Consider the following 130,686-nt stretch of genomic DNA (forward strand, 5'->3'; position numbering starts at 1 on the left):
GGAGAGGAGTGAATAGTGAGGTGACAGTTTAATCCTAAAGCTGTGGAAGGATTTTGTGATACTGAGGAAGGATGCAATAAGACGGTAGAATGAATTAATTGTCAATAAGTGTAAAGCAATGCCTATGCTGAAGAGAAATTACTATGAAGATAACTACACAGTGAAAGGCTCTAAATAAATTGTCATTTAAGCCAGAGGTTTTAGAGCTATCTGTAGGATCTTTACAGAAAATGTTAGCTCAGCAGCAGCCACACAGGTTGTTTAAATGTTTAAACATTTTTAACTTTCTAGGTGTGAAGAAAAATAATCTTCTGTCTAAACTTATGGTGCACTCATTGCTTGAATGCTTTTTATATGTCTACTCTTTCTTTAAAAAAAAAAAGAAAAAGGTGGAATTCTGAGAGGTAGAAAGCAATATGAAGGTATTGTGCAATGGCTTCGTACAGGAACAGATTAGAGTAGCAGTCTAGTGCCTAGAAAGGGAAGTGGCTGAGTGGTAGATACAATTAAAGGCTGTAAAATCATAGATGACATAAAATCAATTAATAGGTGATGAGTACTTTCTCACAGTGTAAGAATTTAATTTAGTATCACTTACTTGGTCAGACAGCAGGTTTAAAGCAAAAGATAATTTTTCATGGAGTTTATAGTTAAACTGTGCAAATTCTTGCCATGGGTGTGACTGGGAGAAAGGTTGGATGCTTTCAAAAAGTGATTAGATAAATCCATAGACCTGTAGAGAGGTGCTATGCAGAAGGATGCTGTTCTGTGGTTCAGGAAGGCCCCTAAGTTGCAGAAAATCTTGGAAGCAGGGAAGGTATGGAGGAGATGTATTTTCTCTGTTACTTCCTCTACACACCTGCTACTTCCTGTCCTGAGACAGGATACTGGGTTAGATCAGTTGTGTGCCTTACCTGGCATGGCTCCTGTTGTTCTCTGCAATTTCCCTTTTTGCCCTGTAGTGCATCAGTACAGGGCAAGAGGTATTTGGTTGTGTAGTCTGTTGGTGAGAAAGCTCTCACCGAATTATTTCAGTTGTTTGGGTCTATGCATATTGTGTCATGCAAATAGTCACGCTTAACACAAAATCAGCAGGAATTACCCAAGGTATAGCCCATTAAAGGTCTGTTGGAATTATAATAGACTTTGTAATAGTTGATAATAGGTAAGTGTTAATCTGTTCTGGAACGTTTCTGAATCTAAGTGTTCTCATGTCCAAAGCTTCTTCGCTCCTGTGGTATCTACTGCTTACACTTACTTTGAAATATCTGAAACTTAAAAATGAGCTGAGATTTCTAATACACTTGTATTGCTGAGAGCAGTGTATTAGCATGCATGCAAAAGAATCTTAAAGTCACTGAAAGCAGAAATCAAATACCTGTAAGAAATTCTTGGTAGTAAGAGAACACTTTCTTGTGGAGGGGAAGAAAGGCCAGCGTGGTACATTGCATGGGAATTACTATGCATTGAAATGCTAGAAGAGTATGTGCACAAGACAGGAGCTCAAGCCCTAAAGGAGTAAGCATATGAAGTGATTAGTAAGGGGGAGACACACTGTTATATGGGTGGTGTGAAACTTTTTTAATGGGAAGAATTCAAACATATATTTAAAAAACAAGCCTGAATAATATTGATTAAAAAAAAAAAAAAAAAAAGACTGGGTATGGAGTTGCAGCACAAGGGCAGAAGTTCTGAATGCTGGAAAAGAAATCATAACTTTGTCTTTTGCCCTTCATGTTGTTCTCCATCAGAGCAGTTCTGAATTGTTCTATCCTTATCAGGCAGGAAGCATGTGTGAGATACAATAGCTCTTAGGAAGTAGTTCAGATTGGACTGTATCTGTACTAACTGCCTGTTAGTGTGTTCCACAGATGAAAGCAGGAGGTAGCTTCATAATTTGGCTGTCGTCCGATTATGAACCTTAATCGTTAATTCTTTGCTTTCCAAGATGCTGGTTTCTGCTTGCATTCCTGTGGTTGTGAAGTGAGGAGAAAAAAAAATCTTTACAGTGTAGCTTGCTGATTATTTATTTATGCAAGGGCATTTGTAAATATAGACTATTCATTTGTTAGGTGGTTGGATGATATTAGGGTGAAATCATATTAGATCTTCAGTGTTTGTTTTCATTTTACCTGTCTTCTCAGATGGGAAGTCCTGTCTAAACACTGGTGAAGGATGCAAAATAAATGTTCATAAAAAGATGCACTTAGAATATATGGTAGCTTCATTCAATGCTGTTTACTCATTGACTAAAACAATTCAGGCGGTCTGTCCTTTTGCTGCCTATTGTGCAGGGCCAAACTTAACATGCTGAAGCCCTCTATGGGCATACCTATAGAATGTTTTGGTGCAATGGCAAGGAAAGCAGCGAGATTGTACAAGTCACAGGCTGAAGATATTGGTGTTCAGCAGTTTATAAACCCTTCAAATATAGAGTGGAAGCAAAAGGACTTGTGATGTCAAAGCAAGTTGCTGCCAAGTTTCAGTTTGTTTGCAGACTATGTATTAGTGTTTCAAAAAGTTGCCAAAGAATTCTTTCTTTAAGATAAAAAAGTCAGTCATGGTTTTAACTTATGATAGCCATTGCCTAGCTTCTCAAGAACATTAAGATTTTGGATCAACTTACACTATGGTTCTGAACCCTAGTTAAGTGTGGTTTACTGCTGGGGGGAACACTTCACATCTTCCCCACTCCATCTTGTGTCTCCCAAAGCTGTATGTTCTTGCTGCTGCCATTGTGTCTGCACAAACCAAACTGATGTGTCTGAAGACTACTCTTCTTAGGAGGAAAGTAGCAAGCTGGTTTTCACATGTACAGGTTGCCTTGTGTGATACTGTCCCAGGAATGCCAGTGTCAGCACAATGGAAGGACTGGAACCACCTCTTTCAGCATGAGCCTGCACATGGGTCATCTTAGTGATTATGAAATTATTGCCTGTGGACTGCAGAGAAATATTCCTGCAGTAGTACTTTTATTTTTTTAACTTCTTCCCAATTTTCCAACATGAACATGGCTTATCAAAATCAATTTAGAACCTTGTGATATGTGTGTGTAGGAGGTGAGTCCAGGCTTAAAAATTAAGGACTAAGCAGACAGTTGCCACCCAGGAAAGAGATTTTTGGGTTTATGGTACTGTTATGTGAAAAACACAAGCGAGCACTTTGTAGCAATCAGAACCTCAGACTTGAGTGTTACTAATTATTAGGAAAATAATAGGGAGCAAAGTAGAAGATGCTTTATACCAATAAATCAATGGCACATCTGTCTCTTAAATGCTGTGTGCAGCATTTTGCTCCTGCTCTCCCCCTTCAGAAAGGATGCAGGAGAATTGTAGAATGCGCAGGCAAGGCAACAGAGGTAATCAGTTATGGAAGGGCTTGGATGTGAAGCTGTGTTTTTCAGACTGGAGAGGATGAGGGAGGGATAACAATGGAAGCATAATGAATAATTGGGAGCATCAGTGGAAACACAATTGGAAATGCAGAACAGAAGTAGTAGCTGAGTCTCCATAAGGCATGCAGTGAAGCAGTGGAACTCAAATTGTGTCCTGCAGAATATTGTTGATTATAGAAGTTTACCTGGGTTCCAGGTAAAGCCAGAGTGGTTTTTATTTCTGGCTTTGAGACACAAATTGTTGCAGACTACAAGAGAACTCTGAGGAAGTATTGCTACATGCCTGCCCTATTCTTACACTCCCTAGGGATCTGCTGTTGTCAGAGGCAGGATGCTGAACAGGATGGAGCTTCCATCAGACCTGATATGGCCTTTCTGATCTGCTTTCTGCCTTCTTTGACTGCCCATTTAGGACAGTGAAAGGTTGGCAGATAATGTTCTTCATGTAAATTAGTAGGTTAAGTTGAAGACTATAGAAATGAGGGATTAGCTTGAATTAATTAAGAATAGCTTTCATAGGAGATTGAGACCACTTCCAATATGACAGATTTAGAATAGAAACATGAATTTAAGCAGATGTTGTTATAAGGATTCATAGAATTTGGGAGGGGGTTGTATCCTACCTTATTGCAGAACAGCTTCCTAGGTAGGCAAGCCTTGTGTCTTAAGTTTTATTCAGAGTTTCAGCTCTGAAGGCAGGCTCTAAGGATAGGCTTATGCAAACAAGATTTCGGCATATGTAGTAGGGTGTAATTAGCAGCAAGTTAACAAGTCTCCAGTGATAGCACACAGTTAATCTATGTTTATCCCTTTTCACTAAGAGTGAATTACCACAGAGTAAAGCAGCACAGCCAGACAACACCTAGGAAACAAGTAGTACGTGCTGTATTTGAACTCTAGCTTGCAATAATCAATACTTGCCCAGTTACCTTAATACTACATGCCATTTAAATCCATGGTTTTAGTTTTCCTTTTTTTTTTAATAGTTTCAAGTGGCTCATTTTGAAATTTCCTAAGCAAGCTATTCATCAGAGGCTTTTTGCAGGATTTTAGTAAAGTATTTTGCTCTATTAGGGTAGGAAAAGTATTTTATTATGTGTGGATAGGTGTGATGCAGCAGGAAATGGATAGAATTAAACTACCTTTCATGTGAAAAGCTTTGAAACCTTCATGCTTCTGGCTGACTTCCTGTATGAGTGCTGGGGAGTTGTCCTTTTATTTTGAGGATGTCTATTTTGTTGCACTAGTGAAAATGGTCTTGCAATTTGGCCAATTAATATTTGCAAAAATTATTTGTACGTGCTCCTTTGAGACTTGCACTTCAGCATCTGAGATCTCCAGGGACTGTACAATAGGTGTGTCTCAATGTACTGCTCTTAATGCTCTGCAGGGTTTTCATGTTCTATTTGTTGTGATCCTACAACCTTAACCTGCTGCTGAAAGATCACAGTTCTACCACTATCACTTGTACTGTTAGCTGAAGAACAGGCACCTGCAGTAAGGGTTTAAAGACTCCATCTAACTAAAAGCTTCCTCATACGCATCTAGATACGATGCTGTGTGAGGAGGGTCTTTGCAGTGTAGGAACATTACAAGCTGCATTAAAAGAACAGCTGCCACATTCAACGGCCTTATTTATTGCATGTTCAAATACTGTTCTGGAGACAGACTTCTTACTTCCCCGTGACCATTTCTGTGATGCTTGTTACTGCAGCATCTGAATGCATAGTAAGCATTCATTCATTCATACCACAGTAATGGTGGGAAGTGTTATAAATTCACATGGAGAGGCAAGGCAAGACTAAGGATTAACATGTCTAATAATCTTGATCTTAACGTGTGTCAGCATTTTGGGGCAGAGTTTCCTTATGCAGAAAGAACATACCTACTCTTCCATTTTCAAAATTGAATGCTTTGTGTCTCTGTAAATTCAAACTTTCTAGGTATGAAGATGAGGAACTGGAATATGAGGGGTTGACATGGTTTGACTGAAGAGACTTAGTGTTATATATTAATTCTGTAGGAGACCAGATTTATAATCCAGACCCATAGAGCTGCATTCAGCTCTCTTACTGTGAGGCCATGTTTACTCATTGTATGTGCATCTCGCTCTGCTTCTCTGCAGCAAACAAGTCCCCTGCTAACTCTGTATGCTTCCCAGCCTCTGTTCTGTGGTGTCATGCGAGCCAGTTAGTACAGCATCTGCATGCACATCTTTTTCTGATATGGCAGTGCTTAAAATGTGTGAAACACCATTTTGTGAGGATGGTGACCCAGACAAAATCTGTAGCAGGCTGCCGTGGCAACTTTTTACAAGTTGATGTGACATTATCTGTTATCAGAACAGCTTAGTTATATTTGCAGTCTAGCGTGGATGAAAGAAGACTGTAGAGAAGCTTGCACAGTCTGATTTCCCAGTAAGTCAAAAGTCTGCTTTGGTGAACATAATTCTACAGTTTGGCTTTTGAGAACCATTTTTCTCTTGAGGGATACTGAGAAGACCAAATTGCTCACTAGGTCAGATGGCTCCATCAGTATTCCATCTGGTGAAGTGAAACTATTTGGAGTTCATGTAGAATACACTTTTCTTACACACTATTTTTATATGTGTGCCACCAAACAGTAATGTGACAGGATTGTTTGTTTTAGAAAGGATTGTTTTGTTTGGTGTGCAGTAAAGGGATGGTGTCAACTTGATTTATTTTTAAAAGAAAATTCCCTGAAATATCCACACAGCTAGGATTGCACTTCCATCTGCTGCTTCTGCTATTTCCTTGCCTCTAAGAAGGAAGTGTGTGTGGCACAAGTTTGCAGGATTTTTGAAGCATGGCTATCTGAAACACTTGTATGAAATCTTGTGCAAGTTACTAAACAGCATTGCTTTTCTTAAAGGATTTCTGTCGCAAGTTGTCATGATTTTGGGATCAACTTTCTTTGGAGCCTGACTTTTCTGGAGAGAGGCAGATGAAGCGAATATGAGAGTATACCTTGCAGAGTGCTGTTTTGAATGGGGAGTCGTGTTATATTCACCTGACAGCCAGCTCAAAGCATAGCAATTCCATTTCTAATGTCCTGGAAAAGCAAATGTGAGGTACAATGAATTCCTGTGGTTTTCAAGGTTACTTTTAACCATGCTGGTGAAGCACTCTGCATTTTCTTAATTCTTCTACTTATATCATTGTAGGGGGAGAAAGAAGAAAAACATACGCAAACGTATGAGACCATTATGAAGCCTTTAGGTACAGTACAAGGTTTACAGATCTCTCTCTCCTCCCAGAGGATGCCAGCCCCCATCAGACTGCGGGAGTTGATCCGGACCATCCGGACAGCAAGAACCCAGGCAGAAGAGCGTGAGATGATCCAAAAGGAATGTGCTGCTATCCGGTCATCCTTCCGAGAGGAAGATAACACGTACCGATGCAGAAATGTGGCAAAGCTGCTGTATATGCACATGCTGGGATACCCTGCACATTTTGGACAGGTGGGTCAGAGTTCAATGCTTGCTATGCTATGTGCATATGCCAGTCTGCTTTGTGTGTTTTGGGCACATTGACTTGCTCAGAGCATTCCTAGCTGCACTTTTGCTGTCTACTCTTCGGGATGTTTTGAGGTTCCTCTTCACGTATGTTCTGAACATACATTAGTTAGTTCTGCCTTTAAGTGAGATCTGCTGTTTGAAGACTTCTGTATTTTGTTATGAAGCTTAGGGTTAGCCTGCTTTTGCCAGACTGTCTGCTCCTCACCACCCATGTTTCTGCAGAGCAGTAGTTCTTAAACCACTGTCCAGTACATCTGAATATTTCTAAATGGGTTTAAAACAGCACTTTGGAGTTCTGTGTGTGATGGAAAATAGCAGATGCTCAAAGGAGGTTCTATAGCCCTTTTCCTTCTAAAGCAATCTATTGTAGGCAGATAAGAGCTCGTCTGTTCCCAGCAATAAGAAATTGATGTTCCTTATCCCCATCTTCGTGAGGTGACTTGGAGATTGCTGGTATGAGTTTTCCATTTCTTGGCTTATTTTTGATGTGCTATTTTTGACACAGATAGACTGTGGAAAAGGGAGATGGGGAGATGGAAGTTCTTGATCTACAAGATGTCCTTCAAGATGAGCTTTGCTTAGTCTTTGGGGCATAGTCTGTTTTGCTTAAAGTCAGTAAGTGTCCTGTTAATACTAATCTAACCCAGGCCTTCCATAAAGCTAAATAAAAAGTCAGTCAAATTGTATCCCTTAAATTAGCTTCATCTCTTGGGAGTCTGTCCATTCATGATTGGATTTACTGATCCTGACGTGTTTCACTGAAACAGTAAACTCAAACCACTGGAATCAAATTCCAAATAGTCTGTGGTGTTAGGGAGTGAGTCTGGGCTGTGCTATTGTATATAAAGTGCATCATCTTACTTCTACATCGTTGGATTCTCCTCACAGGATAACGAATTGTTGCATAAGAGCAAGTGAATTTGTGTATTATCCTGTTCTTAACACTTCACATAGCCAGACTCCCTGGTCCAAGAGAGAAACTTCCTGTGACAAAAATTAAGGCTAAGAGCCACAAGAAGAATGAAGTGTGTTACAGATCGGTGTCATCCAGAATTTCTACATTTGACCTATGTTAGGAACATTTTTAAACTTCATTTGGATCATTTTATCTTGTTATTCAAGTATTCAACATATACGGAAGACTAGACCAGATATCTAACAATTTTTCAGCTTCTGCTTTGGTCAGTAACGGTAAATTACCTCTTGACTCTCAGTGGAAGAAGGATAAACAGATCATTCAATATCTGTTATTGCTGGGGTTGCTACATCTCAAACAGAAGCATCAATGCTGACTATTTTGGGAACAAAGTACTTCATTCGATGGCCTTGTTTCTCATGTAGTTTATCAGCTGTGCTTTCAGGAAGATACACGGCCCAAGGTTGAGAAGGTATTTTAAAAAGTATTCTCTAAGTGAGTAAGTTGTGGACCTTTGCACGTCTTCAATGCTTATAACTGGAAGTAATCTTTCAAAGTGATAATGTTGTGTAGGTGGAGTATCGTTTGCATGAATTGGGGACCTGTTGAAGACATATGCTGTTCCAGCAGTGGAGTCTTGTAGATAGGCAGTCCAGCATTGTAGACAGGAAGTTTTTGAGAGTGACAGGATAAATACACAGGAAATATGTTTTGGTGAAAAACAGGAGTGTGCCACAAGTTGTGTTAGACAGCCTCTCTTAAAGATGTAAGCAGACTTCTGACTTCAGCTAACATTGTGGATGGGGTAACCAATAATAAAAGAGAATTTAGAGAAGGTGTCATAAGTAGTGGATGGTTGACTGACTTCATTCCAAGCCAGGGGGCCTTAACTTTGACCCAGGATATCTTGTACAGAAATATGAGCATGAGCACCATATTTAGCAAGTGCATGCTAAGATGCACTGGATGGCAAGCTGCCTCTTGAGCATGTGCAAAGGCCATTTGTGCAAGTTTAGAAGGTGTCAGGCAGCCTGGGCAAATGGTCAAATAACTTTATTATTATTGCCATTATTTTTACTTGCAAAAATTTCCAGTTGTAAGAGTAATTATGTCAGGAAAAACTTACCCAAGTTGTAGTCTGGCTAAATGTCTGTATCATAGCCAGTTTTACTAATGTATCTGTTACAGTACTGATGTAGCAGATTTTAATTGTTCCTTTGAACTAAATGGATATAATGGTATCAAGATTTCTTCCACTAATTAGATCTAGTAAGAGCTTCAGCTGATCATGTTTCTCGGTATTTATGTGCATGAAGCTAGTTTGCATGTATTTGTATACAAATGAAACAATAACTCATCTGCCTTTTGTGGGGTAAATTTCAAGAATAAATTTGAAGTTCAAAAGTACTAGAAATATACCTTACAGTATCTGTTGCAGTCATTAGTTTCCTTCTCCTTTTTCTTAGTCATTTGTCTTCTGCCTTTGTTGGCTCTTACACTGTAGCTTAGATGTCATCAATTCTATGTTGCATTTTTACAGAGGATTATATAAGAAAGTATCTTGTAAACTTGGGGAAGAATGTTGGTTCAGAGGTGCATTATTCTCCTATAGAAAGCACTGGAAAGATAAGAGGTCAATACCTAGTGTTCTGTACCTTATCCCTGGTTGATCTTGCCCATTGGTGCAAGTTCAGTTATCCTTGTGGATGACTGATCTTGTTCAGAGGTGTTTCTTTATTTTAGATTTTCAGCCCCTTTAAAGCTAGCAAACTGAACTTACTTCTCTCTTAAACTTTTTCTTAGTGGTTTGTTACCCTGCCCTAGCTGGGTGTTCATATGGGACAATTTCTTGCACAGTTGAGTTGTATGTCATGATGCCATGCAGTTGTGAGAACTTGTCAGTGGCTAGGCCATAGCACTTGCTTTCTCTGGCACTTCAACTCTAATTTTCTTATTGTTGTATCCTATACAACTTTACCCTCCTGGTGTGTGTGCTTCTTGCATCTCCCCTGTGTCTGTTGCCCTGTTCAAGCTTCCCTGTAGGTAGGGACCATGAAAAACTTTTTGTGATGCCCTGTATTTTTGCCTGTGCATGCCTTCTTTACTTCCTGTAAAATGGATCTGTTGCAAGCTTTGTCTGACCCCTCCTTAAACCCATTGTGTATGCTTACTTGCTGCTTTAGCTAATTTGTGAAACAGGCTTATGGGATGTGTTTGTGAGGGCTAGGTCTCTTACTTGTTTTAAGAAGCCATTTCTGCTGCTTCCTGTCTGGAAAGTAGAGATTGATTACACTTGATTAGTTATCTGTTAGAGACAAATCACAGAATCACTAAGGTTGGAAAGGACCTTCAAGATCATCAAGTCCAACCATTAATCCAGCGCCACCATGTTCCCTAAACCATGCCTTGAAGCACCACATCCACACGTTTTTTGAACACTTCCAGAGATGGTGACTCCACCACCTCCCAGGGCAGCCTGTTCCAATGCTTGACCACCCTCTCGGTGAAGAAATTTTTCCTAATCTCCAATCTAAACCTCCCCTGGCGTAACTTGAGGCCATTTCCTCTCCTCCTATCGCTGGTTACTTGGGAGAAGAGACCAACACCCTCGTCGCCACAACCCCCTTTCAGGTAGTTGTAGAGAGCGATAAGGTCTCCCCTCAGCCTCCTCTTCTCCAGACTGAACAACCCCAGTTCCCTCAGCCGCTCCTCATAAGACTTGTGCTCCAGACCCCTCACCAGCTTTGTTGCCCTTCTTTGGACAAGCTCCAGCACCTCAGCATCCTTCTTGTAGTGAGGGGCCCAAAACTGAACACAGTATTCAAGGTGCGGCCTCACCAGTGCCGAGTACAGGGGCACAATCACTTCCCTGCTCCTGCTGGCCACACTATTGCTGATACGGGCCAGGACGCTGTTGGCCTTCTTGGCCACCTGGGCACGCTGCCGGCTCATGTTCAGCTGGCTGTCAGCCAGCACCCCCAGGTCCTTTTCTGCCAGGCAGCTCTCCAGCCACTCCTCCCCAAGCCTGTAGCGTTGCTTGGTGGTGTTGTGGCCAAAGTGCAGGACCCTGCACTTGGCCTTATTAAACCTCATACAGTTGACCTCTGCCCATCGATCCAGCCTGTCCAGATGCCTCTGCAGAGCCCTGCTACCCTCCAGCAGATCAACGCTCCCACCCAACTTGGTGTCATCTGCAAACTTACTGAGGGAGCACTCGATCCCCTCATCCAGATAATCAATAAATAGATATTGAACAAGACCAGCCCCAGAACTGAGCCCTGGGGAACACTGCTTGTGACTGGCCACCAGCCAGATTTAACGCCGTTCACCACAACTCTCTGGGCTCGGCCATCCAGCCAGTTCCTCACTCAGCGAAGAGTAAACCCGTCCAAGCCGCCAGTTTCTGCAGGAGAGTGCATAGTAATGTCAGAATATCTTTGTGTTTGAGGTCTCTTTTTTTTTTTTTTAGTAAGAAGGTGTTAAGTTTAAAAACAGATTAGCAATTACAGTCTTAATCAGCTGAGTGCAGGTGGCAGCTATGCATGTTATCTTAGGGATCTCCTTTATGTTTTTGAACACAGTTAACCTTTCTACATGGTGAAAGGAAGCTTGTAGTGGCTGTAATGCATATGATTTTAGTCAAACTTCAGGTGTTCGAATAGGGATTACAGAGCAGCACAAAAACTTAACTCTGACTGTATCTAAGGTGTACCTAGCTAGCAAGTTAGTTACAGATCATAATAAACAAAAACTGGTTTTGACAGCTTAACTTACAGAACATTGATCCCTTCTCTGGTAGGTAGATAGACCCATTTAAGCCTGGTTTCCAATGCATATAAACATGACACATGCAAAGATCTGGAAATCTAGATCTAGTTTGTTTTTAATGGTGGATCCCTTGACTTTACGAATATGTTATCTTTTACTTTTCTGATCTGACATAAACCCACGTATCTGGTATATTTGAGGTCTTAGAAAGCCAGCAGTATCTGGCTATTTCAAGATGCAGGAGCTGCTAATGACTTTCCTGCTGGCTTGCTGGGAGCTTTGGGCAGGTCATTTAACCTACTTTTGTTTTCCACGTCACCAAAATGGGAATAAAATATACTTTAAAAAAAATGCATTCTGGGAGACCAAAATAAGTAAACATCAAAATTCAAACTGTTTCTCCTCTAGCTAAGAAATAGTTTAAGCTAATTCTGTCTTTTTTTCTTTTTTCCTTTTTTTTTTTTTTCCAGTTGGAGTGCCTCAAGCTCATTGCCTCTCAGAAATTCACAGACAAGCGCATTGGGTATTTAGGTGCCATGTTGCTGCTGGATGAGAGACAGGATGTCCATCTTCTTATGACCAATTGCATCAAGAAGTAAGGGTACCACCTCTCTCTCCATCAACACATGCTTTGAGGTTTCAGGATCTGAAAGTATACTCCTGACAGTGATATTTTGAGTACTTTAAGTTTTTTCCCTTGTGTTAGAGAATTGGTGTCTACAATTTGTTGTATGCTGTTGACCATACCAAGACTGTTCTGGTATTGTACTGTATTGGATGATCCTGTCTAGCTTCTTTAGAGGGAAGAGAATATGAAATGGCATTGGTTCTGAAGAGGTGTATGTGGCAAACAACAACTCATGTAACTACTGTTACAGAATGATAATGTGTGTTTCTGGAGCCCATGTTAAGATAAATAAAATCAAGAAGATGAAATGACCACAGTAAGCTGCTCAGCCAGCACAGAAGACCTCTAATTGTTGTAAAGAACTCGTGATTACTGTAAAGAACTCTCTTCCATTTCTGTAAATTAGTTATCTTCCAGCTCACAGTAAGAAAGATCCAGGCGAGCAGTAATGCAGCATCAGTAAAGGGCCATGCACCTTTTAAATGTGATTGAATCAGGATGTTTTTGTAACACTGTTGAAACTTTGTAGGCTGGGCTGGCCATTGTATGTCACAGAGTCATATATATTGCTGCAGCCATGTTGTCCTGTGTTTGTTTACTTGACTTTTACTGACGAGCTCTTCAGAGTCATCTGATTTCAAGGGTCAAGGCTGTGTATCCTGCTTTCTTTTTAAGGTTGGCCTAACGGTCCTGATGAATGGTTTTGCCTGGAAGCAAGGCGGCAACTTGGGATGTGCTGTCTGCTTGGCATCTTGCTGAAATCAAGGCAAAAGGGGATGGGAAATAATTTTTTTCCTTACTTTTTTCTCTCAGCAAAATGCTGCTAAACTGGGACAGTTTTATATTGTAATTTAGTAGATGATGATTAGTGCATTTCGAATAATACTCCTTTTCAAGATGGATGGGATCAGGAGTGGAACAACTGGGTTCTAGTTGATTTATCCAAATGCCTGCTTGGTTGTGTGTGGTGTGTCTGCTTTTATTATTTACTTTTAGAACATAAGCCTCCCAGATATTAGCAAGTAAAGTATTGATCTTCAGTTAGGCAGTGGCCTCCAAGTGCTTGGAAAGAAACTTGACAAAGCTGCGGGCCTGTGGCTCTGCTAACTGGGCCTGGACCTAGTGTCTAGGAGAGAAGAGACATTTGGCTAAAGGTTTCTTCACTGAAATGTCATACCTGTGAGGCTCTTCCATTAGAACCAAGCTGCTAGGTTAACAGCTCTTTTGATTGTTTATGCTAAAATGAATTTGTGTGATAAGAGTGTAGGGAATTTGAACTGGAAATGGGTCAGACTGAAGGTGAGCAAAACTGGTGGACAGCTTCCCACCGCCTCAGTGTGTTGTTTATTGCTTTCTCCTTTGGCTTCTGTATCTACCACTTTGTCTTGCTTTTATCTAGACATTAAGGTATTTATGGCATTGTCTTTCATTATTTTATAGCAAGACCTAGATTTTTGATACAAAAAAAGTGAGCACCCTTGTGAAGTACATACTTGCTGTACACAGAGCTTTATATAGCTGCCAAAAATTTGTTAAAGGAAGGAAACAAAAAACCAACCCATTTAGTGGCATGTGCTGTCTGTTCCTTCATCTGCATGTTGCTATAGCTGCTTGACGTTACAACCAGAATACTGTCTCTTGCTTTTCTGCACGCTGTGTGCATTTGGTTACATACCACCCGTTTCCCCTGCTCTTCCACCATGCAATCCCCAGCTCCCCTCACCTCCCAGACCAGGAACCATATTTTTTACTTTCTTCAACATTGAATCCTGGATACTGTGGCAACATGAGTACCAAACAGTCTGATGGAAAAGTAGTGTAGAAATCAGTTTTAAAGGCTGTTGGGATTGCCATGTGGAAGCTATATTGTCTTGTACTTAGTGTGACATTGGTAGCTGGCTTCATGAACAGCATCTACTGTTAGGTGGCTTTAACTTCTTATTGACTGCTTTTTGCAACTTCCTTAGGCATATGAATAGTTAAGATTGCTAAACAAAATCCCTGTATGGATTATTTTCAATCTGTGCGAGTGGTGAGGTTTGTGGTTTTCACTCAGGATAGGGCATGTTTTTACATAGATATTTATATACTGTTTGATTTGTAAATGCAGAAGCTAAAGTCTATCCTAGAACATGCTTAAACCGGGACAACCCACAGAGTCACTACAGGACCGTACTTCATGTTAGGTTTTTCTGCATGCAAGTTCCAAAAGGAAATGTTTTGTCTTTATTTTAGAAGTTTAATGGAATTCTGTGTGGTCTTCCTTCTTCTCAGCTCAATCTCTAGATACCCACCTGATAGTTTTAACCAAGAATTTTGTCTTTATAATTGAGGATTCTAAGTAGAAGTGGTGGCAAACCCTGTGGTACATGCACTCAAAGTTGCTGTTGCTCCTAAGTCATGCTCCCAAATAGCTGAGAATGCAGAGAGGAGTTCTGGGCCACGTGTGCAGCTGGTTAGATGACTGTAGATATAGATGCCTTTTCTTGTGTGTTCAGGTTCTCTCTGTGCATGCTGATAGGGTTTTTTTGTTCTCGTTTACAGTGACCTTAATCACAGCACGCAATACGTGCAGGGGCTGGCACTCTGCACTCTTGGCTGCATGGGCTCCTCAGAAATGTGCAGAGACCTTGCAGGAGAGGTGGAAAAGCTTCTCAAAACTTCAAACTCCTATCTTAGGAAGAAGGTACTTCAAGGAACTTTTGAATACTTTGTTATGGATTAAAACTAAAGATTGATCAGATACCTTGCTAATATCTGTAATACTACATGGCTTGGATCACACTGGCTAAGTATTTCCCAGTGTGCAAGACAGAGGGCAAAACTCTCTGCCTATCTGTAGCAGGAATGTGTATAACCCTCTAAAAGACAAGCCTCCAACAGGTGAGGCAGTTGTTTCTATTTTGATACTCTCTACCTTAAGGTTATTGGTGGTAATGTGAACACCTGCTTGTTCATAGACATTAACTCCAAACTCCTAGTCATCAGTTTTATTTCTATATCTTATCTGATAAATCCAGAGAAACTTTGATCATTAACAGTGCAGGCTGATATCTGAAGATTTGAACCTATTTGATCTCTTCTGTTGATGATGATGACAGTAGTATGTGAGATAGAAGTGTTAAGGGCTTGAAACAGGCAAACAATTGTAAATTGTCTTGTTTCCATAGAAGTGTGCCATAGCACCTGCAAAGTGTAATCACCCTTGTCCTTTTAAATTTATTTCATTGTTAAGTCATGGGGAAGGTGGGAAGCAGTATTATCCCAATACCTAGGACTTGGGAAGACATACATTGTTACTACTTTGTCTAGTGCTGGATCTAGAGAGAGATTAGAGAAAGCAATGCTAAGAGGTATTACTGTATTTTAGGAAGAGGCCCTCACTGCACTTGATTCTCAAGCAGCTGCAAAGAATGGTGTCTCCTGTTGCTTCTGCACACTAGGTGTAGTAGGCAATTTTTCTGCAGTATACTTTTGTTTTTCATAGGACCCATCACCTGCAGGAGGAAGTTATTTTGTGGGGAAGGAGATGATACTCAAGGGAAAGAAAGTGAGCCATAAATTTGACATAAATATCATTATTTGCTTCCAATACATTATCCCCTCCCTAGTAACAGGAAGACGGACTGAAAGGCAGTTATTAAAGGCAGAGCTGCTTTGCAGTTAATATCACTTCTGAAGTGAATAATGTAAAAATAAACCATTGCTAGTGGGAGTATTACTTTGTAGCTCAGTGGTTTTTTTCCCTCCTCACTCGTGGTAGTTTTTATGAACTCTTCTTTGTGATGTTGTTTAGTATCACTTGTAGCAGAGAGATGGAAAAATGTACCATAAACTTTCTAGGCTTTTGTATATAATGAAATTTGTGATAGTTCCCACTGTGCTAGATGTTCTCAAAGCATGTATCGCTCTTGTTACCGTATGTACTAAAAGAGCTGTTTTTCCTATACAGGCAGCATTGTGCGCTGTTCATGTCATTAGAAAGGTGCCTGAACTCATGGAGATGTTCCTGCCAGCCACCAAAAACCTGCTGAATGAGAAGAACCATGGTAATATCTGAGACTCTACTTGCCAAGGCTATGCCATTTTTTACAGGATGTACGCTTGCTACCTAAACCTTTTGTTTGGAAGGAACTTTTGAGGTGTATTTTGTATGATTTGTTTCTTCCCATTTCTATGCAGTGAAAGCAAATGCCATTCAGAAGGAAGGGATGTGTATGACATTGCCAGTCAGCAGGACTTTTACATGGCATAGGTGCAAAAGGAACTCTTTCACTGTTTTTTTGATAGAGTGGGTAGAATGGAAAAGTTTGTGGTTTTTATCCAATACACGGCCTAAAGCGACTCTGAAGTGTACTTTTTAGGTTGGTTTTTTTTTTGTCTTCTGTTAGCATAGCACTGTAGGATTCTCTGCTACCATTTTAGCAGGCATTCCCAGGACTGAGGTACCTACATCACAAAAGAGTCTTTCTTCAGTGCTGTTTTTATCAGAACTAAATCATAAAACAGATTCTCACTTTAATGGTCTTTTGCAAAATTACTCTGTTTAATGTATTTTCTTGCACAGGCGCTTCCAGAAAATTATTTGTGGAGAAATACTAACACCTTGATAAATGTGTATCAAGCCTAGTGGTCACTTCCCAAAGTCTTAGTCCTGTTGCACATCTGCAATGAGCATGTGCTTTAAGGAAATAGGTGGATGTACTAGGAGTTTTACAGTGGATGTTTGCAGTGCTGGAAACCCATTACAGGGAGAAATTCTGTCTCAAGAAAGGGTAGTTGTTAAGTGCCAACAGTACTAATGGGCCAAAGTAGCTTCCTGAGAAGCTATTGTTTAATTTTTTTTTTTTTTTTGGCTGCATGTGTTGCAAACTGTCCTGTACCTGAAAGTTTTACATGTGGAATGTAGTTTGTGCGTGTGCTGCTAGTTTACCTTGATTTAAAACGTGAAGGTGAGAACCTTTAGACCAGGCACTGCTGCAAATAGGCAGTGCTTTTTAAGACTCTTTGTCAGTAAGTGATGCCTACATGATCCAACTTGGTAGTGTGAGATCCTTTGTCGTACGCAACCATGAAAAGCTGAGAGCTGTTGTGTTCCCCCTTTAAAGATGGGAATGCTTCTCTTCAAGCCTTGGTCAAGCAGAGAATTGAGTGTACGATCACCTGAATTCAAGAACTGGATGATCCTTTCCGCTTTCCTCATCTTTAAAAATCAGCATCTCCTTTCTAGCCATCTTAGCTGTGGGTGTTGTGTTGAGCAGAATTTGTGTTCTGAAGCAGAATATAGATGAAACCCGTTTAGCAGCCTCTTGGGAAGTCTCAGTGATAAGTAAGCAGTGTCAGTATTAAGTGAGCTGTGACACAAGCTTTATAGAGAGATATTTATGTACTTCAAAACAGATTTTGGATAGAATCTGCAATAGGTCAGAAAGCTTCATAGCTTGTGGAATATAAATGTCATCTCTGTAGAAAACATTGCTTATTAAGCAGGCTTCTATTAGTTTTCTGAGTCAGGAGCTCTCCAGTACAGACTTAACAGCTACAGAAAATGAATAACTGAAAAATTTAGCATCTGAGAAGGATTGCTGTGTTACAACTGAATGCAGATGCAAAGTAATGCTCGCTGTTGAAGTTTCATGCTTTGAAAAGTTATGTCTCACTAACAAGTTGTCTAGCACTGACATCTAGTTAAATGGGTTGTAACTGACATGCCTTTTCTAACTATTTTCAGAGACACTTTGACTGGGTTTTATTAAGGCAGGGCACACGGCAGCTGGCTGCCAATGCACAGACACTGGCTTGACCAAGCAGTCAGAATATAGTCTTTCTCTAGACTTGAGTTCTGAGACCTTCTGAGGAAGGCCTAATTCAGGTCACATAAGGCTGGCTAGGGTACCTAAATCAGAAGAGAAAATCAGGAGGTGTGAGGAACCCAAAGCCTACAATGCAGTTAAGACACATTGTCCTTCTAGAGTCTTATGTTTGCATAGAATCATAGAATGGTTTGGGTTGGAAGGAGACCTCATCTAGCCCAACTATGTTACCGTCTGGCTGTTACCATAAGGAAGTGATTGTACGCCTGTACTTGGCACTGGTGAGGCTGCACCTCAAATACTGTGTTCAGTTTTGGGCCCCTCACTGCAAGAAAGCCATTCAGTTGCTGGAGCGTGTCCAGAGAAGGGCAACGAAGCTGGGGCGGGGTCTGGAGCACATGTCTTATGAGGAGCGGCTGAGGGAACTGGGGTTGTTTAGTCTGGAGAAGAGGAGGCTGAGGGGAGACCTTGTTGTGCTCTACAGTTACCCAAAAGGGGGTTGTGGTGAGGTGGGTGTTGGTCTCTTCTCCCAAGTAACTAGTGATAGGAAGAGAGGAAGTGGCCTCAAGTTGTTATAGGGGAGGTTTAGACTAGATATTAGGAAAAATTTCTTCACCGAGAGGGTGGTCAAGCATTGGAACAGGCTGCCCAGGGAGTTGGTGGAGTCGCCATCACTGGAAGTGTTTAAAAAACATGCAGGCGTGGCACTTTGGGACATGGTTTAGTAGGCATAGTGGTGTTGGGTTAACGGTTGGACTCTGATCTTAAAAGTCTTTTCCAACCTTAATGATTCTGTGATTCTGTGACTGTATACTTAGTATGCAAGGTTCTGAAGACAAAGTCAAATTTCTTTCCTCCTTTGGCTTTCAGTTGCAGCTTTAAGACATGAGCACATTGCTATTTGCTTTTCCTTTAGCACAGGTGCACGTGCAAATATATTTTGGGATAGATATGTTGGATTCAAGAAGAATATTTTTTTAATGATCTCCTGTTGTTTCCTTGTGATCTTTGTCATGTGCCTGGAGCCAATGAAATTATGTTATATGTAGATATTTTTTTCTTTTCCCCCTCCTCACCTTTAGGTGTTCTTCACACGTCAGTTGTCCTCCTCACAGAGATGTGTGAGAGAAGCCCAGACATGCTTGCACACTTTAGAAAGGTAAGTGTGAACTGATAATATTGCAGAGTTAATATTTATGGTTTAGTTTGTGGTGGGTTCCCCTCTGCCCCCCGGTGTGTCCTCTTAGTCTCCCTAGTGAAAGCAGTGTGCACGTCTTGTAGTAAAATCCTTACAACTATTTGGGTGAAGAATTCAATGGTACTATCTGCTCGTTATCAAATTAAAAAAAAAAAAATTGGGGACTTTTGTGTATATCCTAATTTTGTATATATCCCTAATCCCCTTCAATAAATGGTTAGGTTACAAAACATCAGTCTTAAGACTGTGCAGTAGTATGAAACTCATCCTAAGGTTAGATTTAAAGTGTCCTCTTTGATGTTTCCTTAGATTTTTTTCCACTCAGTGTAGCTAATTGCATAGTGACATTGGAATCGCAAATGTATTAAACATAAAGAAGCAAAGATGAAAACATGCTTTAACCACAGCCACACAATTTTGTAAACTCAGGTCAAAAATACCAATGGAAGTTCTAGTTCTGTAGATACCTCATCTATGGTGCATGCTATATTATACAGTTTTCCATTTTAACTTAAGGGTTTGAGAGTCAATGTCACTTTTCCTCCTCTGGTTAAGAATGTTTGCTTCTCCTCCCCTCCCTGCCCCCAGCACAGACTTCCTTATGCTGTTTGCTACAATTTGCTATGCAGTATTATTGCCATATGAAAGACTGCCAATAGAATGGCATCTGAAAATTGCATTGATTATGTCATTCTGATTGTTTTGGTCAAAGAAGGACAAATTGAACAAAGCTGGTAGAACAGAACTGACCGTTTGCTCCTCCGAAAAGTCTTAAAGGTGCTTATTTATTTGCATGCCCCGTTTACTATTCTTCCGTGGCTTGTCTGTATCATTAGGGATTTAAAATAGTACATCCTTTGATGCATCTTAGCATTTTGGCATGCATCTTCCCTTGACCTGATCGTATATGTCAAAGCAGGAATGAAAGTGGGACTAGGGTCATGTTGAAGGTAGCCATCCCTGCTACTAATTGCTCAGTCAAGATGATAGTTGTGAGAAAAGAGAGAAAGTCCATAAAATCTAGGTACTAGGTATGTTCTTTTCTAGCTATCTCTTGTAGTTGTTTACGCTGTGGATGGTATAACATTGATCTGCCCCTAATGCCTGCTTCGTCTGTTTTGTCCTTTTTGTCTGTTTGGAATCCTGCTGTGTGTTAGAATGAAAAGGTAAGAGTTAATTCTTCTAGATGGTGCATGCTCGCATTGAATCTGTAGATGTTTATATCTTGTGAGGCACATTTGTGATTGATGCCACATGCTCAGATCAATTGTACTTGTCTAATGCTCTTTGTGCACTGATCTGGTCTTGTCACTAAACCTCTATACCCATGGCAGCCCTGAATCTCAGTTGTGGCCTTCTCCAAACACAAGCCTGCTTTCCTTAAGCTGTGTCTCATTTGAGGAATACTTTAGGGAATTTATTTACACCTATGCAAACTGTAGCCATGGGCTTTCTTCTTATCACAAACTGGGCTTTGTGTTTTGCCTGAATCATGGGGCAACTTTGGGTGATTCCCAAAAGCGGGCAGGAGAGACAATTACTTAGCCACCTGTAAGTGGGCTTGCTGTGCTGGAAAGAGCTACTGAGTACAGCTGCATTGCTGATATTTTTCATGGGTGTGATTTGACTACGGAAGATTGGGGGGTGGCCCTCAACCAATCTCCATGGCTGTAATGTTTCCCTTTGTTTGTCTTGTCCTCAGTCCTGATAACCCTTGCATGTTAGAAGACAAAGAAAATGTTAATCAGGGTTCCAGGAATGCTCCAGTAGGTCACTCCACTTATTTGTTGCTCTGTCTTGAGGGAAGATGTTGCAGCATCCTTTGGTTTCCTCTTTAAGGCAGATAATAGGAAATTTATGGTTCCTTTTGTTTGTGTGTTTTACGAAATGCATGTTTCCAGAGGAGTATGCAATTCCTGAAGAGCAAAGGTAGGAATAAAAAGAGACGATATTGGAAACTCAGCTGGTTCTCTTCTTGCACTGTACCACAAATGTACAGGACTTTACTCAGGAGACATTGCCCGTTTAGTATGTCTACATGCTGCTGTTGTGCTCTATAAGTCACATTGTGCTTTTGGCGCATTCAGCTACTATCTGTCCTGAATCTGAAGCACCATCTTGATTTGATGTTGTCAGAAGTGGCAACTTAACTATAAGCAATCTTTGATCTGCTAAAAATTTAGTGTGAATGCGATCCCTGACTCATAGTAGGCATACATGAATGCAGGAGCAGTCCATCTCAAGGATGGGAAAATTTGTTAAGTCTTAAGGGTGAATCATGGGGAAGGGTTTTGTAGTGAACATTTTGATAAACTGTAATTGTCATGTATGGAGCTGAGAGAAAGAATGATGCTGTCCTCATGCTAGCCATGCTTCAAGAGTGAAAAATTCACTTAGTGCAGCCACCGTAACACCTCTGTCTGGGTTGTCACCTCATCTCTAGCCAGTGTCTCGATTATTTTAATAATACCAGCACTGAGAGGGATAGAAGAAACTTTCTGTGGAAGGAATAGAGCTTGTAGAGATCTATGTCCCTGTCATCCACCAGGAGTGGTTTTTCTCTTACAGTTCAATGAAATTTAGTCCAGTTTCTGTCTTTCAATCTTTAAGATTTTTCATAGGATGTGTTGGAAATGAGCTTCCATTTAATTCCTGAGACTATTTTGTTATTCATAGCTGCTATGAAGGTTTTTGGAGATAAACAGTAAGTTTGTTATAGCTTGTCTGCTTTAATGATTGGCTTATTTGCCATATTCTGCCCTAAGCTGATAACTTGCTTGGTGTGTATGAGATACCATGGAGAAATTCTATTACAGTTCTTCAGAGCTGCCCTGACAGATGAAGTGCATCAGTAGAGATGCCTGAGATGGAGGGAGTTGAACCAGACTTTTGCAAATAGATAGCATTTCTTCAAAGCTGTGTACAAGTCTTGAAATATAACTTACGCCTATAGGTACATATCTACTGGGAGACCAGTGCCATCAACATCTGAGGAATCTGAACTGCTTCTGAAAGTTGGTTTTAGGTTTTTTTTAGCCCACACAGCTGGAAAGAAACTTGAAAATACCAACAGTGTAAATGGTTATGATTTTGTGCTCCTGAACCTGGCAGGATAGCAGTGCTTCCATCAGCTTCTCTGCTATTATGCAGAACCCTTCTAACAGCAGTGAAGTAAAAAATTTGGTTAGTTTAGTGTTGCTGCTCTTGTCGAGAAGTTTGGGATGAAGAGGAGAATAGACCCTGGAGCTACTTACAGGGAAGAAGTAGTCTAAAATAGAGTCCTGGGGGAAAGCTGGAGGGAAATCCATTCTCTGCCCTACTTGGAAACTCTTGGAAAGGAAGCAGATCACAAAGCTTTTCTTTTTAGGAGCTAAGTTGGATGCAGTGTCAAACTTGAAGGAATTAATAATTTAATCATAGCAGTACAGTACTTGAAAAGATCAAAACTCTTGGCTATGCCTGGTGCTCCAAAGATACAAAATGGTGCTCAAGTCACAGCTTCACTGTTTTTAGTTGTGGCCCTAGCTAGGCTGTAGATACTCACATAACATCAGGTCTAGGTTGAACATCAGCAGGTTGAACTTTGTGGAAGAATCCATAGACTGACTTGCTTTCAAATACAGGATTTGTTCATGGACCTGTAATTCAAAGCTGGGGGAGGGGAAGGAACAACACCCTAATAGGACAACTCTCTTCTTCACAGCTTGTTCCCCAGTTAGTTCGTATTCTGAAGAACCTTATCATGTCTGGATATTCACCAGAGCATGATGTGTCTGGGATCAGTGACCCCTTTTTGCAGGTAAGAACTGATGCAAACGATTGATAGCTTTAATTCTATTACTGTGTTTTGAGAATTGGGTATGATGAGGTGGGTACCCCAGGGCATCTGTGTTGATTTTAAGATTTTGTGTCTTTGTTAGAGCTGATTGTGCAAATGCTTTTCATCTACTTTAGTGAAAGACACCTGCCTTAGTTTAAACAGCAGTTGCAGTGCTTTATCATATTATATGAAGTTGTGACAAAAGTGAGAAGCAGCAGCACTTGTTGGTCTTGCAAGGCTGTGCCTAGTGGGTAGTGGAGGTACTCTTAACAGTTCCAGCTAGTGGGAAGAAAATGAGCACAGCATAAGCCTATTCTTGTTGGTAAAGGTCTTATCTTTAATAAGCATTTTGCTTAGGAATAGAAAGCAGCAGCTTGTTCGGCTGCTTTGCCACTCCTTAGGAAGTGTACTGGACATTTCATGGCCCGCATGTAAAACACTGAGATTTTTCTTTGCTTTGTTTTGTCAAATAGGTACGAATCCTGCGGTTACTAAGAATATTAGGGCGAAATGATGATGATTCTAGTGAAGCAATGAATGATATACTTGCACAGGTGAGGTCTGCAAGGTTGATGAGCATCTTAAACATTCTCTTTCGGTTTCTTAATAACTTGGCTTCAGCAGCACTGGTGAGGATACAGCTGGTTGCTATGCTGGGTTGAATTTTGCTGCAAAAGACACATGTTAAGAAGTGTGATGCTTATTTGCTGGGGATTGGTTAGTTTCATTGCCTGTTCTGCAGAGCAGCACAAAGGGGATCTGGTTTGGATGTGTTGGAGTCACTTACTTTGTTTCTTTTCTCCAGGTTGCCACTAATACAGAAACAAGTAAAAATGTGGGAAATGCCATTCTCTATGAAACTGTGCTGACTATTATGGACATAAAATCTGAGAGTGGACTGAGAGTACGTTGCCTTTGCTATTGCCTTTTTTTCTCCCTAGGTTTATATAAGAGTAATTTGTGTAGTGGACATAAAGCAAAGTTGTTTCACCCAAACATGGCTCTGCAGTTGGCTCTAAATAAGACTGTAGCCTCTTCAGAAAGTTGTGTTGATGTTTTTGGTTTTGGGTTTTTTTAAATAACAAAAATAAAAAAGCAAAACTTCCTGCAGACTGTGTTCTCTTGAGTGCAGGGGAGAGCCTGTGCTGTTTGTCTTAAATTTTCTTCTGCTTAGTTAGCTTTTAGAGTTCTTTATGCTTTTGGCCAAGAACCACAATGGTAGCTTTGACATGTTGCCTTCAAAATAATTTTGAAACAATGAAGATGACCATTGACCAACAATGAAGAAGCCTTTTTTGATCACTGACCTTCCCTAACTCTTTCTGCAGGTGTTAGCCATTAACATCCTAGGCCGTTTCTTATTAAACAACGACAAAAATATTAGGTAAGTTGTACGAAGTGTGTATTGGCAACACCCAGTTTAAAATGTGTGAGAAGCAATTACACAAAGATTATGCTGAAGTAGATATTTTCAGAAGACCATATTGGGAAGTATTGTTGTTGGGTTTAGTATGACTGTCTACCTTTCTTCTTTCTTGGTGCATTCTTTTCCCTGAAAATCTTAATTGTGGCACTGCTCTTCTTAGTTGATGAGTCTGGGTGTATAATCTAATCCATAACGTGTGATTTCTTAATCTAATTAAGTGTTTTTTCCAATAACCTGTGAATCTCCTGTCTTGTCCCAGCTGGTCTGTGGTGACATTCAAATCAGAGTTGGCATTGGAGATCTGACAAAGTAGGCAAAGACTGTTGTTTTTCTGATTGTGTGCTGTTGGCAACAAGGAAGTTTGGTTGTGCTTTGGTCACTATGAATCTGGACATGGAATTGCTGCAACTGCTATAATTAAAGTCTGTCTGTAGGCATTTTGATTGCAAATCATGGTATAGGTAGAAGACTCTAGCCTTGGGAATTGCAACTCAGCTAGTTTGAGTGTATGATGACATGAAACTTCAGCCCAGAAGGCCAACTGTATTCTGGGTTACATCAAAAGAAGTGTGGCCAGCAGACTGAGGGAGGGGATTCTGCCCCTCTACTCCACGCTGGTGAAGACTGCCCCCCTGCAGTGCTGCATCCAGCTCTGGAGCCCTCAGCACAGGACAGACATGGACCTGTTGGAGTGCATCCAGAGGAGGGCCACCAAAATGATCCGAGGGATGGAACACACCGCCTATGAAGAAAGACTGAGAGAGTTGGAGTTGTTCAGCCTGGAGAAGAGAAGGCTCTGGGGAGACCTTATTGCAGCCTGCCAGTACCTAAAGGGGGCTTATAAGAAAGATGGGGACAGGCTTTTTATCAGGGCCTGTAGTGATAAGACAAGGGGTAATGGTCTTAAACTAAAAGAGGACAGATTTTGACTAGATAAAAGGAAGAAATTTTTGACCATGAGGGTGGTGAAACCCTGGCCCAGGTTGCCCAGAGAGGTGGTAGATGCCCCATCCCTGGAAACATCCCAGGTCAGGTTGGACTGGGCTCTGAGCAACCTGGTCTAGTTGAAGATGTCCCTGCTCCTGGCAGGGGGTTAGACTCTATGATCTTCAAAGGTTCCTTCTGACCCAAACTATGCTATGACTGTATGAACTTCCTCAAGAGGGATGGCAGAGGGGGAGGTGCTGATCTCTGGTGACCAGCAATAGGACATGAGGAAATGGAATGAAGCTCTGTCAGGGGAAGTTCACATTGGACATTAGGAAAAGACTTTTCACTGCGAGGGTGATCGGTCACTGGAACAGGCTCCCAAGGCAAGTGGTCATGGCACCAAGCCTGTCAGAGTTCAAGGAGTGTCTGGATGATGCTAATAGTCATATGGTTTATTTTTAAGTAGTCCTGAGCGGAGCAAGGAGTTGGATGCAGATGATCTGTATGGATCCCTTCCAACTTGAGATATTCTGTGATCTTTGGAGGTCTAATCTTTAATTGCCTTGTCTTTTCAAAATCTTCGTGAAGACTGGACAACTGACATGTGCCCAGGAATTGGGACAGGTGCTTGTCCAGGGAGCAGGATGTTGTTACAGTTTAGTATAACTCACCTTTGAAGATAGGCCAGGCAGTCCCCTGGAAGATTTCAATTCGTTACTGAGTACAAGAGAACACATTTCTGTTGCAAAGTAAGACTTAAGTTGGGGCAGGGGTGTGTGAGCATCTGTGCATACAAATTAAATGCCTACTGTCAACTATTTATTACTGTATGTCCTTATCCCAGATATGTAGCTTTGACATCATTGTTGAAAACTGTGCAGACAGACCATAATGCAGTACAGCGGCACAGAAGCACAATTGTGGACTGCTTGAAGGATCTGGATGTCTCCATTAAAAGGTAATTGAAATATCAATGAAATAGATTCTCAAGGTTTACAGCCTATGGAAAATGAGCAGGGCATAGGGGAAAATAACAATAATCTTGGGGAGCTGTGAGACATATTAATGCATAGTATGGTTCATACTTCAAGGAAAGTAATGAAGATGTGCAGCCATCTTTGGGAAGCTACTTTTACATTTTATGCATCTTGGACTGGAAAAAAAGACTTTTTTGTTTGCCTGATTTCCACCCCCTGCCCCCCACATGGAGTCAGTGGAGATCAGATTGGGTGCTCGCAACAAGTTGGAAAGCCTCCATAAAGTATGATCCTAGCTAAAGCTTCTCTGACATTGTCTGTATTGTTTTTCTTTCCTAGATGAACAGGCAGTGCCATGTTGTATGGAAGCAATGTTAAGCCATTCAAATAATGTATTCTAGATTAAATTTTATTAGGTAGTGGTAGAATTCAGACTTACTTGACCGTTCAAGTAATTTGCTTACAAACCACGACCTGTTATGTATTCTTCATGTTCATTTGTCTTTTAAATAGTAGTATGTTACTACTTCTCTGGGCTATGGGAGAGCTTGCAACCTTACTTCTCACTATAGGAAGACTTTTTTCTGATACTCAGTGTAAACTTCTTCCTCTGTTTCTTCTCACAGTTATGTTCCTTTTACTCATGATGGTAACTTTCTCCTGTTTCGTTCAGACACTCATGGATAGTCTTGAATTGTCTGATCTCACTTCTGCCCAACCTGTATGGATTACTGCTCTTCTAAATTGAGTCTTTCAACCTGTGGATTGCTTGCTTGCTCTTTCAGAACTCTCTTCCTCATCGTTGTTATTTCTATAACTGGTGCTCTAAGCTCAGTGCAGCATACGACACGTTAGTGATCAGGGCAGTTGCATCCCTGTTGCTTCTTGTGGAATCTGTCTGCTGCAGGCCAAAACTCTTGTCACATCATGAATATACTTTCAAAATTGCTCAACCTCATTTTCAATGTTGTCAAACTGATTAGGTATGTCATAGATACTCGTTCTGATAGGCATTCTTCAAACACATGGCTTATCTTTGAATCAGATCTAGATTTTTAACAGCACTGCTCAGTCTAATATGTACAGAATAAGAAAGAAATTGGATCTGTCTTGCTTCTGAAACTTAGTTTTAACTGTTACATCGTGGGTATCATATCATCTATCTTTTACGGTTGCAATCAATCCCAAAACAAATTTGTATCTTATGTGCTGAGCAAGTCAGGCTGCTGTTGCTGTTCGGTGCCAGAGCCAGCATGAGGCTAGGTTGTGGAATAGCAAAGACCCATCTAGGTTTTGGGTAGAAGGCAATGAAAGCATTTTGTTGGTGCCTGCTAGAAAAACATAGGTATGCTACAAATGATAGAGCTTCATGTCTGAGTGCGGTTGGATGATGAAGCTTTTGAGTGATCCATCAGCAGAGCATGATGCTGCCATGCTGACGCTCGTGCTGCTGACAATGCACTGTCTTCACTGAAGCAATACGCTAATTGGATGTCAGAGCCCCCAGGTAGCAAGTCTCAGGGGCTGGGACTTGAGGGAAAGACACGATACCTGGTTTTGGTTATCTGAAGCATGTCTTGTCCTCATAATCTTTTAAACTTTGCAGCGCATCTGTAGTCCATGTAGTGTAACTCAGAATGGCTTCGCCATTTAATTCAAGTCTTTTTGTCTGTCTGCTTAATATGATCAAACTACATGATTAGGAACTTCATGACAGAAATGTGCTCTGTAATATGATTGAAGGTAAGCAATATGTGCTGAGATAAATGCCTGGTTTTAAGATTGTAGAGTACCTCTGTGCACTTGCAGTATTGATATATCTGCTGTAATGTGACTGAAGAGTTAAACATGGAAAACTTATAACCCAGTAGGGTTAGGTGTAAGGAGTTGGGAACTAATTGGAGGGATGAAAACAATTCTAATAATGGTATAGGTCTTCAACCAGCTACAGATCTTGGATGGTAAAAGGTAACATTTTAGTTATGTGTTTCCTCCCTGATTCTGAACACCTCTGTTTTCTAGGTCCCTGGCTATTAGTTGGGTAAAAGGCAAAATAACAGATTTACAGTTCACAATTCTGTAGAAATCCTTCTTATTACAATAATAACTAGGGAGATGTTGAGAAACAGTGCTGTCTAGATGTTTTCAGATTCTTGAGAATAAGTATCTTGTGACCAATACCATTGGATTGGGTAATGTGCCTGGTCTAAGTTGTTGTTTTGTGAACACTGGGAAAATACTAAGCAATCAGAAAAAATAACTGTGTCCATGTAGTGGTAGGTTGGCAAGCTTGACACTGGAGCAAGACAGAATCAGTGGGACAGCTTATGGGTTTGCTGTCAGTAAATATATGAGAGGATGTCAGCATAACTCATGCATCTCAGTGTTTTGATTTTAATAAAAATTGCTGGCGTTAAACACACACTGAAGTCTGATCTATTTGAAGAAAATATATATTACAAAATAGAAATGGAATACAAAATTTAGGCCTTTTGGCATAATTTTGGATGTATGCTGTTGCACAACAAGCACACAAAATCACTGTATGTGTAATGTAGTTCAGCAATTATCCAGATGATTTCAAAAGGTAGTTGAAATGGGGGAGAACATTTTTGATGTGCTATGAGGATTATTCTCCTCTTCTAGTAGGCTATGTCAGTGACAGGGAGAGAATAAAGTTCCTGATAGTATGAAGAGGACACAGCTTAGCAGTTTGGGTTCTGCATCACACCAAATGCTCAGTTTTAAAGAATAGTCAGCATTGTTTTAATGCGTTTTAACATAACTAATGGCTATAAGCTCTTCCGAAGGGATAGGCAGGGAAGGAGAGGTGGTGGGGTGGCTCTGTATGTTAGGGAGTGTTTTGATTGCAGAGCAATCGAAGATTGTGAAGACCAAGTAGAGTGCTTGTGGGTAAGGATGAGGGGGAAGGCCAATGAGGCAGATATCCTGCTGGGAGTCTGTTACAGACCACCCAACCAGGATGAAGACACAGATGAGACATTCTATAAGTGACTGGCGTAGGTCTCGCATTCGCTGGCCCTTGTTCTTGTGGGTGACTTCAACCTACCGGACATCTGCTGGAAGTATAACACGGCAGAGAGGAAACAGTCTAGGAGGTTCCTGGAGTGTGTGGAGGATAACATCCTGACGAAGCTCGTGAGTGAGCCCACCAGGGGAGGTGCCTTACTGGACCTGCTGTTTACAAACAGAGAAGGACTGGTGAGAGATGTGGTGGTCGGAGGCCGTCTTGGGCTTAGCGACCATGACATGATAGAATTCTCAGTTGTGAGCAAAGTAAGGACAGGGGTCAGCAAAACTGCTATCATGGACTTCCAGAGGGCAGACTTTGGCCTGTTCAGGTCACTGGTTGAGAGAGTCCCTTGGGAGACAGTCCTGAAGGACAAAGGGGTCCAGGAAGGCTGGACAGTCTTCAAGAAGGAAATCTTAAAGGCGCAGGAACAGGTGGTCCCCATGTGCCGTAAGAAGAGCTGGCGGGGAAGGCAACCGGCCTGGCTGAACAGGGAGATTTTGCTGGGACTCAGGGAAAAGAGGAGAGTTTATCACCTCTGGAAGAAGGGGCAGGCAACTCACGAAGAGTACAAGGATCTCGTTAGGTCAAGCAGGGACAAAATTAGAAAGGCAAAAGCCCAGCTAGAGCTCAGTCTGGCCACAATCGTAAAGGATAATAAAAAATGTTTTTAGAAATATATTAACAACAAAAAGAGAGGCAAGGAGAATCTCCATCCCCTACTGGATATGGCGGGGAACATTGTCTCCAAGGACGAGGACAAGGCTGAGGTACTTAATGCCTTCTTTGCCTCAGTCTTTAATAGCTAGTCCAGGTATCCACAGGGTATTCAGCCCCCTGAGCTGGAAGACGGGGATGGAGAGCACAATGTACTCCTCATAATCCAGGAGGAAGCAGTCAAGGACATGCTAAACCACCTGGACACCCACAAGTCTATAGGGCCTGATGGGATCCACCCGAGAGTACTGAGAGAGCTGGCGGAGGAGCTTGCCAAGCCACTCTCCATCATTTATCAGCAGTCCTGGTTAACAGGGGAGGTCCCAGAAGACTGGAGGCTTGCCAATGTGACGCCCGTCTACAAGAAAGGCCGGAAGGAGGATCCTGGGAACTACAGGCCTGTCAGCCTGACCTCTGTACCGGGGAAGATTATGGAGCGGTTGGTCTTGAGAGTGCTCACAGGGCACCTGCAGGACAACCAAGGGATTAGGCCCAGCCAGCATGGGTTCATGAAAGGCAGGTCCTGCTTGACCAACCTGATCTCCTTCTATGACCAGGTGACCCGCCTAGTGGATGAGGGAAAGACTGTGGACGTTGTCTACCTGGACTTTAGTAAAGCCTTTGACAGCGTCTCCCACAGCATTCTCCTGGAGAAACTGGCGGCTCGTGGCTTAGACAGGTTTACTCTTCGCTGGGTGAGGAACTGGCTGGATGGCCGAGCCCAGAGAGTTGTGGTGAACGGCATTAAATCCGGCTGGCGGCCGGTCACAAGCGGTGTTCCCCAGGGCTCGGTTCTGGGGCCGGTCTTGTTCAATATCTTTATTGATGATCTGGATGAGGGAATCGAGTGCTCCCTCAGTAAGTTTGCAGATGACACCAAGTTGGGTGGGAGTGTTGATCTGCTGGAGGGTAGGAGGGCTCTGCAGAGGGATCTGGACAGGCTGGATTGATGGGCAGAGGCCAACTGTATGAGGTTTAATAAGGCCAAGTGCAGGGTCCTGCACTTTGGCCACAACAACCCCATGCAACGCTACAGGCTTGGGGAGGAGTTGCTAGAGAGCAGCCCGGCGGAAAGGGACCTGGGGGTGCTGGTTGACAGCCGGCTGAACATGAGCCGGCAGTGTGCCCAGGTGGCCAAGAAGGCCAACAGCGTCCTGGCCTGTATCAGGAATAATGTGGCCAGCAGGAGTAGGGAAGTGATTGTGCCCCTGTACTCGGCACTGGTGAGGCTGCGCCTTGAATACTGTGTTCAGTTTTGGGCCCCTCACTACAAGAAGGATGTTGAGGTGCTGGAGCGTGTCCAGAGAAGGGCAACGAAGCTGGTGAGGGGTCTTGAGCACAAGTCTTGTGAGGAGCGGCTGAGGGAACTGGGGTTGTTCAGTCTGGAGAAGAGGAGGCTGAGAGGAGACCTTATCGCTCTCTACAACTACCTGAAAGGGGGTTGTGGTGACGAGGGTGTTGGTCTCTTCTCCCAAGTAACTAGTGATGGGACAAGAGGAAATGGCCTCAAGTTATGCCAGGGGAGGTTTAGATTGGATATTAGGAAAAATTTCTTCACCGAGAGAGTGGTCAGGCATTGGAACAGGCTGCCCAGGGAGGTGGTGGAGTCGCCATCTCTGGAAGTGTTTAAAAAACGTGTGGATGTGGCGCTTCAGGACATGGTTTAGGGGACATGGTGGCGCTGGATTAATGGTTGGACTTGATGATCTTGAAGGTCCTTTCCAACCTAGTGATTCTGTGATTCTGTAATTGCCAACGTTGTACAGAAATGAATCACAGTTGAAGATGGTAGCCTTCACTCAAAAAATGTCAGAAGAATGGTAGAGCCATGCTAGAATCAACTACAGAAGCTTTGAGTACAAGGGCTAAGGACTAGCCTCTGACCTCTTAATGTATACAAGGAATAGCAAACAGCCAGTACTCTGTTTAGTTGTGGTGTCAGCTTATAGTGGCGAGAGACATGGGTTCTGAAAAGAGCACCAGGGTAACTTTGGGTTCTAGAAATATTACGTAGTCTATCTGACAGGATACAATAAAGTTTATCAGTTAATATTTTAAATTTCTACTGTATTTGAATCTCTAATATATGGAGATCAAAATGGGTCTCTTCTGGATCCCTGAAGCTGGAGAAAGTGTGTTGTAGCATGGGTTACTTATTGCAGTTGTGTGTCAGAAATTACCAGCATACAATTACAAAAACTTGGACAGCCAGACCTTAATGCTGGTAGACTGTGGTTGCTGAAAGGTATTTCTAGCCTTTAGGACATAGAGACAGGTGTTTCTAGAACACCCCACACCGCCACTCCCCCTTAGATTTTTTGGGGGGTGGGTATTTATTGTCTGCCCATAAAGAGAAAAATACTGGCACATTTAATGTGGAAGGTTGTTCTCGCAGGATTAATAAACGTCGTTAGTTAAAAGGTAAGTGCATTTGAGCAGCTGGACTTGTTTTGCCTGTCTTTTTTTTTTTTTCTTTTTACTTCACTAGGTGAAGATACTTTGTTGGTTTTCTGTCTTTTGCCCTAGGCGTGCAATGGAACTGAGTTTTGCTCTTGTTAATGGCAACAATGTCCGTGGAATGATGAAGGAGTTGCTGTATTTCCTAGATTCCTGTGAACCAGAGTTCAAGGCAGACTGTGCATCTGGAATATTTCTTGCAGCTGAAAAGTATGGGGTCAATTTACTTGCTATTATCTTTTTGTACATCCTTGCAATTATGAGCATTTTGTGTGTTGTTCCTTCCCCTCCTCACCTCCCAAGAGAGAATATGTTGGTCGTCTCTTCTCCGTTCGCTGATCTCTGTGTGGTTTGGCAGTTTTAACCCACTCTCAGGAGCAGGACACACTAGTGCCTTGGGACACAGACTAGTGTATCCCATATGAGTAGTCCTCATATCACTAAACCAGTCTAGTATATTCATTTCTGCTGCACTTTGGAACAGGTAGTTGCGCTGACATCCTGGCCCTGCCCCTCCTCCACACACATTGATTCTCTCTGGTTAGTTGTGCAAGCGAGATGATCTCGTTACTGTTGAGCCATTGTAATCAGCAGCCTGACTTTGAGGTATTGTATATGTAAGATATGGCTGTGCTATACTATACAGACTTGTATATTCATTCAGCTTTCTGATGTCGACATTAATACAAAAAAGTCGAAGAATGTGAAGTGTGTGGTGTTCTGTGTGTGTTTTGTTGGTGTGTCCCTCTCGGGAAACAGTGGGCTAGGGAGTAACTGAAGGGGGAGGTTATGATGATGATGATGGGTTTCTTGCTGGTGTTGAAGGCTAGCAGTTATTGCTCTAACTTGTTTTCTTAATTTTGTCAGATACGCTCCTTCCAAACGCTGGCACATAGACACAATCATGAGAGTCTTGACAACGGTAAGCAAGATTGCCTCTCTTGTGTGTGACTAGCTAAAATTTTTTTTAATTCTGTAGGAAGTTACTCATCAAGTTGGAGATGGCTATAAAGGCTGGCAGGTCACAAATGCTATAATACACCGAGAAAGCGTACTTATATGGTAGTGACCCAAGGCAGCCAGTCAGAAATATGTAAACTCAGTAAATTTGAGAAGTTTTTTAGAAGAAATGTGTGATTTCAGAAAAAAACATAATAAAACAGTGTGTAGTAGAGTCTTTCTACTGCAGTAATCACATTAGCTTCTAAGTTAGGACAGCTCTTGTACTGTCTGTGATTCCAGTATACAGTGCTTTCAGGGGATAGTAAACACAGCCTTAAGTGACTTGCAAAGAGAAAGGGGTGAAACAATTTCTTGGAATTACTCCAAGTTGAGTTTATCAAAGCTTTTTTAATGCAACTATATCAACAGCTTTATAGTTCCTCATCTTTGGATTTAATTATTACTCTTTACCTACATGAATTTCTCTATAAACATGACAGCTGAGGAGGAACTGGAGTAGTGTTTCGGCAAACAGGAGGGAAGAAATCTTGGTAACCTAGGTAGGCAGTGGGTTCCCTGAGGCAAAGGAGTGAGAAGAGATTGATTTTATCAGTATGAGTGTTCAAATTTGACTTCATCAAGAAGTGAATCTGGCTTGTGTGCTATTTTGCCACCTTGAAACAGAGAAAAGTAGATTTTTCTGAACTGAGAATTGATTTTCATTAGAAGGTTGGCTGTGAGAAATGGTCTCAGATGACGGCCTTCTCTTGGCTGCTAAAGAAAGCATTTATAAAGCTGTGTCTATGAGACTACCTACTGCAGACTCTTACAGATAAACATCCTTTTCAGTTTAACAGACTTACAAGAACTAGCACAGGAAGATGGCACCAGCCATCTTTGGCTAGGTGGATTCTCACTTAGTTGACTTAACTGGGCTCACTTAATTTCCTTCTTTTTGCATGCTCTCAGTGCCAGGGGAGTGCCTAAACTGAACAGGTTTTGAACAGTATACATCTTCCCTTCAGTGCCAGAGCTATGCGATTGTGTATTGTCCCACATACTTTCCTGGCCTTAAAGTGGGCTTTCCCTTCTGAGCTCCATGTTCCTATCCTGTAACCAGTGATATGTAGGCAAGTTCATGGGTCCTGTGCTTATTTGGCATAGAGTCTGGCTTTGAGCAAGCAACTGAATAAGCTGCGTTCGTTCCCCAGGGTGTCTTTGACTTAAAGACTTCTATTTAACAGAGCAGTTTTCTGTGTTGCTTTTTGTTCCTTCTGCAGCAAAGGACAATTTCTTTTGACAATTTCAGGATATCTAGAGTATGGATTTCTCTGGGTATAGTGCAGTTCATTGGGAAAATGTACTGTCTTGTACTTCTACCCATCTGAGCCTGCTCAAAATCAACCGTAAAGTGCTTGGGGATGAGGAGGTTGATTTTTATTTCCATGCACATCAGGTGGCTTTGTGAAGGATATCAGCAGATGCTGGGTGTTACTGAGAAGTCGGATAGTGAAACCTAACAACTTTTATTTGTCTCTTGAATTATTCTTGCAGGCAGGAAGTTATGTTCGTGATGATGCCGTTCCCAATCTGATTCAGCTAATAACTAATAGTGTGGAGATGCATGCCTATACTGTGCAGAGACTCTACAAAGCCATCCTTGGTGATTACTCCCAGGTAATGCCAAATGTGACCAGCTTCAGTTTCCTTGTTAAACTGCAATAAGCATGGTTACTAAGCATCTCGAGGTAAGTCAACATCACACTGTCTAGTTCCAAGGAACAGACTGCAGCAGAGGCGTGTGTCCTGTAAGTTTACGTTCTTTTTATTTTTTCTAATTCTCTTACGGAATTCTTGATTGAATCAAATATGCCTATTTCTTCTGTTGTGGAGAACTTCCTTGGCTGGAAGGAGGGCTAAACTTGCCCTGGGAAATGGTGATGGTTTAATTTGTCATGCAGGCATCCATTTATCTCTGAGGCATCTGATTTTTCCTTCTAACAGCAGCCCCTGGTGCAAGTGGCCTCTTGGTGCATAGGAGAGTATGGAGATCTTCTGGTGTCTGGTCAGTGTGAAGAAGAGGAACCAATACAGGTATACCTTGGGAAGGAAGAACAACTGTGTACCTGGCTGAGGCTGCAGCTGCTTGACGCTGGCTGTGTGAGGGGAATGTTTGCAAGAGTTACTTAACATTGGTGTTCATGATGGTGGACCCTGGACAGGAATCTCCTTGCTATGCTACAGGCATGGTCTGCATAAACACTCACTGTGAGGACTGCAGCTACAATTGGCAGAGCGGTGTGCTTTCGGTGATAACCTAGCTTGCAGGGTATCTGCTAGGGTCGAAGCTCTGTATTTTGGTGATAAACCTGTTTTGTAATGTGTGGAACAGGATCTGTATTTTAAAAATAGTATCGTAAGATCTCCACCTAGACGCATCTGTCTTATACACTCTGAACATATGCTACAGGCTCACAAGGTTGTGGAGGAGGTATGACATGGCCATTAAGCAAGAGACAGGTTTTTACGGTATGCTCTGGAAGGCTTGCTGCAAAGCTCTCTCTGTCTCAGCCTAACCTTTCTGTACCTTTTCAGGTAACAGAGGATGAAGTTCTCGATATTTTAGAAAGCGTCCTAATATCTAATATGTCTGCATCTGTTACACGAGGCTATGCTCTCACTGCCATAATGAAGCTTTCTACAAGGTTCACCTGCACTGTCAAGTGAGTTCTCATTGATGTTGTACTGCACAGGGCTTTGTTGTGAATATGTTGGCATTAATTGTCTTCAGTAGAAGTATTCCTTGGACATGTTCTGCTTCCATGGTTTACAAGAGTCATCCTGTTATTTTTTTGGCTTTTACAGTCCTCCCTTACTTGCAGGGTGGAAGACTTCCACTGATTTGTACTGTTTTCTCTGTGGATGTCCTCTCCTGTGAAGGGACTTAAACGATGCTGCTGTTGCTTGAGAACCCCTTTATGGGGAAGATAAGTCCTTACTTTCAGCGGACTGTTCTTTCCAATTCCTTTTTCAGACAATGAAGAGAAAAATAGCCTTGTTTTCCTACTGATGGCTTCTTGGTGTGGGTAGTTGAGCTTTCTTATGATATACCTTGTGGTGGTATATTAATTACCTGGTGATGCTATTGTGAAGGGACAGTTAAAAACTGGATGTTGCATATATACTCTAGGAAAACAGCAGTGACTACTGTTTTAAATGAGTTACACAGGACACCTGTTGAGCAGAAGACAGATAGGGTCTTCTGGACAACACATGCTAATCCCTTGCTCACTGCTGCTAATTCTGTGGTGTGCTTGTTTGTTGTTTTCCTCCCCTGCCCCCACACAGTCGCATTAAGAAGGTAGTTTCCATCTATGGCAGCAGCATCGATGTGGAGCTACAGCAGAGGGCAGTGGAATATAATGCACTTTTCAAGAAATATGATCACATGAGGTAAGTACTGATGAGTTTTGGTGTTTGAAAAGGATTATAATGTACTCTAATCTCCTGTGTACCACACTTTGCTTTGAGAGCTTTGGTGATTTTTGGTAGGATTGCAGAGGAACTAGAATACCTTCCTCATCTATAGCGTTATCGAGTGTTTTAAGAACTTAACGTATCCTGGGAGATGGTTCTGCGATCAGAGACTTTCTCTACTAAAACATTTGCCCTGCTTTGAGCTTGAACTTGACTAATTTTTGCTTCTAGGTTGAATCTTAAATTTGCTAGCTAAGTAAGTGTTTGCAGGTAGCTTTTACATACTAGCATTACCGCAGTCATTAGGTTCAAACTGATTTTAAAATGTCTTTGGAATAAACATGCAGAGATCTACTTATCTGTCCTCCTAAGCAGTGCTCTGAACTTGAGGTAATTCTTCCAACTGTTAATACTTTTAAAGTAGAATCTTCTTGTAGAATCTGTTTAAAATCTCAAATTCTGCATGCAAAGACATACTATTTCACTGCACCACTCAGCATCCCTGTCCTACGATTCATGAGCATGTTAATCTCTTTACACCTTACCGTTGAAAAGTTCCCATTCATCTTTCCTTTGCTCAAGTGATTGTTTCTTTATGAGGAAGTTAAAATCCTGCTTTTTTGCGATAACTAAAGCTGTAATTCTTTGCAGAATGGTCATTAATCTGCTATGTGCAATAGTTAATTGTTGATACATAGGAGCACCACAGATTCTGTTCCATTGGGATCATAAGATTGGAGATCTTCTGAGGATTAACTTCATCCACCCTTGAAAGCTCCATAAGATTCCACTGGATGGAGGAGAATCCATTTCAGAGTCTAGATGAGAGGGCAGAGAGAAAATGGGTGCCACTGGACTAAATATTGCCTGTGTTTGTAGGGGCCTCCAAACCTTGTTTCAAAGGCTCTTCACAATCACTTTTTTCCATAGGTACCATCCTATTCACTATGTGTAGGGGACAACATCCTTGTGATTTCCTCTTTTCTCTCCTCCTGTGGGATCCATGCAGCAACTCAGATTGTTCCTGGGAAAGTCATATTAATGAGCTAGGGCTTGAGAGCTGCCTAGGGCAGCTTCACATGAAGCCTTATGAATGAGTTGAGAAAAATCTAGCATGAGAGGCTTTTGATCTGAGTTGACCATTGCAGACAACAGTGTCTGGCAATCAGCTGGCTTTTGATCAGATGGCAGTGTATGCCATTCATAGTTTTGGGAAGCGTTGCACTTCAGAAAAACATATGTGAACTTCACTCAGTTTTACAAGACAGTATCTGTTTTGGTCCCATTGCCCTGTCATGCATGTCCGTGTCCCCCCCTGCCCCGTCCCCCAGTATATTCTGGTGTTCATTACAGTGTAAAGGTCAATGTTCAATAGTTTTTGTTAATAAAGACTTTTTTTTCACGGTCAAAAATGTGGCCCATTGTTGGGTTTCTTGGCACTGGAATACTTTTTCATCCCAGATGATGTGTAGACAGGGTGACTTACCGCTATTACATGCAGCACTTTGTGGCTTGATCTGCAAGGGTAATGGCCTTTCTTGTATTACAGCTTAGTTCTCCTTTTACAGGTTTTCCTAGGTTTTTTTGTTTTGATGTTGGGATTCTGGATCCTGTGCCTCTTCTGTATCATTTCAGAAGGGTACTCTCAAGGGCTGAACTTAATCTCTTTGGAAACTTAATTTGGCTAAATGAGAGCATGGTGATTTGCTTTTACAACTTTGTCACCTGTTCTAAGTTGTTAACCCTTCTGCAAAGAGAAGTGAAGTGAGCTGACTCTCTGACTCAACTGCATATGGAACAGAGCAATCGAGTGTCCCATGTCCAGAGTTAATCCACCATTGTTCAGTTATTTAATCTTTGTCTTGGGTTTATTATCCTAGTCCCACAGTGGAAACTGTGTCAAGTACTAGGGGAAAACAGGAGGCCTTGTTTGGCTTTCAGCTGTCTGATGTATTTACGCAGGCCCAGAATGCCAGGGATTGCTTCTGACTGCCTTAAGCTGTCATGCAGTCTTACAGTTCCCCTGCATTAGAGCTAAAAGGAAAAGGCAGGTTGCCCTGTATGTATCATCTCCTGAATGTCTGAGTATTTGGATTGGGATCCAGGAAGATGGCACAGTGTAACTATGTCAGCTTCTTTCAGGCCAGCCCTGCTTGAGAGAATGCCAGTAATGGAGAAAATCACCGCAAATGGCCCTGCTGAGATTGTACAGACCAATGGAGAGACAGAGCCAGCGGTACTGGAAACCAAACCTCCACCATCTGGATTGCAGCCTGCTAGCCAGGTAATGAAAACTGATCTAGGATAAGTTTCCACTGGCTACTAGCCACTGCCAACAGTAAGCTGAGACCATATCCCTCCCCCTCTCTGCATCTTTGCTGGTTCTGGCCCGGTGATGACTGCATCATCTCTCTGCTCTGATGGCTCTAGTGTCAAGAACAGGTGTGTGGAAGAAGTCATTGTGGGGAGTGCAAGAGCAGTGTGGGGTAAAGCCATATATCCCCCAACCTGTCTCAGTGTACACAAACTCCATCCTTCTCTATCTCTGTGGTCTCGAGGGCATGGAAACTAGACCTCTCGTGGGGCATGTGACCATAGCCAAACTAAGAACGTCTCTGACTGGCTAGCAGCTCTGTTGGTCTTCAATCTGAGAGCAAGTAGAATCCATTACATTTGCAAGGGAAAGTAGCAGGAAGTTGAATATGTAACTATTACATCCACTCTCTCTTTAGGCAAATGATTTGTTGGACTTGTTGGGAGGAAGTGATATAACACCTGTAATCCCCACTGCACCTACAAGCAAGCCAGCCTCTGCTGGTGGGGAGCTCCTTGACCTCCTGGGAGACCTCAACCTAACAGGTGAGGAGGCTGCATCTCTTTAAAGTCTATATTTTCAGTCCTGGGGTGGGATGAGGGCTCGCTAGCTCTTCACTTTCTAACAAATCCTAGTCTTCACACTTACTCTTACCAAGATGCATATTAGCATACAGGTGGGGGTTGAGGAATGAAGTCACAGGCTGACTCTGCAGATTAGCTGGCGAGACTAGAGCATTTTCACACTCCAGCCTGGGAATGCTGTGAGCCTTTCCAGAGAGGACTGGGAGATGTAAGGAATTCATTCCATTTGAATGCCTGCTAGCTCAAGAGGAGCTAGTCCTTGTTAGTGAAAGCTGAGAAGGTGAGGATGACAACACAGATGACTTGTAGATCTTCATGTAAAGAAATATGATGTGCAGCAGTTGATCTTTGAAGAAAGAGTAAATACTCTTCATGACAGCTAAGTAATAATCCTTCAATATTTCTTGTAGGTTCTTCAGTATCTGCCCCTGCGCCCCAGATAGCACAGCCTCCATTCCTGCTTGATGGACTTTCATCACAGCCTCTCTTCAATGACATTGCTGCAGGTTAGGGACATACAAATCCTTAGCCTAAGGTGCCACAGCGTGCAGCTAGAAGAGGAAACAAGGGGTGGTAAAGAAATAGGGGATTTGAGAGTGGTGTGGCACAGACACTGGAGCAGGAAGAGGGGGTGTGTTTAATCTTCAGAAGAGTTCATGTCTGGGGTAACTTAAATGTGTTCTATGATGTTGAAAATGATCTCCAGAGCCTGTAGGTCTGCTGTCTTTTTGTTTTCTGCAGGAATCCCCTCAATTACTGCATACAACAAGAATGGTCTGAAGATTGACTTCACCTTCGAGAGGTCAAACACCAACCCTAGCGTCACTGTAATCACGATACAGGCCTCCAACAGCACAGAGCTGGATATGACGGATTTTGTTTTCCAAGCTGCAGTACCAAAGGTAGAGCCACTTATGGCAACTACAGAGATAGGTTGAGGGCCAGCTGAAAATACTTTCTGATGGGTGCTTTCATGTAGACAGAAACTTGCAGCATGGTCAGCAAGGCTAAGAGCTGTTAATAGGTTCTCTTAGCTTAGTGCTCAGTTTGGTCATCTCATTCTAGTCTGAAAGTAAATGTTATAAATGCAGTAGAACACCAGTTCCTCTCAGATTGGACTACTTCCACTTGGACAAAATTTTGTTTTAACATCACCACTTTCTAGGAAGGTTGCTAAATGACATGCAGAAAAATGCTGGGTCAAAAAAAAAAAAGTGAAGGCACTAATCTTTCCCTTTATTCTTAATTTCTAGGAAATATACCATGCTCTTTGCAGCTATGAATACATGAAAAAAATCTTTTGAAGCTATTAGCTGCTTATAAAAGTTGAAATGAGTCACCACATGGTGATTAGTGATGGTCCGCCTTTAAGCGGTGAATTATCTCCCCTTGCACTTAGCTGCAGCACCAAATATGAGAGACAGATATTGCCTAGTTAATAGTAGAGCAGACCATTTAAGCAGAGTGTGATTGGAATGTTCTTCAAGTTTGGGAAAATACATTCACTTCTGGGAGTTTCACTTCTAAGAATTAATAATGCTCTAACTTTAATTTGGATAGGTTTCATACCTGCCATTGGAAGGAATTAGGGAAAGAATGGGCCTCCTGAAGTTACAGGTGTGCTGAACAGTCTTGACTGTTCCTCTGCATGTGACACTTGAAACAATGCATCACTGCTGATCTTGATTCACTACAGTAAGCCCTCACCCCCTGGTATTTGTGCTACCTGGATCTCACTTGTGTAGAAAGCAGGTGGGCCAGTGAGTATTTTGTTCTTTACAGATAGGGAATTTAAGAACTGATTATTTGACCTTATTGTGGCTATACATATACTGTCAGGGCCAGGAGCTGAACTCTTGATTTTCCTTGCCTTCTCTCAGTGCAAACAAATCCTTTCATCTTATTTGATTAAGCATCAAATTGTTTTCTCTTTACCCTTTCTTTAGACATTCCAGCTGCAGCTCCTGTCTCCCAGCAGCAGTGTCATCCCTGCATTTAACTCGGGGACCATCACACAGGTCATTAAAGTCCTGAATCCACAAAAGGTGAGTGATTCCAAGAACAGTTACTAAAGATATTGTCTTGGAATCGTGCATTTAGTGGCGGTCAGTTAAGGATGCATCTCTGATGAGAGACGAGGAGTGATGGTAGTGAATGATGTGTTTTTTAATGACAGCCATTTTGGTTAGAGTTAGGAAAAAGTTATGAAAAATGCAGGGGGTCCTAGGCACAAGGTTGGCCTTCTATTTGGTTATACTGCTAAAACAAATTCACAGCTTTGTTCTCTTGAATTCACGAATGTCTTTTGCATCAGATGGTTGTTAAACAAGTTATTAGATGGCCTTTCTAGAGGAGCTCAACCTGGTGTTTGTATGTGTTGTAACAGTGATGTCTGAAAGGCAAGCATCTTGCCATATAAATATTTGTAACATTTGTTCTCGCGCTCTGTAGTGGCATTACTTGAAATGTTTGTTACACAAAAAGTAGCTCGATCCATAATCTTAACAAAACTGTCTGTTTTCTCAAGCGGTGTCATTTGTTTTTAATGTGATGAGTGTAGTTTTAAACAGTTGATGGAAAGAATCTTCAGGTGTGATTTAATCATAATTCCATTTGTTTTACAGCCTTCAGAGGTAGGCTTCAAGACTGAGATACAACAGACTTGAGGGCAGGGAGGGGTGTGGCCCACATGTCCTCCTTAAGAGGCTTTGCAAGTATTCAGATGGCATCAAAAAAGATTGAGATCACATATTTCTTCCTTGGTGGGACACCCTTAAGGTCTTAAACATCTTTAAGAACTTAAAACATTTTATGTTTTTCATAGGTTAACACTTATGTACTGCTCTAGATGTTAAGCCTAAGATTTCACTGAAATGGCTGTTGTTTTGTGCATCGATTTTGTGATTTCCATGCATCTCCCCTTATCTCCGTATAGCATGTTCCGTGCTGCCTATATTAAGGCAGAAGACTAATTATTCTCTGTCTTGCATACATCTGATGCGGATTTTTCTTTGGTGGTGTAAAGCACCTTTGAAAGATCACCTTGAAAGTTATTTTCTGAACTTGGGAGGGTTTAAGAGTTTTCCTGTAAGGTGCCACAAGTCGCGATGTATTTACCTCAGATGGGGCCCCACAAGGTGAAATACACTGAGATAGTGGGATGCTTTCTTGTTGGAACACCAGAACTCCTATGAACACTTCAGAATACAGAGGTGCAAAATAGTATTTTTGCACCTTCTCTTGCCCACTGTTTTCTGACTCTTCTACCTCAGGCATCTGTGCATCTCTTACTGTCCTTTAAATTGCTACTGCCTGAAAGCACAGCTTTGCAAGAACCCCGTCCATGAGATAGTGTAGTTACCTGGAATACTCTGAGGGAGGCAACTTTGGAACAACCTTGCTATTTAGGAGGTAGCTGTTTGTCTTGTTGGTGTTGTAAAAAAGTCTGTTCACCTGGACATGGTCTGTCATTATGCTGGACTGAAACTGATAGCCAGTATCCGAAAACAACACCAAATACAACAAAAACTGACACTGATTATATTGATCTATTAGTGATAAAGCATAGCTGCTTTATCCTGAGCCTGGTTGGAGCAGTCATTGTGTTCCTTTCTTCCCTCTGCTATTCCTTTTGCCCATTTCCCTGTAGGTACGGGCAAAAGAGCCAGAAATAGCCAACTTTTTGCTTTTCCTTTTAAGGATTTTGGGAAACAAGGGTTTTTTGAGAGTGAGGAGAATAGGGAACCTGGCTGGAGCATGCTATGCTCTAGCTATTATTCAGGGCTACCTAGTATCTGGATGGGAGCCAAATGACAGAGTGTAAAACAACTTCTGAGCTATTCCACCATTTACTCACAGGAAATGTTCTTAGAGACTCTGTTTCCAGTCTTTCTTAGGCTATTTCCTTCATAGCGCTACCGAGATATGCAATACTTAAAGTTTCCAGACCGCTACTTTGAGTGAACAGCTAGTATGGGAAATGACACCTCTCCCTGTGAGCCTAAGTGCAGAGCAGCAGAGCCTGAATCTGCCTCCTGCTTTCTTCCATTGTTAACTGGGATTTTTAAGGCAGTTATTTTTGTATTTAAGGACTTCAGTGCTTGTGAGAGCAGGGCCAGTGCAGAGACAGATGTGGGTAGAAGCTGTGCTATAGCTTTTCTGAGAGCTTGTTCCTGATCCGAGAACTACAGTGACCAATCAACATCCTACCAAATTAAGCATTTATCTGCAGTGTCATAGCTTACTCTGAACATTCTTCCAGCAAGCTCTTGTGGTGAGGAAAGGTCTGTGTTTTGTATTCGTGGGGTAAGGGCGGGGAGCTGGACTCGGGGGGATTCGCTGACCTTTAATGAAGACCTGAATTTGTTTTGTGTTTGTTTGTGTGTGTTTTTTTTTTTCCCCTCCTTTTCTCTTGTAGCAACAACTACGTATGCGGATCAAGTTGACATATAATCACAAGGGCTCAGCAATGCAGGATCTAGCAGAAGTCAACAACTTCCCCCCTCAGTCTTGGCAGTGAGGCTCTGGCACCATTCTTATTCTCACCCCACCCAATCAAAAGAACTCTGGGAAGAAGGTTGTGATCCTTGGCAATCCCCCAAACTGCACCATGGGCATGGGGAACAGATGAGACCTGCTGATGAGGAGGAATTTTCCTGAAGTGATTGCTGACTTTGAAGCATATCTGTTAAGACTAATCTCCTCTCCTCCGCTGATGAGGCTGGTGGCTTGTGGAGGCTACTGTGCACTCCCTCACACATGCATTCACAGCCAGAAGCAACATTCCCTTCTCCTCCTCCCCCTGCAAAGAAACACAGCCTGGTTGGAAGAGAAGTCTGGAATTTCTAGCAGGGAAACTTTCTTCTTTCTGCAGCAAGTGAACAGCTGCCCCTTCTTTCTGCTGTCTTTTTTCCCCTGGGGTGGGCAGGGCGTGTTGTCATTCATGACTAGCTGGATTCCTTCAGGCACTTTACTCTGGGGCTAGGACTGGGGACTTGAGGAATGTCAAGCTGCCCTGCCTCTTTCTTCTTGTATCCCATATGTCTGCAGGGGCTGGAGGCTTCTTATGGCCTATTCAGTGCATTATGGTATACACCCACCTCTTAGTTATGTGACACATACAAAGAGCAAGTTTTAGGCCTTGGGAGTTCATCTGTAAACCTGGGACAGTGCAGGAAAAGAGGTGCTGGTAAGAGTTGATAAAATTGAATTGGTGCTGTACTTGGAAATGAAGACCTTACACTTGAATTATCTTTCTTTCCATCAATAGCTACAGCCATGCAGATTCAGAGTCTTCTGTAGCTTCCCCCAAAAGTGTGGTAATGTATGAGAGATGTAGAGATCAAATGAACAGCTGGTTTTCTACCACAGACAGTTTCAAAGCTTTTTAACCCATTAGTTGTGGTTTTTGGGTAGAAAAAACACATTCAATTTTGTAGATCAATCTTTGAGCAAGGGCTCTGTTGCTGCAGGGAGACCCATCAGAGACTATACTGCAAAGTTGCTCTTCCCAGTTATTCCAGACCTTCTCCCCAGTTTAATTTCCAGAGCTTGTTGTAGACCCCCTGGATTCCATTTGAGTTACTTCTGACTGGGATATTTGTGTTGTATCTGTAATACTGGCACTGAAATAAAGACCATGCAGTTTAAAGAGACCTTTTCCCATTTTGTTACTTAATTGATCCTACTAGTTTGCTCCGTGCTCCCCTTTCAGAGGTGTGTGCTAATTCAGGTTCAGATTCTGAGTAACTAAACTGGTTTTTTTGAATGGAACACAGTTGTTTGAGTATTTGGATCCAAAGATGTGACGTCCAGTACTCTTCTAAGCTTACAGAAAGCTGTGTCCAGTTATGCTTCCTACTGTGACCTGTTGTCAAGGTAGTACAGTTCTGTGAATTCTCATGGAGGTAATCTGTAGGACATAAAGCACAGTGTGACAAAACTGTTCAGAAGTTCAGCACTCCTCAGGGAGGTAGAGGGGAGGATATGTCTTAGATCTTCACCCATGAGTGTGCTGGTAACCTGAAGGCACTCCAGCTTCCAACCCAGTGCTTTCTCGAAAGAAACGGATGGCACATCTGCTGTATTTCTGTTATAGGGCTTTCCAGATAGTGATCATTCAGTGCTCTGATGGCAAGCTTAGCTGCAGCTTTTTGTGTCTGCAAAAGTGGTAACACTAGGCTTCAGACCTTGCCAAAAACATTGCAAGAGTGGTGCACAGTGTACTTAAAGAAAATTGAATCAGGAGCAAGAGGCCACTAAAAGTTGTTCAGGCTGCTTTGGTTTTAACTGCATTAAGTAATATAATCTAGGACAGACTGTCACTGACAGTGCTGGTCTATGTAGTGGAATGAGTTTTTAGCTTCTCTTGGAGGGTATTTTTGCTGCCTTATTGATTGATAGTTGGGCCTTTGGATTAGCAGAGAGCTTTATTACTCTACTGGAACTGGTATCAGCATGGGGTTATAAAATCTAGAAGAATGATGTATGATTTCCTTAAAAGTAATTCTGCACTGTGGCAGGGTCATGCCTTGGCTATCAGTGGTGAGACAGATACTGTGCTTTAGTTAGAAGCATCATGAAGCAGGCAGTCTGGCAGAAAATGGCTGAATCAAAGTCCATTTTAGGTGCTGAGCATTTACTTTTGTTGCTTTCACTGCAGTTGTGGCTATTCACCACTCCAGTAGCTCAGACTCCTTAGTGTTGAAGGCTGAGCATGTTAAATCTAGACTCCAGTGAGCTCCGTGTCCCAGATACAAAGATACTGGAAAGTCTTTGCCTTAGTTCCTGAACGCCCCATAAACTTTCCCATTCTCCTCACAAAATTGTATACGGTCACTGGTACTGAAAGCTGGCACACATTAATTTCCATTTGTTTTCGCTGAGAAAGAGCACTGGTGCAGGATATTAGATGGGGAGAAAGAAGTAAATGGTCTCTCTCCTGGACAGTTTGTTGCAGCGTAGTTGGGAACGACTTATCTTGTCCCCCTTGTTGCACTTGTTTTCTGTTTCCTAGAGCAGCTGGGTTTTGTTGTTGGTCTCTGTCTGGGAAGCTTGTAGGGTAAATTCCTACTATGTTCTTGGCTCCTTCAGCCACCCTTGCACAGAGTATTTTGTGTTTTGGGAAATAGGCACTTTGTCATGTATTTCTGAATCGAGCTGAAGGGGGTGATACATGTACCTGAAATGCATTTTGCTTGAAGCCATCCCTTGGCTATGAAGTACTCCTTTGTAGCAGCCGAACATTCCTGTTGTCCTTGGAGCTCTTTCCCTTCCCCTTGCTAAAGGGATGGGGTACTAATGTTATGCCAGAAGGAAGGCCAGGTTTCACATGTTCCCATATCTGCAATACTAGATACCATTGCTAGCTCCTTGACCCTTAAGTGCATCTCTGAAGCTCTGTGCTGCTGCTTTGTTTTCTCACTGGAGAGTATTCGCATGTCCACATCTAAGGCACTCTGAGGATAGGGTGAGTCTTTTCCACCAGTTGAATGCAACAGTTCTTACAGGTCTGGTCAACATTTTCCTTGCTTCAGTGTAAGGGGAATATAAAGGGAGCAAGATACAGGCTTCATGGCTAATCTTACTAATATCTGCATTGGAGACTTTGGGGCTGGGAGAGGTTGGATGTCTGTTTTTTCAAGTGAATGTATGTTGAGTCAAAAAATGACAGAAAGAATAGTGGCCATAATGGACCTGAAGGGGGAGAAGAGAATGTCCTAAGATTCAACTTTGTCCAGATTTTGATGGGACAAAATACGGCCTTGAACAACCTTTGAAGCAATAGCAGTGAGGGGACTGCCACCTATACAGTACCTTGGATATATAACTCAGAAGATGCTGAAACAGCTGGGAAAGGTGACTTAGTGCCTTCCCCGAGGCTGGTACTAGCTGCAAGATAGAGCAGCAAAGATGGCTTTTTTTTTTTTTTTATGATCTGCTGGTGCGCTTTCTATGTATTCATTTTCTACTTGGGAGCTGTGAGGGAGGAGCTACTGGACTGCTTCCCTCTGAACTTTCACTCTATTCCTGTATATTCCTTTTTCTTTCCTGATGTTGTAATTTACATTTTACATAAAGCCCCATCCCACCTCTTTGACAGTATAGTTAAACAAAAACAAAACCCCAACAAACCCAACCAAATTTAAAGTGAAAACATGCCATTTGAGCAGGGAGCCTGGTGGCATTCGAACTTCTGCTGACCTATTTTTGAGATGTTAAAAATTTACATGCTGAGTCTTAGGTGAGTGAGGAGCATAACGGATGTAAACATTTACATGGGATGCATTAGACTTCTGCTGTGTGTATTGTCTTTTGGTTGAAACAAATTATGAAGTGACGAATAAAATGAGTCAATATTCAATGATTTAAAATTGTGCTGTGTTGCTTTTTGCTAGTACAGAGGGATAGGACTTACTGATTCTTAATGTTTGGCCATGGCAAAGTCAGATGATGTGAAATAATCAGTAAGGGCAGAATTTAAAAAAATTCCCAGGAAAATTTAGAGAGCAAAATGAGTACACAATTACAAAATGCCTGAACAGTTCATGTGAAATAGCACCCTGAAAGAGCTTGTCAAGTACTAGCAGCAATACTTGTCCAGGTGCTAGAGAGGTGTGACAAGATCTGAACATGGGGAATTTTTTCCCTGGTGTTTGCAGTCTTGCTGATTAAAAAGCTCTGTTTCATACTCCATGTGCCTCTGGGACAAGGATTGTTGTAATCTCATTGTCCATCAAAGCAATACACGTGCCTCCTGTAAGGTGGTTCTTTACGTTTTCTAGTCATAGTAACTTTTTATTGTGTAACTTTTCATGTGTTTTCTAACACATGATTGCACTTCTCTCTGCAAAGTATGATCTCCTCTGTATTGCCATGCATCCTTCCTTTATGGAAATTCTCTTGAGGCAAAGCAGTTACAGAACTACAAAGCTGTAGCTAGAAATGCATTGTAATTGTGCCTTTCTTCAGAGAAAACCCAATGAAAACTTCATTTTTTAAAGTTGTCTTAGCTTGTATGTATAGTCTGGAAGTGTTAAGAACTAGGCAGCCTTTCCTGTGACTGCCTTGGTTTAAGGACATGAATTAATAGGAAGTGCCAGGGAGCACTTCTAACCTTGCTGGTAAGATGGGTTGTCTGTCAGTACCTTGGTTTTAAATAGGAAAGCCCTCCAGATACCAGAGAACTTAAAAATGGCATCAGAAACTGCCTGTTTGTGGCAGCAAATGTTCAGTCACCTTCAGCCCTGGTGCTGGAGTGGGACAGACCGTTGGGAAAGCCGTTCCTTGGGGTTCCCCTGGCGCATGGGGCCGAAGCCTGGGGGGTGCTGTATGGCCAGTGCTACATACAGCACATGTGCCTAGGAGCAGATTCGCAATGCTGCTTAGCAAAACGCTCAGATAGGCCAGCAAGAAGGCAGGAAATGTTTAAAGGAAACATGTAATAGAATTGAAAGTGTTCGGTGCACTGGTAATGCCAACTGTGAGAATTTGGAAAGCATGCCTGGACTTAACTCTGAGCTAAGGCCAGGAATTAGTGTAGCAGAAAGAAATGTGATGATGACAGGCTAAAGTATGTTAATGTTTGGAACTATTGGCGATTACGGGGAAGGTGGGAAGCTTCTGTTTTGTTTTTAATGTGCTTGATGCTGTTCGGGAATGAACTGTAGCTGTCTTAAAGCATTAATCAAATTCCGGTAAACTGCACAGCGATGATGATAGTTATTAGCAGACAATAGTTAAGATTGCCTGAGCTAACGTGGTGGACCGGCGCAGCACTGTGAGGAAGATGATGGTCAGAGGGAAGGCTGATGGGTAACACACGCTGGAGGTAAGCGCAGGAACTCTTCCGGTAAGACAGTTTTGGAGCATATGGGTAAGCTTGTTCTTTCCTCAGCTGGTTAGTAAGTAGTTCATACCTTGCACTTCTTACGTAGCAGCTGCTTAACTTACGCTAATGAAGTCACATAAACGCAGTGCTGGTAGTGCTGCTGTCGTGTGCCGCCTTGCTGGAACCTCCTGGCTTGTCCCCCGCCTCGGCGCTCGCGCTCCACTGCACGCAGGAGGCGTGGGCGCGGCCTGAGGCGGGTGAAGTAACGCAGCGGCTGCGCCCCGGCCGCGCTTCCGCAGCGCTCCCCTCTCGCCACCCGCGCGGGGGAGGCCACGACACACCGCTGTGAACCGACAACCCAGCGGGCCCGGGCCCAGGCGGCAGCGCCGCTGGGGGCGGGCCCTCGGGCGGTGGAAGCCGGCGTGCTTCCGGGGCGGGGCCTGCGCGCAGCCGGGGCGGAGCCGCCGCTGCCCGGGGTCTCGCCGTCCGGCCGGCGATGGGGGAGGCTGGGCCGGGGCCCGGGCCCGCGCCGGGGCCCAGGGAGACGCCGGAGCCTGAGGAGGACGAGGCGGCGGCGCTGGGCGGCGCGCGGGGGGGCCGGACCGGGCCCCATGGCGGCATTCGGGTGCTGAAGGTGAGGAGGGGACTGGGGCCTGCGCTGCGCCGGCCGTGCGGGGACAGCTCGGCAGCGCTGGGGCGAGTCGTCGCCGCGGGGCCGCCGCGGCAGTTCGGCGCCGCGCCTGGGGCGCTGCCCGACTCGACCTTGGCGGGACGGCCGGGTGAGTCCGGGGTCTTTCCGTGCCCATGTGCGAGCGAGGCGGCCTGGCGCTCTGTCCGGCCCGGCGTGGCCGGTGCCCGGGGGCCTGTCGCCGGCGCAGCGGCTCCCGCCGGCTCATCGCGAGCGGTCATGGGGGGGTGCCCGGCGGCGCAGGAGCCCCAGCTGAGCGGAGCGGCGGGGCTCGCCCCGGGCCCGGCTGCGCCTGCGGCCTGTGGCTGCGTGCGAGCTCGGGCCAGTCAGCTGCGGCCGTCGAGGGAGGAGGGCAGTCAGACACCGAACCGGAGGCGGCCGCTGACACTTTGGTTTGGGCTGCCTTGCAGAGAAACGTGAAGCGCAATGGGAGCAGGAGCTGTTTGAACAGGAGTCGGTTTGGTTCCCGTGAGAGGGACTGGCTGAAAGAGGACGTCAGACGAGGCTGCGTGTATGTTTATGGAAGAGATTCCGCAGCTGCTGCTTCTTCAGACTTGCGCTTGGTCCTCTGTACAGTGGACACGCCAGCGTCTGAGATATGCGATGGAGAAGGAAGGAAAAACCTCTTTTTGCAACTTCATGGAGACCTGGTCAGGTGAGGGCTGAGAAAGGATAAATCTCTTTGAGAAGTGTTTGCTTTAGTCTTATAGGGCTCTGTTCACTGTGTGCCTACGTATGTTAGCAGGGTGGATATGTAACAGACAGAGGTGGTAGCAGGTAGATACAGCCTTGAGTAATACAATTCATAAAAATGGGAGTGCCTTTCACACATCTCTTAAGCCATAGGTGTTTTAGCTGGAAGGGTTTGGCTGGTGCTACCTCACTTTGTAGGTAGAGGCTACTGCTCATATGCTCCTTTTAGTGTCCAGTAAAACTTAAGCTATTTAAGAGTCTTTAAACAGTTATTCTGAGCTGGTGAAACATGTAAGGTACTTCCACAGTTATGTCATGTAATATTTATGTGTTAGTCATTTTTTTTTTTCTAAGAAGACTTGCCAGGTAAATAATAAAGGTAGACAGAAAGATAGCATAGTAAGGGTTATACAAAGAAGACTTAAGCATCAGATTATATGTTTTATGCCTGCAGACAATTTAGGCTGAAAATAGAGCCTGATTTAGGCTCAGGGTTTAATGTGCATGAATTTTATGCTGTGGGTTGGGTGTATTACAGACTCCTCTAAGTTGACAGGCTCCTATTAGGTTTGTTAGGATTTAGACTTTGCATCGATTCTTCTGGACTTATGATTCAGTTACAAAGTCACCACTTCTGTTCCCGCAGGAAAAAAATTGCTGTGGCCTTCTTACTTGAAGGCTAAGTGGTAGAGACAACACACGCTGAACAGGACTAGTAGCTGCTTTTTGGTAACAAAACAAAAGTCGTAAGTTCCATGCGTCCAAATTTTAAAAACATGGCATGTGTTTGATCAGGTAGAGGGAGGGAGTGCTAGTGGCGAGAGATACAGAGAATAGGATGTGGTCAAAACTGACTGTTGGAAAAAAAGTTGTTTAGACCTATTTGCCTTGCCCAGCCTGGGTTATGGGAACCAGGGATAGGTTAGTTAGAAATACTCTGTGAGGATAGATGGACACTTGAATGTAGCCATCGAGGCAACTGAAAATCTTCATTCATTGCTTAAAGAATTTATAAGGAAATTGGCTTGTTTTGGACCCTATCAGTGTGTAGATTTTCCAGCATTTAGAAAGAAGGGCAGAACCCTTTACTGCAGATCATGAAAAAGGCTAGATAAAGCTTGTAGATGTGTTCAGAGAGGAACATTTTGACTTTTTTTAGCTTTTGAAATGTTTTTGTGTTTGAATTCTTTCAAACATCTGTCTCTCTTCTCATGCTAGGTAGCTGTGCTGTCTTTGATTTGCGGCAGGCTTTGCAATGGATTAGCAAACTGGTCATGTTACCAGTGTTTTGGAAGCAAGCACCGAGTTGTAAATGTCTGGTTCCCACTCTTGTTGCCTCTTGGCGTGTCTAGCACTTTGTCAAACTTGGTTTTAAGTTTCATGAAAAGTTTTTGATTACAGTCTGTTCCTTCCCTCTAATTCTCAAAAGGTATTTGCCACAGAAGAGATCCCTGAATCACTTCCTACTGGGAGTGCCCTCAGTAGAGAAATGGGAGTTACCAGTATTGCTTCAGTAACATCTGTGTTAGTAACAGGAAGCAGGCCTGAATGGTACCTGCTTGCATGTCCACAGGAAGATGACAGAATGCTCAAGATATCCCCATGCCCTGTTGAGATAAGTCCTTCCTTTAACAAAGTTTGATGATTACTTTAATATAATGTGTTTGTGAATACAAATTACTCTGTTAAGCATCTGATTGCATTTTACCATGTTTGTCTCCCAAACAACTTCTGAATTCTTCGCCCTTTTAATATCAGTAGGTGACTGACTTTCAGAAGCTGAGTACGGCAAAGATTGATTTGGCCCCTGCTTCAGAAGACTGAGAGCTGGACAGTAGACGGAAGAATAACATAAACCTTTTTTGTGTATTCACTTTAAATATTCAGTGGTGTCCTTATATCATTCTGCATTTCCCTTTCAAGTCTATGGACAGGGGAGTCAGTTTCTGTCAGAATTTTCTTCTCCACAGTGCACCTCAAGGATCTTTTGAGTTCTAGCTAGAATCTCTTCTTATGTTGGCATTCTCTTATATTCAGAAATTATACCTTCTTGCAGAAGGGGGGAATTAAACAAAAATAGCACAGATACCTTCTTTGGTCTGGACACTCCTCACAAAAAAAACTTAATCTACAAAGGTTTGGAAACTTGACTTGCTTGTGAAAAAGAGCTACAGTTGCAGCAGGAGTTGTGGAACTCTTGCTACTTTTTGTTGGCTTTTCTGTCTCATTACTCTTTGCTTAACAGAGATGCTTCTCCAGCTATTGGAAGTGTCCAGTACCTGATGTATGATACTGATGTGGATATAACGTGCTGTTTGTGTCAAATAGCAGCTGCTATGACAGCCGGGGTGTTCTCTATGTGCTAGCAGTCAGTGTGTATTGCACTGGCTACAAGATGAATTTTACATTTCTAATGTGGTTGCATGCCAGTTTGGGTTTCATACCACATTGCTTTCTCTCAAAGAGAAAGCATATATGTCTACCTCAAGCTTTAACTATTGCCTTTGGAACCTGTCAGCCTTGATCATGTTAGTAAAGAAATTCCATATAGAAACTGCCCTTCCAGATACTGGTTTTGGTTTTCCCTTTCGTGGCCTATCCCAGGTTTTTGTTTAGTGAATCAGATGGCTCTTTACAAGAGTTTGGACCAGTGATCCATTCACTCAGGTCTCCAGAATGTCACCAAAGGCATTCAATGAATTTCTCCCTTTCCTGGTTTGAATATCGTCTGTAGGTAATGAGCTGGTTTGTTCATTGCTTTATTTACAAAGCCCTGTGCTGGACCTGTGAGTATCATTAGCTAAACGCCTGAACTCTGTGCTGGTGTTTCCTGGGTCACAGACCCAGCTTATGGCTAGTGCCAAAAGAGTAGCTGTGCCACAGGCTGGGAGTCAAACACCCTTCCCACTAGGTCTTCAGGGTTGAAATGTGTGACAGCAAGCCACGCTTCATCTGTGGAGTGGTCAGTCATTGCCTCTTGCATCCATGCAACTTTTTAGGTGTAGATTTTTCTGTAAACTCAAACTCTTTTTCCTAGGTAGTGAACTTTGAACAATTTATGGTATTTTGCAGACAACTTGAAGAATTCAGAAGACTTAACTTTTTGGCAAGGCTTTCATCTTCTAGCCAGTAGCAAGTAAACCTAGATGGTGCAATACTACAGATTACTCTTTTGATTGGTTTTCAGATAGGAATGGTACTATGGCAAGAGAGATACATGTGTTAGGGGATTAGGCTTGAATAGATATTACCGCCAATGTTCCTTTTGTACATGGCTTTTTTTTAGGAAAAAAACCCAAAACTGAGGGCATTGTGCTTGACATCTGCAAGAAGCATATCAGTTTGATTTATGTGTACAAGAAAGAAAATTAAGGGTTTTTCAAATTAGCCTTTTGAAACCCTGCAGCAGTAACTCTTGCTGAAGTGAAAGATGAGAAGAATAAAAATAATGAAAAAATCAGATCTTATCTCCAGAAGGGGCAACTATGGTGGGATAGAGTATCCAGCTTTTTGAGGAGGGTAAACCACAGTACTGTACCTCAGAGTATTGAGCAACCTGAAGAACTGTGATTTAATTTGTGTCATATGAAAAGCACTTATCCCTTTACTGTATGAAGGTTCTTCCTAAATCCTGATGTGTAAGAAGTATGTTGTTCAGCGTGTGCCTGCAAAAGCCTCAGTCCATTCAGCAACAAAATTGTAATGTTTGAGTGTTGGTTGTTTTTTTTTCCTAGGAAATCTAGATGCAGACTACTTCAAGTGTTCTTTTTGTGAGTGACATTCAAGCATTTATGGCTCCTGAGCCATGGATCACGTGCTGGAAAAGCTGTTTTCTGGCAAGCATAAGGCTTTAACAGCACAAGAATTGGAATCTAGGCATTGTCAAGGGAAAATTGGGCAAGATATTTGAATATCAAATCAAATCTCTCATATTCTTCTTGGATTCTGCACTGAAGGGTGTAGAATACCTCAGGGTTTACTGTGTTGGAAGTCAGCATTGTTTGGTGCAATCTATTATTTATTCCAGTTTCTAGTATCTCGCCTGTTACAGGAGATGGATACACAGGTTTGTCATTTCCAAGATTGCCTTAGAAAGCTCTCTTGAAAGCTTGGTGTCATGTTCACTGCTATCTGTAGCAAAAAAAATCAAGTGATAATGTAAACCTCAGTTACATATTTATAAAAGTGCTTGGCTGTATAAGCTTTTAGCTCTCAACAGAAGGTCCTAAAAAAGACTGAGAGTGTGCATTTGAACTGAAAAAATCTCTGCAAAGAGACAAGCATTGATGACATAACACTCTTTTGAACCAATCTCTTGTCCTGTGTCCATCTTGCAAAGCAGGGAAAGAAAAAGCGTTTCATAAATCAGCTTTTCATACTTGTACAAAGAGCTCTGTCTTAGCTGGACTAGTATGTTTCCAGGAGTTCCAAGAAGATGAGCAGTGTCAGACTGATTGGTGGTGCTGCAGGTGATCAGCATGGTTTGAATTTCCATTCTCAACTGCGGTTTTCCTTTTTGAGCTTTTTTTGTTGTTTGTTTTGGACACTATTTTCCATTTTATTTTGGGAAGCATGGGATTTGGTCCTTGTTTATAGGCTTTCCAAACTATTTTGGAAGACTTCTCATCTCACTGAAGATGTGAAGTGGATGGCATCATCAAGAGTGAAGTCATCTCAATTAGAGGCACGTTAAACTTTTTGTGATACTGAGTCAAACTTGGATTCTGCTTCTAGACACATTAAATAGTACCAGGTAACTTCCATGTGGTTTTGGGATTAAAATTTGATGCAATTAGAGCTAAACAACTAAACCTAGACAGGTAGAGAGGAACCTCATGAAGTTCAAAAAAGTGAAAAGCCAAGTCCTGCACCTGAGGAGGAACAACCGCAGGCATTAGTACACACCGGGGCTGACTAGCTGGAAAGCAGCTTTGTGGAGAAGGACGAGGGCATCCCAGTGAGCAACAAGCTGACCATGAGCCAGCAACAACCTGGGCCAGCAGCAACCTGGGCTGCATTAGGAGGTGTGTTGCCAGCAGGTCCAAGGAGGTGATCCTTCCCCTCTGCTGGCACTGGTGAGGCCACACCTGGAGGGCTGCGTCCAGTTCTGGGAGTACAAGAGAGGCGAGGACTCACTGGTATGAGTCCAGCAAAGAACCACTAAGATGATTAAGGGACTGGAGCATCTCCCATCTGAGAGAGCTGGGACTCTTCAGCCTGGTGGAGGCTCAGGCGGATCTTATCAATGTGTATAAATACCTGATGGAAAAAGATGGAGATGGTGGAGCCAGACTTCTTTCAGTGGTGCCTGGTGACAGGACCAGAGGCGATGGGCACAAACTGAAACACGGGGAGGGAACATCAGGAAGCACTTTTTCCCTGTGAGGGAGACAGAGCACTGGCATAGGTTGTCCACGGAGGTTGTGGAGTCTTCATCCTTCAAGATATTGCAAACCCAACTGAACAAGGTCCTGGACAGCCGGCTATAGGTGGCCCTGCTTGAGTAGGGGGTTGGACTAGATGATCACTCCCGAGGCTTGTTCCAACCACATTCCGTTGATGATAAAAAAAATTAAAAAAAAAAAAGTTCAGAAATCTGATTTCCATTTTACTAGTGCTAATGGATGGACTGACTTTGGAAAAAGTATGTATTTAAAGTCTTAAATACTTGCATTACTGTTTTGTATGATTTAATGCCATACTTGCCATGGAGTTTAAACTCACTTTCTAGTCAGCATAACGGGGTAGAAGTATCTGTACTGAATTTTTGGCAAGTTGAACAGCAATGATCATCTGAGCTCAGTAATTTGGCATTACATACCTTAAACTCCTGTGGATTCTGAGCATTTGTTTAATTTGTTTTGGAAAATTTAGGTGAATTTGGCTTTCACAATTTTTTTTTCTTCAAAAAAGGCATTACAAATAATTTGGAACATGGCAGAAGCTGTGTCTATGTCATACATGTGTGTCATAGCATCTCATTTGGATACCAGAAGAGAATAGTTAGGCCTGGGGAGAGAGGGAAGGAGAGGGGTTGTGCTTTCTGCTGAAATTTATCTGAATTTGCATTAAACTACACTGGCTAGCTCTTTATTTCCTTTTCGTTACTGGTTTAAAGAAGAGGCAGAAAGAAAAGGCAAATTTTTTTTTCTATTTAAAAAAGCACCACCACAAAAAAACACAACAAACCAGCAGTAACAGCAACAATGGCATGCATTTGCTGACAGTCACCTGATTACATCTTGACCTTTAAATTGATGTATGAATATTATTTTCATGTATGAGTTTTGAAGTATACTTACAGTACATATCAAATTGCTATCTGACATTGCTTTTAGTCACATTGGAAGCTTCACAAAATTAGGATAACTCCTAAAAATCAACTAAAAATTATGACCAGTGACAGATACTGGTATGAATAAACAATGTTTTCTACTGGTTAAGGCAGCTGATATTTCATAACCTAAAATTTAAATCCTACTAGTCCAATCAAAGAAGGAGTAAGAACAGAATTCCAAGCAAACCAGGAATATCTCTGCTTTGCTCTATCAGGGAGTGATCCTTTGGGTGGATTTGAAGATACAGGTTAAGGTTTTCCTCCTTTATCTGTTAAAGCCTATTTATGGGTTGAAATTTGCCAGTAACTTTCTGATTATATTTAGGGCTCACTAGAGACTAGAGTCTGCAAGGCCTGACATCAGTTTGTTAGTTAGTAGAAGTTCCAAGAGACAATTTCTGAAGTGAGAGGAAGGGGGTTATTTCATATACAGCCTTCTGGCTAGCAAGTTGATGTATTTCCATGTAAAACAAAACAGGGGCAGCAAAGTTGCCCTAATCAGGCTTAGTAAACATTAAGCAGTAAGAACTGGTTTTCTGGATCAGCTGTATATCAAGTACATTGTCTAGGGTAGAATTGTCATTGTTTTGGACCATAACTTTGAGAGTAATGCTGTGTCTGATCCAGAGGTCCTGTGTGTACAGTGAAAGAGTTGCAATGTATGTGCTTGAAATACCTGAGGTGATTTTACTTTTTGACGTCTGTCCTGTTGACTACAAAGGAAGTCTGGGTGCCTAGATACTTGTGTAAATGGTGCATGTTTTATGAAATCAATCCTGCCTTAATTATGAGATGGCATTTGTAAAGCTGTCAGTAATAGTGATAATACTATAGTACAATCATTAAAAAGAACCAGAAATACTTTTGTTCTTCAGTTGAGAAGAAGTGGAAAGGTTTGGTATGTACAGTAATAAAATAGTTCACGTTAAGACATGCAGTATAAATGAAGTATGCAAGGCAACAAAGTTTAGTAGAAAACAGGTCTTACCGAACAAACTTGATCTTGATGCTTTGAAATGGCAGGGTTGGTCGCCAAAGGCATTAGTCATTTGTTGCAATGTGTGATGTTGGATGTGGCTCTGAGCAACCTGATCTGCTTGAAGATGTCCCTGCTCATTGCAGGAGGGTTGAGCTACGTGACCCTTAAAAGGTCCCTTCCAACCCAAACCATTCTGCAGTTCTATATTCTGAATGTCATTGGTAGAAAAGCAATGCACAAGCCAGAATATCTTACAATATTGGCTGATATCTTACAAATTGGAAACTGTTACTCAGTGTAAGCCCCCTTTTTTTTTTTTTTTTTTTGGGATGAGGGGTAGTATATGTCTGAATGGAGAAAGGTAGACTTGTACCATTCAGTTGCTCTGTAAATAATCTGCAGCTAAAAGAAAAGTAACCGCTCAGGAAGGCATGGGTGGAAGGAGTGATGAGTACTGAGAAGTCAGGGCAACAGGTTGATCTAGACGGTTTAGCATACACTAGTCTCTGGAAAACGCTGCTTTTAAATACCACAGGATATATTTATGTAAAAGCGTACTAAATACTAAAGCGGAGCGGAAGGAGGCCATAACCTGCAAAAACTGCAGTTCATGAGGACTCATGGATTGAAGGGATATGAGTGAACGTGCCAGTTAGTTGAGAGCAGCTTTGATCCAAGAATACAAATACTGTTGAGTATTTGGTTCTACTGTTGAGTAGAACGACGAAGTCTCTGTATGGTTTTGTGTAGTCAGTGGATGGATACAGCAAACAGTCATGGTGCTAGTGCTTACAGAAAGTTGGTAAACAAAAAAAAAAAATCAGTGGTAAAAATTATTTTGAGTCAAAGTAGACTCATCGTGCTGCAAGAAAATTTTAAAAGCACATTGAACCTCATCTTGAAGAGGAAGTTTGAAAAGACTAGTCTCGTGATTTATAAACACCTGTTTAAAGAATAGGTGACAAGTTGAGGTCCAGTGACCATAATCTGAGACTAGGCACTGTTAGATTAAAAATGGGGATTTTTAATGGTAGATAATGAGTGGACCACTGGAGCAATTTATTTTAACTCACATCTTACATTTTCCATGCTTAATCTTCTACACTAAGATCTTTTTTCCCTAAAATAAAACTTCTAATTTAGCAAGAAACTAACAATTCAGCATCTCTGGAAGAAGTGAGATGAGAGGATCAGAAAACTTAGTTTCTGTTCTGAATATACTAAACCTGATGTTTCAGGAGAACTTTTTCTTACTGATTATTTCTTATTTCTAAATAAATAACTTATTCAGTGGCTAACTTGAATAAATCCTTCTTATGATGTGTTGCAGTTCTAAGAACATCTTTTCTTTAAATGTACCGTTTGAATGAATTTGCCAAAGCATGAGAACCTTTCACTGATGAGAGCTAAAGAGAATGGGAAATTTCTTTTTTCTTTCTTCTTAGAAGCCATTCTTCAGAAGGATTCTCCTATGCTTTGCTCCAAACTGCATTTGGAAGAGAAATTAGTCGAGTTTTTTTGTATCTTTCAGTCTTTATATGTAGGGTTTTTTTAATTACTTGGTCTCTGCTTTTTGTGCAGTATTTCTGGTTTTGTTTCTTGTCATTGTTTCCTCCTGGTGCTCCTTAAATCATGGAATGGAAACGATCACTCTGGATTTTATGGCTTATGCGTATCGCTTTTTCTCTCTGTTTCCCTTCTGCAATGTAATTTTTCAAGTGCTACAGTTTTTAAGTGCTACTTGACAAGCAGGAAGCACAGACCCCAAGGATGCGTGCTTACCAAGCTTTTTCAGAGGAGTAGAACAACCATTATGTCGGTATTCCTTACACTTTAGCTGCGATGAGACTTGTTTAATCTTTTTTGTGTTCTCAAACTACTTTCTTGTATATTTTGACAGGAGGCTGGAGCCCACAGAAAAACCCCTTCAGATTGTGTATGACTACTTGGCTGGGTTGGGTTTTGATGATCCTGTCAGAATGCAGGAAGAGGCAGCAAACTCTGATCTCAGCTGTATGATTCGCTTTTACAGTGGTAAGAAATTGTGTGTGTGCACACTGTTGCTGTTCCTGTAGCTTTAACTATGAAGTGGAACTCGGCTGAAGCCCAAGTCATTGACCTATTGAGTTTATAGATGGCTACATCAAACACCCAAAGTACCAGTAAGCATGTCTTAAAATACCAAGTTTTCAAGATTAATATTAAAAGTACCAGTAAGCATGTCTTAAAATACCAAGTTTTCAAGATTAATAGGAAAAAATACAATTCTGTAGTTCTCTTGATCCTATCTATGGCTAGAGAAAAGCTAGCTCCACAGGAAGACACAAGATTTCTCTGTCTTTAGTTTCCTATGTTACAAGAGCCTTAGAGCTGTTAATGGGATCAGAAACATATTGCAGTTCAGTCTAGATATGCCTGAATATTGTGTTTCCAAAAGGTTTATGGGTATAGGCAGGGAAGGTCCTCATCAAATACCTCCACAGACTGTAAATAAAGTATGAAAGTGCCAGCTGGTCAATAATAATGCAGGCTGCCATTAGAAACCCAGTGCATTTCTTCCTTATATCCAGTCTAAATCTACCCTCTTCGAGTGTAAAACTGTTGCCCCTTGTCCTGTCACTACAGGCAAAAAGTAAAAACTCTCTCTGTGCCTTTCTTATAAGACCCCTTTATATATTGAAAGGCTGCAAGGAGGTCTTCCCAGAGACTTTGCTTCTCCAGGCTGAACAACCCGAACTCTCTCAGCCTTTCTTCATAGGGGAGGTGTTCCAGCCACTTGAGCATTTCTGGGGCCCTGCTCTGGACCTGCTGGAGTACTGAGAGCAGCCTTCATGTTACTTTCACTCCTTGGGGATGTCTCTTGGATTTCTCTGCTCTCTTGCCACATTTCTGTCTGCATTTCTCATGTGATACATTGGGTTTGTTTCTTTCCCTGGTGCATGGTGAGTACTTATGCCCAGTTGGGGTAATGGGAATACAAGTGGATTAATACAAATCTCACATTAAAAAGTAGTGAGAGGGAAGCGTGCTTCCTGAAGTCTGGCTGTTTTGATACCTGTAGGAGCCCAAGAGTTTTATGAGGGCAGAAGGTGTGTTAGATTGTCTGGGAGAATGGGGGGAGGGCTTCCTCTCAATGGAAGTCTCTTGGAGAATGGAGGCCACTGACCCAGGCTTGATGGAGCAAGCTCAGAGACCAAATGTTATGGGGTCTGTCATGCTTCAACAGCAGATCAAATGGAAGAAGCTTTCCAGGGCCATCAGACTGTTCATCTATGTCAGGTGTGACACGTGTGAATTGTAGAGGGTCACACCCTCTCTCTGGAAGGGAATGGTCTTGATTCCTTGTATTGCTATAGCTGGACTTGTGTAACTTGTGCTGTTAGAGGTGCCAGCTCTGCCTATTGATGGCTTGTATCCTTGCTCTGCATGGGAAAGCCTGTGCTCGCTAGTTGGAGCATGGGGGTAAGCATCGTCGCGGTGACATTCAAGGCCAAGCTCAGGAGCTGCAAAGGGTGACAGGAACTTGCCTGTCCCTGGAGGTTAAGACCATTCTTACACATAGCTTGAGGATTTGTGAAATAGCTCAGCTTTGGAGCAGAAGTCTTTAAACATTGCCCCTGGATGTTTTCTGTAGCACTAGGACATACGTGTCGTGGATGCTTCGGAGAGGATAGGGAAACGGGAGGATTGATGTAGCTTCTTAGTACTGGTGCTTGGAACAATGCTGCTGTGGCAGTCAGTAGGATACCACCTTTGGTCCCATAATTCTGTTTTCTTACAAGTCTGGGGCTGATCTTTCAGCTTGGTGAAATCCAAGCAATATTTTCTGTGGATGATTAGAGCTTTTCAGCATTTTAAAGGACATCTTATGCCAAACTTCGTATCCCTGAAACAAAGCTACTGTTGTAAATAAACAGCCAAATAGTTCAGCTAAATTCAGCCCTGTATAGACATCAAGACAACGCTTTAAATTTGGTGAGCTGAAGACACTGCTTTCTAACTGAGAAACAGTATTCCAGTCAGTGATTAACTTTTTGCTCCTAATAAAAGTTTAGAGTGTGGTTTGTGTCTGGAAGTGGGGCATGCATAACTAATAGTGAGAATATTTTTCCAGCAGATCTAATTGGAGTTTTTGTCATTTTCTGGCATATATGTTGGCTACTCAGTTCTTCTGTCTGACTTTGGGGGAGGTGGGTAATATAAATACCTGCAGGTTCATGCTGTTCACACTTGCAGGACAGTTCAAGACAGAAGCAGCATGTCAGTAACAACTTACCAAAAAATGGATGCTTTCCTAAGTAAAAGAAACAACCTGTTGCCAGGATCTGTCTTGGGGATTATTTAGGATAAAATGAAATATAAATTTAATATGAGATTCCTTCCACTTGAAACTTGTAAGTCCATCAGCTCAGGCTTATTCCTTTTCTTTAAAATATTATATTAAGTGACTATTTGGAAAGTTTTCCTAGCCAGTAAGATAGTATAAAGAGTGGACAGAATCTTGAAAACCACCTGGGGGTCATTGTCTTGAAAAAAAAATTAGATCAGAGGGGCAAGGAGGTAGGATGACCTAAAATTACGTGTATGTCCATTAGAAGGCTGAAGTAGAATTCTGCTTTGCTGGTTAGAGTCATAGCTAGCAGTGCACACAACACAGCTATAACAGTCGGTGCTCGTGTCCTTTCACTTGAATCATCTTCAGGGAAAGAACTTTCTTCTGTAGCTGATTTTCCAGGCCTTCCTTTAAAGCCCAGTAGCAGCCACTTATTTGATGCTTTCTGTGACTTTACTGGACTGAACAAGAATTTGAAATTGTTTTTCTATTGTATCTGAATGAAGGATGTTTGGCACGTGTATAGGTTTGCTAAGGTCTGTAATTACCTGTGAATTAAAAACACACTAAATGGCAACCATAATAATGTGCTGAAAGGCGTACAGTGGTTGCTTATCAGACTTTGCTGCACTGACTGAGGAAGTTGCTTGTCCTCTGCTTGAGACTTTTTTTAAAGTGCAACTTGTCTTTACCTGTTGTTTACAATAACTGATTTTGCATGTTACAGCTGTGTTGCTATTTGTACTCACAGCTGAGAATGAAGAACAAATGGAACGTAAATGCTAATGTCCCCTTTTTCTTCAGAAAAGCCATGTCAGGTGGAACAGTTAGATCGCATCCTGCTCTCTGGAGTCTATAATGTACGGAAAGGAAAGACCCAGTTGCACAAGTGGGCAGAGCGCTTCGTGATTCTCTGTGGTACGTGCCTCATTGTGTCCTCTGTGAAAGATAGCCATTCAGGGAAGATGCACATCTTGCCTCTCATTGGAGGGAAGGTAAGACTTTTCTTGGTTAGCTTCCTGTGGCTTAGAAAGGAAGAAGGGATTATAATGATGGGTATTATCCACAAGAGGTTAATCTAGGCTTTTGTAACAAATTACTGCGTAAACATGTGCAGAGAGTTGTACAACCTCTTTCGACTTGCTTTGCTTAGATAGTAGTCTTAAGGCTAATAAAACAAAGAGACACAGTTCAGCTTTCAATGTTCTGAATAGGCATTCTGGAAATTATTACGTCGTGGATCCAGATGTGAAGAAGGATTTGGCCTTCCAGTACTTAAAGGGGGCTTGTAAGAAAGATGGGGACTTTTAGTAGGGCCTGTTGCAATAGGGCAAGGGGTAGTTTTAAACTAAAAGAGGGTAGATTTTGACTAGATATAAGGAAGAAATTTTTGACAGTGAGTGTGGTGGAACCCTGGCCCAGGTTGCCCAGAGAAGTGGTGGATGCCCCATCCCTGGCCTCATCCCAGGTCAGGTTGGACGGGGCTCTGAGCATCCTGATAGAGTTGTAGATGTCCCTGCTCATGGCAAGGGGTTGGACTAGATGGCCTTTACAGGTCCCTTCCGACCTGTACGATTTGACGATTCTATGATTTACTTCTGTGTTTCTCTCCAGTAACTTTACAACTGTGTTTTCTGCAAAATGGAGTGGTGTTGGTAGTCGGTAATACTTTACCCCAGACTTTAGATCCATTGTAATTGCTGGAGTTTAGGCAGACTGTTTTGTTTTCAACTCTCCCTTTGCAGGTGGAAGAGATGAAACGTCGGCAGCACACACTTGCTTTCACATCAGCTGGAGCACAAGCTCAAACGTACCATGTTTCCTTTGAGACGCTGGCAGAGTGCCAGCGGTGGCACCGACAGGCATCCACGGTGAGGCTCTGGAGACTGCAGTAGGTCGGGTGTTAGGTACAGGGTAAGGAGGGTTTCGTAATGCAGGCTTGGTATGCAGGCAGAGATGAAGCTATGATGCTGGAGAAAATACCCAGGACACCTTCCAGGTTTCTTCATTTCTTACATGCTCAGGACTACAGAGGTTTTCTTTTAGCCTTCTCTTTTGTCTCTGCCTGTGCAACAATGTTGAGTAGTAGTTCTGCATTTTCTCACCCCCCTGCACCTATTGAGAGTAGCTAATCACCGGTGACTAGAGCAAACCCCGGGGACTGGCTGACTTTACAGCTGTAGAGACCTATGAACTGCAGCTGTTGCCATATTTGAATCTGCCTAAGCTGTGGCCTGGGCTGGCATGGGGCTACCCTGATAGTCAGCAAGGGAAGTGTAGCTTGTTCGGACCTGTGTCCTTACTCCACATTAAAGTACAATCAGATGGTGATAGCTTAATGCTGAACCACACTTTGACCTCATATATATATATATATATATATATATAAAAAAATTATGACATGAGTTCAGGACAAACCAGAGCATAATATCTGGATGGAAGCACCAAAGATGTTGAAACAAAGTATACTTAAGGAAAGGAGATCTGATATTTGCAAAGACTTTACAAAATGTTGCAAAACCTTAATTTATGAAGCGTTTTCATTTAACAGGTTGTGTTTCCAATATTATACCCTGAACAAGCTAACAAAGTTGGAAGAAGTAGCTAGGCTAAGGAGAGGTTCTGTAAACCTTAAAGGTCTGAACTGGAAAGTCAACTGCTTCCTGTTGCTGCTTGCATCTTTGGGAGGCACTCAGAGATTATGCTTTCTCAGCAGAGTTTCCTCAGCCAAAGATATGTGTTTTTCCATTAGATTGGCTCTCTTGTGGTCTACCTTTTAGGCAGCACCTATTGCACATAGAGAGTGGGGCTTTCTGTGTGTCCCAGTTGGTATCCAGATATGCATCATTGTGGTGGGACTTGCAGAAACAAAGGTAGCAAATGGCATAAACTCATACCCCATGGACTCTACATGGTGGGTACGAGGGGGTTCTTTCATGTTCTTGCAGATTGTTTACTACTTGCATTCTTTGGCCTTCCATTAGATTTCCAGTGAAAAATTCTTGCACAGCTGCAGCGCTTCCTCCTTCTTTTCAGGTTGTGTCTATGCGACTTAGCATGGTTGATCTTTCATGCTACAGCCTTGAGGAAGTACCTGAGCACCTCTTCTACAGTCAAGATGTCATCTACCTCAACCTACGACACAATTTTATGAGATCAAGTGGAGCAGGGAGTCTTGACTCTCTTTGCAGGTCTGCAAAGAATTATTTTTCTTTTACATTTGGAGTTCTTGACATGTGCATCCAGGGATGAAGAGGAGAGGGAGTGTATTGCCCATTCTCTTGGGATGGTAGAAAGATTGATCTTCAGAAAGCTCTAACAAATGAGGGTGCTTGGAAGTAGAACTGAATGGCACAGGCAGGCATAAACTTCCAGCAATTTACAGTACTTGTTTAACTCCCTTCCACAGGAGTTGTTTTTTTTTTTGTGCTAAGTTTGATCTGAGATGAGCCTTGTGGAGCAATATGCCATTTGTATGGACAAGATGCAATAGTAATATAAGGCAGCTTGCCAAACAGAACACTTTTGGGTATAAAATAAATGGTGGTGGAAAGCATAATGCTGCTGTTGTGGGTAAGTGTTTGTAGGAAGAAGTGTAGATCTGAAAAAGCCTGTTTTGGTAAGTTCATAATGTTAATGTGCACTTGGAATTGGCAGAGGGCCCGTGAGACTCCAGCTTTGCTTTGGGAACTTCTAATGATCTGCTTTTAAGAGAGTAGCAGTTGTGTGATGGTATGGAAGCATGATGTAGTCATCCTAGGTAAGTGAAGGAGTCTTAGAAAAATATTTTTAAATTCCTGAAAACCGTAAAAATCTAGAGGAAGATTAGTCTGTTGATAGCTACTGTAGCCATGCTAAAAAGAGTTCAAGGAGTTACTCTATGAATTTCAAAAGCCATTAGGAAGCCTGTGGCAATATTGTCAAATGGCTTTGTGTTTGGAACACATTGTACCTTAAGAAAAATGTATTTGGAGAAACTTTGCAAAACTGCACTTCTTTTGTTTGGATTGGGTTTTTTTGTTGTGTTTTTGTTTTGTTTATCTCTAGGGGCCTATTACCAGGTTATTTCATTTTTCTTCCTACATAGTAATGAGATATCTAGGTATCCATGAAGGTATACAGGGCAAAAATAATTGCTCACCTGTGGGAATTCTTTGCAGTTTCATTGAGGGCCAGAGTCTAGTCTGGTTTTGGTTTAATTCCAAACTTGTTTAAATGTTTTCTAACTGCTGAATTGTAATAGACTCTGTTATTGGAAAAACTGCTTAAAATAATTCAAGATTTTGCTTTCTATTTCTCTCTCCAAATACATTGTATGATGTTGAAAACCATATCGGAACTTTATTTTCTAAAATGCGGTATCCTTGGTTCACAGGATCAGCAAAGGGGCTTGAAATTTCTTTTGACCTTGCATGTAGTCAACAAGAGATCTGACATTTCAGAAACTCGACTCTTTTCCTGGCAGTGACTATGTCTGATGAAGCTGAAATCCTCAAACAAACAAAAGCCATAAAAGAAGCCCTCACTTCACACAATCTTGAATAAACAGGTAGCATTAGGTAGCCCACATAAGGCTGCTCATTGCCTTTTGAAAAGATTTTCTTTCTGAGGTTTTTAGGATGTTTATCAGGTCACAGTCCCAAATGAAGAAACTTGCTCCCTTGCTGTAGGTGTTATGAGTGCCCTAGAGATCGGCAATTCCGAACATCAGAATTTTTTGCAGTGACCAGGTCTCTTCCTCTGAGGAAATCTTTGAAATCTCTAGGAGTCTAATTAGCTATAATAATGGAACAAAAATAATTAACTAAAGGGGAAATGTTAAGCAAAGGAAATTAAATAACCCGACCTGTTTTGTTATGTCTCCTAGCTTATGTTTTATGCAACATACTGCCTTTCAAGTATCTCCTTTTTCTGGAAAACATTATGAAGTCTGATCTTCGTTGATAAGTGTATGTGTGTGCACATACACATATATGTATAAATACCCATGTCTGTTACCACCATTCTAGCTAGTTGATACAGAGTTGTACAGGATTGTTTTGGCAGCAGGACAGGATGTTGCATTAAATTGGGAATGTTTCAGGCCAGCACCAGTTTGGGCTGCTGAACAGAGGATGGTCATCCCATTGAGGTTTTGTTGCTGTGTTTCCATACCTCTTGGCTGTAATCTCAATATGCCCTGTGAGAGCACAGACCAAAACTTAAGGAGCCGTAATGATTTCAGGATTCTCATTCCCTATAATACGTGGTTCATGGATACAACTGAATGAGAGTTGGGTTTGCATTCCATTCCTACATCCCTTCTGCTTGAGAATATTGGGGCAAAGGAGAAGGAACAGAAGGGGAACTCAAAAGGCTCTTCAGTATTGTTCTCCCCATGGAATATGACAGTCTGCTTGAGGAGTCTCAGACCAAGCTGTGTCATGTACCAGTTTCCCTCCAGCTTTTGGAAACTTTTATACTTCCTTTTGTGTTTGCTTAGATATTGTTGCAGAGGGTTGGATTCTGAAAATTGGTTATGCTGTTGTGTTAAGTGCCATGCCTTTTGGGGCAGCTTCTCACTACATGCTGCTAATGACAGAGGAAGAGCTGCTTGGTGTTAAGGACAGGTGCCATAGAAAAAGCCATTGTAGAACTCTGGAGAAAGCAGTTTCATTAAAGCATTTCCTGATTCCAAAACCTGAGAACTGTGGTCAGTCCTGAATCTCTTAAAGTTGAACCAGTCAGTGAGAAAGTTCAAATCTGTAGGTTTATCCTCATTGTTTCCTTCTTTTCCATTATTATTGTGAAGTTCTGTGTGCAAGTTCCTGATTTTTTTATCGTTGTTAGATCTTTGCATCATACAATACCTTCCCGTTAGGAAGGCTGTTACCGCATCTTTCTCTTTGGCTTTCAGTTGCATTACAAGGGAGTCTGTGGCTGCGGCAAACATAAAATGCCTATGTCCTTATTCATATGACAGGGTCCTTTCTCAAAGCAAACAACCCATGTCCAAGTTTCAGATGTGCTCCCTCTTTTAAAAAAAAAACACATCTCCCCCAAGATTGTAAAGAAAAATGGAGAAATATAATGTATAGTTCGTCCAGAGATCATTCCAAGTATTCTGAATCCGAAAAAGGAGTCGCTATAAAAGAGAAAAAATTCCAAAACCTTTCCATCTTATACTTCAAGACATCTCAAGCTAGCAGTAATATAGCTCCCTCAACCTAATTAGCCTTGTTTTTGTTACCTGTGTTGAAACATTTGCCTCAAAATAAGAGCTACGCTCCATTGCCTAGCAGAAAGCATGGTAGGTGGAGCAGGTGAATGAACTGTATGTTTCCGAGAAGTACTCCTCTGGTAAATTCACAATTGTCTTATAAAAGTATGATATTAATTTCCCCACTGAATTAATTTCTGATGGTTCCAATTTGGTATGGGGAGTTTATTATTTGGGGAAAAATACTGTTGTTTTCTGTAGAAAGAGGTAGGAGCTCTTTGAGAAGAACCTCTTGCATATTACCCCAGCCCATGCTCAGTTTCTTCTCTCCATTTGGCCCTAGCACGGGGATAGAAGGAGCTGGAAGAGGCAACCATCTGTTAAGCACAGGTGGGGCCATAGTGACTCAGGGCTATGTCAGTCCTTGCGTGGCTGTACCTGTGGTACTGTCTGCCAAGGAAGTGGCACTGTGGACATGGAATCTCTCCCAAGGACCTCTGGGTGCAGGTCCTGGGGCTTCCCAGTGTGAAGTCAGCGCTTTCCTGGTTTTCGCTTTACAGCTGTGCTAGGCCTTCTGTTGTCCTGAGCTTGAAAAGGGTATTCCCCTCTTCAGATGCATTCTCAGAACAGTTCCAGTTAATGTTTTCAGCTACTGTTTTCCCAAGCTGCATAATTGTAGACTGTTACTCTAAATAATTCTTTGAAGGTAAATTTTTTGAACTGAGTATTCTTAGTCTCCTTAATCTCAGTAACAGTCACTAGGAGGAAGCCTGTCAGGAATCAGGGTAGAAGGGTGTTACCAATTTCTGCAGTAAAACTGTGGCACTTGATTACTTTCAGTATTACTACTGAGATGCAAAATATCAGTGACTTAAAACCATATTTGTGCAGAAACCCCCATAATGAGTTAGCTGACTGTATTGCCAGTGTACAAAGACTTAAAAATTCTTTGTGACTGTTTTTGTATGTTTTTGCTTTGAGGTCACGGAGGTTTGTGAATGAACTAGTATTCTTTCCAATAGGTTTTCTCAGTTGAAGAGCCTGAACCTGTCTCATAATAGACTGGGAGAGTTTCCTGTATCATTGTGCGGGATCTCTACTCTGACAGAGCTTAATATTTCCTGTAATGGACTTCGTTACTTGCCAAGACAGATTGGCAAACTGTTGAAGTGAGTATATTCTTATTATGTGTGGTCATAAACATCTTTGGTGCTTTGGTTGAGCACAGCTGATGTGAAGGTACTTCATATGAAAGTATGAGTACTGGGGCAGCCTGTTCTGCTCACGAAGACTGAATGATGCATTTGACTCCAGCCAGAAGGTCAAGAACCAAGATGTCCAATAAGGTTTGTTTTTCCCTGAAAATGAAGGTATCACAGTATGTTCTTACAGTTGCCATTTTAAGTCACTGGTATATAGCAAGTTATCATTCATCATTTGTGACTTCCTGCCTATTCTACTAGCTATGTAACATATATTAGTGTAAATCAGTTTTCTAATAGAGGAGATTAATTAATTTTGCCTATTTTGGAGTGGTCTAGGAAGACACTTAACAGTCAGTTATGATGCCTTGAATCACAGTGACCACCTTGCTGAACTAGAGTAAACATGAAGGCTTCCAAGCATATGAATATACTCTCACTTAAAGTTTAGTAAACTTGAAGCTTTTTATGTCCTCTGTGGGGTATGTGTTTTGGGGGGTTGTTTTTTGGGTTTGGGGTGTTTTTTGTTGGGTTTTTTTTTTACTTTGGGGTGGCTTGTATGATTTCTTGCAGATTTATCTCCAATTTTTATGTAAATTTGAATGCATCTTGTTCTCTTTGCATCTGCTGCAAATCCATGCAAACTTTAAAATAATTCGTCTTGCAACAGAAAGCTACCCTGTTCTTCTCTGAGTGTCTGAAAGGACAACTAGAATGTAAAAATCTGTTACCAGTGCGTTAGCGTGGTTAGGAATTGTGATTAAGCTGTGCCATAAGTGCCATAGATGTGAATAAGTGCCGTAATAGTGATATGAGATTCCAGTGAATGGATGATGAAGGTGCAGTTGATTTTTATTGTTCCTTATGAGACAGGTGTGTACTGTTACTGCTGTCGTTTCTGGTTTTAGTTTGTCATAGGTCTTTTAAAGATTGTCCAGCATGCTAAGTGAGAAATTCTTAATTTGTAGAAAACCAAGTGATCAAGTAAATATATTTCATTTACAACATAAGTTCTGATTTGTATTTTGCTTATGTTAACTTACAATCGTTAGCACAACTGGAAGTTTACCTCCAAAATAATTTAGCAACTGTTTGGTATTGCATGTATGTACATGCAGTTCCAAGCCTATTACTTGTGTAATAAAAGTACTCCAGTAATTTTATGTGTATAAGAATGGAATTAGCTGTCGGGTACCCTTAAAAAATAACCACACTGAGACCAGCTAGCTATATGAGGAAATTCACTGAAAATGCTAAATATAATGTTCTCTATTCTTTGATGAATTATTCTCCATTGTCTTTTACTGCTGCAGTCTCCAGACCTTCTGGCTTGATGGGAATTTCCTCACGTCCTTACCAGAAGAACTGGGAAGTCTGCAACAGCTCAGCTGTCTTGGGCTTTCCTTCAATAATTTCTGTGAACTGCCAGCAATTTGTGAGAAACTTGTAATCTTAGACAAACTGTCCCTGGCAGGGAACTTGCTAGAGACCCTGGACCTTGCAGTGCTGAACCGTATGAGTCACATCAAAAGTGTGGACCTGAGGTAAGGGGCAGAGGGGTGGAAACTTGCATACGTATATGAACCAGATTGCTACTTTCCATTTGGAGCAGAGGAGCTGTGTAACTTCTAGTATATTTTGCAGTAAACTAGGTGTAATTTTTTTTTTTATTCTGTAGCTTTTAGGGAGTTCTGTTGCTGAGGGTGTGCAGAATTCACTTAGAGAAACAAGGTTGACTGAGCAATGCCTGAAGCCACTGAGTGTTTCCTCTTTTGATATGCTGATAGCTCTTTGATGTCTCCTACACTTTTTTGCCTCCCCCAAGATGTGATCCTGATTCTTCAGGCTGCCTACAGCAAAACTCTCAGAATGGGACAAAGAATGTTTTGTCTGTGGCAAAGCAGTCCAGTATCTAGTCTCTGCATTAGCTTCCTGTGTCAGTGCAAAGTAGCTAGCCCTTAGCCTGGCTTCTGATTTCTAGACTGATCTTCAGAATCCCTTAGGCATTGGGGAATGAGTAACGTGGTTTCCCATAGCAACACTGACAGAGGAGATGTTTTTCTTTGTATTTGCTGCCTGAAATCCCCCATTGCTCCTCTCCTGTTTTGCTGTGCTCACTTTTGGCATTAGCCTTCGCCGGAACTCTTTCCTTTCCTCTTCTTTCTTCTTACTGATGTCCAGTGTTCAGTGTCCTATTTTCTGACTTTGTAACTCTTTATCTCTGTTCTGTTTAGGCTGAACAACCTGAAGAGAGCAGCAGCTGACACTCTGGAGGGGAACAGATCTGTGACTTACATGGATTTAAGAGACAATCAGATAACAGATCTGGATCTGAGCTCCTTGGGCAGCCTGGAGCAGCTGCACTGCGAGCGGAATAAGCTGAAAGAGTTGACGCTGAGTGGCTTCTCCCTTCGGGCCCTCTATGCCAACAGCAACTGTATGTGTCTCTGCCTTCGTCACCTGCCTTCTTCCTTCAAGCCATGGGAACAAAGGAAAACAGCCCTTCGCCTACACCCCCCCCAAAAAAAAAGTTACACTGATGTTACAGTAGTGAGACCATATGTGATGGGTCTTCTGGGGTCAGCTCCTAAGGATCACACATGCATGTGTGTGCAGGCTGTGTAACAGGGGGAGGTTGTGGGGTTGAGTTACTGTCCAAGTAATTCCTCTTCCAGTGAGATCTGTTTGGGAGTCCACAAATAGAAGTACAGTTCTCCTTTGTTCTGGTGCCGCACGTGGCAGATGGAGAAACGGGATAGTGAGAAGCTGTAGTACCATATAACAGATGATGAAGCGTGAACTCTGTCTTGGGAGGGATGAGTAGAGACCTTGAGTATCAATAAAGTAAGACTATGAGTCTCACTTGCTAGTTAGTCTTGTCTGCTTCTCTGCTGTTTTCCCTCTGAAGCTTTGCAGTCATAATTATTTGCTTTACTTCATCAGGTCTGACAGCTATCAATATTTATCCGGTTCCTGGTCATCTGACATGTCTAGAACTCTCTCAGTAAGTGACTATATACCACAGAATATAAAGCAAGTATCTGGACAGCTTTCCTGTTTTCTGCAGAAATGTTCTGGAGATTTTAAGCTTTTGAAAGAGTTGAGAGCAACTGAGGGAAGGCACTCTGTCTTCACAGTAGAACTGGAAAGCCCAGTGCTGAAGAATGGTTAAAGTTTCCCAGACCAGAAGCCCCTCTGAATCAGTGTGACCTGTCTTGGTGACTGGCTGTCCTTCGGCTGTAGGCTCTAATCAGGAAAAAAAAGCCAAGCAGGGACGACTGAATTTGTGGCAGCTTACTGGGCTGAATGGTGAGACTCTGTAGAGCAGGCATTTAGAGTAGCTGTCAGTGATCTCTGCTGTTGGCTTCATTGCCTTTTTCTGCCCTTGGAGCGAGCAGCATTGTGAGACCTGTAGGATAGGATGCCCAGAGGACGTGATCACCTTTTGCTTCAGTTCCAGGTTGACGCATGATAGCAGGATAGTGTAGGGTGGCCTGTTCTGCTGATGTCAGTGCTGTAAACAAAAAGCCTGATGATCCTTGCATTGGTATGTTCTAGCAATCAGGCACCAGCTCAGTTTGCATTACACAGCTAGCCATGAGATAAATTCCACATGACCTAGCTCAGATATTGTTCATTTTCTGCCTATTGTTTTTGGTTTGGCTGTCACTAATGTCATGCAGCATTCAGACAGGGTATGTTCTATATGGACTGCTGGTGTCTAACTTTTCCCCCTTGCTTTTCTCAGCAATCAACTGCAGTGTGTCCCAGACTGGGCCTGTGAAGCAAAGAAACTGGAAGTTTTGGATGTGAGCTACAACTTCCTTGTGGAGCTTCCATCGAGGTCAGCAAACTTTCTTCTTATACAGAGCTGAGCTTTCTTCTATGGTGAGCTGACTGGGGAGAGAGAAGCAGTGCTATTCCAGTTGCTTTATTCCTTGTGCAGAGATATAATCCACTTACTTTCTCTGTGCAGCATTGAAAATACTCTGTATTCAAATGTTGGGAAGAACTGGCTTCCAAATCAGCTTCTTGAATAACAGGGGCCAGGTAATTTCATCCTATGCTTCTGGCTTCTACTGCAGCTGTTGTCACCTGAAGTAGAACACACTGCTATGATTTATTTGTGTTACTATAGTGTCTGTGAACACAGGTCATAGGTGAGGCCCTAATATGCCTTTCATTGCCCTGCAGAGGTTTCATCTGTTACCTTTCATAGGGAGATATCACAGAGATACGATACAGCTGATCAAGGTAACTTTCACAACACATCATCAGCCAAAGCCTTTCTCCCTGTTTCCCTTTCAGTTTCTGCAGAAATGTGGTAAAAGGGAGCCAAGAACTAATATGATTTTGCAGATATTTATAATGACTTCTCCAAGGTACCAGGGATATCATGGGAAGAAGCAAAGCACAAATGTTCTTAGCCTAACAAGTGTGTTTGTTGGAGGTGTGATTGTAATGAATGAGACACACTTGCAGCCCAGAAGGCCAACTGTATCCTGGGCTTCATCAAAAGCAGCGTGGCCAGCAGGTGGAGGGAGGTGATTCTGCCCCTCTACTCCACTTTGGTGAGACCTGACCTGCAGTGCTCTGGAGCCCTCAGCACAGGACAGATATGGACCTGTTGGAGTGCATCCAGAGGAGGGCCACCAAAATGATCCGAGGGATGGAACACACCGCCTATGAAGAAAGACTGAGAGAGTTGGAGTTGTTCAGCCTGGAGAAGAGAAGGCTCTGGGGAGACCTTATTGCAGCCTGCCAGTACCTAAAGGGGGCTTATAAGAAAGATGGGGACAGGCTTTTTATCAGGGCCTGTAGTGATAAGACAAGGGGTAATGGTCTTAAACTAAAAGAGGACAGATTTTGACTAGATAAAAGGAAGAAATTTTTGACCATGAGGGTGGTGAAACCCTGGCCCAGGTTGCCCAGAGAGGTGGTAGATGCCCCACCCCTGGCCACGGCCCAAGTCAGGTTGGACGGGACTCTGAGCAACCTGATTGAATTGAACATGTCCCCGCTCATGGCAGGGGCTTGGACTAGATGACGTTGAAAGGTCCCTTCCCACCCAAACCATTCTATGACACAATATCTAGGGTAAGCTGTATTAAAGTTGAACACAAGGGTGGATTACAGTGAGGCCTGTATCAGAAATAGTGTGGCCAGCAGGAGCAGGGAAGTGATTGTGCCCCTGTACTCGGCACTGGTGAGGCCGCACCTTGAATACTGTGTTCAGTTTTGGGCCCCTCACTACAAGAAGGATGTTGAGGTGCTGGAGCGTGTCCAGAGAAGGGCAACGAAGCTGGTGAGGGGTCTTGAGCACAAGTCTTGTGAGGAGCGGCTGAGGGAACTGGGGTTGTTTAGTCTGGAGAAGAGGAGGCTGAGGGGAGACCTTATCGCTCTCTACAACTACCTGAAAGGGGGTTGTGGTGACGAGGGTGTTGGTCTCTTCTCCCAAGTAACTAGTGATGGGACAAGAGGAAATGGCCTCAAGTTATGCCAGGGGAGGTTTAGATTGGATATTAGGAAAAATTTCTTCACTGAGAGAGTGGTCAGGCATTGGAACGGGCTGCCCAGGGAGGTGGTGGAGTCGCCATCTCTGGAAGTGTTCAAAAAATGTGTGGATGTGGCACTTCAAGACATGGTTTAGGGGACATGGTGGCGCTGGATTAATGGTTGGACTTGATGATCTTGAAGATCCTTTCCAACCTAGTGATTCTGTGAAATGCAGAGAGCAGGCTCACACAGTTAAAGCAGCAGGTGTAGGGACATTACAATGGTTGTCAGAGACAAGACTGTATACATCAAAAGTAAGAAAAGGATGTAATAAGGATGTGATAATGAGAACTTAGAAAAGAATTTTAGGCATGCCAATGGATGAAAAAGACCAAATTTTAAGTATGTTATGCAAAAACAACCTGTAGCATTCAGACACAGAAATATATAGTATAAAAAGAAATCTAAGCCTTTTCCCAAGTGCTGGAATTTACTGTATCCATTGGGGATCTCTTCCAGTATGTCTTTGTCATCAACACTGTAAGTATGTCTTGTGTATGGTTAGAACTTTGCCAGTGTTGACTTTCAGCCATTTATCAGGTTAATCCAGCAGACTAAAGCTTAAAGAGCTTCACACAAGGAGATACAGTTCATGGTGAACTTGTCTTTTACACTTAGTTATCCGAAAACAGAATTGTGTCAAAGTGATGTGCAACAGTGTTGAGTGGAGATATCCAACCCAGCTCTGGATGAGTCAGCTTGAATAAGGAAATTGGTTTATCTATATTTGAATGGCCTTTTTTTCCCCAGTATAATTAGCTTTGAGAAGTCACAGCATACAGAAAGAAACTGAATTAATTGGCCTGCATGGAGTAGTGCACTAGTGCAGCTTTAGCATTTCATGCTTCAAAGCTGTTCTGTACAGGGCTCTGAGAATATAGTCCCAAATTACCACCTCACCCAAGTTCTAGGCTATGTCCAGATGTGTTCAGATATCCTTTCTCAAAATTCCTGCAAGCAATTCTCTGCAGTTCATGGGGTTAGAGCCCTTTTCCTTCAGTAAGCACTCAATTCTGGAGAATGTGACAGCAGCCTCAGAAGTAACACGGGAGTGCTAAGCAGCCTGTTAAAGCTCTGAATTTAAGTTGGCACAGGGGAAGCACAAGTGAAAATAGGCATTTAAATCCATCCTTCGTGACTTCACTTTTTTGTCTGCCTGAGAGAATGCTAGGCATATGCACACAGACAGACTTGCATCACAAGTTACTAATCTGCAGTAGCAGAGAGGGAAATGTAGATACACTTCCAAGCATTTAGAGTGGCTGAGGCACCTTACCATGTGTGGTTTTTCTGCTTTGTCATTGCTTACATTTTATGGATCAATGTATTTTAATTTTTCTCTGCTGTACCGTCACATTATAATGGATTAAGTACTACCCTTTCCAACTCTGTGGGTATGGAGTGAACCAAGCTGATATAGAAAACCCTGTGTCTTTCTAGGATCCTCAGCAGCTTGAGCCTTCGGAAGTTGATGGTAGGGCACAACTGTCTGCAGAGCCTTCCACCTCTTCTAGAACACATTCCACTGGAGGTGCTGGACCTTCAGCACAACCTGTTGACTAAACTCCCGGAGACGCTCTTTGTCAAGGCTCTGAAGTGAGTGGCAGTAGAGAGTGTCTTTTGTCTGCGTTAGCCTTTGGAGGTGTAAAGGCTGATAGTGGCATCTGCGTGACTGTCCTTGCAAGGTTCCATTTGTATAAGAGATAATGAGGTGTGTGTTTAATGAGGAGGTAATTCAAGTGCTGTGAGGGAAGTCATCAAGCTGATTTGAGGAAATCAGTCCATGTTACTGTTTAATTACAGGAAAACGGGCTTGCCTAACCCAACAGGCAAACTAAGAATTGGCTTCAGTTGCAAGTGTTTCTAAGATCATGTTACTGCCTGAAGAGCTTTGTCTTTAAAAGTAGTGCATAAATTCAGGTACAAAGGAAGAAGCCATACAGATTTTCAGGCATTAAAGCAGAAAGTACATAAGGTCATTGGAGAACAGTGAGAGACACCCTGGGAAATGAACAACCATGCATAACTGTCTTTTCAGACATGAGTCAACCCTTCTTTTAAAGATTCTGAATAAGAGTTTATGTAGTCTGCTTCCACAAGTTTTACCCACCCTCCCCACAGGCTCTTCAGTACTCACTGTTTACTGTAAAATGCTATGTGCATCTGCAGTGCTGTATAGTTCATAAGTCATTAGTAGACTCATAAAACTCAATGCAAGTAGGGACGTTACACTGTGTTGTCTGGCCTACTGTCTAATGCTGTTTCTCTGTCCACACTGGCATTTGTATAGCTCCTTTTCCTGCTATGAATGGAGTGGTTTAGATGATATGAAGTCTGATTTTTGCACTTGCTATGGTTAGCCTCAGGTACCTGAATGCCTCTGCAAACAGCCTGGAGTCCTTGCCCCCTGCATATACAGGGGAGGAGAGTCTGAGCATGCTGCAGCTGCTTTACTTGACCAATAATAACCTCACAGATCAATGCATCCCTGTCTTGGTGGGACACCCAAGCCTACGGATCCTGCATCTGGCAAACAACAACCTACAGACTTTTCCTGCAAGGTAATTAAGTAAGGCTGGTGGATGAGATAGTGCTCACCAGGAGTATGTCACCTGCCTTACCACAATTGTACGTGAGTCAGTGTCAAAGCAAAGAAGTGTTGGCAGCGAGTGGAGGGAGGGGATTCTCCCCCTCTACTCCATTCTCATGAGGCCCCACCTGGAGCACTTGCATCGAGTTCTAGAGTCTCCAGTACAAGAAAGGCCCCTCCAGAGGAGGGCCATGTAAATGATCAGGTGGCTGGAACACCTCCCCCATGAAGAAAGCCAGAGAGTTGGGATTGTTCAGCCTGGAGAGGAGAAGGCTTCGGGAAGACCTTTTTGCAGCCTTTCAATGTATAAAGGGGTCTTATAAGAAAGGCGCAGAGAGACTTTTTACCAAGGCCTGTAGTGACAGGACAAGGGGCAATGGTTTTAAACTGAAAGAAGGTAGATTTAGATTTGATATAGGGAAGAAATGTTTTACAATGAGGGTGGTGAGACACTGGTCTAGTGAAAAATGGCCCTGCCCCACAACCCCGGGGCGGGGGGGCTGAACTAGATCTTTAAAGGTCCCTTCCAACCCAAACCATTCCATAATTTTCCAAGTGTAGCTGAAGAAGACTTCAGCTGTCTATGCATAATGATAAATATACTCAGCCTTTTTTAGTTTCTTAGCATGGGGGGGGGGAGGCAGGGGGGCTGCCCTCTGAATCCTTTCCAAATTCTCAATGATTTTGTGGCTATGTAGACAGCAGAACTTGCACACTGCTCTACTGAAAATCATAAGCAGATAATGTTGGTTGCAAGCATCTACTTGAGTTCCCTTCTGGTGACATCTTTTTACACTGTTCTGTTCTGAGTACCTGTTCATCTGACTCGAGCCTTTTTCAGAATCATGTCTCTGAGGATTGTTTCCTCTGTAGTTGTGACTTGTACAAGTTCCTATATGCATTACTTAATTAATCTAAATCATGTGCTCTTAAGTTGATGTTACCAAATAGTTCATATTACTGTATGTTGAAACTAAGATTCCACCATATTTTTTATCTGCAAATTTTACTAGGTATAATTTGGTGAGTGGCTATTAATCACTGATCTATTGACTGTCATTGAATCAAAAGTGCCCCTCCACAAAACCCCACTAGAAGGACTTACCACTGAATTCTTAATTCATTATTACTTTTCAGTATCTTCTGCAATCCAGTTTTGGGGTATCAAATATATTTTCTTTGGAATACAGTAGAGAGCTAGTGCTACACTGGTAGACTTCTGTGCCAGCTTAATTTATAGTCTCATAAAGCCCAGCAAATTCTGTCACATGAGCAGAAAAATCTAAGGGTTTTTTAAAATTAATTATTTCAGCACAATTAATTTGACATTGATTGCATCTGTGCAAGCTTTGCCATGATTCTACTGGGTACTGGTCAGGCTAAACAACCACTTTGTGTAAATCTGTTTATTCCTCCAAAGTACACTGACACAGCTTAGCTTTTTTTTGCCAGTTTTAAAATTAAGACAGTACAATCTTCTCCTTTAGTTCTCTAAAAATCAGGGGTGAAGGGATCTGTCTTGTATAAATCTAAGCCAAGCTTGGGGACCCTGAGCTCTTATTAGATCATCTCTTGGGACTCTTGATTGTCTATCAATAAATTAAAAATGTAGCTCAAAGGTCAGTGTCTATGGATACCTTATCTACAGATTCAGAAAGTGAATATAAGATATAGTATTCTTTTGTTTCTCTTTCAGCAAACTCAGTAAGCTGGAGCACTTGGAAGAGCTGAATCTGAGTGGCAACAAACTGAAAACAATTCCCACAACAGTGGCAAACTGCAAGCTACTTCGTACACTTATTGCACACTCTAATGAAATCAGCATCTTCCCAGAGATCCTGCATTTGCCCTGTATTCAGGTATTCTTACATAGAAGGTAAAGAGGTATCAGGGGAAAGTTTGGGTTGGAGAATGAAGAATAACTGCTGGGAGAGGAACTGGAGATCCCAGCATTTTGCTTGGTCAACCTGAGAAGAGGGCACAGAATATGCATTCTAGAGCTCTTGCCTTTCAGAGTTGATCAAAGATGGCTTATCTGTCATTCGTCTTTACCATCTGTCTCTGACTTGGTGTATTTCTGTTCACCATTTGAGACAGTAGGGAGTGTTATATAGCCAGGCAGGTTTATATATATAGGCCTTCTATTATGTTTTAGCGTGACCTATTCTTTCAGTATTGGAGTCCTGGCTATTGCAGGTTATAAGTATTTGCTGCTTATAGATTGTTCTTCTACTGATAGGTCAGACCCATTTTCATTACCTGTTTGTGCGATACAATCAGTAGTGGGGTCATATGATGGCTGGAGGAATACTGGAGTAACTGATCACATGAGAGAACAGAGAATATTTTCTTTGTCATTGTGCTTTGTTTGATACTGCAGTTTGTGGACTTGAGCTGCAATGAGTTAACTGAAATCCTAATCCCCGAGGCACTGCCAGGTGCTTTGCAAGAGTTGGACCTAAGCGGAAACACAAACCTGGTGCTGGAACACAAGACACTGGACATCTTCAGGTGAGCCACGGAGGTGCCAATCCAGTAGTGACCTGCACAGGGAAGAGTAACCCTTCCCAGGAGGGGAAATGGGATAGTAAAGTGTGTATCACAGCACTGCATAATGTTATAATGTGCCCTGCCTGAGGCAGCTGAAGCTTTTTGTCTTGCAGAAAGGGAAAAGTCTGGGTCCAAATCATCAGAGCAAGCAAACAATTTCTCAGGTGGTATGAGGTTCTTCCAGCTGTCTCTGGCATAAGCAGCCAGACATCTCCAGAAAGCCAAGACCTTAACCTCTTCTCAGTGGTGCAGTTCTCTCCGCAGGCTGCTGTCTAAAACTCTAGACTGGACAAGGCCCTTTGGTCACAAGCTGTTCAGCGGGGTCAAGGAGAGAATGACTTCTCCTCTTCTCTCTCTGTAGTCACATTACCACACTGAAAATTGATGCTAAGCCCTCCCTCACGGCAGACTCGGCACTCACTTCTACCTTCTGGAGTCATGGAGTATCTGAGATGGCAGGCCAAAGAAATAAGTGAGTATTGTGGTCTGCTGGACGCTGATACTTTGTCGTCTCAGGGTCCTAGGCGGCATGCACTGCGAAGCATCCAAGCAGACTTGTTTTGCTCAAGAGCTCATCCATCCCTCTGTCTCTCCAGATCTCTCGCTAAGTCTTGGTAACTCAAGCCTCCACATTGTCCTTTTCCCTCAGTTTTCACACTTATCCCAGGACACTTGAACTTTACTTCCCACCCTAGCAGAGATGCTTTTTCTTTCTCTTGCTGGCTGTGCCTGTGGCCCTCTCCTGAGTGTGGTCAAGGAGGGTTTGGGAGTTAAAATAATGAACTGCAGCTGTACATCTCATGAGGCAGTGAATGTAAGGACAGTGGCTTTGTTGCCCTGTGAGAACAGCACTCATGCGAGGTGCCTGATGGCTATGGTTTTGGGGACCATATAATCTTTTGAGACTTTAATTTTGCTTGTATACTTTTCTAACAGGCTGTGTGTGTCCTCCCTGGCACTGGGGAGCTTTGCAGAGGGGGTGGAGGCTGTGTATGGCATGTTTGATGGTGACAAGAATGAGGAGCTGCCACGCTTGCTGCAGTGCACCATGGCCGATGTGCTCCTGGAGGAGGTACAGCAGTCAGACACCATGTTCATGTCCAACACCTTCTTGGTCTCCCACAGGTAGGACAGTGAGCAAGCTGGTCCTGGTGGGACCTGCATAGGTATATCACTTAACGTGTTAGGTGGGGTGAGGCAGTCCTCCAGAATGCCTGTCACTGGAGTCTGGAGCCTTCCTACACATTCTTCTCCAACAGGAAGCTGGGCATGGCTGGGCAGAAGCTGGGTTCCTCTGCTGTTCTTTGCTATATTCGTCATGATGTGGCTGATCCAGCCAGCAACTTTTCTCTGACGGTGGCCAATGTGGGGACGTGCCAAGCCATTCTGTGCCGAAGTGGAAAACCACTGCCTCTTTCCAAAGTCTTCAGCCTTGAACAATGTTCAGAAGAAGCCAAGAGAGTCAAGGAGCAAAAAGCCATTATAACAGAGGTTGGTTTGGACCCTCTTCACTTCACCTTCCACCCTCTCATAAAAGCTTGGTATAAACACTGGAGCTCTGCTGCCTGCACAATACTACAGGGGAGAAGATGGCATGAAGGTGTTTGAGTGACATGTCTGTTGCTTCCTAGTCTTCTTCTCTTGCTGATTAGTTATTCAGAATGACATGTTCCTAAAACACCCCTTATGGCCTGAGAATACAGGTACAGCATGTCAAGGATAGCTTGGGGAGAGAAGGAGGAAAGAAAATAGGTGTGGAGCTAAAAGAGGGGAAGTCAATAATACTGTGCATGACTTGGGAATGTGTGGAGAGGAGCCACTGGAAGAACAGAGCAGGGTCTGGGAAGTCATCTTATCTCAAAACCAACAAAATATATGTGGTGTTTCTTGAAAAGTATGACTCAAGTTACCTCTCTTTGGATTTCTTCCATGTTTTACTCAGTGAAGGTACAGAATTAGTGGCCCTTGAGACAGGCAGAATATGGATATAAAGTGTATTACTGGAAAAATGTTAACACAAAAAAGACAGAGATATTCATGAATTTTATGCAAAAGTATTAAAATTATTTCTGGAGAACTCTCTAAAAGTTAACTTTCTAAACTTGGAAATAACAGGGAGGTTCCAAAGAACTGGAAAATAGGTCATAAGTGAAGATCTGAGAAATCAGTACCAGTCATATTAGTTTTATGCTCAGTGGGTCTTTTAAAAAGTATCAGGTTGTTTGATAAAAGTGTTTCTGACAGGGATAATCTGTTAATGTGTTATAGCTCTGCAAGGTGCAATAATCCATAGCATTCTGACTAAAAATGACTGAGGAGTCAATGTAGCACGTTAAATGGTTTAAAAACTGGCTGATTCTGAAAAATAAAAGTGAAATCATTGTCCAAGGAGACTTCCCTGCACATGTCCTCTGCTTGTTTTTACTAGTTAGCAGCGGCAGCAATGTTTAACACCCAGAGGATATAGAAATTAAGAACACTGAGATAAAATTCAAAACACTGGGGAAGCTGTGTACTCTGTATGCACTGACTTGGAAAAGGGACTGAGGGCTGTGTGCGATTTCCTATCCAGAAGACTAGTGCCAGGCTGACCAGGGGACTATCCAGCAGGAAAAGGAAGGAGGTATTACCTCCAGGTTACAGCAGTAGCATGAGATACCTACTTTGTTCTTTTCTTCCTCAGGATGTAGTGTCCACACTTCAGAATGCAGTTATGTTAATAAAGAGGGAGATAGTTCAGAAAGTACACAGAAGTTATTTAATGTCTGGATAATCTGCCTTGCAATGAGAAAGTAAAAAGTCACTATCTAGCTCATACTGAAAAAATAAGTTTCACGTTAAGACTCATGAGTGAGATTCTCTGTTGAATGTACTGCAGGTAGTCTAGCTGCGCATTTCTGAATAATTGTAGCAAACTATTCTGAACATGACAAAAAGTCTTGTGGGATAAAATTGTGTTACTGCCAGCATGGGTGATGGTGATTACTGTACCTGATGATGAGATAGAGTGAATGCCTATACTGTGGTACCTGGGCCTAGGTCCTTTTCTCCGGTGCTGTAGCTGTGCACTGGCATTTCTCAAGGCTCCAAACCAGTATATGGGCAGGGGAGAGACTGCTCTCCAAATGGTGTTAATAGCAGACCTAACACTACTGCCTTGTTTCTTTTGTCTGCAGGACAATAAGGTCAATGGGGTGACTTGCTGTACTCGGATGCTGGGCTGCACATACCTGCATCCTTGGATTCTGCCCAAACCCCATGTCAATTCCATTCCATTGACTATACAAGACGAGCTGCTACTTCTAGGGAACAAAGCTCTCTGGGAACACCTTTCTTACACAGAGGCTGTCTCAGCTGTGCGCCACCTCCATGACCCACTAGCTGCTGCAAAGAAACTCTGCACTTTAGCCCAAAGCTATGGTTGCCAAGACAATGTATGTGCAATGGTGGTGTGTCTGAACATCAGTGAGGACAGCTGCACATGCGAGATGCATGGCCTCACTCTGCCAGGTCCTGTGGGATTTAGTTCCACCACCACCAAGCCAGCAACACCTTCATATAGCAGTGGAATTGCTTCAGAGTTCAGCAGTGAACTGTCTGCTTCTGAGGTTAGCAGTGAGGTGGGCTCTACTGCTTCAGATGAACACAATGTTGTTGGTCTTGATGGCAGTTTGCTACCACGACAAGAGCGACGCTGCAGCCTACATCCTGTGCCCCCCTCAAGCATTTTTCAGCGCCAACCTTCCAATGCCACATTCTCTAGCAACCAGTCTGACAATGGTCTTGATAGTGACGATGAGCAGCCTGTGGAAGGCGTGATGACAAATGGCAGTAAAGTGGAGGTAGAGGTGGACATCCACTGCTGTAAAGGAAAGGGCCTGGAGTTTGAACCTCCTGCTGCAGAGTACAGCTCTTCTGCTTCAGGGCCAGAGGATGACTCTGGGCTTGTCCTCGTCATTCGTAGACAGAACAGTATAAACTGCAACACTGTGCAGAGAGGGATCAAGGAAAAGTGTGAACTACAAAAATCTCTTTCCACATGCTGTCTCTATGGAAAGAAGCTTTCCAATGGCTCCATAGTGCCCTTGGAGGAGAGCCTCAACCTCATTGAAGTAGCCACAGAGGCACCCAAGAAGAAGACAGGCTATTTTGCTGCTCCATCCCAGATGGAGCCAGAGGATCAATTTGTGGTGCCACCCGATCTGGAGGAGGAAGTGAAGGAACAAATGAAGCAGCACCAGGAGAATGAAGCAGATCAGGAAAAGAAAGAAGAACATGCAACGGCTTTGCCAGAGGAGTTTGACACAGCTTTGTAACCCTACAAGTACTGCTCCCACAATTGTCCCAGGAACCTCTGTCCCATAAGGGCTGTCTCGCCCTCCAAGGAGAGCTGGGATCTGCAGGGAGTACAGGCATCTGCTGCTTCCTTAATGGAGTCAAGGAAGAATTGGGTGTGCTAAGGTCTGAGCTGTCTCCTTTTCACTGTAGAGTCTCAATTGTTCTGAGCACTCAGACCAGCACCTGAGCTCTGTGTTACAGACTGTCTGGTAATGTGCAAGCACTAGGAAGAAGGCAGGTGTTCCAACACCCGCCTGTAACTCCTTGAACCCTGAGGTCCTGCCAGCTCTGCAGGAAAGGGGCTGGCATATGTGTGTGTGGGGTGAGGAGGCTGCTGAGAAGACAATGTTCAGTATTTGGAGTCCTGTGAATATTTCTGGTGCAGCCCCTGCCCCCAGCACCTGACTTTGTTACTCCTTGAAAGAATACAGCCAGTTGCAATGAAGCTGACCCAAGGATGGTTTCCTACATTAATTGCAAGCACTTTTATTGATTACACTTAAGCTGTTCTGCTCCCCTTCAGCGCAGCACTTTATTATTTAGGATTAGGGGAGAGAGCACTCCACAGCAGGTGTGGTGGGGGCTTTTCCCGATGGATATTGTTAGGGCAGTGGAAGACTTGGGTACCAGTGTTCTGATGAGCACTGGTGCAGGGCAGAGTGAGGGCTATGATGGGATCAGCCTATGCATGATGAGAAAATACACAGCTGAGTGATAAGCAGGTGCCAACTGATGCATTTTTACATGGAGCATACTCTGGACTGGTTGATTAAGGTAATGTATAGAACTAGTGCTTCTAGCTGCAGAGCACAGACCCAGCTCAGCAGCAACTTGGCCACCTCCATCATGGCTGCTTCACAGTAGAGACTTCCTGCATCCAGAAGACATGGGATGAAACTCGGAGCTCATGCTTGTTTCGGTGAGGTACTTGGTCTAAGACGAAACAGAGTTGTAAGCAGTGGTGTGCCGCTCTAAGGCTAGTGAGCAGCGGGGCTGCCCTTCACGTGCTGGGGAAGCATTCAGTGCTCTGTTCCACTAACATAAACCTCTGCACTATCGGCTACAGCATCTTTGCTTGCCTCTGAAAACTGGCATCGTATTCCAGATCCACAGCAACCTGCGTTTCATGGTACACGCTCAATTTGGCCACAAACAAGGTAAAAGCATACTTGTTTCTGCTTAGCTTTCAATGCAAAAGGAAAAACAGAACTTTTCACCTCAATAACATCTTTATCAGCACTGGAAAAGATGTTTAAAACAGTCCCTCTAATGGTGAATTGGCCAGTCTGCACTGGGCAGATACATTGTGTTTCTATTAGGATTTTTGGTGTAGGGTGTAAGTTGGCTGGCTACGTCATTGTCTCGTGTAAGGGTTGTGAAAAGCCCACTGCCTCTGTAGCATGCAGATCTGTCTTCCTTAGCCAGCAGAGAGCTGGACAACAGCTGCCCTAGTCACGTCAGTGGTGCAATAATCCTGACTGTAATGTGGGCTAGTGCCTTTTCTTCTTTGTTAATTATATTTATGAAGAAAACTTGAAAGTTTCTTCTCAAGACTTTGAGGGGCTTGAGTCGTCTATTTTCTGATCAAATTCAGGCCTTGCTCAGAAGGAAATACTGTGCAGTCTACTTGTGGGATTCTGTCAATATAGATCTTTTGACAAAATCTAACCGTTTTATTGAGATTTCAAAGCACCTTGGATTTCTTCTCACTAGGAAAAAATGTATTTTTACCATGCATGAGTGCAACATTTTAGTATATGCCTTGTGCGAGTTACTGTGTAATCATGAAACAACCCAACTTTTTCCAAAGTTTAAAATCTCACATATTTTGGCTGTTTAAATGCCTGTTTCATTTGGAAATTGAGAGAAAAGCTAATTCTTAGAATCACAGAAACAGCAGCATTTTAATCCCTTAAAGAAACAACAGCAGAAAAGATTCAAAAACTAAACCCCAGACTTCTTTCATGTTCTCTTCATACAGGCATGCAGAAAAGGCTTGTCCCAAGGTACTTGACTATAACTTTTAATTCTGTCTCTGGTGATAATTTTACCAAGTATCTGTGCCCAGCCCAACACTTCCCAAAACCTGACAGGGCTGCAAAGCAGCCTCTGTTCAGTATGGGACCAGTGCAGAAATACACTCTTCTTTCTGAGTAAGACTGTGACAAACCTTGCACTAGGAGGGTGGCAGATGTTAATGCCAGTCAGGCCTCTATTTCTTGTGCTGATGTGGAAAATCCAGTGTGTCCTTGGCAGTCTGAACCAGTAGCATTGCCTGGAGAGTTGGCATTGCCACAGGGAGTTAGTTATGAATGGCTTGACCTAGCTCTGTGGGGAAGGGCTAAGTAAAACAAAGCTCTGCGATGGAGCATGTAGATTTCTGAGCTGCTCCTCTTCACAGCAGCAGCAGAATGAAATGCAAGGACTTCCTGCTTAGCTTTTTCCTCTAGTACCATTTCTGGATTTGAAGCAGAAAGGGATTTTAATACAGCCAGCTCCTATTTTCTGTGGGTGTGAACTGTTACGGCAGAACATGGCTTGTTCTCTTACACTAGGTAGAGTCCACAGCTTTCTTTGCTTAAGCTGATCATAGAATCACAGAATCTTTGGGTTGGAAGGGACCTTTCAAGGCCATCTAGTCCAACCCCCTGCAGTGATCAGGGACATCTTCAACTAGACCAGGTTGCTCAGAGCCCAGTCCCACCTTGACCTGGGATGTTTCCAGGGATGGGGCATCTACCACCTCTCTGGGCAACCTGGGCCAGGGTTTCACCACCCTCATTGTCAAAAATTTCTTCCTTTTATCTAGTCGAAATCTGTCCTCTTTTAGTTTAAGACCATTACCCCTTGTCCTATTGCTACAGGCCCTGATAAAAAGTCTGTCCCCATCTTTCTTATAGGCCCCCTTTAGATACTGGCAGGCTGCGATAAGGTCTCCCCAGAGCCTTCTCTTCCCCTGATACTATGAACATTTGTCTTACTCTGGGCAGTACAGCCCGAGTGCTTCCCTCCATCACCACCTTTTGTTTTCCTGCCTCCCTAGAGGCAGCAAGCTTCTCCTTTGTCTTCCTCACCTTACTTGTTAACACCACAATAGATTTCCAGCTCCCTAGGAGCACTGCTGTAGGTGGAACAGGTATGAATGGGCAAGCCTAGAGAAGGACTTGGAGCAGGGCATAGAAAGTGTTTTCCCAGTTCTCTTCCTGTTCTCCTATCTCTTCCCCAATTTTTGTATGTGGTTCTTGCACAAATACATCATCTCCACAGAGACACATCGCTAAGAATGTCCCATTCGATAACAGATTTGCTATTGGAGACAGGTTCTCAGCTCGGCGTCATCAGGCTCTCCTGTCCGTGCTGAGCAATGCCAGACCTGCCATGCTCCATGCAGCCACAATCAAGTTAGGCCGGCGAGTTGCTTTGTCCATCTCTTCAGTAACTCTGGCTCTGCTGATGAGCCTGCTCGCCGAGAAAGGTGCTCTAAAGCCACTGGCCTGTCTGCCCTGTCCTGTCCAGAAAGGCTTCCGCAAAAGGAACCCATGTAGTCAGTGATGAGTAGTTGAGGCCCAAGCATTAAGGACAACAGATAGCCTCCAAATGTTGCTACCAGCACCAGGAGCAGGCCTGCTGGAGGCAGAGCCACAGATTGCTGGGACCTGATCAGAATACTGAACTAGATGGGAGGATAAAATTCTGTTCCAAGAAGGAGCAAGTATTTCCCTTTCTCGGGCACAGGCTGCTGTGAGGCCTGAAATTCTTCTCCTAGTACACGGGCCCTTCAGCCACACCTAAGGCCCTAGGACTTCAGGATTTTCTGCACTCCTTCCAAATGATGACTTTTGTGTCACTTGCCAAAGGCTTTCTTCAGGCAGTAGGGCCACCTCTTCGGTTTTGTGCAATCATTGTCTGCTTTCCATTGCCATCTGAAGACTCAAGTGGGGTTTCTCCTCTTTTTTCACATTTTAAAATTATTCCTTTTTTTAGCTTGACTTATATGACCTAGCGCATGTTAATATTGCAGCACATCAACAGTTTATTAAATATTTTTTCATGTTTTTTGTTTTAAAAAGGAGAGTATTTTCTGCATCCTATTCTAGCATGCACCTATAATAATCCCCATTTTTGTCCTGTATGGGAGTAGGTTGTCCAGTGAATGCACCTTCAGCACTATGGCCTATGTTTGCATTGCTTTGGAGAGGCAAGTAATGTAAGATTGCTGGAAAACACTATTCTGTTGATTCTTTATTCAGGTGTATAGAGCAGTCCAGGAAGGAAGAGTACTTTTGCATCAACTTTTCAGCTGACTTAGCAATAAAGATTTTTACTTTCATCTAACTATTCTGATTCCATTACTGTGCTGGAGGGAATCTGTGCAATATCCCAGTCAAACATAGCTGTGGCTAGCAGTAGCTGTGCTGTAAGCTCTCCTTCATTCTCTGCAGGCTCTGTATGCTACTTCACTCATCATTTCCATACAAAAGCTACTTGCAAAACACTGTGAGGGTGGAATTCATAATACCAATTATTAGGCAGCTTTCTGCATCCTGCCAGAGGAATCCTGCCCTGTGAACTTGCTCTAAATAGCACTGTACTGCGCTGTAGAAGTAGCTGCACCAAGCAGGAAATACAGAATCATTAAAAGAAATAGGACTACAGTGGATTGTCCACATAAATCCCTGCACTGAAACACTCCATGCATCTAGCTACTAAAAGGGAGGAGAAATCAAACAAACCCTGAAGTACCTGGTGTGTTCCTATTTAGCATGTTTTACTTTTGTATCAGTAGTTCCAACAATGTTCCATGGTTTTGGTTAATTGTGAAGATTTAGGCACTGGTGCCAGTGAAACTGGAGATACATCTGAGACAAAGCATGTTTCTGGTATGTTTAGTTTGGTGTTTGGGTTTTTGATTTTTAATATGGGTAGAACTAGTCAGTGAGACCAGTGGTGGTTCCATCTTCCTATGGACAATGCACATAGTGGGCACTGGTCTGAAGTGACATTTCATTCTGAGGCATGATTTTGTGATTCGAGTACTACTTTTCTTTTCCCTGTTAATTTTTAAAAAGACTTTTATAGGAAATTTACATTTCACTTTTTTTTTAATAAATAATACAAGAGCAGCATCTCATTTCCCCAACTTGTACATTAAAAGTGCATTTTGAAAACAATTTATTTCTATCTTAAACCACCTGTTTGAGCTTTTAAAGCTTTTGTCTCATTATCCCAACTCAGGGCAACTTTTTAAGCAATACTGTTGCATACAAGTTATATACAAGACCACTTCATACATAGAATATGCCCTCTGCAGGAGAGTTTGAAAAGGCATTGTGCCACAAATTAGACTGAGTGTATTCATCATTTTGCAAGTTTCTTTCAGGATTCTCTGATGGCTCCATAAATGCTACGTTCAAACTGCCCTGTTAGTTCCAAGAGACCTACAAGGAAGCAATAATTAGCTGCCACAGCCATGATCACACATTTTTAAGAGCTGTCTCCTCAGTCAACAGTCGCATGCCCTTTGTAGAGACAGTTTCAGCTACAGGAAGCTGTTCACCAACAGCTGTATGTAGTAGCAGTACTTGCAGCATGACCTCCCTGGAGAATGAGACACCTGATGGAGGGGAGGGAAAGGCCACCTTGAAACAGGCAGCATGCTAGTAAACTACACCAGGACACTCCCTCTCTACCAAGAGTCAGCCAAGGGAGTCCATCAGCCTAACTTTGTGTCTACTAGTGATTCAATAATGCAAATTCACGTTAGAAGCAGCTTGATTCTACCATATTTAGAGCTATACTCTCAGTGTGTGTTCTGCTGTAGCATTAAGGATGCACTGCCCAGAAGCAAGGAAAAGCATACTGCTTCATCTCAATAAGGAGGCTAGCAAAAATCATAACCACTGATGGAGCAGAAAAATGGTTCTAAAGCTTGTATAATTGTGTTGGCTTCTGTTTCAGTTTGTGAACTGTTCTGTACCCCCTGGCAGCTAGGCCTGCACTAAGCAGGTAAGCTGTAACAGCGATGCAGCCTAAGAGGCCGGCAGCAATCTCCGCCCCATGCAGGCTGCACCTAAAGCCCTGATAGCCTTTGCTTTCATAAAGCTGCTCTCTCTCTTTGCACACTGATGAATTATAAACCCCCAGCAGAAAATGGAAGAAATAGTACAGAGCAGGCACTATGCCTATTGCAATCACTATGTCCAGGATGCATTCAACTACCAGCCATGCGGGGAAATGCCACGGTAACCGCAGAACACCAACCAAAATAAGAACACAAGAAAGGACCAGGAGACACCCTCCCACGGCCATTGCCGCCCTTGCAATTGGCAGCTTCAGTAGGTAGAAACGCTGGTCAAGCTGCTGGGCTTTTTCCCCGTCTGCTCCACTAAAGCCACTGTAAGCCCCGCCGTACTGATAGTAGTAGATGCCGCCCAGGCTGGGAAGGCCCGTGTAGCCTCCCGTCGAGCCGCAGGACACGGAGCTGCAGACCAGGATCAGCACGGCGAGTAGCGCTTCCGCCATCTGGCAGCAGGCTGGAAGGGGAAGGGCGGCGGTGGGTCTGCGGCCGGAGCGCAGGGCCGCCGGGCCCGAGCCGGGCGGCGGCCGGGAAGGGGCTGCTCCCCGCGTCGGGCAAGGGGGCCCCGGAAAGGAAGCCGAGCCGGGCCAGGCCGTCGGCTCCAGCGGGCCAAAGGAAGCGGCTCCCGCAGCCACGGCGGCGGCCCAGCGGCCCTTCCCATCCCGCTCACCCCTGCCCGTGCCCAGGTACCGGCAGCGAGGGCATTCCAGCAGCCCCGGCGCGGCGGCGCGGCTTCCCGGCGGCTCCTGCGGCCCTGCTCTGGGCACGGCGCTGAAGGGAAACGGTGGCGGGGATAGCAGCGACCTGCCCGGGCCCCTCACGGCCGCCTGCCCGCCCCGCCGCGCCCCGTCCCGCCCGGACCCCTCAGGGCCGCCCGTCCGCCCCGTCCCGCCCGGACCCCTCAGGACCGCCCGTCCGCCCCGCCGAGCCCCGTCCCGCCCGGGCCCCTCAGGGCCGCCCGTCCGCCCCTCCGAGCCTCGTCCTGCACGGGTCCCTCACGGCCGCCTGCCCGCCGAGCCCGTCCCGCCAGCCGCCCAGGCCCCTCACAGCCGCCTGTCCGCTACCCCTCACCGCCCGCCCGCCCCGGCGCGTCCTGTCCGCGGGGCGCGGGGACCGCTCCGCTCCGCCATGGCCCGGCGCGGCCCCGCTCCTCCGGCACTGGGGGCGGAGGGCGCCCGACTCGGGGCTAGCGCCGGCACGATGTGGGGTCACGCCGCGAGTCGAGGTGACTTCCGCCCCCCCCCCCCGCCCGGGGCTCGCTTCGACCCTGCCCGTGGCCGGGCCCCGCCCCCCCGGGGGAGGCGGCAGGGCGGTGCGGAGCGGCCCGCTGCGTGCGGCGCCGCCGTACGGGCCTGCGCTGCGTCAGTGGCGGCCCCTGTCCGTTCGCGCGGGCACGATCCGCGCAAATCCTGCCCGCTACGTCACGCGTACTTGTCTGTACCTGTCGGAAGCTGAGCACCAACTAATTTCCGCAGGTGCCACTTTTTCCTGTGCGGTGGATTTCGGTGAAAGCGTTCTGCATTCAGCTTGTCTGCTACCTCGTGCCTCTAAACCCGAGTCCTGCCCCTCTGGTCCCTTCAACCCAAGTCCCAGCCTTTCTAGTCTCTCCTCACACGATAGAGGCACCATCCCCTTTGTTGTACCAGCTGCCCTTCTCTGGACCTTCCCCAACTCCCCTAGTTCTGTCTTGTGGTGACTAGACCTCCATGCAGCGCACGAGACACAAGTGCACCAGGGTTTTACATCACAGCAGAATGATTGACTCTGCCTTGTCCTGTGCTTCTCCGGGCGTAGCATTTGGTTGCTTCTCTGGCTTGCCCAGGCCTGTGGACCCCGCGTCTCCAGAGGACAGTCATCAACACCTTGGGATCTGTCCCGCAGTGCAACTGCCAGGTTCCAGTTCAGCACTCTGCAGGCCACGCTCAGGTAATTTTTGTTAAATGCATCACCTTATATATATCCATACAGAACCAAATAGATCTCTTCTGTGTCTGTTTGCTGGAGGCCACTTCAGACAATATGACGTGACCTTTTCACTTGCTGCCCCACTTCCATGCACAATAATGTCCTGCTTCCCGGTAGGACTGGCTGCCATCCAATCCCAGGAGGCTGCTGAGCACAGCCATCACCTTCCAGCAGAGGTGGCGATGAATTGTTCCTTTGTTTATTGGTGATTGCTGGAGCGAAGGCAAGTGCCCAAGATCTCATCCAGGCACAAGCGTCAGCATTTCTCAGGGTTGGTAAGGGCAGAGCTGTTCAGGAAAGGCTGTGTGTCACCGGAAAAAAATAAACAGCGGGACAATTTGGAAACACAGGTGGAAGCATAGAAAACTCCACAGCCAGAGTGAATGCTTTTATCCAAGAGCTTGACCAAATACCGCCTGGAAAAGCTTTAGCATTGCAAAGAAATATTTTTGTTGCATTTAGGAAAACAGAGACTTTTAGGGAAACAGGGTTACACCATGAGGTCTCAGACACGGTGTCTGAATATGTGCCCTGAGAGGTCCAAACCTGTCACTAAGATGCAGAAATACATTTCCTCCATCTGTAATATTGGTGGCAACAGTAAGATTGCTTCATCTGTCCTTGCAGGAGCAACAGCAACAACCCTATAGATTGATACCATGAGAAGCCTATAAAGTACTGCAGTACTTCAGCACTGTAGGAAAACACTCCCCTCAACATTTCGCCTGACTCCACGAAGGACAGGAGATCTGAAAACTTGTCTTAAAATTTACTTAGTTTGGGGATAAGAAAGAAGCAAAACAAAAGAACTCTTTGTTCAACCCCTAGTTTAGATAGAGGGGACAGGAGTTGTATGATGGTGATAAGTTAGGAAATGGGGAGAGATCTTAGGACGACGGCTCTGGAGATAGTGCAGATGCTCAGCAGTGAGGCTGTTGCACACACCTTTTGATGTGCATATGTTGCATCACTCGTGTTCGTGTACCAGAACCCAGGCCTCCTTGCTGCCATGCATAGGGTGAGCTTAAAGCTTTAGCAACCCTTTGTATAATTTTAGGATCATGGGCAGTGCCATTTTGCTTAGTAGAGCTTTTAACTGCCATGAGAGGGACATGAGCAACTAAGCTGAATAATCGTGGGTCACAAGAAGGGACAAAATAGCATATCTTATGCAGAGTGTTGCAGCTGCTCATCCAGCAAACTGAGCTGAAGATTTCTTTGGAGCTTATGATGTGCTGGAATTACTTGTTCAAAGACAGAGCTGGGAAGCACTGCTGTGTTGATCTGGTGATGCATTCAGAGTTTTACTAGCGTGTGTGCTGCTAACAAGTGAGGTACAAACTTCAAGGTATTGTAAAACAGAGTCAATCTTACTCCATTTCTGTTGCTATATCAAGAATTGTTAAAAAAATGTTTTGCGTCCCTTCACTCCTGCTCAAAGTGCCAAAGCTGGGCTTGGTCAGTGTTGTCTTCTGGGTTCCTATTCTCACTGCAACAAGTAGCAATCGGCAGAAGAGAGCAACAGGAAGCTGAGGACACCAGTATTAATCTTCACCTCTGCTTTGGCTTCTCTATTTTTTTTTTAATTTTTGGCTCTTCTGTTTCTGGCTGCTCCTGATGTCATTGCTGCACTAAGGGGAGAGAAGGGCCTGGCCTGGCTTGCCATGGGCCAAGAGCTCTGACCTGGTTCAGTGCCCTCCCTGGGAACTTGGAGGGTGAAGTGGAAGGAGCAAGTCATGAATTGCCTCATATTTCTCCAGTGTGAGGGAGCTGGGACCTGCAGCACAATCAACTGCTGAACACTACAGCCAGATTTATTGACTGTCCCACATAAATAAATAACCACAGGAACAATGAGCACAGCACGATGACGCTGCAGCAGTGCTGCAGAAAAGAACTGGAGGTTATTGTGAATGACAAACTGAACTCAAGTCCACAATGTCATCCTGTTGCGAAAAAAACTAACATTGCTAGGGTGTATAAACAGGAATGTCACATGTAGGACACGTGAAGAAATTCTTCTGCCCCCCCTTCAGCGCTGGTTAGACCTCCAGTCTTGCACACTGTGTTTCCAGAGATGAGTGGATCAGCTGGAGGGGATCCAGAGGAAAGCAAAAGAAAGCTCTAGAAATACAACTTAGGAGAAAAAGATTGATCGAGTCCTCTCATCTGGCAGAACAGGTGTCTGTTAACAACTTGCAAGCTTGTTAATAGGCATCTTAATAAGTTGCAAATTTGTAAAAAGCTGCTGTCAAGAGGAGGGGAATATTTTGTTCTCCCTATCTGCTGTTGGCATGGTCAGGAAGCAGTGAGCTCAGCTTGAAGCAAAAAGCATGTTGTTTGGGAACCCGCAAAAAAAGACAATACTTCTGCTACACATGCCAACTCCACGACTTTGTAAGGAGATGAGCAGTTGTTGCTGGAGCAGATGGGTTGGGCAGGTGGTGGGTTTCCATCACTGGGGCTCAAATTCAGTCATGAGAGGGGCTGGCCTCTCTGTGCTCTGAGAGAAGGAGGTGGCTGCTGCCTACCCCACTTGCTGCAAGCTGGTGCTGCCGCCTTGCCCCGCAAAGCCACCATGCCCCTTTCCAACCCATCCGCACTGGCTGGTCACTGTCCCCGTGGCTTCAAGGCCATCAAGGGGGCAGCTGCCACGACAAAGCACGCAACAGCTCCAGTCTCTGAAGTCATAACTCAAACACAGGGTATGCACTTACATAATGTTTACCTGGGTGTAAGCAAAACGCAAGGCTGGACAAGGCGTTTTTCTTCACTGTGCCTATACTCAGGAGCTACTAGTGCTCACACTTGGAGCATTCCTCTCGGCATCTGTATTGGCGCTTGCAAGTCTTTCACTGTGGCTGTTGGGCCTGTAGCGCACTGGTGCTTCCAACTCTCCATGAACATGGAGTGCACTCTGTGTCTCTCAGCACGCTTGCAACGGCCTTAGGGCCCCAGCTGTGTGTGCAAGTGCCCTCATAGCCGCCAGCCTCCTCCCCCTCCCCAGCGCCGCGACCGCCCGTGGCTGGGGACAGCGTCTGGATTGCCCAGCGCAGCTGGTACCAGGTTGCAGCACTGCATTTGCAGTGACTGGTATTGGTGCCATGGTCATGAAATCATTTGGTTTTTACATTCCCTAGCTTTCTTGACAAAGGGAAATTGCAGTTGTAGGAGATAGGCAGGTGCATTAATGCATCTGTTTTCAGTCTGGCCCAGGGGCTGTGGAAGATCACTCTGCTGGGAGCCTAGAGAGGCTGTCACTACCCCTACTACAACGCCCTGCCTTCGTGGGTGGTGTGAGCCACCTTGTTCCACGTTCAGGCGAAGTGCAGAGATCAGACAGGCCCCAGCTGTCAGTGCTCCCCTTTCCAAAGCCCAGCTCACACAGGTGGCAAAAGCACCGTCAAACTGCTTGCTGTACACAGGCTACTTTTCCAGAATGAAGCGGCTCTAGCTAGACTGTGCAATTTACCTTTTGATGTCTTTCACATTTTTTATTTCTGAGAAAAAATCAAAATTGATCCTAAGTACCGGCAGATAGGTTAAAATAGCTACTGTGTATTTTTGAGTCAGTTACTATCTTTGAGTCACTATGTGAATTGTTTCGTCTTTCTGGCTCTTAAACACAATGTTTGCATGGCTTTGTAGAACCTAGCTGGGGTTTTTTGAGATGATTTTCTGCTCTGATTATCCAAAGAGATGGTAGGTGCTATGCTCCATTTCAGGTGAATGCTGGGCAATTAAGATTGCTAGAGGCACAACCATCATCACGGTTTGATCAGAGACTCATGCAGATATGTGTAGGTTTGGCACAGCAGCCCTGCTCACACCGCAAGGCAGATCCAGCTGTGAGTATGTGCATTTTCAGAGTGCCCATGTGGCCTGACCTGTAATGCACAAGGTTTGTCCCTTGCATTTCAGGAAGCCTGCTGCAGTGTTATAAAGATAAATACACTGTGGGAATTGATACACAGTCACAAAATTCATGAGAGCCAAGGAGGCTTCATGGCTGTTTACTCATCTAAATGAGACAATAACAATAAATTGATTAAAAAAAAAAAGAAAAAGGAAAAATCACATATTTGGCTATTAAAAGCTGATTCAACTGGAAATGCAGAGACCAAACAGAGACTAGGCTACATGCATATTTGTGGATACCAGCTCTGAACTGATTGGGGCCGTACTAGTGTCAGAAAAGAGCAGACAGAAATTGCTGAAAACAAAAGCAAAAAGTGAGGAACTAGTAAAGTGATTTGTTACTGACTCTGGTGCATTTTTGTGCAGAGTACCAGCTGGGTGTCTGTCCCTGGAGCTGTGCACCCTGCACGGGTGTTCAGGGCACATGGGTAAAACTCTGCAGGTGCGTGTCCTACCTGCAGCCTGACAGAAACACAGGTTTGCCAGTGCAGTGGTGCTCGAGATTCTGCTCCATTCGAGCAGCCGTTTGTCAGCCCTGTCTTGACTGTGGCTGGTCCTGCAAGAGGGAACCGCTTGCTGCTTGCTCTTGCGGGCTTGGCCTCTGTTCACAGAAACGGGACTCTGGGCAGTCCTGGTACCAAAGCAAGGCAGTACGAAAAAAAACATTGAAGCCATCATCAGTTTCTCCTTCCACTTGCCGAAGAGACAAAAATCAATTGCTCAAGCTACACAGGAAAGAGGGAGCTGAAGAGGGGGGCAGCTGCTGAGACTGGGGAGCAAACTGTAGCGGGGGAGGCTAGTCAGGGCTAGTGGGGTACAGAAGTCCTGACAGTCAAGACAGCCAGCTGCTTTGCTGGCAGAAATGCATCCTGCAGGGTATGGCCACCTCTTCCACCACACCGTTCAAGGGGTGGCTTGGCCATATTTGTTGAATATGAAGTGCTGAGCTGTGTGCTCATGCTTCAGCCCTGGGAGGCTTCGTGCACCACAAGGTGGTGGGGGGCTGCAGAGCCCATGCTAGAGCATCCAGACAAGGACTGGAGTCACGCACAGAGAGGAGAAATGTGTAGTAATAGCAGGAGAAACCCACTGACCCTGTTGTACACCACTGTCCTCCCCCTGCTTCTGGCCAGGTTCTCAGCCTTATGTAACTGAGTCTACCTATGTATCCAGAGCCACATTTTTTTCCCCTCTTGGCAGCGGGCTTCCACCATGCCCTCCCCTGAACCCCACTGCTGTGTGCACTATTACGGGTAGAGCTCTGGTTTCGTCACCTGCGGGCTTGTTGCTAGGCTGGACATGCAGCATCGTCCTTGAGGCCTCCCAGTGCCACATTTAACCCTGGCAGGGCTGCAGCATAGCAAGAGATGGGGCTAGCTGGGGGAAGTGAGAAAATAACCCATAGGTGCTTGGAGAAGGCCTGCATGAACTTCTGAAGGTCGCTCATGTCAGGCTTCAGTAAAAAGAAGAGAGAAAATAGTCTGGAACTGTGCAGCTCGCAGCAGAAGAGAGTCCAAGCAGCTTCAAGACAAGAAGTTTCTCTGTGAAGGGTTTTTGAAAGGTGCTGTTCCTTGTCCAAAGCCCCTGGGGGGTGGCTGCTGTGGGAGGCCTGCCAGCCAGTCTGGGGCTGGGGACTCTGGCCAGACCCACTGGCTGCAGCCCACCACTTCCCAACCTGCCTCCAGCCCTGAGTCCCTACCTCCATTGTGGCCTCAGCAGTGCCTGTTGCGGCACTGTGGTCAACGGCAGGTCATGACTCCCCAGCAGCATCACCCCAGTCCCAGCACTGAGGGAAGGGGCCACTTCTTGCACCTGGGGAGGTGCAGCCCTCTTACTGGTGGTGTAGTGAGCACAGGTTGAGCACAGGTGGTCCTCTTCCTCCCACACAGGAGCTGGGTGTAAACAGGCAAAAATCACAGTCACCTCTGGCCTCTGTAATGAAGGCGTCAGCAGTCTGTTTGCAAGAAGATTAGCAGTATGTCTCTCGTCCCTGAGCAACTCTTTGATCTCCAGCCATTTGCTGCCAAGGCAGCAAGGGAAGACTTGGAGCAGCCCTTGGAAGACAGAGAGGGAGCAGATGCCTCTCTTCTTTATGCCAGGCATGTAGGAGTCAAGGGACAGGAAGGCATAGATTTCACATCACTTAGCAAAAAAGGGCCTTCTGGGAATGGTGTCATCTCTGCTTTGCAGTACCATCAGAGAGAGAAGAATTGCATCATTTCTGTTAGCTGCCAAAATTATGAGTTTGCTTGGGCCTTGCGGCAACAAAAAAAAAAAAAGAAAAAAGAAAATAAAACCTAAACCCATGGCACCTTGAGCTTCCTTTAACCCTTCAGGTCGTGGTGCCTCCAAGACACCAGCTAGAGAAGTGCCTGTCTCCCTTCAGCCTATGGAGGAAGATGTCTCCTGATTGTAATGATGCCACAAACTGTCCTTTCACAGCTGGTGCACTGGGAGCCCAGACCCTTTGAGGTCAGGATGAACTGATGCTTTCCACAGGCTTTGGGCTCCATCAGTCCACTCTTGGTGCATTACAAGGTGCTAGGGCTGGAATAACTGGACTCTGTGCAGATTTGCCCCCTGCAGTCTTTGAGGACTGAGGGAAGTGGTGCAAAAGGGTGACGGCCCAGCTGTGTCCCTCTGTAGGCTGCCCCCAGAAAGAGTTAAAATTTCAGGCATGTTCCAGGTGTTTGAAGTGAACACAGTTGCAATGGGGAGGAGAGGGCGTTTTTGGGTGGGGAGAGCAGCCCTCTCTGTGAGCCAATGGCTAAACGATTCAGTCCCAACGCCCAGTTTTGGGGCTTATTTCATGGGCAAGAATTTGCAAGAATTTCTTCTCAAGGGGATTTGTCCTGGATGAAAAGTAGGGACTGAACCCCCAAGCTTCTTGGTGTCTCGCTGTCTGTGCTGTAGAAGGTAAAGTACTATGGTCTGGTACCTTGCTTCTTTCAGGGGGAGAAGTGGGGAGATCTTCCCTGGCTGCGTACATTGAAGGCATCCATTGTGCCTGTGTCTGCAGCTCCCCTTTGCATGAGAACCATGTTGCATGATCCTGTGAAGGCTCTGCTGAGATAGACTCTGCACTGCTGTAGAACTGTGTGTCTCATTTCTCTGCTCGGTTTTTAATGCAGCCCTTCTGCATGTTTCTTCAGCTGCCTTTCTTTTGATAGAAAGGAGACCCAGGAGGTGTTAGAAGCAGAGAAGCTGAAGTCTTGTGTTGTGACCATGTTAGATCAGCCTGAGTTGCTATAAACAGGCTAAGAGGCACTGCTGGCAGAGTAACTGCAGCAGCATCATGGGGCATCTCTAGGTGCAAACTTCACTGCAGCAGTGAGAAATTTGTTAAGATGGCAACTCCTGCCTGAACCAGGCAATGCTACAACCCTTCCAGCTCAGTCTCTGCAGCAAGAAAGGGGATAGCTGTGTTGTGAGTATCTGCATGCATGGGGCTAAGTAACTACCATCGGGCCACTGTTCACTGAATTGCCCTTCAGTGGAGCAGAGAAATAGGGCGGTACAAAGAGCATAAGCAGTTTATGGCAGGATTACAAGATAGTGTGCTAGCACCAGCAAGAATTGGCTTAGTGTCTCAGGAGGTCTCTGCCTGCCCTGTGCCCTGTCCCTAATGTTCTGCAGGTGGAAACCTCTGAGTCAGCAGCAGTTCATAAGTAAGGATTTTGCTGGCTGGGTCTCACTTGTGCTCTGGGTGTGTAAGTTACTTTTGTGTGCATTTTGGGGCCTACAAGGCAGCTGTTCCTCTGCTGTGCCTTGCTTGTTACCCAGCCTCGGGCAGAACTACAGGCCCTTTGCTTGGGGCAGTGCCACCTCCCTGATTTCCCTCTTGGCTGTACCAGTTTTGCTCCATTTTCTAAGCACTGCCTTTGATCTAGGGTCTCTGGGCTGGGCTGTTGCTCCCTGTTGCTCTGCTGGCTGAGGCAAGTGTCTGTAACCTGTATGCTGCCACTGCCCAGTGCATCCTGAGAACATTGGACCAGAACTACCTTTTTGTCACCTGAGATTTGTTTTAAACAGTGCCACATTTCTGTCTGCAGACTGGAGGGACATTCTGGATGTGAACACACAATGTGGGCTGATCCTTGTGGTTGCAGGTTGAGGTGTGCAAGTTGATAGCTGAGGGGGAGGAGGCAGGTGACCTGGCCCTTCTGTCAGTGGGACATTCAATCTGCAGTCAAGCAGAGGCTACAACAGGCTGCTAACTCTTCGCTGCTGCCTTTAGTGGGGCCTGCTCCTCCTCAGCACAGCAAGTCCATGCTAGGCAGCAGTGCAATGAGCACAGAGGCGCCTTTATCTTTCCCACTACATTGTACTCTCACTTACATGTGGGGTTTCACTCCATCCTTGCCCTGAATACAGCCCTACTTGCTGCTGCTGAGTTGTCCACAGGTAGTAGGTAGGGTCCACCTATTTCAGAAGTTTTACTTTTGGAGAGTCATGGGCTGTGTCACTAAATGGGCAAATCCCTTGTTTGGCATGTGTTAACTAAGCCCAGGAAATCCACTTCACACTGACAGCTCTCAGGATGGACTCGTACCTGATCCAAGTGAATGGCCACGGAGACCATGCCCCTATGCTGGATGTTCATCTCAAGACCAGTGGGAACAGCATATCGCTGGGGAAAGTGAAGGGCCGGAAGCCAAGATGGGCTATCAGGGCTTCTGAAATGTCAAAGAAGACTTTCAATCCTGTCCGAGCCATCGTAGACAGCATGAAGGTGGAGCCCAACCCAAAGAAAGCTATGATCTCCTTGTCCTTAGGTGAGCATAGTGCTGTGGCTGAAGCCTCTGGGCAGTGGGGTTGACTGTGTGGCTGGCAGATTGCAGGGCTCTGAAGCACGAAGTTTGTGCAAACACCCAGGCATAGGCCACACAACCACACAGCACTGTGCCTGTCACGGATCACTGAGAACTTTACTATTTTTCAATCTTTGAAAAGGAGACCCGACGGTCTTTGGAAACCTTCCCACAAATGATGAGGTCACGCGAGCTGTGAAGGAGGTTTTGGACTCGGGATGTTACAATGGTTATGCTCCATCTGTTGGTAAGTTGACAAAGCTCTTCCTGTGAGAGTAGGATGAATGCATGTGCCAGCTCCTACCCCCCAGCAGGTATGAGGACCCCACTGACATCTTTCCAGTAGCACCCTGCAGCTGCCCTCACCAACAGTCCCATGAGCACGCAAGCACGTGTAGCCCCCAGGTACACCTGAGTGTACCTTCCCTGCCTGATCTGTTTGAGGCCCAGAGCCTCCTGCAGAAGCTGTGCTTGCTCCCCCAGCCATTAGAGCAGGCAGGGCTTCAGGCACCCAGAAGGGCTCAGGACTGTGTCTCCCTGCTGTGGGCTGCAGCCAAGTTCCTTTCTGATCTTCCTTAACCAGGACTCCCCTTGGGCTCCCTGACTGCACAGAGAACATGAGCCTCATTTGCAGTTAGTGCAAAAAGCATGCACAGAGCAGAGATCACGCCTGCCTCACAGGACACTCCATGTGCTGTCAGGGAGGGCTGCCCCTGTGCCATCACTAAACAGTGAAGGCCACGTAATAGCATGTGGCCTCTTGCTGGATCAGAGAAGCTCCCTGGCTATCCTCCACCCTGCTCCTGACGGTTCCGTGTCCGGGACATGCTGGGGCCAGAGCCTGCCTTCCTGCCCAGGGTCTGTCCTTGCTCTTGGCCTGCCTGGCACAGCCTCGAGGCTGCATGGCGCTTGGCCTGAGGCAGGACAGTGTCTGCCACCTGGGACAGTGTCAATAACAAATGGGCTTCCCCCAGCTGTGCGGCATCTGAGAGCCTTGTGTTGGCAAGAAAAAGGAAACAGTCTGTAAAAACCTCCCTTCCATGTTTGGCTCCTCTTTCCCTAGGCTACCAGTCCTGCCGGGAAGCAGTGGCTGCATACTACAACTGCCCAGAGGCACCGCTGGAGGCCCAGGTACCGGTGCCCAGCTGAAGCACTCCGACTATAGTGCAGGCAGGGTGCTGCTGCCCATGCCTAGACCACACAGCATGGGGTCCCTGCCCCAAGTCTTTCCCTTGCCTGCCCAGCTGTGGGACTGACGGCCTTGTCCCGCAGCAGCCTCCTGCTGCTCTCATCCCCTGCCCTGAGCCCTTCTCCTCCAACCTCCTCAGGAGGAGGCTGAGCTCTCCAGCAGTCAGGCTCTGGACTTGTCTTTTTGGGCATGATGTCCATTCCATGCAGCTGGGGCCCTTCAGAGTGGCTGTGCTTTCCACTGAGTCCTGTGTGCTCTTTGCAGGATGTCATTTTAACAAGTGGCTGCAGCCAGGCCATAGAGCTTGCCTTGGCAGTGCTGGCCAACCCAGGCCAGAACATCCTGGTGCCACGGCCTGGCTTCTCCCTCTACAAGACTCTGGCGTTGTCTATGGGAATTGAGGTCAAACTCTACAACCTCTTGGTAAGTGGTGGCAGGCCTGGAAGGGGCAGCCCTGACATTTCCACCTCTCAGAAATACCCTGGCCCTGCCTGGGAAGTGGATGAAGATGACCTGAGCAACCCTGGGCACCCTGTCACACCTCACCCCGTGTGGCAAGTCCAGTTCCTCAGACGTTACTTCCCCTTCTCTTCACTTCACTAGCCAGAGAAGGCCTGGGAAATTGATCTGAAGCACTTGGAGTCTCTGGTGGATGAGAAGACAGCTTGCCTCATTGTGAACAACCCATCGAACCCCTGTGGCTCTGTGTTCAGCAAGAGCCACCTCCAGAAGATCCTGGCAGGTGAGCCTGCCTGTGTATATCTGGGGCACAGTTGCAGTCTAGTGTCTACCCACATTGCCTGTGTCTCGATCACTGCAGCACCATGGCCCAGGGCTTTGCTTCTCTCCTCATGACTGACTCCATCTCAGGAAGCAGGGCTTGCTCAGTGCGAAGGTGTTGCCTTAACTGGGCAAGAACACTCAGAGCGTATGTCTTCCTCTTCCTCAAATGCTCTGTGTGGCTTGGACTACTCATTTCTCCACTCTGGCTCTGCAGAGGGAGAGTGTTCACAAGGGAGCCCTATGCTTCCCGAGCCCTGTCCTGTCAGTGGGAGGGCTGTGCTGCCTGCCCCCACAGCCAAGAGCAGAACTACCCTCAGCCAGGGCAGGGATCTCCAGTGCTTGGGCTCTCTGAATGAATGGTCTGTAGGAAGAGGATAGGGACCCTCTGCCCTGGGACAGAGCTTCCATCAGAGCCCTGCCAGGCCCTGCAGCAAAGGGCAAGTCTGCTCCCATGGAGGATGCAGGGTGGCCAGGCTGAATGCTCTCTCTCCCACAGTGGCATCAAGACAGTGCGTGCCCATCCTTGCTGACGAAATCTATGGGGACATGGTGAGTGTCAGCTGCAGTTCTTTGCACCCTCATGCTGCCTGTCCTTTCTGATGCACTTGTCCTTTGGCCATGGCAGCCAGGTCTCCAGAGGTGAGCGACACCTCCGCTCCCCTATACTCTGCCTGGGTCCATGCCTGGAGCTCCCAGTCCTCTGTTGTGCAGTCCTGGGGGTACCTCTCATGTCAAGCTCCTTTCCTCTTTCCAAATGGCTCACTTTCATGTGAGTGCACTTACCATGTTCACACCTTGAAGCTAGGAGCTTTCACCATCAACTTTCCATCACTTCCCTGCCTTATGCACACTCCCACAGCTCTTACAGTGAGTGGCAGGGACAGCCCTACCTAACACAGCCTTCTGTCACAGGTGTTTGCTGACTGCAAATATGAACCCATTGCAACTCTCAGCACCAACGTGCCCATCTTGTCCTGCGGTGGCTTGGCAAAGCGGTGGCTAGTCCCTGGCTGGCGGATGGGCTGGATCCTAATTCATGACAGGAGAGACATCTTTGGTAATGAGGTGAGAACTTCTGAGTGTTGCTGTCACAGCAACAGACCTGCAGCGTCTTCAGTGTGTGGATCACCAGGGCTTTAACTGACACAGGCATGTACTGCTCCCACATGGGTTTCACCCAATTGCTTACATGCTTTTCTGCACCTCTAGGCTTTTCATGTCCCTTCCTTACTCCATCTGCTCCCATACGTGGCTGCCTGCCCACATCTACACTGTAACACACTCCTTGTCTCTGCTGCTCCTTTGTATAAGCCTTGTCCTTTTTGTGTGCTTCTAATTCCTTCTCTTCCCAAATAGCTCCAGTGTGCACTGAAGGTATTGCATGGCTTATCCAGCATGTGGAGTCCATGTGTGGTCTCTATGTGCTCTTATATGGTTTCCCTTAAAAGTAAGTACACAGCACCTTGCAGTGCTGCCAGTGCACAAATCTGGCTCTATTTGTTCAGCTGTGTTATAAGAACCATCTACTGCAGTGACCTTTCCAGCTAGAGAGCTTTTTGCAGAGGAAGAGGGAGAAGAGCGGACCAGCTGAGTGAGCAGAAGAGTTGATGTTGATTGTCCCTACCTGGCTTTGAAAGCGTGGATTGTGGGGCCCAAACCTAAGGGAAATGCAAAGTGGTATTTGGAACAGCTCTGGCTTTATTTGTGTTCACTATATTCCAGCCTGATTTGAGTCAGATTGGGAAACTCCAAAGTTTCTCTCTGTTGGTAATACAATCTGCAACTGAGGAACAGAGAATGATACTGTAAATAGTATGCAAATACCTGGCGTATAGTCAAGCAAATGTTCTTTAGTACTCTATATGCTCACTGAAGAGAGGGGTACTGAATAGCTGTAGAAATACAGAGAGTAGGCTTTGGAGCTGTCCCTTTCCTTCGGGGAAGCACAGTCTGAGCTGCTAATATCGCCATGTTTTTGCAGATCAGGGATGGCCTTCTAAGACTGAGCCAAAGGATCCTAGGACCCTGTACAATTGTCCAAGGTGCACTGGAACGTATCTTGCACCGAACACCCCCCGAGTTCTACCACAACACCCTCAGCATCCTCAAGGTAAACGGGCTGTAACAGGTCAGCACAGTTTGTTCATGGATTGTTTGGAGGGACAAATATATCTCCCTAGCTCATCATCCCTCCCCACCTCACTTCAAGGTGCAGTTCTGTCTGTGACTAGGAGAGCCTAACAAATCCAATTACAGCAGGAGAGAGGGGCAGAAATATTGACTGTGATAAGTTTCAGGCAGCCCAGCCCTGCAGCTGGAGCTGGTGACCCAGGGGATAGGATGTTTGGCGCTGACTCAGTCACGTCTGCTGTAGTCAAGGCCATGATCACCCATGCTGTTTGCATTTGTTGTCCCTTTATTTGCAGTGGGCAAACCTGTTTATAGTCCTGGTCCAGGCTTGGCTTCCGTTTGCTGAGCTGCTTCCTGGAATTTCTCCTGTTTTGAAATCTCTCCTTTCTACTTTTCAGTCCAATGCTGACCTTTGTTATGCTGCCTTATCAGCTATCCCTGGCCTCCAGCCCGTCCGGCCCGCCGGAGCCATGTACCTTATGGTAAGCAAGGAGAGTGACATGTCATTTCCAGATCATCAACACTCACACTGGGTCTCATTGCCAGTGCTTGTCGGTGATTGCAGATTGGTGCTCAGCACCACGTCTCTCTTACCATGCATTTTCACTTTGCCTGGTAGTCGCATCCCTTGGTCACTTGAGAAGGCCAGAATATGCTGCTCACCTCTCGCAGAGCAGAGGCTGGTGAGCACCCACTTGCACCTGCACAGAACCCAATGACTTGTACTTTGTGAGACAATGTTGTTTTACCTGGACTTGAAGCCTGCTGGCAATGGGAAGCCCCTACACCACAAGTCACGTTATCATACCTCCCGTTGAAGATGTAGTCTTCTGCCTATGCAGTTGCCTTTTTTTCTGCCTTTTTCCATATGTGTTTTTTTTAACTTTTTATGATGTGGTGAAGTTTCCTTTTTCATCTCAACAAGCTCAATTGAGACATTTAAGTCTCTTAACACATTTTTAATCTTTTTTGTTTGTTTGTTTCGTTGTGTCTCCAGTTTTTCATCGTCTTTTAAAAATGTGGACCCAGAACTGGAGAATACTACAATATCCGTCTCACTTACTTATGGTCTATAGATAAGTCTTTATCAGTTTACCCTGTTTACAGTCTTAGCCAGAGCTACACAGGTCATTCTGCTCATGCTCTTTGTGTAGAGGCACAGTTCTCAAGATTCTTTCACATCTATTGTATTTCTGCAGTATCTGAACATTTATTTCAAATCATCTGGTAAATTTTTTTTTCCACCGACTCTATTTCAGAACTTCTACATGCAAATTATCTCTCACCTGGTTTGTTTAAGAATATTTTCATGAGATGTTTAAAATAATCTTTGGTTATATATAAATGCCAGGATACCACTGTCCTTATGTAATAAAGGGACAGCCTCCTTCTTTCCAAATACAGAACAGAAATATTTATTGAACATTTCAGCATTTCTGTGTCATTTTACCAACTGTATTATCCTGCAAGGATTTTTTTTTTTTGTGACATTCTAGACCTTGCTATCTTTCCTTTTTTAAAAACAAAACATTAATTTGTCTTTTTCTTACCGTATGGATTTTCTTGCATGACAGAATTATTAATGCATATTGACTAGAGTTCTCTTACAAGTTCTTTTTCAATATCTTATTTATTCCTTTTCACTTCTAATTGGTTACTGTATCTTTGCCATCAGCTTTTTTGCTGAAGTTGTCCTGAACTGAAATTTCCGCTTTAGGTATTTAAAGAATACTTCTTAAAGAAGCCCTAATTTTCATTTATGTTTCCATTTGTGTCTTACATTGCAGTCAGCCCAAATCATAAGCAAAAATTGAGGGCAGACAGCTGCACTTGACTGGGAAGTTGTTGGGCCATGTGGGTAAGCAGGGACATTGCAGATAGTTTTGGTTCCCTTGGTTGCCATGTTACATCCTTCTGCTGCAGGTTGAGATTGAGATGGAGCATTTCCCTGAGTTTGAAAATGATGTGGAGTTCACGGAGCGACTCATCTCGGAGCAGTCTGTGTTCTGCTTGCCAGCCACGGTAAGCCTAATACTGAGAGCCCCAGGGAGCTGTGGGGCCAAAGCATGGGGAGAGAAGCCACAGGGGTTTTCAGCTCTGGGGACAGGTTGGGAGTTGTGTGTGAAGCGTCCATGGTCTGTAATGGTGTGTATGTGCTGGCTGTGAGCTCCAAGTGCAGGGTGTAGGGATGGGGGCTGGCAGTCTCCGGCTCACTAACAGCCCTCAGTCAGGCTGCCAGGATCTTCCCAGCTCCAGGCTTGCTCTGTATTTCTCAAGTTGGCAGAGCCAACCCTATGTACCCCCCAAAACCTATGTACCCCCACACGTCCTTGCTGAAGCCGCTCCCTCAGAGGCCTGGGACTGCTACCACTTATGTTCCTTTCTCTGCCCTGTTTCCAGTCCCCAGCCCTGTAGGCACAGGGATGGACTACAGGCTGAGAACATCTGTGCCCCGTCTCCACCTCCTTCCAGCTCCACTTCCAGCACTGAGTATGGATGGGGCCTTGGATACTCTCCAGTTCCTCTCCTTTCCTAGCTCCTTCCAGTCTATTCCCTGGGTCTGGACACAGACCATTCAGTGTCCTTTGGCCTGTCACACTCACAGCATCATGTGTGCACAGATGGAGATGGGAGATTTTCTTGAAACAGAAAAAACAGTCTAAGGGAGCAAGAGCCCAAACCTGAGTCCTCCAGTCTGTCCTACACTGACCATTTTCACTTGCTGACACAGCATGTGGCCCCAAGTCAGGGCTCTGAAACTACAGCACTATCCCAGGCAATCTGCCAGCTTCATCCTTTCTCATTTCAGTGCTTTGAGTACCCAAACTTCTTCCGCGTGGTGATCACCGTGCCTGAGGAGATGATCTTGGAAGCCTGCAGTCGCATTCAGGAGTTCTGTGAGATGCACTACCAGGGTGCTGAGGCAGCCCAGGATCTGGAGTGTGACAAGTAGCCACAGTTGGCCTCCTGCCTCTGCCAGGCTAGACCTTGTGTGAGGCAGCAGCCAGGCAGGCAGGGTTGCTTCCAGCCAGCCCCACATCCCCCTGCCTGCACGCAGCCGCTGTCCTGCTGCTTCACTTTTTCTGCTCCACAGACCCCTCAGCACTATGGGAGGAAGCAGCCACTTCTCTCTCCTCCTCCACTGCAGCTTGCACACCCTCTGGCATCCAGTGCCTGTGGTCTCCATGTACTCTGCATTTGCACCCTGTGTTGGTCTGCGCTGCCCGTGAACCAGCTGCAGGCAGGGGCACATGGCTGCTCCTGTGCCAGGCCCCACGGCTCAGGCCCCATGTGGCCAGCAGCTCCTGCGCTGGCTGCACTTATCCTGGGGGACAGGGGAAAGCCGCTGTCTCGGAGGACAAGAGAAAAGTACCCACCTCTCATTTACCTGTGTTACCTTAGGAAGAAAGAGCTCTTTATACTGAGCCCTTTGTATGACGAAGGGAGTAAGTTATTGTGACTTTTTTTATTAATAAACATTCTGACGTGTCAGTCTCTGCACTATGGTCCTGTTGCACCAGGCCTGGCTTGGCTGGCCTCTGCCTTGCAGCTGGGTGACCATGGTCTGCCCTGTCACCAGCAGGGGCAGGGTGAGAGTGCCGCAGGCCCTCAAAGGCACCCACCAGGCCTGGGGGGCAGGACGGGCCCTGCAAGCCTGGCACAGACCAGAGCTGGCCATTCCTGCCCCACTGATGCCAGAGGCTCGCTGTGGTGGCCTAGCTCCTCCCCACAGAACAGTCCTGTCTGTACCTGCTGGTTGGCCCTCGCAACCCCTCCCTGCCCTCTCCATAGCCCCCAACAGAGCGGTGGGGTGCTGGTGCCCACTGCTGCGGAGTGGCATTGCCCCCTGGACTGGAGCCAGCCATGCCAGGTGGTAGTGCCTACACATTCAAGGCTGGGGTGGCTGGGCATTTCCTGCTGCAGCGGTGAAGAAGTGGGTGGCACCACATGAAATGCTCGTACTGTACGGGGTGTTCATGACACGCCAGCAGTGCCAGGTTATTGATTGCTGAACACGTCAGTGCCATAATGCAATAAGGAACTGGTGGCCTGGTGTCTGTTCATTCTGTGGAAACAGGAGGAGTGCCTGTGCAGTCAAGAGGAGATAACGCTCATCGGACAACCTGCTCTGGTCAGCTGCTCGGAGAGCTGTTTCTGACACTGACCAAGGGGTGACTTGTGGAGTGCTTCGTGTTGTCATCTACAGCTCTGTTCACCTGTCTTCCTGCAGAATTGGGATCCACGGGTCAATCCTGCCTCCCCAGTGATGGGAAAGTGAGCTAGCTTTAGATTACACACTGCCAGACCTCCTGCCAGGTTCTGTAGATGTTTCATTGCCTCCTCTTCCCCTGCCCAGGGCAAAGTCTGAGTACCAGTACTCCATTAGAGGGTAGGTATCTATATGAGAAAGATAGCAGTGCATGAAAAGGTCATGCACACACATCAGCTGAGTGTCCCTGCTACATCCTTTCCTTTCAAAGAAAGCAATCCCAGAAGAAAAAGAGAGAGAAGCTGGGGCTACAGGTGAATGGTAAACAGCTTCAGAGATTTCCTGCCATTAGGCTTCCAAACAGATCCAAATAACCTGAGCTGCTTAAGACAAAACATTGACAAATAATAAGTAGGGTGACGTGTGAGGGCTTTGTTGGGCCAGGAGACCTTTACAGCATGACGTTGCTGCATTGTTACGCTGTCTTGCACCTACTACAGCTGTTAAGTTTCATCTGTCTCCTTGAACTCTTCTCCACGTATCTTGGTTTCTGTGGCTTTAATTCCCATTACTGTTTTTAGAGAAAGCTGCTCCTTTCAGACTGGTCTCCCTTCATGGACCTCTTTCCTTTCAGAGTTGCCTCAGACATGTCTGTTAACATGCAAATATTCTGCAATGATTAACACCATTCTGTTTCTTCTTATCCCAGCAGCATTTGGCCAGGGACACTGAGGGAGCCAGAGACATAGGCATATATATAGCTGATAAGTCTCAGTATATTTAGATTTCTCAAGGCCACATCCTCTATTGCCATCTTTTGCAAACATAACAACACTACCTTTTGACCACACCTAGGTTTTCCCTGCTGCAATAGCAAACTAGCATTAAACCACAAATGTGCTAGTATCATTTTTCAGGCATTATACTCACAGATGCTTTGCGTCACAGTGTGGGTGTAGCCTACAGCACCTTGCCAGCCATACAAATTACTAGCCTAAGCTGGTGTTTGGAGGTGCTTTGTGGCAAAGAGAGCCCCTTCAGCCCTGAGACAAAGCCAAGACACAGGTCTGGATTTGCTCTTCCTCAGATGCTCGGGATAAGGTCTGCAGCCCTGTAGTAGAACTCCCTCAATGCCTTTATGGCTGATCCACAGCCATCCTCCCTGTCTTAGCTGGGGAGCACCAGCAGCATACACCAGAGCAGGCTTGCAGTGTGCTGCTGCTCTTCTTTGCACTTCCTGGACTGGCCATGTTTAGGAGGAAGGTGACCTACCCCAGACATGGGGACCTAGGCAGTGAAGTAACCTCATGCCTCGTGCTTTCCTTGGGAAAGGAAGGAACCTCTCAGCTCATGGGCAAATGAAGGTGAAATATCCAAGTCCTCAGCTTCCACAGGGGCTGGCAGCAGGGCCCAGCCCGGCAGGGCAAACCGTGGCACTGCAGGTGGGTTGGGCCAAATCACACCTGCCAGCAGTGAGGCCATCAGCTCCCCCAGGTGCCTCAGGAACCTGGATGCAGCCCGGCCCCTGGCCCTGGCCTCGCCCGCTCTTTCTTCCAGCAGCCCTGACTGCCCCCAGTGGGGCTGCAGCTTGGAATGGTTCCAGAGTGTTTTCCTGCTGTGAGGCTACGGCCCTCGATCGTGAGAGCCTGTCTGAGCTGGCTTGCTCTCCACCAGCACGTAGCCACCCTGTACACCTGCGGCGTGAAGATGTGCTCTCCCCTGAGCTGGACGCAGGGCGGCTGCAGGGAGGCAGTCTGGGAATGATCGGGGAGGCCCTGGCAAACCAGGGCCCAGCCTGCCGAGGAGCTCAGGTGGGGTTTGAGCATCGCGTGAGGGAGGTGGGCTCCAGGGGAAGGTGTCTGTGCAAAGCTTCTTTGTAGATGAGGGCTGGCACATAATCTCATTTTCCCAGGCTGTGCAGGCGTGTCAGAGGCCAGATGAGCTACCTGCTCTGGATGGCATTACCCATGAGGGCTGGAGGAAGGAAATGCTTGCACGTGGCAAAGGGAGGCACAGATAGGTTTGCACAAGGAGGAGAAGTGTCCAGGCAGAGACTGCGGATGTAAGAGGAGGAGGCAGCAGTGAGCTGGGAGGCAATACCTTCTTGAGGTGACTGGGAGGGAGTTTGCAAACCAGACTGTGAGAGGGTAGAGGAGCCCTGAAGGAGAAGGAAGGCTCAGCATGGGCAAAGTCTTGCTATTGATGGGACAGCCATAAAAAAACAGCCTCAGCAAGGTTCCTGTAGCTGGAAAGCACCTAAAAGCTGGCTAGCTAAGTTTAACAACTGGTCAGAACAAGGATGGGGTTATATCTTCTGTGTTGGCCTTCAGCCTGGGATCCCAGCACTGGGGAAGCCTTCTGTGGGGCAGAAGCCCTGGATCTTCCTCATGGTTTGGCTGTCTGGCATGGGCTGTCCTTTTGTCTTCTCTTCTTCCAGCTAAACAGATCCCACCTCTTCAGCCTCTCCTTGTGCATCTCGTGCGCCTTCCCCTGACCAGTTTTGTGGCCTCTTCTGGGCTCGCTCCATTAAACCAACGTCTGTCTTTTACTGGGCCTGGTATTCCAGGTGCAGTCTCCCCTAAGAGAGGGGAAGGCAACCCTCCATTGTCTGCAAACTTGTTTAGAGTGTACTCTGTCCTATTGCCCATGTCATTGATAAAGACATTAAACAGTATGTGCACAAGGATCTCTTTAATTTAGAAGGCTGTACCATCTCCAAGGTGATGTATAAATGCTGTCTTTAACAGAGGTGTTAATTACCACTTCTGCTGCTTGTTTTTCATGAAAATGATTGTCTTTCTGCCAGTTCATTGTGTGCAGGGACACTCAGGAAACAAATATTTTCATTTGCTTTGATATTTTAGGCTTCACTGTTTCTTTTTTTTAACCTCCTTTTCCAGAGTGAAAGTGGAAAAAATAGTTTATTCTCCTGAAAAACATTTTTAAACCTATTATTATGCATAACCTCAGGGTTTGTTTCCATACATGTAAAGTTTTTCACATGTAAACTAATTCACCTGGTTTATCTATAACGTGTTTTGCAAATTTGGAGTTTCTAGCTTTTGGGTTTATGTTTTAATCCCACCCTCTTTGCTGTTGGTTTTACCAATCTCGCTGCTCCAGTGTGTTTCATAGAGCATTTGCTAAATGACAACAGAAAAGTTCCTTGCTTCTAACTGCTAAGGGTAACTTAGCTCTTTTGTAAAAGAACTATTTACAGAGACACTGCATTTACAAGTAGGGCGGGGGAGGGAGGGAGTCAGCCACTATCCTTACTCTTGCCTACTGCAACTTTGGGTCCTCCTGTGCCAATTCAGACAAATCTATTTATCTCAAGCTGCTTCTAAATCAAAATATAACTTTAAAACTTATATCAAACACAAGGGAAAGGCCATAGCAACATGAGTGCAGGAGCACACCAGCCTGCCCTTGGAGAGATGTCTCTGACAGGGCATTGTATCAGTCATTTGTCATATCTTTCCTTGTTCTGGAAGCCACGTGAGGCAAGTTCTGCTCTGTCTCAGGAGGAACTTGCTCTGACTGGAATTTAGCGCAGACATTGCACCTCTGCTCCTATGTGTTCTGGTGCTTGCCTGACTGCTTCATTTCCTTTCTATCCTCTATGAATGATGATTTCTAAAGCAACCAGAGTGACTGTATACAGCATCCCTGCCAAAAAAGCTCTTTCTGGAAGACAGAGTTCTGCTCTGTTGCCTTCATCCCTTTGGAAGTGATGAGCAGTTGACACACAGATTTCTTTTTTCTTTTTTTTTTGAAGATTACTGTCAAGTTTCTTTTCTGCAAGGAGCAGGGTTTTTCCTGTGCATTTTAAGACACAAAAACGCAGCAGTACTCAAAATCCAGTGATCAGTACAGAAGATCATGCATGGCCCTTGTGTGAGTAGCCACCTTGTAGACTTCTGCCACACTCAATCTTGCAGACTATGGCTCTGCAACTTCCATCTTTTCTCTACAGCCTTAGTGGTGCCATGTAGAAAATGCATAAAATCCCTCTGCTTGGAAAGGGAGATCTCTTTTCTGTGGCAAGGATTCACCTGTGCATAGTCACTGCACTGACTCTTGTCGCAGCTCCCTGATGTCATACCTTTGGAATGCAGGAAATGTGAGCCATCCCATCACACACTTCTTTCAGATGTATTGTGACACCAGGAACTAACTGATCTCTCTAATGAAATATTAACAAACACATGAGACTACAAGTCTCCTAAATCTGCCTTCCTGCCAGGAAGGCAAGAAAAAGTGACAGCGTATCAGTTCTTGTGTTTGGATCTAAATGTTTTTCTAAGGTCAAAGCTGTGATCTGAGCCACACAGGATGTTGCAAGATAGCAAAGTTCCCTTCAAATTTTAGAAGAGAATGAGAATGTCCTTCTCATCTCTGCCTGGAATCCTGTCAGTGAATAAACATTACTGTCTCCATAGGAGGGTGCTCCCAGGGGCAGAGCTCATAAGACAGATGAGTGGATGTATTGAAGAAGAGGGGAGAAGGATGCAGAACATACGAAGGCCTTTCATCAGTCTAAGTCCCCTTATATGTTGCACAGGGCTGTGATCTATCTTGCATGTGACAGATGGCTCCAGGGTTAATATTTCTCCTCTGACTTAGTCATGTGGGCTCCTTTTGCAATCAAGGGAAAGAGACAGAGACTTCCGCAGCGTGATTCCCATGAGCTCCTTGAGATGTCAACCTGGCATAAGATGAGTTGTATTCTACAGAGCATATAAGAGCAGATGCTAAAATCCTGTATAGCTTAAAGACTGTGAACAGCGAGGAAATACTTATTGTCGTTCTTGATTTAAAAAAAAAAGGTGGTATTACCAAATACAGTTTTTATATGCCAGGTTCAAAACAGAGGGAAGTAGTTCTCACAACATGCAGCCGAACATATTCTCATTGCCAGGCAATACTGTTAATGCCAAAAGTATCTGTGAGTTCAAAACATGATTGGACAAGTGAATAGAAAAAAAAAAAGTAGGCGCTATGAAACACAAAGACAAGCTTGATCTCAACTGATTTTATACAGCTTCAGTGCAGATGTCTACTCACAAACATCACTCCCCACTCTTGTTACAGCCAACAGAAAGAAACAGAAACTTCTAGGGCATCACTCACGAGCTTATTTTGGACACCTATATTCAGAGAGGTGAATCATGTACTTCGGAGCTCACTGCAGGCCAGGAGAGCACCTAGGGAGGAAATGTGTTGCTTGTACTCTTCCCTGGGCATCTGCTCTTGATGATAGCAGAAGACAGGGCTTGGGGTTGGTCAAACCTTCCAGATGAACTGGTTCCACTACTCTAGGTATGTCTGTTTCTCTCATCAGACTATCAAAGACATGCCCTCAGGGAGGGGGTGTCAGCACTGAGGAGTTCTCTCTAGTATATACCTCTGACATTACTCCTCAGCCTGCTCCAGTTGCTGCTGCACTGGGTCAGGTGTTCTCTGTGTATGCGAGCTGGGGAGCAAGGCACACGCTTGCTTCTTCAGGGTGTAAGAAATGGAAAGTCTGGCTGCATGGGCAGTTCACAGGGCTCACTAGTCTCCGAGTCCCCAGAAAACACCTTCAATCATGGGAGAAGGGTAGAAGGCAGAAATGTGATCAGCCATCATGCGAGGTGGAAGCAGGGTGTACAAGGCCAGGTGATATGGGGCTGACTGCCATTAAGCAAAGGCTGACTGCCATATGCTGCTGCGTTTCCTCATAAAACATGTGAGTCAGACATACAGGGAGAATGCTGTCTGTTGTTCAGGAGCCAGAGGGTTCCTCCTCCACTCTCCAGAATGTGCAGGTCTCAGGAAACGCAGTGTGCCAAAACAGTGTGCCCTCCCAAGCTTCATCTCTAAAGAAGAGTACATTCTCCTCCTCTGTGCAACTGCTCATGCTACAGAGGCTGACTTCTGGAAAGCTCAGCCAAGTAGTTAGAACTTGGGATCTGTGTAACTGAAAAAATCTGCTTGGCCCTGTGACTAGAGGACTGTACAGCAGTGTTCAGTGCTGTCATGAAGCCTGAATATCAGTGCCAAAGGACCAGCATGTCTTGGGCAAACAACATACAGGTGGAAAAGGAGTTTTGATACATCTCTGTTCATGCAACTGTTGGTCAGGGAGGACCAGGAAGGTCAGGCTTTGGGAAAAGCCACTCAAATGGTGTGACCTTTACAAACCAGCTTTGTAACACAATGATATACCGGTAAATCCTTCCTACAAATGGTGTCAGGGCAGGGCATAGGAACACGCAGCTGAAATCCAGGTTGCACAGAACATTCCATGGTTCTCTCTGCAGGACCCTACCTGGACCACTGCCAGCTTCTCAGCTTTTTTTCCCAGCCCAGGCTTACCAGGGCTTGACCATCTGTGTTTGCAACACAGCAAGTGAAAGGGAATGTGACCTGCCCCATTCAGGTTGTCCCTCCTGCTGAGGAGGGACCAGCCTTGCCCATATTTTTTGCTTCTGCTCTCTCCCATGCTCCACTTGCCCTCAGAGGAGCTCAGTAACATTCTTGGGAACAGGGGATGCCATTGAGAGAAGGTCTACACCTCTCCAGACAGTGTGACCAGAAGCGATGAGACCTGGAACAGGAATGACCCAAAGTGATTGTTACTGCATGGTTGCAGAATACCATGAGTTTCTCTTGAGCCCAGCGCTGCCCTGCTTCACTACCTTACCTGGCACAGCCCTGCTGCAGCTCCAGCACTCTTGTGAATCATTAACAGGCCAAGTCCAGCTGCTCCTTTCACAGCTTCTCCTTTCACACAGTTTTCTTTCCCAGCCCTCAAATGCTTAACAAGGCACATACAGAAAAGAGTCAAAAAGACTTTATGTGAATCTGCATCTACTAACAACATGGCAAGCACCCAGAGCAATGGTAGCCAAATATGCCCTCTCTCTGCACACCTGATGGGCAAGCTGGTCCTCCTTGCAACAAGGGTTCCTGTTTGTCCTTTGCTTTGATGCTCCACAGACATCCCTATTCCTCCTTTTATGGAAAGTAGCCTCTTTTGGGGCTTGCAGTGGGACTTAACATAAAAGCACCTCTCGGTCTCCTTCATGAATTTCCTGGCCCTTCTCCTTTACTAGCAGTGTTTGGTCATTTGTGCCTCTGCAAGAAACTGCCATTCTCATGCTTTACTGCTTAGTGCAGGGTGGAGTTTTCAATTTTAAGGCTGGTCAAAGTAGGCGGGCACTGTAGAGTCAGCCTTTGAGCTGGGACATACACAAATGAAGGGGACAGGAGTGAGCTGGCACAGGTATAGGTAAGAGCTAAGTACATGTGTATATGAGAGCCCAGCATGAAGGTGGAGTGCCAGTACGTGAATGCACAGCTGTCTGTGTGGCTGCCTGGAGGAGTCTGTTCCACAGCAGTCTACGTGTGTGAGGGCAACTTGTTCTTGAACCAGGTCTAGTGGTGCTTCAAGAGGACTTGTTAAGGTGAGATTTTCAACCATTTCTTGGTATCTGGTGTGGATGCTCTGGTGCCAAGAACTGTATTCGCTGCTCAGCAGCCTGAACTAGGAGATAATTTTTCTAAAACACTGTAAATATATGGATGCCAGTAAATTGCTACATGATTCCTCCTGCAGACAGAAGCTGTTGGTCTGGCTTAGAGGGTAGTTCCTGCTTCTCCAGATTGTCTTCTCAGTGCCCCTTCTCCGGTTTTCCCACTAGTGATAGTCATGCCATCTGTTCTCCTCTCAAGGCGCAGATGCTACTTCTAATTCTGCAAAAGCTGATCAGGCCAAATTGAAGAAGGATTTGATAAAACGATGAGCAACCATCAGTGCCATCAAAGAACATGTCTGGGGCTTCCCTGGCACCAGATCCTCTTTGCTACACTACTGACACTATGGCAGTGAGTGATCTGTACAGGTCTGGATAGCTCCCGCAGCCATGCAGAGCACTCAGCCCCAGTCTGCATAGCGCGAGGTATTTTTGGGGTGTACTGTCACTCCCTCTTCAGACATGCACAGGTTCAACAACCCTGTACTCTGGGGACACGCTGCTCATGCTCAGAGCGTGTTTGGTGGGTATGTCTCCCTGGAGCTGCTTGCTGCTTTCTGTAATGTTTGTTCTTTGCCAGGATCAAGCTTTTCCAAGGCCCCTGCGTGTTTCTGGAAAAGTTTAAAACTCTTCATTTTTTGGAGACTCTAGCTGCTCAGGCAGGCAGATCCCAGATCTTTGCATTCTTGTATGCATGCTGTGGGAGACTCTAACATGGTGACACTGGATTGTCATATTTTTCAGCAGTTTCTGTTCTTCTCCCGTAGTGCCTTGAGATTCTTCCTGTTGTTTCTGCTCTCAGCCAAATCCTGCCTCATCTCTCTGCCAGCAGACAGTAACAGTGTGCCTTTTTCTGTCCTGCAACTGAGATTGTCTCAATCGTTCTGGGATGATCTTTACTCTGCAGGTCTTATATAATGTGAGGGCTTCATATTTCACTTTTGCAATATGAAATGAACTGAATCACTTGTGACTCTCGATGTTTGCTGTACCGAATATGTGGTTAAGCTTAAGACCTTGGCTTAGAAACATCCCCAGCTGCCATGATCAAGTGAGACTGTGGTGAAAAATAAGGTTATGTAATTAGTATTTCTTTCATATTAGGGAATGTCCAATAGAACCTCTACCACTCTTTGCTGCTCCTCAATTCCACTTCACCAGACACACACAACTTATTTCAGTCCTTCTCCCCTCCCTGTGGAATATTCTGGTCAGGGCAACGATTATCACTACTTCTTGTATAGGAGTGAAGAAGCTGTTGAGGCTGTGGCCTCACATGAGGCCATTTCTCAGGAAAACACCAAGAGCAGTAACAGGGATGGTCTGCATACTCTGTGAAATGTCTAAAACATCCAGCTGTCTCATCCTGGTTTGATTCAAGATAAAAGCACACCCTTGCTTCCCCAAAAACCCGAATCCATTCTCTTTGATTCATACTCAGACTATTCACACAGAGGTTTCCAGAGAAATAATGATCTATGTGGTTTTAAATCTGCCTGGGTATCTTAATGCCAGTGTTCATGTCTGCTCAATGGAGTTTTTCTCGATTAAGAGCTTCTGGCTGTAGTCCAGGAACTCTGTCGGGAGTTAGAATAATGATATTAATGGTGCCAGGTGGAAGCGATATCATCAAAGTTCATTTGGTAGCCAGGACTTTCGGTAAACACTGCTGTATTCATTTGCAAGGAGGAAGCTGATATGTGACTTATTTTTACAACAGCGTTTGTTTGCAGATCTTCCTAGGGTTGGTCCAAATGGCAACCTGAATCAGCTTCTTCTTAGACCTGATCACTATAGTCCATTTGTATAACCAAAAAAATCGGTGGCCTTCTTGTCCAGGAGACCAGAAGTGTGTGGCCCCTCACTAAATGCACAGCCTCGTTCCCCATCCTTGTGAGACATTTTAAAAATTAAATTCATATTGTGGTAGCACTTATTGGCAACAACCAAGCTCACCCATCGGGCTGGGTATTGTCCTAGCTCTGAGAAATTATAATTGCTGCCTTACAAACCCTAAGCTCAAAGCGAATGCATGGCAGGTAGATTAGATAAACAAGCCAATTTATGCGTGTATGCTGGAGGGTAAGATGAGTACCATTCCTAGCTGGTTAGCAGCAGCGACTGTGCCTGGGAATCCAAACATCAGTGCTACCGGAGGTGAAATCATGAGAGGGGGCACCTCCACACAGACTAGTCTGAAAGCTGCTCTGCAGAGGGAAATGGGGGCAGGGCATAAGGACGAGGTTAGGGAAATTTTGACTGGGAACATTCATGCGTTACCATGGCCCAGGGGACATGTGGTAAGCACATAGCGGGGAAGCAGTGTCTGCATGGTGGCCAGTTGGGGCACTTCATGCCTCTGCTCTTGAGTGGCAAGGCAGCTGCTGTGTGTGGGCATGGCTGCCTGAACTCAGTGCAAGCGTGGGCTACACAACAGCAGTGTACAAAGCTGTAAGGACCTGGGCTCCAGTGACGCTCTGCCCAGGAGGACTTCCAGCTTGCCATGCAGCTCCGAAGGCCCTGCTCTCTATTCTGTCTGGCTGTGGAAGCACCTGGAAGGACTGACCATGACTGAGAACCAGTAAGGGTTTTTAAATTCTAGTTTACCTAGGGAAATGTAAAGCAGTCACACAGGCCAGAGAGGCCTGTCTCCACTGCAGCACACCACACTGTGTGGACTTCCCTGCAACATGAGGAACCTGTCCCCAGGGGCAGCCAGTGCTGCCTGTACTCAAGGCACAGTCAGGCATGGCTGGGGGACGGGAGGAGAGTGTATGAGAGAGGAGCAGTTGGCAGACAACGCTTTAATGTACTTTTTTAAAATCAAGTGAATCCTTGGAGCCCATCCCTGATGGTGTACTTGCTGCAGATCCCTGTGCCAGCTGATACTCAGGCTATGAACTGTCCCCAGGCAGCACAATGGACATTTTCCAATAATGAAGTCATCCTCAAGAGGCAGAATAGAGGTTTAGTGCGAGAAACAAGGAGCCATGGGCAGACCTTTGAGTTGTGTTGTACCTCTTCTCATAAAAGATGTACAGGATGAGTGGGGTTGGAGGGAGGGGTAGCAGGAGACAGTCTTTAAAAAGGAGTTAGGCTAAGAAAGGGTTAGTTGTGGGTTAGCTGTAGGTAAGCCTGTCTTCACAAACATGGATGAGATAAACCCTCGTGGGCCTTTCTAGCAAAATTGCCTATGATGCTCTGATCGTGGAGGAGATGTTGTGTTTGGTTTTATTACAGTGCCACATGAATTCCTCTGGTATGTGAGTTTTTGCCTGTGACGACAATAAATGTTTCCTGAAATTCCAAAAAGAATATAAGCAAAAGAAATGGAAACCTACATTGTATTTTTACAGCATTCTGGCATAAAAAGAATTGTAAACGGTGGTCAGAGCAGGAGCTTAAAAGTAACAATGTGAACTGTTAAATTCTTCATAAAAACTGTTCCATCTTTCCTCCATAAAACTTGCTGAGATCATGTCTGCAGGGATTGTGTACGCTTAGTACACATTTGTGTGTACTGACTTCAATACACTGAACTAACACTTAAACTTTGATAAAAGTGCAGACAGGCTTTTCGGTGATCATCTAAGACTGCAGTAGAATGGCTTACTGACAAACAGGGTTCTTGTTACAGAAAACTTTCAGCCCTGCACTATTTATGTCCTTTCCAAAGACACCTTGTGCTGTGGTTGTCACAGTATCACTGGTAGTGTGGCAGCTTTCCAGAACCCTGAGCCTGCAGGGGGATTGGCAGGAGCCTGATGCACCACATCCTGACTTCTTCATGATCCTTTGATGCTGAATTTCCTCTGTCTCTTGCAGGTCCCTTGCAATCGTGATGAGGTCTAGAAGGGTGCAGGCGCTCCTGATTCTGGCAGTTCTGTCCTTCCTTCTGATCCACTTCCGCTTCCCACCCTGCAGCAACAATGTCCCCATGGAAGAAAAACCTTCTCCGGTTCACATCCTCATTCTGTCCTCCTGGCGGTCAGGATCTTCCTTCACTGGACAAATCTTCAGCCAGCACCCCAGTGTCTTCTATCTGATGGAGCCTGCATGGCACGTGTGGGTTAAGATGTATCAGAACAGTGCCGAAGTCTTACACATGGCAGTGCGGGACCTAGTCAGGTCGGTTTTTCTGTGTGACATGTCTGTGTTTGATGCTTACATGTCTAGCCAGAAGAAAAAGTCTGATTTATTTCAGTGGGAGACAAGCCGAGCCTTGTGCTCCCCCCCTGCCTGTGACTCATTCAGTCGCAGTGACATAATCACAGCAGGCAATTGCAAAACAATCTGTGGCAAGTACCCATTCAGCAAGGTGGAGGAAGCCTGTAAAACCTACAGCCACGTTGCCATCAAGGAGGTTCGGTTCTTTGACCTGAAAGTTCTCTACCCCCTTCTCACTGATCCGTCCCTGAACCTCAAAATCATTCACTTGGTCCGTGATCCTCGGGCTGTGTTCAGGTCCCGAGAGAATACAATGGCAGACCTGAAACGTGACAGTAACATTGTTGTGAGGTCCCAGAGGACAAAGAGAGAAATGGAGCCCTATGACACAATGCAAGTAATTTGCAAAAGCCAAGTTGAGATTTACAAGGCAGGCAGGCAGGCCATTCCTAGCTTCCTAAAAGACCGCTACCTGCTGGTTCGCTATGAAGACATTGTCAGAGACCCACTAGCAAGGGCTGCTCAGATGTACAGGTTTGCAGAACTCCATTTCACACCAGAACTTCAGAAGTGGGTGCACAACATCACCCATGGGAAGGGGCAGGATGCACAGGCCTTTGTTATTGGGTCCAGAGATGCGCTGAGAGTATCCCAGGCCTGGAGGAAAACCCTTCCCTTTGAGAAAATAGAAAAAGTGCAAAATGTGTGCAAAGATGCAATGGACTTGCTGGGCTACCGGCTCATCCAGACCGAAGAAGAGCAAAAAAATATGTCACTGGATCTTTTGTTTGCCCAAAACTCCTCTGTGTAACAAATTCCGAAGGCAGAAAAGCTGCTCTCTGCACCTACTCTCTGAAGGCTGCAGAGTGGAGAACCATTTACTAGAGCAAAAGAGGACAGAGGTGCATGCACATGTGTGCAAGAGTGCGTGCATGGATGTGCTATGCAAGGACAGGTAACACAGGAACTGCACTCATGAGAGCTTTTCTTGGCCACAGTGCAGGCTGAAGTATGCAAGTCTGTTTTCCAAATTAAGTCCTTGGTTTATGCGAAAGAGGAAGAATGTGTAGGTTGGAGCAAACAGAATGCCAAAGGAGTGGGACCGGATAGCACAGCTAAAACCCCTCACAGACCACAGCCAAGTACTAGTGAAACTACATAGAGCAATTGCACTGCAAAGGAAGAGGAGATATAAATGGAAGCTGAATAAAGAGAACATTACTTGTCGTGCTGCCACCCAGGATACGTAATGCCAGAAGAGACAAAAGGATGACCAGACATTGGTTTCTGGAAAGATCCTTTTTTCAGAATGGTTGGGTTTTCAAGCCCAGTTTTCCTTTTGCTCCATTTTTGTGCCTGGGCATCCAGCCTTGGTGGCAATGCTGGGGAAATGTTTGTGTTCACTTACTATATAATTGGAAAACAGAATAAACCAGCTATAGTTGAAAATAAAAACTCCTGGGTTTGCATATGGGTATCCATTTCTGGGAGTATGTGAATCCATTTATTTTTCAGCCGAAATAATTCTGTCTTCTAACTTTCAAAACCAAGAATAGCTGTCCCCCTGGGAGTTCTTAAAGTCCACATGTGTGACTGAGAAGAATTCATGCCAAGGCTGAGACTGTAAAGACAAGGTAAGGACACAGATTCCGTTGGTATAAATACTGGAACTGGGCAGATAGGTTTATGTCAGTGGACTGAAGAAGCCAAGAAGAGAACAGGAAATTATCCTATTGAATTATCTGGTGAGAGTATTTCCTGTCTTAGAGCACAACAAAATTATGTTTAATAGACTATGGCATTCTCCACCATCTCCATTGGAGATGCTGTTCTCCCACCTCCAATGGGAGTATGTAGCTCAAACCTGAACACCAGAATTATTTTTACCTGTTTTTAACAGTGTTCCATAAGACAAGGAAAAAAGCTTGTTACCAGACTTGAGGGAGTGAAATGCCTACAAATACCTCCTTCTAAACCTCCTCTCTCATGTGTAAATTGCAGAGTCTTTTTAACATGCATCTATTCAACAGTGCATTCAGATGTTGCTGCAGAGCTGGAATATTTCCACTATCCTGCAGACAAGAAGGCAGCTGTCCTAAGGCAGGATCACAAGCATCAACAAGGGATGAGACTCGATTCTGAGGATGTGCATCCTCGGGAGAAGGTGATCAAGGCAGGGCTGGGAACTGGAGGTGATCTGAGGAGACTCCAGGGAGGATGAGGGCGCTCAGGGCCATGGGAAGCTGTGTTCCCCTCCCCTCTCCACCCTCCCCTGCCACCATCCCTGGTTCACTGCTTCTCCTCTTGATGTTCCTCTTCCCTGTCTGCCCTGGCTGCAGCCCTTTGTCCCAAGGCCCTGCTCGCTTTGTCGGTTCGGCTGCCCTTCTCACACCAGTGTGAGGTGAGGGCACTCACTGGTGAGGAGTGCTCATATTAAACCTGCCAGAAGGGCATTTGGTGCCCACTATAGAAAAGTGACAATGTCTACCTGGAGGACTAGACCTCGTTTGCATGTTGTTAAAGTTACAATATCTTCTTAAAAAGAGAAACATATACTGCTGAATTTTTAAATTAGCGGATATAGTGACTGTGTTCACGTTTGAAGGTGTACAGGCAAGAAGCAGCGTCCAGCCTCTACCTATTGTATGCGTTACCTATTGTAAAGGGTGACAGAGAAGGATTCACCTTAACTGAATAGCAATCTCTAATAGTGGGAAGAAGGCTCTTCTGACAAACTCACAGCAGCTGGGTTGATTGGGGGTTTTTTGTACCAGAGAATTAATGAGGATTTTGTTATGTGCTGATTCTGCTGAGGAAAGTAGGGAAAGTAACCTTACAGACGGACACTGAGTTATGTTGGTTAGCAAGGGAACGTAGCTGCTAACTAGAGTGGACCTGTGGAATGAACCAGTGTGCCATCCCCAGCTAGCAGTCAGCTCTGAGACCACAGAGAGTAGCAGCCTAGAGAAGGGGAGAGGTTCGCAGCCCAGAAGCAGTTCTGTAGTCGCCTTCACTGGGGTAGGCATCAGCATTCCAGATCCCGTGTGTCGCTTTGGGGTAAGGGACCATTCTGCAGCAGCTAGGAAGAGAGCTGCAGGATGAATTGTGCAAAAGCAAGCAGTGAGTAGGGGAGGTTAGCTGCCCAGCAAGACAGCTCTAGAAGCAGAATTGGTCATCAGCGGGACAGATGATACAGGCAGGAGGGAGAAGCCTTTCTTTCCATTTCTGTTACATTCAGTATTATTGATAATTATTTAGATTTCATGGGCCTGTCTTTTGTTGCAGCATTTCTCTTGTCCATGAAATTCTGTTTCTGCAAATGCCTCTGTGTGCACCCATGCCTTCTAAGGGATGGGTGGGCAGGGGCAGACCTCAGCTTGTTACCCAGTTAGCAGGGTTTTCCTGGTGTCTGGGTGCAGGACTAAATGAATGTCAGCATTTTTGAAAGAGCCCTTTGAAATTGTATCCAGACATCTCTTACCACTAAACAGAGACTAGCATACTGAATTATTCAGATGCACTACTAAGCCTGTACAACCATACAAGCTGAATTTCTCCTATAGCTGCTGGTGATTCCTTCAGCCCAAAGTCAGCCACTATGCAAATTTCACTTTCAGTCATGCTTTTCTTTTGGATGAAGCAATTGGCCCTGATCACCAAGACTTAAAACATTTTAAAGCAACTGTGGATGACTACAGGGTCTTTGTTCCTCAGGGATAGGGTTTCTTTCTGGAGACCACGAAGATAGGGTTCCTCTAAGTATGCATCCTATTGCTTAAAACAAAGCTGCTCTTCTTAATGGTTGGAAAAACTTCAAGTGCTATTTCTGTATCTTTCCAGGGTCTGAATTTCCAGTTAATCATCTGTAAAACTGGAATAATACTGACTCAATTCAGAAGAGGCAGATCCAATCTTGTGTTGTGTAAACAAAGGTTTGAAGCTAGATTCATAAACGAGACATCAGAAGTTGTATCCAACATTTAGGCTTTAGTGACATTTACAGATCACCTGCTACCAGAGAACTGTGGATATCTCTATTTCTAGAACTAAACCCCTAATCCCTGCAAAGGGGGATCTTGTATGTTAGGGAAATCACAGACTTACTACTAGGGATCTTGTTAAATGCCAAAATCCATGCTGAGCAGGCAGCACTGGCATCGTGGTAGTAAGTCCACTGAAAGCAAGGTATCCTCCTTTACACAACATTTATGCAAACTTAGAGCAGGCAGGCTGGCATAGAGAAGTAGTACTTGTGTGCACCAGAGAAGTGCACAGCCACTGTACTTGTTTGAAAGTCCCTTTAAAATGGACCTTGACATATTCAGCTAAAAGTGTGAGTCTCAGAAGCCTATTCTTACTGAAGTCATAGTAAAGAGCTTCCTGCTTTAAAAGCCAAGAAACCTGTTTCTGAGCATAGACTCTTTTCAGTACATTGCTTATTATACCTCTACATTAACCAACGTCAGCTTGAGTGGCATAAGTTTTATTATGAATACTTGTTTTTAGTGGACACAATCAATTCTGTGTATCAAATGTTTAGCTGGACAAAAACCTTCATAGTGTTTCCAGTTACCCAATAAACAAATGATATAAAAATAACATATGGTGCATTTTCTTAATGTACTGTTTTGAAAATTACTTTAACTTCTACTTCCTAATCTTAATCAGAGAAAAAATGGGATCATTGATTTCAGTGTATCAGAAGTTACCGATCAAAGGGACATTTAAAAACTGACTCTCTGGTATTCCTGTCTGTTGCTCTTCAACCTGGTGCATTCAATCAGTTCTTCATTGGTAACTTTAGTTATGAAAGGCCAGAATTCATCGATTTTGATGAATGCTGGCTAACTCTACAGGGAAGCAAATGGGAAATACCCAAATTCCAGGTAACAGTTTGCAGACCCAGTATTTCTGCCTCTGGAATTGTCTTTAACTCAAAGTTCAGTTGGACTTGATGATCTGCATGGACTGATGATGATCCCTCTGCAGAGGGATCTGGACAGGCTGGACTGATGGGCTGAGATCAGCTGTATGAGGTTTAATAAGGCCAAGTGCAGGGTGCTGCACTTTGGCCACAACAACCCCATGCAACGCTACAGGCTTGGGGAGGAGTGGCTGGAGAGCTGCCCGGCGGAAAGGGACCTGGGGGTGCTGGTTGACAGCAGGCTGAACATGAGCCAGCAGTGTGCCCAGGTGGCCAAGAAGGCCAACAGTGTCCTGGCCTGTATCAGCAATAGTGTGGCCAGCAGGAGTAGGGAAGTGATTGTGCCCCTGTACTCGGCACTGGTGAGGCCGCACCTTGAATACTGTCTTCAGTTTTGGGCCCCTCACTACAAGAAGGATGTTGAGGTGCTGGAGCATGTCCAGAGAAGGGCAACGAAGCTGGTGAGGGGTCTGGAGCACAAGTCTTATGAGGAGCGGCTGAGGGAACTGGGGTTGTTTAGTCTGGAGAAGAGGAGGCTGAGAGGAGACCTTATCGCTCTCTACAACTACCTGAAAGGGGGTTGTGGCGACGAGGGTGTTGGTCTCTTCTCCCAAGTAACTAGTGATAGGAGGAGAGGAAATGGCCTCAAGTTGCGCCAGGGGAGGTTTAGATTGGGTATTAGGAAAAATTTCTTCACTGAGAGAGTGGTCAGGCATTGGAACAGGCTGCCCAGGGAGGTGGTGGAGTCGCCATCTCTGGAAGTGTTTAAAAAACGTGTGGATGTGGCGCTTCAGGACATGGTTTAGGGGACATGGTGGCGCTGGATTAATGGTTGGACTTGATGATCTTGAAGGTCCTTTCCAACCTAGTGATTCTGTGATTCTGTGATCTTAAAGGTCTTTTCCAACCTTAACGATTCTGTGATTCTGGCATGTGCTTTGCCACTCTGCTTATCCTTCCAGGTTTACAAATATTGCTGCTCCAGGCAATAATACAAAGAAGAAACTTGTATATTTCTTTGAGCTACAAAAAGAGCGTTCCTGACACTCCCTGATAGTACAGGGACCTGATGTGAACATGGGAAGCCAAACTGTCTCCAGCATACTGGAATGACTGTAAATGTGTCTTTGGTAAGACAAAGCAGAGAAAACAGGATTTTTATTGTGGGAGAAAGAAGAGCCAAATGCCCTGAAGCAGAACCATATGATACAGTGACATCTCCGGGTACTGTTAATGGAAAGTAGACTGAGGAGACCTACACCCATGTGCCTGCACAAGCAAAAGTGTATCTGTGGATAAGCAGTGCCTTTCAGGAGTCCAGAACAGGTGAAAGAGGGCAACCTAGAGCAAGCTGTGCTCTTTGTGTCTTAGTTTCTATGCCTACTGAGCATGTAAAGGTTCTCAGTGTTAGACAATGTGTTTGTATGGTTCTGCAAAGGTAAAAGCACTGTATATGGACTCAGAAGTTTGCATTGCATGTCTGACTTGCATTGCATGTCAGCTGGAGCTGAACTTGGCAAGGGATGCAAAGAATAATAAGAAGGGCTTCTACAGGTGTGTCAGCCAGAAAAGGAAGGTCAAAGAAAGCGTACCCCCTCGATGAGCAAGACTGGCAAACTAGTAACAACAGATGAGGAGAAGGCTGAGGTACTCAACAACTCCTTTGCCTCAGTCTTCACTGGCAGTGTCTCTTCCCACACCTCTTGAGTGGATGGATGGCAAGATGGGGACTGGAGAAGTAAAGTCCCTCCCACTGTAAGAGACTATCAGGTTCAAGACCACCTGAGGAACTTGAACCTACATAAGTCTATGGAAGATGCATCCAGAGTCCTGAGGGAATTGGCTGAGGTAGTTGCCAAGCCACTCTCCTGTGATTTTTGAAAAGTCCGAGCAGTCAGGTGAAGTCCCTGGAGACTGGAAAAAGGGAAACATTGCGCCCATTTTTAAAAAGGGTAGCAAGGAGGATCCTGGGAACTACTGACCCGTCAGCCTCACCTCTGTGCCTGGGGAAATCATGGAGCAGATCCTCCTAGAAGCTATGCAGGGAGGGCATTTGAGACAGCCAGCATGGCTTCACCAAGGGCAAGTCCTGCCTGCCCAACCTTAGTGGCCTTCTATGATGAAGTGACCACATCAGTGGACAAGGGAAGAGCTACCAATGTCATCTATCTGGACTTGTGTAAGGCCTCTGACACGGTCCCCCAGAACATCCTTCTCTCTGAATTGGAGAGATACGGATTTGATGGGTGGACTGTTGAGTGGATGAGGAATTTGTTGGATGGTCATATCCAGAGAGTAGTGGTCAATGGCTCAATGTCCAGATGGAGACTGGTGATGAGTGGTGTCCCTCAGGGGTCTGTATTGGGACCAGTACACTTTAATATCTTCATCAGTGACATAGTGGGATCGAGCGCCCCCTCAGCAAGTTTGCAGATGGCACCAAGCTGAGTGGTGTGGCTCACATGCCTGAGGGATGGGATGCATCCATCCTAGGAGGAGGAGTGATATAAATAGGAGACCAGGGAGCTGGAGAATTTGTATACGAGTTACTGCAGAGAGAAAAATAATTGGTAAGGAGTTCAAATTAAAACAGTTGCATGAGCAGCTCTTAAAAAAAAAAAAAGCAGTAGGTGTGTTACAGGTAGTTATATAAAAATACATGTCTTTTCCGAGTAAAAATTCTATAGATATTGCAAGGACGTTACAGAACCAAGTATGCGAAAGAACAGCTTCTTCTATATAGCTGAGTGGTGCGGTTGACACGCCTGAGGGACAGGATGCCATCCAGAGGGACCTGGAGAAGCTCGAGGAATTGGCCCGTGTGAACCTCATGAGGTTCAGCAAGGCCAAGTGCAGGGTCCTGCACCTGGGTCGGGGCAACCCCCAGTATCCATATAGGCTGGGGGTTGAAGGAATCATGAGCAGCCCTGCCGAGACGGATTTGGGGGCACTGGGGGATGAAAAGCTGGACATGAGCCAGCAGCGTGCGCTCGCAGCCCAGGCGGCCAACCGTGTCCTGGGCTGCATCCAAAGCAGCGTGGCCAGCAGGGTGAGGGAGGGGATTCTGCCCCTCTGCTCTGCTCTGGGGAGACCCCCCTGCAGTGCTGCGTCCAGCTCTGGAGCCCTCAGCACAGGAGAGACATGGACCTGTTGGAGCGGGGCCAGAGGAGGCCACCAAAATGATCCGAGGGATGGAACAGCTCTGCTGGGAGAGTTGGGGCTGTTCAGCCTGGAGAAGGCTCAAGGAAGACCTTCTTGCAGCCTTTCAATACTGAAAGGGGGCTTATAAGAAAGATGGGGACAGATTTTTAATGGCTTTAAAGAGGGCAGATTCAGACTAGATAAAAGGAAGAAATTTTTCACCATGAGGGTGGTGAAACCCTGGCCCAGGTTGCCCAGAGAGGTGGTAGATGCCCCGTCCCTGGCCACATCCCAGGTCAGGTTGGACGGGGCTCTGAGCAACTTGGTCCAGTTGAAGATGTCCCTGCTCACTGCAGGGGGGTTGGACTAGATGGCCTTGAAAGGTCCCTTCCCACCCAAACTATTCTATGATTCTATGATTAATTGCCCTGAAAAAGACAGACTCACTCTTAAAATAGGTGTCACTTAGAATTATAAAAAGATATGATAAACGTTACACCTGATCTTTTTATGTTGCAGCCATTTAAAGTGTTCTACCTCTCACTTGGAATGCTAGAGCCGTTTTGGTTAAATAAGACAACCATTGAATTGTGAGGTTATGGTGATGCTGAGACATGCACACCACCCA

General features: G+C 44.7%; 5 protein-coding genes across 6 annotated transcripts; 4 read left to right on the forward strand and 1 right to left on the reverse strand.

The window, feature by feature from the left end:
* Positions 1 to 6,674: 6,674 nt before the first annotated feature.
* AP1G1 (adaptor related protein complex 1 subunit gamma 1) lies at positions 6,675 to 44,602 on the forward strand (the record flags this gene model as incomplete). 2 transcript variants are annotated; one of them, XM_082005588.1, is made up of 23 exons in its annotated part: positions 6,675 to 6,875; positions 12,087 to 12,211; positions 14,789 to 14,930; positions 16,197 to 16,293; positions 19,140 to 19,216; positions 20,413 to 20,421; positions 22,959 to 23,054; positions 23,549 to 23,629; positions 23,881 to 23,979; positions 24,404 to 24,459; positions 26,276 to 26,389; positions 32,683 to 32,823; positions 33,481 to 33,535; positions 35,110 to 35,232; positions 35,560 to 35,649; positions 36,151 to 36,278; positions 36,904 to 37,008; positions 39,175 to 39,316; positions 39,765 to 39,891; positions 40,341 to 40,436; positions 40,672 to 40,832; positions 41,877 to 41,975; positions 44,348 to 44,602. In XM_082005588.1, 23 exons carry the CDS (start codon positions 6,675 to 6,677, stop codon positions 44,447 to 44,449), a joined length of 2,466 nt encoding a protein of 821 aa, XP_081861714.1. In that variant the 3' UTR covers positions 44,450 to 44,602. The 2 variants fall into 2 exon arrangements, with proteins under 2 accessions (XP_081861714.1, XP_081861715.1); XM_082005589.1 differs by lacking the exon at positions 20,413 to 20,421.
* Positions 44,603 to 50,217: 5,615 nt separating this feature from the next.
* Positions 50,218 to 85,202, forward strand: PHLPP2 (PH domain and leucine rich repeat protein phosphatase 2; the record flags this gene model as incomplete). Its single annotated transcript, XM_082005902.1, has 19 exons — positions 50,218 to 50,393; positions 50,858 to 51,102; positions 60,357 to 60,490; positions 63,594 to 63,784; positions 64,535 to 64,660; positions 65,826 to 65,980; positions 70,011 to 70,157; positions 71,504 to 71,734; positions 72,425 to 72,627; positions 73,134 to 73,194; positions 73,939 to 74,034; positions 77,187 to 77,342; positions 78,107 to 78,307; positions 80,033 to 80,195; positions 80,717 to 80,847; positions 81,248 to 81,358; positions 81,823 to 82,011; positions 82,146 to 82,377; positions 84,063 to 85,202. Exons 1-19 carry the CDS (start codon positions 50,256 to 50,258, stop codon positions 85,200 to 85,202), a joined length of 4,050 nt encoding a protein of 1,349 aa, XP_081862028.1. The 5' UTR covers positions 50,218 to 50,255.
* A 5,944-nt stretch (positions 85,203 to 91,146) lies between these two features.
* On the reverse strand, positions 91,147 to 92,430 carry MARVELD3 (MARVEL domain containing 3; the record flags this gene model as incomplete). Its single annotated transcript, XM_082005787.1, has 3 exons — positions 91,147 to 91,757; positions 91,971 to 92,071; positions 92,372 to 92,430. The coding sequence occupies 3 exons, from the start codon at positions 92,428 to 92,430 to the stop codon at positions 91,147 to 91,149; spliced, it is 771 nt and encodes a 256-aa protein (XP_081861913.1).
* Positions 92,431 to 93,150: 720 nt separating this feature from the next.
* TAT (tyrosine aminotransferase) lies at positions 93,151 to 109,049 on the forward strand (the record flags this gene model as incomplete). The annotated part of the gene is made up of 12 exons (XM_082005903.1): positions 93,151 to 93,226; positions 101,716 to 101,958; positions 102,137 to 102,241; positions 103,058 to 103,125; positions 103,448 to 103,606; positions 103,787 to 103,925; positions 104,463 to 104,515; positions 104,879 to 105,031; positions 105,948 to 106,076; positions 106,495 to 106,578; positions 108,020 to 108,118; positions 108,906 to 109,049. Exons 2-12 carry the CDS (start codon positions 101,724 to 101,726, stop codon positions 109,047 to 109,049), a joined length of 1,368 nt encoding a protein of 455 aa, XP_081862029.1. The 5' UTR covers positions 93,151 to 93,226; positions 101,716 to 101,723.
* An 8,594-nt stretch (positions 109,050 to 117,643) lies between these two features.
* CHST4 (carbohydrate sulfotransferase 4) lies at positions 117,644 to 123,310 on the forward strand (the record flags this gene model as incomplete). The annotated part of the gene is given in 3 exon segments (XM_082005709.1): positions 117,644 to 117,712; positions 117,714 to 117,757; positions 121,652 to 123,310. Coding segments are annotated over 3 exon segments (1,266 nt in total). The 3' UTR covers positions 122,805 to 123,310.
* Positions 123,311 to 130,686: the final 7,376 nt, after the last annotated feature.

This window comes from Phaethon aethereus (genome assembly GCF_964289735.1).
Source record: "Phaethon aethereus genome assembly, chromosome: 13".
Classification (NCBI taxonomy): domain Eukaryota; kingdom Metazoa; phylum Chordata; class Aves; order Phaethontiformes; family Phaethontidae; genus Phaethon; species Phaethon aethereus.